Here is a 144,179-nt window from a genome sequence, read left to right on the forward strand (position 1 = left end):
ACCTTTTTTTATCTTCTCATGTGTTCCGTGGCCAGAGTTGAGGGTGCTCCCCAGAAGAGAAAGAGCAAAGGTGGTTCACGGTGGTACACTGGGAGGTGATGGGGAGGGACTTGAGGGAAAGTAGGGAGAAGGTTGTCCGTTGCTGGATTCCTGAGAATCTAGCTTCTGTCACTCTATTGAAGGAAGGAAGTCCGGAGGGGCAGCTAGGTGGGAAGACAATCCTTGTTCTGCAGCAGAGGCTGGGCACTCAACTTTTATCCCTGATCTTTCAGTTTGGGGGGTTTAGCCAGAATCATAACAGCAGTTTTAACTTGGAGTCAGCTGTCCCCGGGTTCTCTTCCCTCCAGTCCCGCATTCCATAAAGGGAAAGGGAACTGTGATAGCCATCAACCGCCGCTCCCAAAGCCCGTGGCACCCATTGCCACGCTCTGTTCAGGCAACGGATGGGTTCCCTCTCCCTCCCTCACCTACCTACCTAACTGGGAGGACCATCTTGATAGTCAACACGCAGATAGGGCCCTGTAGGTCAACTAGAGTCATATGGCAGGCTGCTTCCAGGGGTGTTCCTGGATGCCCTCAGGAATACATCCCACCGTGTAACTTAATGCCCAGCCCTTCGGCTTCGGGGACCGCCATTTTAATGGACGGGTGGTGTTTTGCAGCCCCGCCACCTGCAGCCCAGACTGGAGTTCTAGGTGTTTCCGGAGAATTCGTTGGTTCGTTCATTCGATAAACACTATCGAGTGAACGAATGAATTCAGTCAATCTTATTTGAGTGCTTACTCTCATTCAGTCGTATTTCTTGAGCATTCACTCTGTGCAAAGCAATCTACATCTCTGCCCTGTCCTCTCTCCCTCCCTTCAGGCTCATATCTCCTCCTGCCTCCAGGACATCTCTACCTGGATGTCTGCCTGCCACCTAAAACTCGACATGTCCAAAACTGAGCTCCTTATCTTTCCTCCCAAGCCGTCCTCTTCCTGACTTCCCTATCATTGTGGATGGTACGACCATCCTTCCCGTCTCTCAAGCCTGAAATCTCGGTGTCATCCTTGACTCGGCTCTCTCATTCACCCCACACATAATAATAATAATAATGTTGGTATTTGTTAAGCGCTTACTATGTGCCGAGCACTGTTCTAAGCTCTGGGGTAGACATAGGGGAATCAGGTTGTCCCACGTGGGGCTCACAGTCTTAATCCCCATTTTACAGATGAGGGAACTGAGGCACGGAGAAGTTAAGTGACTTGCCCACAGTCACACAGCCGACAAGTGGCAGAGCTGGGATTCGAACTCATGAGCCCTGACTCCAAAGCCCGTGCTCTTTCCACTGAGCCACGCTGCTTCGCACACATTGGATTGCACACATCCAATCCGTCACCAAGGCCTGCCGATCTCACCTTTATGATATCACCAAGATCCGCCCATTCCTCTCCACCCAAACGGCTATTTTACTGGTATGGGCTCTCATACCGGCTGGATTATTGTGTCACCCTTCTCTCTGATCTCCCTTCCTCCTGTCTCTCCCCGCTCCAGTCTATTCTTCATTCTGCTGCCCGGCTCATCTTCCTGCAGAAACGCTCTGGGCATGTCACTCCCCTTCTTAAAAACCTCCGGTGGTTGCCTATCAACCTCCGCACGAAACAAAAACTTCTCACTCTAGACTTCAAGGCTCTCCATCACCTTGCCCCCTCCTACCTCTCCTCCTTTATCTCTTTCTACTGCCCACCCCACACGCTCCGCTCCTCTGCTGCCCCCTCCTCACTGTCCCCCCGTTCTCGCCCATCCCGCCATCGACCCCTGGCCCACGTCCTCCCACTGTCCTGGAATGCCCTCCCCCCTCACCTCCGCCAAACTAGTTCTCTTCCCCTCTTCAAAGCCCTACTTAGAGCTCACCTCCTTCAAGAGGCCTTCCCAGACTGAGCTCCCCCTTTTCCCTCTGCCCCCCTTCACCTCCCCTTAGCTAAGCCCCCTTTCCCCCCCTTTCCCTCTGCTCCTCCCCCTCTCCCTTCCCCTCCCCTCAGCACTGTGCTCGTCCGCTCATTTGTATATATTTTTATTACCCTATTTATTTTGTTAACGAGATGTACATCCTCTTGATTCTATTTATTGCTATTGTTTTTGTCTGCCTGTCTCCCCCGATTAGACTGTGAGCCCGTTGCGGGGCAGGGATTGTCTCTATCTGTTGCCGAATTGTACATTCCAAGCGCTTAGTACCCTGCTCTGCACATAGTAAGCGCTCAATAAATACCATTGAACGAATGAATGAATGAATATTGAGCGCTCGGTAGAGTGCGACAGCGCTTAGAACAGTGCTTGGCACATAGTAAGCGCTTAACAAATACCACCGTTATTTATTATTAAAATAACACCAGACAGCCACATTCCCCTGGGCAACGACCTCGCCGTCTAGAGGGAGAGAACCGATGTGCGGTCTGACCATCCCTGGAGATCAAGAGAACGGGGGTCTCTCTGGGTCAGGGAATCAAAATGACCTGGGGGGGGCAATTTGAGGGACATTTGAATATTTCCTGAGGGAAAATGGGAGAGGCCTAGTCATTCAGTCAACTAGTCAACCCCTCCCTCCTCTCCCCCGCGAGGCCCGCACCTCTCCGGCCTGCGGCCCGGCCCTCGGGAGGCGGGGCGTCGAGGCGGGCGGGAACGCGCGGAGTGACGTGCCGGGCGCCATGTTGGAGGGCTGATTGTGAGCTCCTGGCGTCGTGTTCCCCTGTCTTTCTTTCTCTCCCCACCCCCCCCCCGTCCCCTCTCTCTCCGTCTCTCTCTCCGTCTCTCCTCTCGTCGTCCCCGCGGCCGCCCGAGGGGTTCCGTCCAGTGGAGGGAGGCGGAGGCTGTGTGGGACTCCGAACGCCATGGACATCGAGACGTTGGACGAGGCGCTCAAAGGTGGGGGTAACTAGTCGCCTTCTCCCCCCTCCTCGTCCGTCCGCTCCTTCTTTCAGGGGTGCCGGGCTGAAGGCGTGCGAAAAGGGGGGGGCCCTTCTCGCCCTTTCCTCCTTCTGGGCAGCGCGGTCCCCGCCCCGTTTGGAGCTTTGTGTCGGCAACGGGGGGAGGGGTGGACGGACAAACGAGGTGCCCCCATTCCCCCCAAAATTGATCGCCCCCCCTTTCTCCCTCCAGAATCGGGGTCACCCATCTCTTCCTTCCCCGGAGGGCAGGTGTCCCCCTCGCTTTCAGCCCCAGCCCCTCCCCCCCCCCCCACGTCTTTCGTTAAACGAGCCAAACGGCTGCAGATCAACTTGGACTTACTCTTCGAGGTCCCCCCCAAAAAAGACCCTCCCGCACCCCCAAACGATATGCGCTTAGAACAGTGCTTGGCACATAGGTGCTTAACAAACACCATTATTATTATTATTATTATGCCCCGCCTCTCGGAGAGAGACGAGTGGAATATATGCAGTGGCTTTGCTTCCCCTGGGAAGTGGTGTGGGAGGGCTAGGAGGTAGGTATCGTATTAGAGGTTTTATTTATTTTTTCACCCGTCTGGCCCTTTTCAAACGAGGGCAAGTGAGTTTTTCGGAAGGAGCGAGATCACTGGCTATCCGAGTTCAAATAACACTGGATTTTGCTGGTCTTTTCTCTTCCCCTCCCTCCCAGATTTTGAGAAGAAAGGAAAAAAGGACGTGTGTCCAGTGTTGGATCAATTTCTTTGTCACGTAGCCAAAACTGGGGAGACAATGTGAGTTGCCAACCGTTTTTTTTTCCTTTTCATTGATTAAAGCCTATATAGTATCAACGCCAGAATTTAAGCTTAAAAAAAACAACTCCTTTGAAAGTTAAAATCTTGGATTAGTCCCCTTTAATCACAAATTTGGATTTGCTCTACCAACACCTGACGTCAGTTTCTACGCGTCTCATAATATGATCATTTCCGAAGCTCGTGATTTGCTTTCTTCACCTTGATTGTCTTAAAATAAGCCCTTAGTACAGTGCTCTGCACACAGTAAGCGCTCAGTAAATACGAACGAATGAATGAAAATGTTTCTTCCCCCCATTCTATTCTGTGAGCCCGTTGTGGGCAGGGATTGTCTCTATTTGTTGCTGAATTATACTTTCCAAGCGCTTAGTACAGTGGTCTGCACATAGTAAGCGTTCAATAAATACGTTTGAACGAATTAATGGATTCCATACCCAGGGGAGCCTGTTTATTCTCGATACACTTTATCTGATAGGCATTTCGATGCGCTCTGGATAGTGGATCCGGTTATGGCCACCTAATTCCCAGAATTACGTGGCTTTCTGTTTCAGCATGTGGCATTACTGGTGTGTCACGATTGTCTATATTTTCGGTTGATTGTGATTGTACGATTTCTTCTCGCTAGTGTTGGGAGAGTTACCCCGTAACTTTCAGACCCTGATTTTGCCTACTTATTGTCTATATTTTCGGTTGATTGTGATTGTACGATTTCTTCTCTCTAGTGTTGGGAGAGTTACCCCGTAACTTTCAGACCCTGATTTTGCCTACTTGTAAACTTCTGGGATGGCCCATTTCTAATATTGGGAATTTTCTGTGGTCTAGTTCAGAGGGCCGAGAAAGGCTGTGTAAGGAGCATTCCACTCTCGTGGGTGTTTTGCGTCGGGAATTGTTTCCATGAGCTACCTGGCGTTATCTGGGTGTGGAAAGCTGGTGCCTTGGTGGCTTCCCTGTCGTGATTTTTTTGGCTAGGAGGGAAGACTTCATTGGATGCAGTGGTAACGAATAGGCATCCATTATACAGCCTCTTGTTTTCCAGGCCTAGTATGGGAGTACAGGCTTCAGCAAAACATAAAATCATTTTATTAGCAGCTGCCGAACCTAGTTTTTCCTCGTTTAATCATCACAGCGTATGGAACAAAACCCCTTAAGTTGGTAGACATTGAAAACAGTTGAAACTACTACATTAAAATAGTTCTACTCAAAAATATATTTCAGGCTTGGATTTTATTGCCCTTAAATGTGGCGTTCATTACAAATACGTTTCGATATTCCTGTCACTGGATTTATTTTTTTCTTCTGCAATTCCACAAGCCATTTGATAATGGAAAATTACAAAATATCTAGTTGCCTGTTACATGGTTTAGCCTAAAATGAACTAGGAAGGAGTGTTTACTTTGATGCTTCATTTTAAATTACCATATGCCTGGCTTCAGTCCATAACATGAATGCATTCAGAGGTAGTTTTTAATGATTCAGTAGGCAGAATTAGTTTCTAATGCATGTGCATGAAATAGGCGAGACTGCAGCAAGTCAGTGTAAATATGGTGTAAAAACAATAGCAGTTGGTACAACTCGTGCCAGTGATTGTCAATTTACCTCATAATGACCAACTGACCAGTTATACAAGCTTATTTTTCTGCCAGTTATTTTTAGCCCTGGTGTGGCAGTCAGGTAAGTTAGCTACATATGATACGAATTTGATTGATCTGAAACATTTGCATGTCTAAAACAGAAACAATAGGAAAATGCTTCTAGGAGCATGGCAGAAATGCAGACTTTTTTTTCCTCATGTGAATTTTTGTTAGCCAGGATCGTTGTTCTCTATAACATTTATAAGAAGATGTCTGATGTAATTTTAGTTTTTTTCCACCAAATATTTACATATTTGATGTTAGCCTCGAGTTAAAATTAGAAAATTGCAGCTTTTAAAAAAGCTAACGTGTTACTTTGGAATTTGGATCGTTACATAACCAAGAAATGGTTCTCTATTCAGCTTGATTTATTTTGTGTACTTTTCTGAAGTGCAAGCTAAAAGAGTAAAAATCCAAAGAATCTTAAATCTTTGGGATTGTTGTTGTTTAAGGGTAGCTGGATTGTTCGACATAAAAGTTCTGTAGAGGCCTTCCCTGTTAAATATCACTAGGGCTTCAGGTAAACAAGACTTGAGAATATTTTTTGTTTGAAAAAAAAATTTCAAATTTACATTATACCTCCTGCCTTTACCGTTTAATTCATTTGATCAGAGTAAACAAAAATAGTAAAATCTCCTCTAATAGCTGTGTGCTTAGCTAACCGCCATGTCTTGTCAGTGGGAAGTTGTGGTTAAGTTCTGTTCTCAGACTTGAAATATTTATCATCTCTTTTCTTCACTGGAATTTAACAAAAGTGTACAGAGTGGGTATTGTGTGAATCTCCCTATCCTTATTTTGCAGGCTTTTTCTCCCTGCAAACTCGAAAAGGACAGGACGGGCAGGTGTCTCCCTGGGTATGTGGGGTTGGAGTGTTCCTTGGGGCGATTGTTTATTTTCCTTGCATGTCTATTTGTCTTTCTCTGGCCTCTTGAATTCTGAGAAGGGTGCTGGATTCTGAGGACTCTTGCCACCCAGGAAGCTTGTAGACTTTAAATATTACAGAGTGTTGAGCAGAAACTTCCTACTTTCCAACCAAAACCCTGCCTTCCTTTGGCTGAAGTTCGATGTGGAAAGGGAAAGAAGAGGCTAGTAGGCCTGTGGACATCGAGAAAGCATGTTTTGTTCGAGAGAAATTCTGTTTACTGGGACCTATTAAGTACTTTCATCTTTGGCAGGCATAACACAAGAAAATCACTGTTTTCTAGACACCTTTTCTTTAGCAGTTTTAAAAATTGAGTAAAATGTCTCTAAATTGGGCTAAATGTGATAGAGCAGGCAGCAGGAATTCAGAAAGCTGATACCTTGTGTCTAGTCTGAATTAGTTAAAAATTCAAGTGGTAGGCGTATTTTTAAAATATTGGTTTTTTAAACATAGCAACATAGTCTTTTTTTTATAAGCTGGGTGACTTCACTGCCATCTCTGTTTGTTTTTCTGCTGATCCAAGGCCGTGTATATTAGAGGAGACTTTTAATCACAGCACATAGGTGTCTACACACTATGGGGGTGATGAGGGTGATCACCCTCACAGTTTTCTGAACTGGACTCATAGACTTGTACATCCCAGTTCTCTAACAGGACCTGAGCGTTTCCAGTCAAGGTTGAAAAGACCCAAAATGCTGGCTTCCTGGCCTGTTAACTTTTTAAAACCTGTCTTCTCTCAATCTTCGTTCTCCTCCCCCGGCCCCCCACCAAAACAAAGCAATCCCTGCTCTTTTCACCCTCACACTTAAAATGAAAAGTTGGCACCTCTGCCACAACATAGATGAGCTTCAACTTCAGACCCAAAACTACCTGTATTTACCTGTAATTCATTTATATATTAATGTCTGTCTCCCCATCTGGACTGTAAGCTCATTGTGGGTAGGGAATGTGTCTATTGTTATATTGTACTCTCCGAAGAGCTAAGTACAGTGCTCTGCACACAGTAAGTGCTCAAGAAATACGATTGAATACCTTTGACAGCCATAGTTAAAAGGAGTGATGAGGCATCCTTTCCAAATGATCACAACTTCCTGATGTAGTGGGCTGGTGTGAATTAATGACATTTGATGACTTTGTGTGATGCCGTTGACGTATTACTATGTGCTAATAGTGAATGTGGATTTATGTGCTTAGTCTCTGGAATTCAGACGGCATAGCTTGGTTTAGGGCGATGGATGGTAGAGGGAGAACGATGAACCCATAAAAATAATTTTGGAACTGGTAAATTTATCTGCAAAGTCTTATCTTGTAGTAATGTATAAGCACCTATGTTCTCTGTATTTACCTGCAAGGACTAAGGTGCATATTGAAAGTTCATTTAATAGTCTTACAAAAGTGTGTATAAGTGTCTCGTGTCTGGGAACCTAATCCTTCAAGGTATTAGCTTTCTGACTTCCTGCTGCCTGCTCGTAGGAGGATCATTTCCCATAGTATTACTCCCCTTTTGGAACCCAGTTATTCTCTGTCTAATGGAATCCAGTGATGGGTCTGTGTCATACTTATCCTGTCTTTCTGCTTCTGGAACTCAGGATGAGGTGAGATGAAGTGGAGGGAAATTTGGGTGCCCCAAACCAAACTGGATCACTGGGTTCATCTGATATCAGACCTAAACCTTAGATTTTGCAAGATATACTGTGACTGAGGCAGATTGGGAGTCAAGAGACCTGGGTTCTAATCCTGGCACTGCCACTTGCCTGCTCTGTGACCATGGCCAAGTCACTTCTGTGCCTCATTTAATTCCTGTTTTACAGATGAGGGAACTATCTTTTCTCCCTCACCCTTAGACTGAGCCCTGTGTGGGGCAGGCATGGTGTCTGATCTGATTGTATTGTATCTTCCCCAGTGCTTAGTACAGTGTTTGACACATAGTAAGCGCTTAACAGATACCACAATTATTAATAAGCACCTAACGAATGCCACAGCTGTATTAAACTGAGGCGTTGAGTTATTGCAGAAGATTGTATTAAGGAAAATTTGTGTTGTATTACTTGCCTCGTGTCTATTGTGTGTAAGTGAACAACCATTCCTTCTAACACAGTTCTGTTCTCTAGGCTGTGAGCTCGACTCTAGACTGTGAGCTCGTTGTGGGCATGGATTATGTTTGATGTTATATTGTACTCTCCCAAGTGCTTAGTACAGTGCTTTGCACACAGGAAGTGCTCGAAAAGTACGATTAGTAATAACATTCAGACACATAAACAAGAATATTTCCTAAATGTGGTGGTGGTGTCTATCCAAATGCATAGTGAAAAACAAGCAGAATTGACTTAATATTACTTTTCTATCTAAACTGGGTGAGTGGGTATTTTTACTAATACAGTAATTCAGAGAAGCAGGATGGCCCAGTGACTAAAGCGCAGGCCTGGAAATCAGAGGACCTGGGTTCTGATCTTGGGTCTGCCTCTTGTGTGACCTTGGGCATGTCACTCAACTTCTCTGGGCCTCACTTTCCTCAACTGCAAAATGGGGATTCAATACCTGTTCTTCCTCTTGCTTAGAAGGAGAGTCCCATGTGGGACCTGATTATCTTGTATCTACCCCAGTGCTTAGTACAGTGCTTGGCACGCAGTAAACGCTTACGAATTCCGTAGTTGTTATGGAAACTAGATGGGACTTAGTGGCAACCCCATGTCATCCTACACTGTGGGCCTGTTATGGGCAGGAATTGCGTCTCTCTGCTGCTGAATTGTACTTTCCAAGCGCTTAGTACTATGCTCTGTACACAGTAAGCGCTCAATAAATACGACAATGAATGGGCTGCGCAGAGCTCAAAGCTCCACTTCTACAGTCTTAACTCTGTTGGAGTTACCCCATTTAGCCTTGTCTTCCCAAGAAGTGGAGGTAGGTGGTCAAACGTGTGGGTAGTGTTCTGGGTTTTATTTTTTTTAATAAATGCAAATTAAGAGATCCTGAACAGATGAAATCCTAAAATATCAAGTGTATCTCACACCTTTTCCTTTTCCCATGCTTTCTTTTGGATAATCAAATTTTACTGAAGTTTCATCTCTAAGGAACTCTTATGAGAGGAAAGTACTTAGGTAACTCAGAGATGTTAAGATGTCTCAACCAACTTTGAACTAATCAACAGTTCAGGTACAAAAGGATTTGATTTTTTATCATAGCTACTTAAAGTGACCTTAAGACTATTACCAAACAAGGCTTTCTCCCTCCTTGCTTTAAAAATAAAAAGTACATCCAATCAGGTTTTACTATTGATTCCTCAGTTTGTTCTCTGAAATCTGAAATGTTTACCTTAGGAGTAAAGCACCCCTTTTGAAGGACTTAAGCCAAGCCTTCCACTTTTGCCATGTAAGACATCCATCGGTCAGTAATATTTATTGAGCGCTTGGCTATGTGCAGAGCACAAATTTTGTGCCAGGCAGTAAGAATTTTTTCCTAAAAGCACAACTCTCTGCCTAAACAGTACATTTAGGATTCAAATTATTTGTGGAATACTGTACTACTTTTTAAGAACCCTGAGTATTTAGCCTTTACATTTTTGTCAAAATCTGAACTTTCAGCTAACAGTTAAAGCATGATAATGCAAAAAAACCTCTTTGGTTTTAGGTACTCCTGCTGACTGAAGAGCAAAATGTGGGAGTGTTTGCTTTAATAAAAATAATAGTTTGAGGGGGAAATAACCATACACTTGAAGCTTCCTCAAGTCTTCAGAGATAGTAGGAATGAGTCTGGTTTTTTTTTTAATTTTGCAAATACACTGGGAAAAAATGAGCATTACTGTGTAGTTCCTTTTATATAACTCATTTCTTAGTAAGAAGTACATCCTGTTTTGAAATGCAACTCAAAAGTAGAGTTGTAATTATGTAGTTAATTTGTTACAGTCCGAATAGACTTTGCTGTATGACAACTTTCCATTTGGAGTGCAGGGGAAGGTTTGGGGCAGAGCACCGAGGAGGTGGCATTTTGCGGGGAAAAGGGGAGAGAGACATGGGCACGAAATTGGAGAGTACAGGGAAGACGGGAAAGACAGATAAGAGGGCACTTCGTTGCTGTGTCTGTCGTCTTCTTTTTGCCCGAATTCTTGGTCCCGAAGTCTTCTCTGAGATCAAGGCTCATCTGTCACGTTTGCCTGGAGATACCATCATCATTTTCGCTCCCCTAAGTGCCAGTTACAGTGCTCTGTACCCAGTAGGCATCCAGCGAGTGAATTTAATTCTGCCGTTTTGGCCATCTCATCCTCCTCTTCCTCCTCCCATGCTGCCACTTAGTTTGTCAGTACTATGCTTCAGGGCCAGAGGCTGCACTTGTCCCCTGGACCTGGCACCTGTGATGGTAAGCCCTCTCCTCTTTACCAGTGTGCTGTCACCTTCAGCCAAGTGTAGGACCGCCATATTGGCTCCTCTGTTGATCTGTTTCTGACTCCCAAGGGGTGGGGTGGGCCATCTGTGGCTACCCTGCCCTAAGCTGCAGGGCCTAAATTAATGGTGATGCCGCCTGCAAAGGGGGGTTGGTTGCATTGCACTATGTAGTCTTTGACCCACAGTGGGTACATACACACATCCTTTTCTTCTGACATCATATCCTGGACCACCCAAAAAGATTAAATGGGTGAATCCCAAGTCTACCACCTCTCCAGCCCCGACCCCTTTTTGCAGCCTCTCATTTCCTCCTGCCTTTACTTGGATGTCGCACCGACACCTCAAATTTAACACGTCTAAAACGGAATTCCTCATCTTTCCACCCAAATCCTGTCCTGGCCATCACTGTAGACGGCACCGCTATTCTCCCTGCCTCACGAGCTCATGACCTTGGCATCGTCCTCGACTCATCTCTCGTTCAACTCACACATTCAGTCCGTCACCAAACTCCGTTGATTGAACCCTCCCAACGTCACTAAAATCCACCCTTTCCTTTCCATCCAAACTGCTATCACACCGATCTAGTTACTTATTCTGTCCCGCCTTGATTCCTTGCTGTCCTCCCTGCCTCCTGTCTCTCCCCACTGCAGTCCTTACTTCACTCTGCTGCCCAGATCATCTTTTCTTAAAAAAAAAAAAAAGTTAGTATCTCTCCACTCATCAACAACCTCCAGTGGTTGGCCATCCACCTCTGCATCAAACTACTTACCATAAGCTTTTAAACATTCAGTTCACCTCCCCCCCCCCCCCCCCCCCCCCCGGCCCTAACCTGCGGATTTCCTACTACAACCCAACCCATCCACCCGCTCTGCTCCTTTAGCACAAACCTCCCAAACCTCGATCTCGTCTCTCTCGCCTCAGACCCCTTGCCCAAGTCCTCCCCATGGCCTGGAACTCCCTTCCTTCATAAATGACAGACCACGACTCTCCCCACCTTCAAAGCCCTCCTAAAATCCCATCTTCAAGAGCCTTCCCCATCTAAGCCCTACTCCTTCTCCCTTCTGTGTCTCCCTTAAATTTGGATCTGTACCCCTTAAACACTTGATATTCACCCCACCCTCAGCCCTGCAGCACTTAGGTTCATATCCATAGTTTATTTTAATGTCTCTAGGCTTGTAGGCTCCTTGTAGACACGGAATGTAACTACCCACTCTGATCAGTTGTACTCTCCCAAGCACTCACTCTGTGGAGTGGGTGCCCATACTTTAAGATGCATGATGATTAACCTCCTTGATATCCTTATACTCTACTATTTCCCCTATCCGTAACTTATTTTACTGTCTGTCACCTCCTTTAGACTGTAAATTCTTTGGGAGCAGGTGTTGAGTCTACCAACTCTGCACACTCTTCACGTCAAGCACATTTTAAGCCTTGCTCAAAAACTCTGTAATCACATACCTCTTTTTTGCTGAATCATTTTTCAAATAATATTTTGTGTGGCTCAAATAGTGGTTCCCACATGTTTTGTGGCCCCCCCCTTGTAAAAATTGAGTTAATAGTGATAAGGGCTCAGCAAATATTGATTTAGTTTCCCAGTGGAGGAAAAAAGTACCACTTATCAGTCACTTGTTTTTGATGCTCTCTTTGTTTTAACTGTTTGTTTTCCTTTGATGTCTGATCCCAGTACTCCCTGCCTCCCGCTGCTTGCTAAGTATGTAATTGCCCATTTTTTCTACCATGACTCTTCAGTGCCCATGTATTTGTCGAGTTCTGATGAAAAATTAATTTTAAGTTGAAGAGACCCAGGGTGGGGTGAGGGAAAATGTAATAAAATACTTGAAAAATGAAGTTTTGATGAGACCGCTTCGTTTAGTCATTTGATTAGTTGCTGTGAAATTATCTAGTGGGCTTGAGAGCCTCTTATGTAGCCTGAGCACTAGTTTTTACGGCAACAGGCATTTCAGAATAGGATTTTTCGAAGGTTATATTTCTTTCAAGCAATCGCATAGTGAATATCTCAAAGATGTGTGTATCCTTTGAAAGCAGACTATTTTCAGAATAGGAAAGTAAACCTAAATCAAAGTTTGGTCAAATTGTATAATAATGTTGGTATTTGTTAAGCGCTTACTATGTGCAGAGCACTGTTCTAAGCGCTGGGGTAGATATAGGGTAATCAGGTTGTCCCACGTGAGGCTCATAGTTAATCCCCATTTTACAGATGAGGGAACTGAGGCACTGAGAAGTTAAGTGACTTGCCCACAGTCACCCAGCTGACAAGTGGCAGATCTGGGATTCGAACCCATGACCTCTGATTCCCAACCCCGGGCTCTTTCCACCGAGCTACGCTGCTTCTCTGTATATTTAAGGGGACTTGCTAGCCTTTTTTCATGGTCAATTGTGTAGCTGTACAAGCCTGCTAATGAAAGTGCCGTGAGTTTATATTCTGATTATATTAGTGTAATAATAATAATAATGTTGGTATTTGTTAAGCGCTTACTATGTGCAGAGCACTGTTCTAAGCGCTGGGGTAGACACAGGGGAATCAGGTTGTCCCACGTGGGGCTCACAGTCTTAATCCCCATTTTACAGATGAGGGAACTGAGGCACAGAGAAGTTAAGCGACTTGCCCACAGTCACACAGCTGACAAGTGGCAGAGCTGGGATTTGAACTCATGAGCCCTGACTCCAAAGCCCATGCTCTTTCCACTGAGCCACGCTGCTTCCCTGTATTTAATTCAAATCAAAAAAGCTTTGCAAAACCAGTTAAATGTGTTGCTTTTAAATTCAGAAGGGCACCTTCACAGATTTAGAGCAGTGTAAAAAATAGTATAGATACATTACCCATCACATTATCTTTTGTGAATAATAATAATAATTGTGGTATTTGAGCAGTTGCTATGTACCAAGCATTTTACTAAGTGCTGGAGTAGGTACAAGATCATCAAGTTGGGCACAGGTCCTGTCCAACATGGGGCTCAGAGTCTAAGTGAATGAGCAGCTTCTGTATGAAGGTGAAAAAAAAATTAAGTTGTCCATCTGGGAAGATGAAGTGGGTATGTGATTGCAATTTGTAGAAATCATGCACATGGGGGAGTTGATGGACCCTAAGTTTCACAACAATTCACTGAAACTTGGAGGGGGTAAATTTGAAACAACCGGAAAGAAGCACTTCTTCACAGCGGGTATTTTGCACATGAAATTTTCTTAACGCGGGGAAGTTGTATAGGCCGAAGACATCAGTGGGTTGAGGGTTTTTAAAGTTTAAAATGCCCTCTAATATCTCTGAAGAGGACAGCCACCTCATTATTCCGGCACGTATCTTATTCCTTTGTTGGAGACTGAATGCTGGGAAGCAGTGTGGCTTAGTGGATAGAACCTGAGCTTGAGAGTCAGAGTAACTGGATTCTATTCCCGGCTCTGCCAATTGCTTGCTGGGTGACCTTGGGCAAGTCACTTACTTTCTCTGTGCCAAAGTTTCCTCTTCTGTAAAATGGGGATTCAGTACATGTTCTCCCTCTTACTTTGACTGGGAGCCCCATATAGGACAGGGTCTGTGTCCTACTTGATTAACTTTTATCTGCCCCAGAGCTTATAACTGTGCTCGATGCATAGTAAACCCTTAACAAATACCTTAAGACAACAAAAGGAAAACTTTGGTTGGTTAGGCTCTTGATGTGACTGGGAAATAGCAGTCTTATGTTGTGTTCCCTGCAGTGTAATTGGAATGCTTAAATATTATTATATAAGCAGCTTAATGGAGTGAAAGTTTTCTAAATGCTGGCTTGATTTAAAAAAAAAATTACTTCATGTTAATGTAAAAATCAATTGGAGGGAAATGGACAAAATTTGAGCTAATCTAGCATTTTAAAAATTAAATTAGAGAACATTTAATGCAGGCATTTGCTTTCTAGAGTGTTATGTAACATAGGACTGTTGTTTAAATTATGTTGCTCAGTGTCTTGTGCAGGTGGACGGCACAGGAGTTTCTAGTTGTGTGTGTTTATGGTTACAGTATAACCTGGTGTGCTCGAAGAATGGGCAACGGTGAGTCCCAAAAATTCCAATTAGCCTAACCATAGTCACCAAGGGTGTACTAAAATCTCCCAGGAAACCCCAGGTAAGTCTGTAGACTTGACACTGAATCGTTCTGCAGACTTTACAGTGAATCCTGGCCACACATTCTGAAGATTTTCCCCATAAGATTTGCCCAACATAAACCCTGCAGCACCCAAGGTTTAACCCTTTTAGAACTGGGGAAGACTTATGCTCTTTACATAGTAAGCGCTCAATAAATGAATGCCATTGATTGATTATGCGTAGTTCCCTTGGGGGACCCTACTGTTTGAACCTGGAGTAAGGAATTTAAGTAGAGAGAAGGAACTTTGAATGTTAAACTCAATCTGTTTGATAATCAGATTAGGAGTGGAGCCAGCAGAGATGTAGAAGTAACACCAGTTTCTAATTCAATAGTATTTATTGAGTGCTTACTATGTGCAGAACATTGTACTAAGTGCTTGGAATGTACAATTTGGCACAGAGACAGTCCCTGCCCGATAACGGGCTCACAGTCTAATCTACCTGCTCCTTCCTTTACCTCTCTGTCCTAAATTTTAAAAATATTTAAATGAACTCTGAAACAGAATGTGTGTTTTGTTCTTTAATGTCTAAAGTGAGATTTAATATAGCAAATTCTTCCTGTACTTCTGAAGAATTCAATTGGAATTAGTGGGGAAAAAAATTGGTTTCTTTTTTATCCTCAATCAATGGTTTTTATTGACTCAGTGAATAGTATTTATTGAGCGTGGACTATGTAGAGAGCCCCATACCATTGGGAGAGAACAACAGAGTAAGTGGACACTCCTTGCCCTCAAGGAGCTTACTCTCTGAGAGTCTGGGGGGAGACCAGAGATAGACATTAAAATAAATTAAAGGTAGGATAAGGATATGCCTAGTACTAGAGTGCATAGGTGGCATAGGTGATGATGTGGGGATGGGGTGATGAGTCAGGAAGGGCTTTCCTGCAAGTCACTTTTACAGAATTTACTAAGTTGTCATTAATGTGAGTCTGTTTCCACTGTAAGGACCTATACATTTTGAATTAAACACATTATCAAAACCAAGCATTACTCTGCATTCCCAAGTGCAATTCTCTTGTTTGTTAGGTTGTTAAATACATTTAGCTGTTTACAAATATTAGCATGTTTATCAATTCATGTGCAGTTTACTCCCTGAAAGCTTTCCAAACGCACATGCTGGATAGTTTTGACTAAGTACAGTAATGATTTTTTCAGGGTAAATCTTGTATTCTGGATATCTTTATGTAATTTGTACACCTGCCATGCTAGGCTGGTATTTTTTCCTTTGGCGTTTGTTTTTTAGTATGGGTGTAACGTACTGTTCTTGCTCAGGGGGCCAGAGGAAAATAGTGAATCTGCTTTTCAAATTGACCATCTCTATGTGATATGGTGCACTTGACTGTGGACAAGCCACTCAACTTCTGTGCCTCAGTTCCCTCATCTGTTAAAAGGGGATTAAATAGATGCTCTCCCTCCTATCTAGACTGTGAGCCCCACGTTGGATGGGACGTTCTAACCTGATGACCTTGTACTTGGCATATAGTAACCTAGTCTCTCTAGTCCTAGACTGTAGGCTTCTTGTGGTCAGGCCATATGTCTACCAACTCTTTTATTGTATTCTCCCAAGCGCTTAGTATAGTGCTCTGCAGCGCTCAATAAATGTGATTGATAAACACTTAAGAATTACTGTTATTATTATCGTTACCAGTTCTGTAATGAGAGGTTCTCCAGGAACCACTACCCGGCTTATCAGTCAATCACTGGTAATTGAGTGCTTTCTGTGTTTCAAGCACTGTATTAAGCATTTGGGAGAATACAACTACAATACAGTAGAGTTGGTAGATGTGATCCCTGCCCACAAGGAGTTTACAGGCTTTAAAACAGATTACAGATAGGGGAAATAAAGTAAAATGGTATGTACATAAGTGCTGTGGGGCTGGGGTAAGTATCAGAGTGCTTAAGGGGTACACAGCCAAGTGCATAATCAGTGTAGGAGGCAGGGCAGATGCTGGGTCGGTTGGTGGGTGGGGGGCTTAGTCTGGGAAGGTCTCTTGGAGGAGTTGTGACTTCAGGAGTGTTTTGAAGGTGGGGAGATTGATGGACTGTTTGATATGACAGGGGAGGGAATGCCAGACCAGATGGAGGATATGGGCAAGGGGTTGGTGGTGAGATAGTCAAGATCGAGGTATCAAGTATGTAGATTGGGTTGTAGTAGATCAGTGAGGTAGGATGCTGGAGAGCTGATTTGAGTGCCTTAAAGCTGATGATAAGGAGTTGCAGTTTGATGCAGAGGTGGATGGGTAACCATTGGAGGTCTCTGAGTAGGGACGATATGGACTGAACTGTTTTTCAGAAGAATAATCTGGGCAGCAGAGGAAAGTATGGGCTAGAGAGGGTAGAGACAGGAGGCAGGGAGAAGGCTGATGCAGTAATCAAGGCAGGATATGGTATATAGTTGGATCAGCGTGGTAGCAGTTTAGGTGGAAGGAGAGAGCAGATTTTAGGGGATCTTGTGAAGGTACAATCAACAGGGTTTTGTGACAGATTGAATGTGTGAGTTGAATGAGAGAAACGCCTTGAGGAAAATGCCAGGGTTATAATAATAATGTTGGTATTTAAGAGCTTACTATGTGCAGAGCACTGTTCTAAGCACTGGGGTAGATACAGGGCTGTCAGGTTGTCCCACGTGAGGCTCACAATCTTAATCCCTATTTTACAGATGAGGGAACTGAGGCACAGAGAAGTTAAGTGACTTGCCCACAGTCACAGCTGACAAGTGGCAGAGCCAGGATTCGAACCCATGACATCTGACTCCCAAGCCCGGGCTCTTTCCACTGAGCCACGCTGCTTCTCTATAATAATAATGTTGGTATTTGTTAAGCTCTTACTATGTGCAGAGCACTGTTCTAAGCGCTGGAGTAGTCAGGTTGTCCCACATGAGGCTCACAGTCTTAATCCCCATTTTACAGATGAGGTAACTGAGACCCAGAGAAGTGAAGTGACTTGCCCACAGTCACACAGCTGACAAGTGGCAGAGATGGGATTCGAACCCATGACCTCTGACTCCCAAGCCCGTGCTCTTTCCGCTGAGCCACGCTGCTTCTCTGGGCTTGGTTATGGGCTTGGGAGTCTGAAAGGATGGTGGTGCTATCTACGGTGATGGAAAAGATGAGGAGGACAGGGTTTGGCTGGGAAGATGGGGAATTCTGTTTTGGACATGTTAAGTTTGAATGGTTGGTGGGACATCCAAGTAGAGGTGTCCCGAAGGCAGGCGGAAAGAGGTAAGGAGTGGAGAGGGAGACTTGGGAATCATTTGTTTAAAGACGGAAGTTGAAGCAGTGGGAGCGAATGAGTCCTCCAAGGGAGTGGGTATAGAAGAAGATTAGTAGGGGACCCAGAACTGCAGAATCCCCAGATTGTTCACAGTGTATGTTCCAGACGTTTAACTCACTCATTAAAGCCCTTGCCCTTAGTGACCTGGCCATCTTCTTTATTGAAAAATTCTGACACTATCAGGCATGATCTCCCTAAAATCTCTCCAGCCCCTCCGCCCTCCTGCCCCTTCTTCAACTCTCTTTCCCAACAGTATCTCTAGAGGAGATCTCCTGCTTTCTCTCAAAATCCATCCCCTCCACCTGCGTATCCAACCCTATTCCTTCGCACTTTATCAAACCACTTGCCCCCTCCCTTCTTCTCTCCCTAACTGCAATCTTCAGCAGTTTGTTCTCATATGCCTTCTCTCCCACTGCTTTCAAACATGCCCTTGTCTCCCCCCATCCTAAAAAAAACCCCCTTTCCTTGACCCCATGGTTCCTTCCAGTTATTGCCCCATCTCCCTCGCACCATTCCTCTACGTACTTCTTGAGGGAGTTGTCTATATCCGCTTTCTCAAGTTTCTCTCCTCCAATTCTCTCCTTGACGCCCTCCATTCTGGCTTCTGTCCCTTTCACTCCACAGAAACCACCTTCTCAAAGGTCACCAGTGATCTCCTTCTTGCCAAATCCAGTGGCCTCTATTCCATCCTAATCCTTCTGGACATCTCAGCTGCCTTCGACACTGTTGACCACCCCCTTACCCTGGAAACATTATCCAACCTCAGCTTAACTGACACTGTCCTCTCCTGGTTCTCCTCCTCTCTCTCTGGCCGCTCATTATCAGTCGCTTTTGTGGGCTCCTCCGCTGGCTCCCACCCCTTAATTGTGAGTGTCCCTCCAGGTTCAATTCTGGGTCCCCTTCTATTCTCCATCTACACCCACTCCCTTGGAGAACTCAGTGGCTCATAGAAGCAGCGTGGCTTAGTGGAAAGAGCACAGGCTTGGGAGTCTGTGGACCTGGGTTCTAATCCTGGCTTTGCCACTTGTCTGCTTTGTAACCTTGGGCAAGCCACTTAACTTCTCTGTGCCTCAGTTCCCTCATCTGTAAAATGGGGATTAAGACTGTAAACCCCACATGGGACAACCTGGTTGCCTTGTGCTCAGGACAGTGCTTGGCACATAGTAAGCGCTTAAACAAATACCATTATTATTGGCTCCCTTGGCTGTAACTACCATCACCATGCAGATGGTACCCAAATCTACATCTCCATCCTGATCTCTTTCCCTCCCTGTAGTCTCGAATTTCCTCCTGCCTTGAAGACATCTCTGCTTGGATGTCCTGCCATCACCTAAAACTTAACATGTCTAAAACTGAATTTATTTTCCCACCCAAACCCTGTCTTCCCCTTGACTTTCCCATCACTGTAGATGGTACCATCATCCTTCCTGTCTCACAAGCCCATAACTTTGGCATTATCCTTGACTTCTCTCTCTCACTCAGTCGACATATTCAGTCCATCACTAAATCCTGTCGGTTCGACTTTCACAACATCAGCTAAATCCGCTCTTTCCTCTACATCCAAACTGCTACCACGTTAATCCAATCACTTACCCTCTTCTGCCTGGATTAGTGTATCAGCCGCCTTGCTGACCTCCTTGCCTTCTGTCTCTTCCCACTCCAGTCCATATTTCACTCTGCTGCCCGAATCGTTTTTCTACAAAAACGTTCAGGACATGTCTCCCCACTCCTCAAGAAACTCCAGTGGTTGCCCATCCACCTTCTCACCAAACAAAAATGTCTCACCATTGGTTTTAAAGCACATACTCAATCACCTTGCCCCCTCCTACCTTATTTCACTACTCCTACTACAACCCAATCCGCACATTTCACTCTTCTAATGCTAACCTTCTCACTGAACCTCGATCTCCTTCATCTATCTTGCCACTGACCTCTCGCCCACATCCCGCCTCTGGCCTGGAACGCCTTCCCTCTTCATATCCAAGAGACAATTACTCTCCCCCTCCTTCAAAGCCTTATTGAAGGCACATCTCCTCCAAGAGGCCTTTTTTGACTAAGCCCTCCTTTCTTTTCCCACTCCCTTCTGCATCACCCTGAGATTTGCTCCCTTTATTCATCACCCCCTCCCAAGCCTGACAGCACTTATTTATATATCTGTAGTTTATATTAACGTGTGTCTCCCCCTCTAAACTGTAAGCTCCCTGTGGGCAGGGAATGTCTTTTATTGTTGTATTGTACTCTCCCAAGCACTTAGTACAATTCTCTGCACACAATAAATGCTCAGTAAATACGATTGTCTGACTTGCTTTCTTTTTTTTGTAAGGATTTCATAGAGATAGGTACCATTCTTCTTCTTTCCATCCAGCAGTGAATTAGAGTTTTATTCCTTTTTTTTTTTTTTTAAACCAAACACAACATTCTTGACCCACACTTTATAACAGTTTTTGCTTATAGGGCATATTTTGACATTTTTAAAAGAAATGTTCAGGAGAATTTTAATTTAAAAAAAGAACTAAGAATTTGGAAATGACCACACTTGTCAAAAATGTGAAATTTCAAAGCCATGTTCATGGAGTTGTTCAAGAACCACACATCACTTTATAGTGCCATTTATGATGTTTTAACATTTCTTGGGTTTTACTCATACCTGTTTTCAGTTTAATAATGCTGTTGGTATTTCTTAAGCGCTTACTATGTGCAGAGCACTGTTCTAAGCGCTGAGGTAGATACAGGGTGATCAGTTTGTCCCACGTGAGGCTCACAGTCTTCATCCCCATTTTACAGATGAGAGAACTGAGGCACAGAGAAGTTAAGTGACTTGCCTACAGTCATACAGCTGCCAAGTGGCAGAGCTGGGATTCGAACCCATGACCTTTAGATCATTTAAATGTGCTCGTTATTTATGGAAACCAGGCAGTTCTAACCCAACCCTACTCCCAGTCCTGCCCAAATGAGACCACCTCACCCTAGTGTGGAACATTTAAAAGCTATTGCAAGTTTTTGCCAGTTGCTGACTTTCTGCTTTCCTGAGAGACCAGTTTTCCCGATTAGTTATTTCTTCTTCCGCCTATCTCTTTTCACACCACCCCTTGTAGTCCCGTTTGCTGTTGCAGGTGGGTAGGCAAGTGGTTAATTCCATGGCATATTTTGGAGCACCATTTTGGAGCATAGAAAATGATTTCATCATCTCAGTTTTTCAGGGCCCAATCATTTTAGCTTGTAGATCCTTCCAGGCCTCTTTTCCTTTCCCTCTTGGTGTCCAACTTTTAGCAATTTCGCAGGCCATTACCTTCTCTATTCACAGGTGAGGAAAGAAAGAAAGGAGGTAAAATTCAAGTCAGTTTTTCTACTTCATGGTAGCTCTGATAAAATCTGATTTGTGGAGATTGTTAGGGAGGAGGTTGATCCTTTTTGGTAAAATGGCTTTAAAAATTCTATAGTTTTCATTTATCTGCAGTATCATCATTCACCAATAGTCAGATATTGGAGAGCCAAGGGGGACTGAGAGTCCAGGTGGATATACATTACTAAAATTGTGTTGACTTAGTGTGCTGTTAGATTTCCAAATTAAATTTTTTACAGTTTACACAGGACTTCACTGATCCTGGAGATAGGATGAAATCAATTTCATACTCATTTTTGATCACATGTAATTGAGGAATGGGTTTGAGGGTTGTTTGTGGGTTTGGCTGTTGCAAGAAGGTGGCCAGCTCAGAATTGGTATCATTTTCTTTTTGTATTGTAATAATAATTGTGGTATTTGTGAAGCGCTTACTATGTGCCAGGCATTGTACTAAGTGCTGGGATGGATACAAACAAATTGGGTTGGACACAATCCCGGTCCCACGTGGGGCTCACATTTCTATCACCAGTGATGTAAAGCGGATTATATAAGATCCAGTTCTATTCACCCTACTCTGTAAGACTATATTTGAGGATATAACAAAGCCCCACAGCACTTAAATACCTATCTATAATCTATTTTAATGTCTGCCTCCCACTCTGGAGTGTAAGCTTCCTTGTGGGCAAAGAATGTGTCTTCCTACTCTGTTGCATTGTACTTTCCCCATCGGGGGCGGGGAGAGGGAAGAAAGTAGGACAGAGACAGTGGCTACTGTTTTGTTGAGTAGAGCCAGACTCAGACTCCTGTTTTAGGGAGTCCAATAGGAAATAGATCCAATAGAACCCTCAGGAAATTGGGGCAATTACAGGTTCTTCTTGGGAGTAGATTTAAGTTGAGGAAGGGGCCAAAACCTTTGGAGCCATTTGGAACCCCGAGAGTCTCTTTTAGGGGAACCGGCTTGACTTGGGGGACCCTCCTGCTCCAGGGTAGTTCTGAGTGGCAAATTCAAAAGGCAATAAAACTTCCACTCTGTGGCTAATTGCAGCTTTGTGATATTAAATATCATGGTGGGATGGTGGAGACAATCTCTTGCCCTGCCTGGCCCAGTTGTTTTCATCTTTGGCTCTTGATGGTCAGGAGTGACTGGAGAACTGATTTTTTTTTATTGTTAATGAAATAATCATATATATATATATATATATATATATATGGTCATGAACAATAAGGAAAATTATAATATATATTTTTTATTTTGGTTGTAGGGTTCAGTGGTCTCAATTTAAAAGCTATTTTATTTTCAAACTGGAGAAAGTGATGGATGACTTCAGAACTTCAGCTCCTGAGCCAAGAGGTCCTCCTAACCCGAATGTGGAATATATTCCCTTTGATGAAATGAAGGCAAGGATTCTGAAAATTGTCAATGGATTTAATGGGTATGCATTTTAAAAAATATTGCTTTGAACACTGATCTATAGTTTTGGTTTGGATTTGGGGGGGGGGGGGGGGAGGGCTGGTTTTGCTTTTTTGTTTTTTCACTTAGGGGTGTCTTTGAGTCTTTTAATTTATACTTCAATTTTTTATTTGGGGGATCTGTTTTCTTAAAACTAGTTAGCTAGAATAACCTGCTATTAATAGCCAAGTATTTAAGTTTATTTAAATTTTTTTGTATTTATTGCATTTTACAAAGTGGTTATCTGCAATTAAGTAGTCTTTCCAATTTTAGTCACCTTTACAGACTTCAATGGCATATTATAAAATAGATTTTTCAGAATGAGTACATGAAGGTATGTCCATTGATAGAAGCAGGTTTTGGAATTTTTTCTGCAAATTCTTCAAATTTTGCTTTTTCTCTGTGCGTGCCACTGTAGCTGTGGCACCTTAAAGCCGTTTTCCATATATGAGTGTAAGCTTACAACTCATTAAGTAGTTAAATGCGTATAAACTGAAAAGGTTCCCAGTGGTTTAGGAAACAGTAAATATTCTTCTATTTCTTAGGTTGGAACTTGCAAGACTATTCAGAAAAAAAATCTCAGCTCAGTTGAAATCCACGTTCTCGTCGTTATTATTACTTTGTGCAAAAATTCATTAGAAATATAATTATCTAAAAGCTCATCTAAAATTTTAAGATAGTAGATGTCTACTCTTGCTAGTGAATTTTAAGGGACTAGCTATTTTTTAAGGCTTACTATTTGAGAGATTTGTTTATACTGGAAATATTTGGGAGATTGACTTTTGCAACATTTAGTTCTCCACTAGCATTCGAGAGCTTCTTTGGGCCTCAAGACATTTAATTTAGGTTAACTTCAAATTCAAATATACTATTTGAGGAGTTTAGATCATCTCTTTTACTTGTGCACTTGAATCGTGTTAGCATAAATCACTAGAGCATTTTGGAGAAATTCAGTGTTGGGACTTAAGCCTGGTCAAGTTAGCTCCCTTTAGAAGTGGTACATAAAATATTTGGCTATGTGGTTTTTAGTTGCCGAGTTGTCTCTAAGTAGTTTTTCTTGGCCAGTGCCCCAGATCGCCCTCGTAATTCACAAATGCCTTCCTAAAACTGCAACCTCATTATGTATGGTAATTGTGCATCGTCTGAAAATACTCAGAGTGGGTCTTAAGAAATTGGAATATTTCTTGTCAAGTGCCTGAACGCTATGGGTATATCTCTATAATGTCCTAGACAATTCTCTAAGACCATTCTGCTGTGTTTTGCTGCTGTGGCCACCACAACATAGTTGTCGTCGCACCTTTTAAAATTAAGGTCATTACCATGGTTGATTTGAAGTCGAAGTTACCTATGCAAATTTTAAAAAAACCCTAGTATAAGGCACCCAGTTCTGCCAGAATGCATGTTTTCACTGTGCGTTTTGGATAGAAGATGATGGCACAATTAGGGACTGTTCTTCCGATAGCGTGCGTGCGTCTGGATCAGCGCAATGGGGTGTTGGAAGAAACGGTTGTGCGCATACGCATGGCGTCGGACATAGGGTGAGTACTGCAATGGCAGCTCCTTAATGTGGCGTTCTGCAAGGATGCAGCCCCTGTCTTACAGGAGAGCTGGGCCTACGTGGAAAATGGCTTTTCAAGGAAAGCATTATTTTGTCGGTGGCTGCGCCTGAAACCCTAATTGCTTTGAAAAAATGGGAAGTTACCTAATGCGGCTAGAGGACTAGCTATTGGACGGAAGGGGAGAAAGTACGAGAGCAATGTGTGGGTTTCAAAGCAGCCCTTCTGCCACTTCACCGAGTAGTTTTAGTTTTCAGTTTTTCAAATCGAGTCACCTACAGAGCATACCAGTTCTGTAGGACTGTCTTTTGTCCTGGAATCCTGGAGTACCTGATGGATTTCAAAATGATTGCAGCTCTGACGCGTACACATGACTTGGGACCCGTAAAGCAAAAGATGATTTTGGGACTCTAATGCTCCATGGATAAGCCAACGGATTTATCCTATGGGGGACCCCCTCAGTGCAGGAGGACACCGAGCTATTAGCCGGAGGGTGAATCCCACCTAAGGTTTCGTTTTCCTCCTCTCAAGCTGGATGTTCTCCTCTCTCCAAAGGTGGGTAAGGGGTGCACCAGATGATCATTGGCAGCTCTTCCCCAATGCCCCTGACCTCATCCTTGTAAAGCTTGAGGAACTGCCTCTCTAGCTAGCAGGAGGCCAGACCCAAAAGAGGTTAGGCCCTGCCCCTGCCGTGTTCCTAGGAAAGCGGGGCCCCTCATCCCCCTCCAGTTTCCCTCCTGATGCCTTGCTGGGAAGACCTCAGAGACCCACGGGCAGGTAAGCTGAAGGCTCATGCTGGGGAAGGCGCTTGACCCTCCCCTCCAATTCCTCACCCACTGGGACAAAGGATAAGGATTTCCTGCCAGAATCCAGGGTTAGCACTGGCCCCTTGACTCATGCCCTAGGGTAGAAGGGATGGATGGAGGGGGATGCTTCTATCCCAAAAAGCTTACTTTCCCTGATTGTAGTCATTTTGGGCCTGATCAACCCATTCCCCCTCTCAGTGACCCCTGAGGGGATTCCTGGGATTTTAGGGGGGCTGAAGACCTTTTGGCTTAACTCCCCCAAAAAGAAAATAAATGGAATAAAATTAGAGCAGTTAGCTTCCATCTCTTCATCACCGTATGGACTTTGGCTTCTCATCCCAGACATAATAATAATAATGTTGGTTTTTGTTAAGCGCTTACTATGTGCCAAGCACTGTTCTAAGCGCTGGGGTAGATACAGGGTCATCAGGTTGTCCCACGTGGAGCTCACAGTCTTCCCCATTTTACAGATGAGGTTACTCAGGCCCAGTGAAGTGACTTGCCCAAGGTCACACAGCTGAAAAGCGGCAGAGCCGGGATTAGAACCTATGATCTCTGACTCCCAAGCCTGGGCACTTTGGGGTGAGAGGAGGGCTCCCAGTCCCATAATAATAGGACCCCCTCACCACCCTTTCCACGACCCTTCCATCCCTCCTTGGCTGGGGACGAAACCCCAAATTCAGTCCTTTGCATGGTATCTGTTGGGAACAGATCAGGCATACAAAGAGACAGCCAATAAAGGAGAGTTCAGAAAGCTCGCTGCAAGCATTTAAGGTGTCTCTCCGCCCCTCCGCCCCCATGCCCCACACTCTCAGTAATGTTGGAAACTCCCTTGTGCACTCCATTCTCAGTTGGGTGTAGGGCTACAGTCTCTCACTTGGAGGGAGCAAGCAGATTGCAAGAAGCATGCAGGTTTGAACACCGGCCCTTTTGTCTTCTGGAACTCTGGCTTCATGGCACAGGCTGTCTCAGAGAGGTTGTTGATGTCAACTACACTTGCTATTGTACTAAAGGGATGAGATTGACCCTCCCAGGGCTGGTTTCCACCCACCAGCCCTTTGCCGTCTCTGTGGAAGACTCTGCTTACATTTGTCAGGGCAGCCTTTAAAAGAGAGGCTTGCTTGCTTGCTTCTAGTAGCGCCATCCTGCTGCACATGTTTCTGTAGCCTCCCTCAGTCTTACCACCTTTCTGGGACCAGTTGCAGCATCTACCAGAGTGATCATCTGGTGTGTCCCACACTGACCTCTGGAGAAGCAAGGGTTACTCACCATAACCAAAGTTCTCTGAAGGTATGAAGACACACCAGATGATCACAGCCACCGTCCTTTCCTCTCTCGAGGGTGGCGCCTTTTTCTCTTTGTGCTCTCTTCAGCAGGGCTCTGGCTTTGTCGGGAAACTGGCGGGGAGAGGGGCCCCGCCTCCCTAAGAACAAGGGAGGGGACGGAGCCTAACCTCTTTCTGGTCAGGCTGTCTGCTATCTAGGGAGGCAGCCCTTCACGCTTTACAAGGAAGAGGCCATGGGTACCTGAAGCGGCTACCAGAATGATCATCTGACGTGTCTACACCCCTTCAGAGAACTCAGGTTGTGGTAAGTAAGCTTTGCTTCCTGGGGGAGTAAGGACTGCTTTACAATGTCCCTGAGAGCCTCATTGATGACTCTCTCTCTTTCTCTCTCTCTTGGCGCCACCAGGTTTTTATATTTTATTTAAAAAAAAAAAATGGTATTAAGCGCTGCTTATGTGCCAGGCACTGTACTAAGCATTGGAGTAGATACAGGCTAATCAGTTTGGACACAGTCCCCGTCCCACATAATCCCCATTTTACAGATTTGGTAACTGAGGTCCAGAGAAGTTGTGACTTGCCCAAGGTCACGCAGCAGACTAGCGGCAGAGCTGGGATTAGAACCCAGGTCCTTCTGACTCCCAGGACTGAGCTCTGTCTGCTAGACCATGCAATTTCAGTTTGCCAACCCCTGTCTGCTGGGAGCTCAACTGTTCTTTACAGTGGGGACTAAGAGCTCCCTGTATTAGGTGCGCATGTGAAACAGCTCCATGATGCCCATAATGTTTGTGCTTTTCTTTCCTGTCAACCACCCTTGTCTGTAGAGAATATTCCTAATCCTATTTTCTGAAGACCAGGTGGCATCCTGCACTGGTTCCACATATGCAAAACCTGCTAAATAAAGCAGTCAGCCTTCCTGCCACAAGTCTGTACAATCAGACGTGTCCACAAGCTCCTTGCTTTCTAGTAATTTTTCTACAGGCTAGCATGTTTCGTAGGTAGCAGTGTTTTAGCATCAGATTGGGTTATTTAGCTAGGCATTTTCTGCTCAATAAGTGGGACTTCTTTTTGCTACGTATTTTGAGGTCAAAGTGATGTAACAAAACTTCTTACCTGGTTTTCCAGCGCATTCTTTAGCATGAATGAAAGAATGTGAATTATGCTAAATCCAAACAGTTTTTTTCATTGTTTCATTAAAGCAGAAAACAATCTTGACTCTTGAGGCGTGAGAAAAGAACAGTTGACTTAGCAACCCTACTTCTGATCTATCTATGCCAATTTTTTTCAACCCCCAAATTTGAAAGTGAAAGAGTAAAAGCAACCATGATATACTGCCGAGGCCTGAAAGTGGGGGGTTTTCGCATGCCATTTCAACAGATGTGTCTGGGGAGTTTGAGGGGTCTTAATGATGAAGAGTTAATAATAATAATAATGGTGGCATTTGTTAAGCACTTACTATGTGCCAAGCACTGTTCTAAGCACTGGGGGGAATACATGGTAATCAGGTTGTCCCACGGGGGACTCACAGTCTGAATCCCCATTTTACAGATTAGGTAACTGAGGCACAAAGAAGTTAAGTGACCTGCCCAAAGTCACACAGCTGTCAAGCGGCGGAGCTGGGATTAGAACCCATGACCTCTGACTCCCAAGCCCGTGCTCTTTCCACTGAGCCATGCTAAGAGTTGACACGGTTCTCCTATGGTACAGGGGTTGTGTTCATTTAAACCTCATGTTCAGGAACACTTGTGCTGTAGTACTCATCCATTCTAATGCTTCATGTGTGTGTACTGTATTTGCACACAGACTCTTCTGACACATTGTGAGTCAACCCATTAGTGTCTTGAGTGTGCAGAGCCCTGCGTTTGGGAGAGTACATTAGAATTAGGAGACATGATCCCTGCCCTCATGGAGTTTGCAATGTACCGGAGGAGATGTGCTCAAGTAAATTACAGCTAGGGAAGCGACAGAGTACAAAGATATGCACAAAAATGCTAAGGTGACTGAACAGCCAAGTGCTGAAATGGCAGTTGGGTGGGAAGATGTAGTGGGAGAAGAGCGAGTATTAGTATGTGGGAGCGAGTTGATTGAATGCTTTAAAGCCTTTAGGATGGGAGGCTTTTGAGTATGGAGAGACATGAACAGAACAGTGTTTGGGGGAAAAATGAACTGGGCAGCTGAGTGAAGTGTGGGCTGGAAGTCAAATGAACTTTCTTTAATTCCCTAACCTAGCCAAAACCCTTGAAAACTCACGTTATGGCAGAACTGACTGAATATACTTGGTACTGCCTCTTTCTCTGTAGCAATTTTTAAGGTGAAAATTCTTCTTCTTCTTTCTGTCAGCCTTTTTTTAAGCACTGTACATGTGTTATTTGTAGCCTTCTTCCCTGTAGATTTCAACCGCCAAACCTATGGAAGCACTTTATAGTCTGAGGTAGTAGATCAGAGTTATTTTTGGAGGAGAACATCCATTTCGAGTTTTTTTTGGGGGGGGGGGGGTTCCTTATTGTTACTCTCCAGAATGTTATTCCTCCTTATTGGGCCATTAAATTGAAACAGGTTATAGTCTTACCCTCTTCTCACAGGCCAAGATCAAGGATTAGAAAAGGAATATGCTCTATGATGTCCAAGAATTCCCTTTTGGCTACACTTGACCTTAGGGGGTTTTATCTCCGTTTTGAAAAATGCTCTGTCAGATTTGATTTAAGTAGCAGAATTTTTTTTTGGCGGGGCGTGGTGGTGGTCTGTTTAATAGTTATGTCAGGTCGGATTTCATTTCTAGCATGTTTCAAAGAATTGGCCACACTCATTTCTGGGATCACTCTATTTGCTAATCTCCTTTCCGATTCTGTTTTTGAAAAATCCAAGAATATTTATCTTCCCACTTGAGGTTGACGATACAAAGTTGCCATTAATTTCTCCATTTTACACCAATTCGATTCCCATTATTAGTCACTCTTGGTAGCCGTGGGTTGATTTTAGCAAGATTTGCCTCTTGTTAATTGGCAGCTTTCTTTTGTAATTAAAACAAACTGGGCCCTAAGGAATTTTTTTGAGATGATTCTCTCTCCCCTCCCACACACACTTTATTGGTTGGGCATTTTGTAGATTTCAATTAATTTTCTCTCTAAGAGATTAATCATCAGCAGTCTTTCTCCCCCTTCCTCCTATAGTTGTATGCCCATTCAGAGTTTATACCCTTTCGATTGGGGTTTTGGTTTTTAGCTGACATTCTGAACTCATTTCCTAAATTTGAAATTTCTTTGGAGATACATCTGAGGCTTTCCCTGCCTGGGTGGGATATTTTCCTAACTACCTCAGCGGTAAAGCCTTCAAATTCAGGTTGGTTGGGTCTGAGACAGCTATTACCAACTCATGTTAATTTACAGAAATCAATTTCTCGTTAAAAGATAAACTATATTCCTAAGAGGCAGTTCATGACAGTATTCTAACCTGAATTCACTTCTGACGGTCACATTAAGGCCTAAATTAATTTGATGGTCTTGAGCCATCTGTTGGGTTTTAAGAAGTTCTGTGAGAGATACAACCAGTTATCCAGAGAGATACAACCATGAGAAGCAGCGTGGCGCATGAGAAGCAGTGTGGCGCATGAGAAGCAGCGTGGCGCAGTGGAAAGAGCACGGGCTTTGAAGTCAGGGCTCATGAGTTCAAATCCCAGCTCTGCCACTTGTCAGCTGTGTGACTGTGGGCAAGTCACTTCACTTCTCTGTGTCTCAGTTCCCTCATCTGTAAAATGGGGATTAAGACTGTGAGCCCCCCTTCCCATCCCCACAGCACTGTACTCGTCCGCTCAACTGTATATATTTTCGTTACCCTATTTATTTTGTTAATGAATTGTACATCGCCTTGATTCTATTTAGTTGCCATTGTTTTTACGAGATGTTCTTCCCCTTGACGCTGTTTATTGCCATTGTTCTTGTCTGTCCGTCTCCCCCGATTAGACTGTAAGCCCGTCAAACGGCAGGGACTGTCTCTATCTGTTGCCGACTTGTTCATCCCAAGCGCTTAGTACAGTGCTCTGCACATAGTAAGCGCTCAATAAATACTATTGAATAAATACTATTGAATGGGACAACCTGATTCCCCTGTGTCTACCCCAGCGCTTAGAACAGTGCTCTGCACATAGTAAGCGCTTAACAAATACCAACATTATTATTATTATTATTAACCAGTTCTCTTGTAATGCGAGAGTTGCATTCTTGCAGAACCTCCTGTTAATGAAAATCTGTGCCGTTTCAGTTTTCACCTGTTGTAACGGCATGCACATGTGCCTGAGCAGTTTCTTCAGCGGCACGCTGAGCCCAAATAGGTTCACTTTTTCGGACACACATTCCCTAATTGCGTTCTAGCTAAGATGTTGATTGCAGAACCCAGGTTATGGCAGAACTGAGTGTAAAAAGTGGTTAGCTGTCTACTTGCTGAGGCTGCCTGACAGATTTTATTTGTGTGGAAGGGAAAGAGAAGGCGAGTGTGCAGCCATCAATCCATTCCCCAGCTTAAAGTAGTCCTTCATTTTGCTCATGTATCCACTTTTTTGCAACACCTGACCCCTGTTTTCAGTTAATCTCTTGATACATGACCTTTTCTGAAGCCTCACATTGAGAAGAGCGAACAGCCCACTGCCATGCCTCATCAGTTGAGGTTACAGTGATCAAGAATGTAATATTGTACCATAGCTAATTTGAAAATTTCTAAATCTCATAACTGATATTTTAGGGCATAGTCATTAGCACTAAACACGTTACTAATTCTTCTCCTCAAAATTGGTGTTCAAATTTATGAGCATATAAATTTTGTACAGTTACTAGTATTAATATCAGTAATATTGTTCCAAAGGAAATTAATACACTTCCCTAAAGGAGTGTAATAAATTGCAAGCTTAAATATATTTGTCTATTAACATGTTTCACATGTGGATTTGGAGGTGGTGGATAAAACTCTGTATTACTCTGTTCTTTCTTTATTCTGGCTGTTGGGCTGTTTTGAACCACTACCTGCATGGAAAGCAGTTATATAGGAATTTGGATTCTGAATGCATGGACTGATGAACTTTTGCCCGAAGCAGAGTTTTGTCCTCACAACAGGTAGAGAGTGAATAAATTACAGTACAGCCAGCAGTTTTTATTGAAGAGTTTGGGGTTCGAGAGTATTGCCCAGTGAAACTAAACGATTGACTTTAACATTGCTGCAAATGTGGAGCACCGTTTACCCAGAGCTTAGATTTACTCCTGTGGGGTGGAATTGTTAACTCTTTCAGTACACCTGGGAACAGCTGAGTGTATGGCAGTAGTGCATTCACAAAAAAATCAATCAGTGGTATTTATTGGGCACTTACTGGGTGCGGAGCACTGGATTAAGCACCTGGGAGAATCCAGTCTAACAGAGTTGGGAGACCCATTCCCTGCCCACAACGATCAGCAAAATGCTTCTTCCATACATTAGGATGTAGTGAAAGATGGGGCTTCTTCTGAAACAATCTTGCATTGACTATATGGTATCCTTGGTCTACTCTTATTTTTGCTTGCCTAGTACAGTTCCTTAAATACGGTAGCCTGATAAACATTGGAGTATTGAGGTAGTTCTGTTGATGCTTCACATTGGACGTGTTGCAGGAGTTTTGTGTCCATGTGCAGTCAGATTCCAGAACTGTGTAAGTTTTCTTTGACAATCCTACAAGCAAAATCTAAAAGTTCTTTCCCTAAAATCGGGGTATTTTTCATTTTAAGCTATCCCTCAGTAGGGACATTACCTACTGTCTTCCTCTGCAAAAAATAGGCGTTGAAATATCAGTGATCGCAATAATCAGAGAAGCTCTGTGCAAGAGCATCTTGGTTAACTTTGCTGACATCAACGGTATTTACCAAGTACCTGTTTTGTACAGAAGCGTGCACCTTTCTTCATGTTAATTCAGTTTTTAGTTCCTGCCTGAAGAAGATTCCTTGGCTATGTGAAGCTGAATTTTTCAAAGATAAACTAATGGGCGGAAATTCTTTCAGGGCACCTTTACACGGACTGAGTGTTTCTGAGAGATTGAGAGAATCCTTTCTTTCAAATGAAATTATTTCTTAAAACATGAAAAGCTTTATTGAGTAAATTGATGTAACGGAGTATGCCAGTTGACTAAAAATTATGGTTAAAAATTATACGTATTGATGGATTTCTGTGGAAGTATTGCAATGAAAATGCAGTCAGTTCTGCCAGGACAAGTTTTCACTACATGTTCTGGCCAGAAGCCATCAGAATTAAAGCACATTCTTCCTGAATCATGAGCTTGTGTTTATAATGTAGGAAGAAACTGTGTATGTGCACGATTGCAGTAAGTACAACACACGTTTTCCATAACTTGGGATTCTGTAAAAATGCAACCTCCACGTTATAGGAAAATTATTTAGGAGTAAAATAATATATAAGTACCCACCAATCAAGAGGTGATAGTACCACACTTAAAATATATACTGAGTAATAAGTTGATGACAATAGTGGCTACAGACAGAAAGAACAACTTTCCACTCATTGATAATTTCACCATTCTCCAATATTTTGGCCTTGAATTGCTCCAGTGTCATCCCCAATTATTCAGTTGAAGTTTTGTATGGGGGGGCTGGAGGGGTTGGGGGAGGCGCGGGTGTCTCAGAAATGCTAACTTCTAGAATTTTCTAAATGTTGGATAACATAGGTTTTACTGAATTAAACTGAGAAATCTTTGATAGTGGCTCCATTGCTTCTTGTAATGAAAACTGTGTCATGTTGTGCCATGGACTTATGACACTCAATCAGCTCTCTCTCCTGCCTCTAACCTCGCTGATTTCCAACTTCAACCTAGCCTGCATACTCCACTCTTCTAATGCCGATCGGCTTTCCTTACCTCCACCTTGTCTATCCCCCCACTGACCCCTTGCTCGTTTTCTCCCTCAGGCCTGGAATTTCCTCCTTCTTCGTATCTGACAATCCACCACCCTCCCCACCTTCAAAACCCTTGCTCAAATCTCTCCTCCAAGAGGCCTTACCAGACTAAGCCTCCTATTTCCCTTATCCACCCTCCCTTCTGCAACGATTGTGAACTTGGCTGTGTACTCCTTAAACACCCAGATTCTCACTCCAACCCCACAATATTTATGTAAATATTTTATGCACCATTTCCCGTATTCCTTATCTATTTTAACGATTGTCTCCCAGTGTCCAGTGTAAGCGCCTTGTGAACAGGGATCTTGTCTACCAACTCTGTTGTATTGTACTTTCCCAAGCACTTAGTACAGGGTTCTGCACACAATGAGTGCTCATTATATATCAATGATTAATTAATTGTATGTGTGTGGGTATACTTGTTACCATTAGAAGCTCATTTGATGGACAGCATATGCCTTTTATAAATACTCTGTGTTAATGAACTGTATCACTTTTGATTTTTTTAAAGCTAAATTTATTAAAACTTGAATTATTTTTGTGTACTGTTCAATTGTAATAATTTTGCAAGGAATAAACCATTTTGGTATAATGGAGAATGGGATATTATCAAAATGTGACTGCTGGACCTTTAGGAAGTGTTTTTAAATGAATACATTTCTAGCATTTTGTGGTGTGTGTGTATATGTGTTTTTATGGTCCCCAATTTACAGCAGACACACTCTTAAACTAAGCGATGTTTTCTCTTATTTTAGAACTCTAGCCAAGCAAGCTATGCCACGTTTGACATGTGGTTAGAATTCTCTTTCACAAGAGCCCAAATGTTGGTAAACAATAATTGAAACTATAAGGCACTTGTATTTTCAAAATGACTTGGCCTGTGCATGTGGTGTGTCTTCAGTCTTACCATGGTGTTAATCACTCTTGGTATGGTATGAATAATTTGGTGAATAAGGTCAACACATGTCCACAAGTAAGCATTTATAGAATGATTGTGGTCTCCTGTGTTGTATAATGTAGGACAGCTTAAGCACTCTTTCCTTAGGCAAATAGCTACCTTTGAAATTAGAAAGGTGAGTGTTTTTTGGATACAAGAAGGAATTGAATGCCCTTATTTCCATTTCATGGCATAACATGGGGAGGAGTCATTAATGGCCTTTAGGAGGGCAGGAGTCCCTGGTAAATGTCATGATGATGCAAATGTCAACCACAAAATCAGCCCCCTCAAAGGCTGATATAAATTTTGACTTTAAATTTTGTTGTTTGTTGTTTTTTTTTTAAAGTGTGTTTTACCCCTTTGAGCTAGTTGAGGGGAGTGCTTAGAGGCGGAAAGAGGAATTGATTCTTGATGGTTCTGATGTGCAGGTAAAACCTGTTGGGTGAGCAGAACAACAGATAATTCTAATAACCAAATGATATTTTATTGCAGCACCCCTTTCACTATTCAACGACTTTGTGAACTACTAACGGATCCAAGGAGAAACTACACAGGAACAGATAAATTTCTTAGAGGAATAGAAAAGGTATGTTGTAATGGTATTTAAATTGAATTGCCTAATATCACAATTAGGCATGCATAACTAAAACTGTCCATATGTTCATACTATCCGGTCTTAGTGGAACGAGCAGGGGCCTGGGAGTCAGAGGACCTGGGTTTTAATGCCGGCCCTGCCACTTGCCTGATGGGTGACCTCGGGCAAGTCACTAAGGTTTTCTGTGCCTTGGTACCTCATCTGTAAAATGGGATTTTTTTTTAATGGTATTTAAGCGCTTACTATGTGCTTACTGTACCAAGTGCTGGGGTAGATACGAGTTTGTCACATTAGACACAGTCCCTGTCCCCCATGGGGCTCAGTCTTAATCTCTGTATTGCAGATGAGGTAACTGAGGCACAGAGAGTGAAGTGACTTGCCCAAGGTCACACAGCAGACGAGTGGCAGAGCAGGGATTAGAACCCAAGGCCCTCTGACTCCCAGGCCTGCACTCTCTCCACTAGGCCGTGCTGCTTCTCTGAATTTAATTCCGGAGGAATTAAATCCTCCTCCTTCCAATTGTGAAACCCCGCATGGGACATGGACTTTGTCCAACCTGATTAGTGTGTATCTATCCCAGCACTTAAAGCAGTGCCCGACACATAGTAAGCTCTTAACAAGTACCCTTAAAAACAAAATCCTGCCCCCACCCCCGCAAGTAAGGGGTATTAGGTGTCCTCAGTCAATCCAGACTGGGTTTTCTCTGGTTTTGAGGGTGCTGTAGGTGGATAATTCCGAAGAATCATTCCAGTTGTTCTGGCAGCGCTCCGAAACCAGAACCAACCCACGTTAGACCTGAGGAAGGCCTCATGACCACATTGAACACTCCCCCCCCCCCCCAAACACACACACACATGCCCACCATAGCAGTTCCTGTCACGCTTCAGCAGATACATGACTGACATACATGGCTGGTCATTTGTAGCTTGATGGGTTTCTTAACTTTTCAGAGGGAAAAATAGATGCCTATCTCATGGAATGATTCTGATGGATGATACACACCTTTTATTTTTTCATAAGAGCAATGTATATTTTTCATATATTCCACCATAAACCTGTTTAAATGTACTTGAAACCAAATTTAAAATGTACTTCAGCTCTGAATCAGGACCGTTAATTTGATTTCAAGCATCAGCCTATTGCAATAGGATACAATGTCCTTATTTATCAATTTATGAATACTACACATGTGAAAAGTAAAATAAAAAATGGCTTGCTTTTTGCTGTGACATGGTTCATTTTCTCTTATTAGATCACTAATTTTTTTGTTGCAGAATGTGATGGTTGTCAGCTGTATTCAACCTTGTACAGAGTAAGTATAGAACTCTTAGTACTGGCTTTTGCAATCTTCTGTTTCTTTAACTTGGGTTTGATTCATGCCTCTCCCTCCCTCACAGCCTTACCTTATTTTGCTGTTTTGTGGTGCCCCCTATCAGGAAGAAAGCCTGAGTTTTGAGAATTCCATGCCCAATGCCATTAAATTAATTGGGTAAAACAATTTAAAGTTGTATCCTAGATTTATGGTGTGTGTGTGTGTGTGTGTGTGTGTGTGTGTCCCCTTCAATTATGCCAATTGTGCAGAGTGCTAGGGATGGCTGTTGGGGTAGCCCACCTTGGATCAATTGAGTTCTCTCAATTCTGGGAGAAACTGGGATTTGAGGGGGGCTTTGAAGATGATGAGAGCTAGGGTCTGTTGGATTTGAGGTGAGAAGTGCCAGGCTCAAGGAATAGAATAGGTAAGGGGTCAAAGGCAGGGGAGTCGAGCCTTCTAAATTTAAAAGAGCTAACATGGGAGGAGCAAAGGATGCAAGCTGGAGAAAAGTGCTTGGAGAATCAATGTGTAAAGATGGGGAAAGCTGCTGGAGAGTTCGAAGCCAGTGTTGAGGAATTTGCTTGATGAGGAGGGAAATGGAAGTTTTTGAGAAGCGAAGAGATGTATGGCCAAATGGCAGCAAAATTAATTTCAGGAAAATAACCCAGGCAGCAGCGTGTAGTGCAGACAGAAGAGGGTGGGCCTGGAGACTGATTGACTAATCTAACCATGATATGACGAGACATTGAGCCAGGGTGGTAGTTGTTTGGGTGGAGAGGGAGAACTTCTTTCATTCTCTGTTGATGCATCATCATTATTTGACACCGGTGAGTGGGGGGAAAAGATTACTTCCTCTTTTAAAATGCTTTTTCTTAAATCTCCTGGCAAGTGTGCAAGTTATCTGTACCCCACAGCTAATGAACATTAAACTGAGGCACAGTTCAAGAATAAAGCCAGAACAGGTGATTGCACAGTCTAGTGCTTAAGGGTAATTTTGTCCAAGGTGGACAAAATAAATGGGGTGGTTGGAGGCCTGCTACTCTGTGCTGATAAGTACCACAGACAGTATCACCTGCATCTCTAGAGGAAACCTAGCATTTTTTTTCCACTCACTATCAAACAGACTGAGTGCCTCCTATCTGCAGAGCACTAGACTAAACCCTTGGGAGAGTACTGTTATGGGACACAGTCCCTGTCCTTAGTCTGCTTACAGTTTAGCAGGGGAGTTGAGCACAGAAGATTTTACAGAAAGAGGAGGAAGGAAAAACAGAAATGGAGATGAGTGAGTGGTTATATAATAAAGTAAGTTGTGTTCAGAGTGCTATGGGTGCAGAATAGATGGGCCAGAGGACCTGGGGGGTGGGAGTGGGGGTTGAGAAGTAGGGGTTGCAGTCTTCACTTCCTGGATGCTGGCAGGGGGAGGAGGGCCCTAAAAAAAGCCCTGCCTGTGAATGGGTAATACTGCAGGTCCTGAACTTGGAGGTTGATGGGCCCAGCTGTAACATGAAAAACGGGTTCACCCCTTTCTCTGTGTTTTCTCTTCCTCACTGCTGAAGGTCTCCACGGACCAGGCAATCAATAGGTGGTACTGAGTGCCTGCCATGTGCAGAGCATTGTACTAAGCACTTGGGGAAGTATAATATAACAGAATTAGCAGACACGTTCCCTGTCTGTAACAAGTTTACAGTCTAGAGGGAAGTAGGCGGGGGGAAAAGGAACATGCTGTAGTGTGTATGCAGCTGGGGCACTGCATAGATTGTTTGCACAGGTATGCCTGGTTTATATTACCTCAGCCATGGCGTTTTTGTGTGTTCTTAGAACTTTTCTTGCCGTACTGGAACAAGGCAGCAAAAATTGGGGCGTCTGGTTACCCTACCCATAATAGCTAGTAAAAAATTTAATATGAAAGGTTTGTGTTTAAAAACTCAGCAACTGCTTTCTTTAGGTTTAAAAGACTGCAGTGTTATAAACCCCCTTTTAGAATAGAAATAATCTGAGTCTTATGGGCTTTTTGTGAAGCTAGTCTTCCAATGGACTGGGGCCTAGGTGGGCTAGAATATCACCAAATTACTTCTCTAGAAAGAGAGTCCGCCTGGAAACTTGCATGGGAACGCACACTTTTAACGTATCGGCTACTGAGTCTTGTTTTACTTTTTGTTCAGGTGTTGAGATTTCTGATTCTTGTCCCTGAAAAGATTTCTCTAGTAAAAGAATTTCCAAATTTAAAGCACTGTAACAATTCATTTGTCTAGTAGAATGTTCTTGTTTCTTTTAGGAAGACTAGTACCAATAGTTTAAGCCGGATGAATGGTGTTATGTTTCCTGGAAACTCACCTGGTTACACTGAAAGGTAAGTTAATTTTAATGAGTGGCCTCTGAGTAATACTAGAAGAATGAACATTTCCAATTTGTTCAACTTCCCTTTATTAAGGATTTTATTGGCCTAAGTGTAACAGTTTAAAGGGATTTAACAGGTTTATTTTCCAGAATATGAATGTGTATTTTGAGGGATAATTTGTGTATTTGCATCCTAAGAAATACCTATTAACTTATCATAGATCCAATGTCAATGGTCCTGGAACCCCAAGACCGGTAAATCGACCAAAGTCTTCATTATCAGCTCCTATGACAACAAATGGTCTACCTGACAGCACAGAGAACAAAGAATCAAGCTTGCAGCCAACAGAAGACAAAGAACACAGGTTTGTAGATGGAAATGTCTGTTTCTCTAAAATGTTAGTATTTAATCAAAGACTGCTGTGTAATTAGAGAAGCAGCGTGGCTTAGTGGAAAGAGCCTGGGCTTGGGAGTCAGAAGTCCTGGGTTCTAATCCTGCCTCCGCCACTTAGCAGCTGTGTGACTTTGCACAAGTCACTTACTTTCTCTGTGCCTCAATTACCTCATCTGTAAAATGGGGATTAAGACTGTGAGCCCCACGTGGGACAACCTGATTACCTTGTATCTGCCCCAGCGCTTAGAACAGTGCTTGGCACATAGTAAGCGCTTAACAAATACCATCATTATTATTATTATTAATTTAATGTTTAAACGTAATGGGTCTAGTTCTCCTTGTACAGTTAGAATCTCTTAAGTAGTATCCCTGATTCTGTTGTTTTAAAAGGTACTTGGACCCCAGCCAATTGTTCCGGACCTTTAATTCTCTCCTTAGGCCCCCTGTTCCTCCCCCTCCCCCATCTCTCACCCCCAATGATCTGGCCACCTACTTCATCATAAAAATCAACACAATCAGGTCTGAGCTCCCCAAAGTCACCCCTCCCCCTCTCCCCTCCACCAACCCTCTCCCCTACTTTTCCATCCTTCCCTGCAGTATCCTCAGAGGAGATCTCCTTCCTCCTCGCAGGTGCCACCCCCTCCACCTGCGCCTCGGACCCCATTCCCGCTCACCTTATAAAAACATCACCTCTGCCCTCCTCCCTTCCTTAACTTCTATTTTTAACCACTCAATCTCCAATGGCTCCTTCCTCTCTGCCTTCAAACATGCCCACGTCTCCCCCATCTTAAAAAACCCCTCTCTCGACCCCACTTCCCCTTCCAGTTATTGCCCTATCTCCCTACTACCCTTCCTTTCCAAAATCCTAGAACAAGTGGTCTACACTCGCTGCTTAGAATTCCTTAACTCCTATTCTCTCCTGGACCCCCTCCAATCTGGCTTCCGTCCCCTCCACTCTACCGAGACTGCTCTCTCTAAGGTCACCCATGACCTCCTTCTTGCCAAATCCAATGGCTCCTACTCCATTCTAATCCTCGTTGACCTCTCAGCTGCCTTTGACACTGTTGACCATCCCCTTCTCCTCCACACCTTATCTCACCTTGGCTTCACGGACTCCGTCCTCTCCTGGTTCTCCTCTTATCTCTCTGGCCGGTCATTCTCGGTCTCCTTCGTGGGCTCCTCTTCCCCCTCCCATCCTTTAACTGTTGGAGTTCCTCAAGGGTCAGTTCTTGGCCCTCTTCTGTTCTCCATTTACACTCACTCCCTTGGTGAACTCATTCGCTCTCACGGCTTTGACTGCCATCTCTACGCAGATGACACGCAGATCTACATCTCCGCCCCTGTCCTCTCCCCCTCCCTTCAGGCTCGCATCTCCTCGTGCCTCCAGGATGTCTCCACCTGGATGTCTGCCCGCCACCTAAAACTCAACATGAGCAAGACTGAGCTCCTCATCTTCCCTCCCAAACCCGGTCCTCTCCCAGACTTCCCTATCACGTGGATGGTACGACCATCCTTCCAGTCTCTCAGGACCGCAACCTTGGTGTCATCTTTGACTCGTCTCTCTCGTTCACCCCACACATCTGATCCGTTACCAAGACTTGCCGGTCTCACCTTTACAATATCGCCAAGATCAGCCCTTTCCTCTCCACCCAAACGGCTACCTTACTGCTACAGGCTCTTGTTATATCCCGGCTAGACTACTGTGTCAGCCTTCTCTCTGATCTCCCTTCCTCCTCTCTCGCCCCGCTCCAGTCTATTCTTCACTCCGCTGCCCGGCTCATCTTCCCGCAGAAACGCTCTGGGCATGTCACTCCCCTTCTTAAACACCTCCAGTGGTTGCCTATCAACCTCCACTCCAAACAAAAACTCCTTACTCTAGGCTTCAAGGCTCTCCATCACCTTGCCCCTTCCTACCTCTCCTCCCTTCTCTCTTTCTACTGCCCACCCCGCACGCTCCGCTCCTCTGCCGCCCACCTCCTCACCGTCCCTCGGTCTCGCCTATCCTGCTGTCGACCCCTGGGCCACGTCCTCCCGCGGTCCTGGAATGCCCTCCCTCCTCACCTCTGCCAATCTAATTCTCTTTCCCTCTTCAAATCCCTACTTAAAGCTCACCTCCTCCAAGAGGCCTTCCCAGACTGAATTCTCCCCCTTTTCCCTCTACCCCCCCTCCACCACAGCTAAACCCTCTTCTCCCCCCTTTCCCTCTCTTGTCCCACCCCCTCAGCACTGTACTCGTCCTCTCAACTGTATATATCTTTATCACCCTATTTATTTTGTTTTGTTTAATGAGATGTACATCACCCTGATTCTATTTATTTGCCATTGTTTTTATGAGATGTTCTTCCCCTTGACTCTATTTATTGCCATTGTTCTTCTCTGCCTGTCTCCCCCGATTAGACTGTAAGCCCATCAAAGGGCAGGGACTGTCTCTATCTGTTGCCGACTTGTACATTCCAAGCGCTTAGTACAGTGCTCTGCACATAGTAAGCGCTCAATAAATACTATTGAATGAATGAATGAATGAAAAGATCTTTCAAATTTAAGATTTGAAATTTGGTGGGGTATTTGTGAGATGCAAAGGGAAAAGAAATATGTTATCCACAGGGAGGCTAAAAAGGGTTAGGTCATATCAAGCAATCCATCAATGGTATTTATTGCGCATTTACTATGTGTACGAGACTGTACTGTGCACTTGGGAAGGTACAGTACCACCTTGGGGTAGACCCATTTCCTGTCCACGAGGAGCTTACAGTTTAGAGGGAGAGACTGACATGAATCCAAGTATTGTGAGGGTGAGGGTGGCGTGAATGTCAAGTGCTTACTGGGCACAGATCCAAGTGCATAGGTGATACAGAAGTTGAGAGAATGTGGGGAAAATGAAGACTTAGTCAAGAAAGGCCTCTTGGAGAATATGTGATTTTACTAGAGCTTTGAAGGTGAGAGGGAGTGAGTTCCAGGCCAAAAGGAGGATGTGGGAAAGGGGTCGATGGTGAGTTAGATGCGATAGGGGCACAGTGAGTAAGCTGGTGCTAGAGGAGCAAAGTGTTTGGGGCTGGGTTGTAGATCAGCGAGGTAAGGTAGGAGGAGATGAGGTGATTGAGTGCTTTAAAGCCGATGAGAGGGAGTTTCTGTCTGAAGGGCAACCCTTGTAGGTTCTAGAGGAGTGAAAAGACATGGGCCGAAGGTCTTATTTTTAAAATGATCCAGGCAGCAGGGTGAAGGGTGGACCTAGGGAGAGACAAGAGGCACGGAGGTCAGCGAGGTAGCTGATAACACCGCTTGATAGTCTCATGTTGCTGGGGGACTTGGAGCTTGTAGAAAGTAAAAAGCACAGAAACCCTCTAATCACATGACCGCGTGATGACTTAGGCTGTGCTGTCGCTCACAGTGCAGGGCTCGTTCCTGCCAAGTGTACTTCTCCGTAAACCCTGATCCCGATCACCTCATTGCGAACAACAAGGCTTAGTAGAAAGAGCCCAGGCTTGGGAGTCACAGGTCGTGGGTTCTAATCCCAGCTCTGCCACTTGTCAGCTGTGTGACTTTGGCCAAGTCACTTAACTTCTCTGCACCTCAGTTACCTCATCTGTAAAAAGGAGGATTAAGACTGTGAGCCCCACGTGAGACAACTTGATTACCTTGTATCTACCCCAGCGCTGAGAACGGTGTTTGGCACATTGTAAGTGCTTAACAGATACCATCATCATCATCATTCCGCCCTCCCCGGTTCCTGGCCCCTGGCTTTTCTGTTATCTCCCCACACCTCAGCCATGTCCTCTGTGCTCTGTTGACCCTCCCTCCCATCCTTTTGTATCTCCGCAGTTTTTGTATTCTTTAAAACTACTGTATTTTGTAGATAGCTGCTGCCGTTGCTAGGGTGAGATCAGGGAAGAGAAAGAGATCTGGGAGGGAACTTAAATTAAAGCTCCTCCCTCAGGGTTGCCCCCATTTACCCCAGCCCTACCTTCCCGGTCTTGCAACCCTGTATGAGGGAACTTGCTAGTGAGGGAAGGGCTTGGCAGTCACAGCAGCTGGTTCTTTTTGTTTTGTTTTTTTCTGCTGGGCTGTTGGAAACCTAGCACAGCTTGGGTTTCACCTGCATCCCTCCTTTTCAGAAGGCAGTCAGTCCCTTATTCCAATTCTGACAGTGCTGCATATTTCTCTTCCTTTCATTTTTCATTTCCTTGCTGTTGTACTCTCTGATGCAGCATCAACAAACGTAAACATGCCTACTTTGAGGTGTCTGCCAATGGCTTGGAAAGGGAAATGAGAGTGGGGAGGAATGGAAGGGTTTTGTGGAGTTCATCAGTGAGTTTCTCAATTTTTCCTGTTGACTGTGCAGTGGCAGTAGGATCTGCAGTCAACTCAAATCTTAAGAGAAGTTTTATAATGTGTTTTTCCACGTCGGCTGCCAGTAGTAAGACTAGCCAAATTGTCAGCTATCCCTAATGCCTGTTGTCAAACATGCAAAATGCCTAGTGGTCCTCTTGATTGTCCTGTGTGTAGACTACCCTCGCCACTCAAGAGAAAAAGCTTTTTCCACTGGCAATACTCAGTGTGGTCCAAGTGCATGTTTTCCCTAGGTCATTTGGCTAGAATGTTGTTACGGGGTTCGTTGGGAACATCCTTCCGGCAAGACAGACCTGCTTGGACACAGCGTGCTGCAGTGTAGGGGGGAATAAAAGGTTCAACCAAAAATGGCAACAGGGACCTAGGAGGAGGAGGGTAATGCTTGCTTTGACACCTGGTTCCTAGCCCATATAAGAAGCTCTTAGTACAGTGCTCTGCACATAGTAAGCGCTCAATAAATACGAATGAATGAACCTGCAGTCCTGGTCATATTAGCACCATGCTCTGATCACCTGAGTTAACTGAATTCCTTGTTATTCCTTGTTGTCCAGGATTTTGGTTTATTTTTTCTTTCTGTACTTGTGTTTCTGAATTTAGGGCAGTTTTCGTGTAATTCCAGTGAAGGACATTGTGTCAAATCCTTCATTATAGGATACCAGACACTCTACAATACTTGTTATTTTGAAAATAAAAAGCAACTTTTTTCTTACATTTTCATCAATGGGCTTAATTTAAAGTTTGGTGAAATTTATTGCATTAGCCTGGCAGCATCCGTATAACAGATGTAAACAGGTTGCTAAAGTGAATTTGGTTATGAGAAGAGATGTCAAAACCGGAAAAACCATTAAGGCATAGGCCTTCACTTTTTCCCAGTCTTCTGTCATTGGCCCTTATGCTGTTTTCATGTTGCTAACGGGTGATATTATAATAGAGGTTGTTATGAAAACTTTAAAAATAAAGATTAGCAAGACTTTGAACTTTACAAGCTCAAAATGTCTGTCCTGCCTGAAGTCTAAAAATACTTTTGGCATTTGCACATGAGCATCTTTGTAGAATGAGGAGATTTAAAAAAAAAAATAGGGGAGGAAAACAATTTCACTGGGAATTTAATGTCCTGCATGAGCTGTACAGATTTCAGATTAAGACTGTATTTGACGTTATTCCTATTTGAGACATGCATTACACAAAAAATGGCCCCTTACTAACTGGCATCGTAAAAAAAAATAGAACACTGTAATTTGGGGACAAGGAAGGGGAGAAACAGCAAGAAGAGTAATTTAATCTCTTAATGAGACTAAAAAGGAAACAGTACTGACTTGGATTGCAGGTTTGCGCCCCCCCAACCCAAAATCCTGAAGGAAAACTACTTTACACACAGCCAATTTTCAGAAAATAATTGACTTTGAGGTCAAGTGGCCTTCTTCACCTCCCCTTCTCCCTCCCCCTTTAGTATGGACCTTTTTTTGGTCAAAATTAAACCTGAAACTGTATGTGAAACATCTCTGTCACCGAGTACACGTTCATGTCTCTATCTGTTGCCGACTTGTTCATCCCAAGCGCTTAGTACAGTGCTCTGCACATAGTAAGCGCTCAATAAATACAATTCAATTCATTCATTCAATAGTATTTATTGAGCGCTTACTATGTGCAGAGCACTATACTAAGCACTTGGAATGGGCAATTCTGCAAGAGATAAAGACAATCCCTGCCCAATGACGGGCTCACAGACTCTCTTGGCCGCTAGCTGCTTGACTTTGAGTCTGATCGGGTAGGGTCGGCTCGTCTCCCGACCCTGGTCATCACCTGCTTATTAACACTATTGTATTGTATCTAACTGTACCATGTTGCTATATTAGCAATTTCGCTTGTTATTGTTTATTGTAGTCAGTGCTGCCACCCACCTCTCTGGCCTCACCAGCTGCCTGACTTTGAGTTTGATCAGGTCAGCCTTTAATCGAGCCTACCCCCCACCCTGGTCATCGCCCGCTTATTAACACTACTGTATTGTATCATACTGTATCATGTTGCTATATTAGCGATTTCATTTGTTACTGTTTATTGTTGTCAGTGCTGCCACCCACCTCTCTGGCTTCACCATGTCCCTCCTCCCCCCGTCCTCCCTCCCGCCCCTTCCTGTCCTCTCCTTCCCCTCTCTCGCTCAGCTCTTTCCTGCTCTCTCCTCTGCCTCCTCCCCCCCTCCCCTCCCCCACCCTAGAACCCCACTTTACCAGCGCTACCCCTCTTCCCCCTCCTCTCCCCCCCACCAAACCACCTCCTCACCCCCTACCCCCTTCTCTCTTCCCCACCCACGCCCCATCCCAGTCCTCCTGTCCCACCGCTACCCCTCATCCCCCTCTCCCCGTCCAGGGCCCCGCCACCTCCTTCCCATCCAAACCCTCCCCTCCCCCCGCCCTTCCCCCCCTCCCCCCCTTGCACCCACAGCTACTTTCAAGTGTGGCCTCTGGAACCCCCGCTCTATTACAGGTAAGCTACCTTTCATCCATGACCTTTTCCTCTCCCGCTCTCTCCTTCTCCTCGCCCTTTCAGAAACGTGGCTCACTCCCGAAGACACGGTCTCCGCCGCCGCTCTCTCCAGCGGAGGCCTCTCCTTCTCCCACTCCCCCAGACTCACCGGTAAGGGAGGAGGCGTCGGCTTCCTCCTCTCACCCCGTTGCCGCTTCCGCACTATCCCTCCTCCCCCCTCCCTTTCCTTCCCCTCCTTCGAAGCCCATATCATTCGCCTCTACCACCCCCTCCAGATACTTGTCGCTGTCATCTACCGCCCCCCCGGTCCCACCTCCAACTTCTTCAACCACCTAGACCCCTTTCTCACCTTCCTTCTCTCTCTCTCTGCCCACTCTGATCCTCGGAGACTTCAACATTCATATGGATGTACCCGATGACTCCTCTGCCGCCCGCCTGCTATCCCTCCTCGACTCTGCCAACCTCCTCCTCCACCATACCGCGCCCACTCACCGACTCGGTTACACCCTCGATCTCGTCATCTCCTACCGCTGCACTATCTCCTCCCTCACCAACTCTGAAATCCCTCTCTCTGACCATAACCTTCTCACCTGCCTCATCTCTCACACTCCCTCCCCCTGCAAATCTTCGCTACTGCCCCACAGAGACCTCCGCTCTCTCTATCCCATCCGTCTTTCCAAAAGCATCTCTCCTCACCTTGCCGCCCTGTCCTCACTTCCCACTCTCGATGATCAGGTCTCCGCTCTCAACTCCACCCTCTCTACTCATCTCGACTCTCTCGCCCCCCTTTCCCTCCGCCGCTCTCGCTCCACTAACCCACAGCCCTGGATCACCTCCTCTGTCCGCCTCCTAAGCTCCTATGCTCGAGCTGCTGAGTGCTGCTGGCGAAAGTCCAAGCACCAAGCCGACCTCACACACTTCAAATTTATCCTTTCCTGCCTTAACTCGGCCCTCTCCTCCTCCAGGCAAAACTTCTTCTCCTCCCTCATCGACACCCATGCCCGTCCCCCCCGCCAATTGTTCCGGACCTTTAACTCTCTCCTTAGGCCCCCTGTTCCTCCCCCTCCCCCATCTCTCACCCCCAATGATCTGGCCACCTATTTCCTCACAAAAATCAACACAATCAGGTCTGAGCTCCCCAAAGTCACCCCTCCGCCTCTCCCCTCCCCCCAACCAACCCTCTCCCCTACTTTTCCATCCTTCCCTGCAGTATCCTCAGATGAGATCTGCTCCCTCCTCGCAAGTGCCACCCCCTCCACCTGCGCCTCGGACCCCATTCCCTCTCACCTTATTAAAACCATCGCCCCTGCCCTCCTCCCTTCCTTAACTTCTATTTTTAACCACTCAATCTCCAATGGCTCCTTCGCCTCTGCCTTCAAACATGCCCACGTCTCCCCCATCCTAAAAAAACCAGCTCTTGACCCCACTTCCCCCTCCAGTTATCGTCCTATCTCCCTACTACCCTTCCTTTCCAAAATCCTAGAACGAGTCGTCTACAATTGCTGCTTAGAATTCCTTAATTCCCATTCTCTCCTGGACCCCCTCCAATCTGGCTTCCGTCCTCTCCACTCTACCGAGACCGCTCTCTCTAAGGTCACCCATGACCTCCTTCTTGCCAAATCCAATGGCTCCTACTCCATTCTGATCCTCCTTGACCTCTCTGCTGCCTTTGACACTGTCGACCATCCCCTCCTCCTCCATACCTTATCTCACCTTGGCTTCACGGACTCCGTCCTCTCCTGGTTCTCCTCTTACCTCTCTGGCCGGTCATTCTCGGTCTCCTTCGTGGGCTCCTCCTCCCCCTCCCATCCTTTAACTGTTGGAGTTCCTCAAGGGTCAGTTCTTGGCCCTCTTCTGTTCTCCATTTACACTCACTCCCTTGGTGAACTCATTCGCTCTCACGGCTTTGACTACCATCTCTATGCAGATGACACGCAGATCTACATCTCCGCCCCTGTCCTCTCCCCCTCCCTTCAGGCTCGCATCTCCTCCTGCCTCCAGGATGTCTCCACCTGGATGTCTGCCCGCCACCTAAAACTCAACATGAGCAAGACTGAGCTCCTCATCTTCCCTCCCAAACCCGGTCCTCTCCCAGACTTCCCTATCACCGTGGATGGCACGACCATCCTTCCCGTCTCTTGGGCCCGCAATCTCGGTGTCATCTTTGACTCGTCTCTGTAGTTCACCCCACACATCCTATCCGTTACCAAGACCTGCCAGTTTCACCTTTACAATATCGCCAAGATCCGCCCTTTCCTCTCCACCTAAACGGCTACCTTACTGCTACGGGCTCTCGTTATATCCCGGCTAGACTACAGTGTCAACCTTCTCTCTGATCTCCCTTCCTCCTCTCTCGCCCCGCTCCAGTCTATTCTTCACTCCGCTGCCCGGCTCATCTTCCTGCAGAAACGATCTGGGCATGTCACTCCCCTTCTTAAACACCTCCAGTGGTTGCCTATCGACCTCCGCTCCAAACAAAAACTCCTCACTCTAGGCTTCAGGGCTCTCCATCACCTTGCCCCTTCCTACCTCTCCTCCCTTCTCTCTTTCTACCGCCCACCCCGCACGCTCCGCTCCTCTCCCACCCACCTCCTCACCGTCCCTCGGTCTCACCTATCCCGCCGTCGACCCCTGGGCCATGTCCTCCCGCGGTCCTGGAACGCCTTCCCTCCTCACCTCCGCCAAACTAATTCTTTTCCCCTCTTCAAAACCCTACTTAAAACTCACCTCCTCCAAGAGGTCTTCCTAGACTTAGCTCCCCTTCTCCCTCTACTCCCTCTACCACCCCCCCTTCACCTCTCCGCAGCTTAACCCTCTTTTCCCCCCATTTCCCTCTGCTCCTCCCCCTCTACCTTCCCATCCCCTCAGCACTGTACTCGTCTGCTCAACTGTATATATTTTTGTTACCCTATTTATTTTGTTAATGAAATGTACATCGCCTTGATTCTATTTAGTTGCCATTGTTTTTACGAGATGTTCTTCCCCTTGACTCTATTTATTGCCATTGTTCTTGTCTGTCTCCCCCAATTAGACTGTAAGCCCGTCAAACGGCAGGGACTGTCTCTATCTGTTGCCGACTTGTTCATTCCAAGCGCTTAGTACAGTGCTCTGCACATAGTAAGTGCCCAGTAAATACTATTGAATGAATTAATTAATAAATGGGGGAGACAGACAGCAAAGCAAAACAGAACAAAACAAAACACCATCAAGAAAAACAGAATCATAGATATATACATATCATTGACAAAATAAAGAGTAATAAATAATATATACAGATATGCATAGTGCTGAGAGGAGGGGAAGGGGGAAGAGCAGAGGGCAGGAGAAGGGGGAATGGGGAGGGGAGGAGGAGCAGAGGGAAAGGGGGGCGCTCAGTCTGGGAAGGCCTCTTGGAGGAGGTGAGCTCTCAGTCGGGCTTTGTTTCGTGTGAAGGTTGATAGGCAACCACTAGAGGTTTTTGAGGAGGGGAGTGACATGCCCATAGCGTTTCTGTAGGAAGATGATCCAAGCAGCGGAATGAAGAATAGACTGGAGTGGGGAGAGACAGGAGGAAGGGAGATCCAAGAGGAGGCTGACACAGTAATCCAGTCGGGATATTATGAGAGCTTGTACCAGCATGGTAGCAGTTTGGATGGAGAGGAAAGGGTGGATCTTGGCGATATTGTGAAGGTGAGACCGGCAGGCATTGGTGACAGATTGGATGTGTGGGGTGAATGAGAGAGCAGAGTCAAGGACGACACTAAGGTTGCGGGTCTGTGAGACGGGAAGGATGGTCATGCTGTCCACAGTGAGGACAGTCAGGGAGAGGACAGGGTTTGGGAGGGAAGATAAGGAGCTCAGTTTTCGACATGTTGAGTTTTAGGTGGCAGGCAGACATCCAGGTGGAGGCATCCTGGAGGCAGGAGGAGATACGAGCCTGGAGGGAGGGGGAGAGAACAGGGGAGGAGATGTAGATTTGGGTGTCATCTGCGTAGAGATGATAGTTGAAGCTATGGGAGGGATTGAGTTCACCAAGGGAGTGAGTCTAGATGGAGAACAGAAAAGGGCCAAGAACTGACCCTTGAGGAACTACTACAGTTAGTGGATGGGAGGGGAAGGAGGAGCCCGCGAAGGAGACCGAGAATGAACAGCCAGAAAGATAAGAGGAGAACCAGGAGAGGATGGTGTCCATGAAGCCAAGGTGAGATAAAGTGTGGAGGAGAAGGGGATGATTGACAGTGTCCAAGGCAGCTGAGAGGTCGAGGAGGATTAGGATGGAGTAGGAGCCATTGGATTTGGCAAGAAGGAGGTCATGGGTGATCTTCAAGAGGTCAGTTTCGGTGCAGCGGAGGGGATGGAAGCCAGATTGGAGGGGGTCCAGGAGAGAATTGGAGTTGAGGAATTCACAGCGAGTGTAGACGACTCATTCTAGGAGTTTGGAAAGGAAGGGTAGGAGGGAGATAGGACAATAACTGGAAGGGGCAGTGGGGGTCAAGAGAGGGTTTTTTTAGGGTGGAGGAGACATGGGCCTGTTTGAAGGCAGAGGGGAAGAAGCCGTTGGAGAGTGAGTGGTTAAAGATGGGAGTTAAGGAGGGGAGGAGGGAAGGGGCGATAGTTTTTTTATAAGGTGAGCGAGACTGGGGTCCGAAGCACAGGTGGAGAGGGTGGCACTTGCAAGGAGGGAGGAGATCTCCTCTGAGGATACTGCTGGGAAGGCTGGGAAAGTAGGGGAGAGGGTTGGGAGTGGGGGGGATGGAGATGGGGGAGGGGTTACTTTGGGGAGCTCAGACCTGGTGGTGTTAATTTTTGTGATGAAGTGGTTGGCCAGATTGTTGAGGGTGAGGGATGGGGGCGGGGGAGGAACAGGGGGCCTGAAGAGAGTTAGAAGTCCGGAACAGTTGGCAGGGGTGACGGGCATGGGCGTCAATGAGGGATGAAAAATAGTTTTGCCTGGCAGAAGAGAGGACAGAGTTAAGGCAGGAAATTCCAAGTGAATAAGGTTGGCTTGGTGCTTAGACCTTCGCCAGCAACGCTCAGCAGCTTGAGCATAAGAGTGAAGGAGGCGGACAGAGGCAGAGTTCCAGGGCTGCGGGTTAGTGGAGCGAGAGCGGTGGAGGGAAAGGGGGGGGGCGAGTGAATTGAGGTTAATAGGGTGGATTTGAGAGCAGTAATCTGGTCATCGAGAGTGTGTAGAGAGGATAGGGAAGTAGTTCACAGGGAAGTAATTTGGGAAACACAGTCTATTAGCCACATCTGCCAAACCTGTCCCTGGAACCGGGAAGTCAGCCTAGTTGATATGTAGCATTTTGGCCTTTTTTTTTTTTTTGGCGGGGGGTGGGAGTGGGGGGGGGGGTGCCTTTTTTTAATGGTATTTGTTAAGCCCTTACCATGTGCCAGGCACTATACTAAGTGCTGGAGTAGATATGTAGATATACTAAGTGCTGGAGTAGATTGTAGAAGTAGTGTGGTTCAGTGGAAAGAGAAGGGCTTGGGAGTCAGAGGTCATGGGTTCTAATCCAGGCTCTGTCACTTATCAGCTGTGTGACTTTGGGCAAGTCACTTAACTTCTCTATGCCTCAGTTACCTCATCTGTAAAATGGGGATTAAGCCTGTGAGCCCCACGTGGGACAACCTGATCACCTTGAATCCCTCCCAGTGCTTAGAACAGTGCTTTGCACATAGTAAGTGCTTAACAAATGCCATTATTATTATTATATAAGCTATCAGGTTGGACACAGTCCATGTTCTACATGGGACTCAGTCTTAATTCCCATTTTATGCATCCATTCGGTTGTTTTTATTGAGCGCATAAGTGCTTGGGAGAGTACAGTGCAACAATAAAACAATAAACATATGAGGTTGAGGCACAGAGAAATTAAGTAAAAGTAAAAATTAAGTAAAAACTCCTCACCATTGGCTTTGAAGCACTCCATCACTTTGCCCCCTCCTACTTCACCCCACTTCTGTCCAAGGAGCAACACTTGGCTCCTCTAGTGCTTACCTCACTGTCTCGCTCTCACCTGTCTCACTGCCAACCCCTGGCCCACATCCTGTCTCTGGCCTGGAACGCCCTCCTTTAAATCCGACAGACAATTACTGTCCGTGTCTCTCCCTCCCTCCCCCCCACACACATTCAAAGCCTTATTCAAGGCACATCTCCTCCAAGAGGCCTTCCCAGACTAAATCCCACTTTTCCTCATCTCCCTCTCCCTTCTGAGTCAGTCTGACTTGGTCCCTTTGCTCCCCCTGCCCCACCCCCAAGCCTCACAGCACTGATGTATATATCTGTAGTTTTCTTCATTTGTATTCATGTCTGTCTTCCCCGCTTGTAGACTGTGAGCTCGTTGTGGGCAGAGAATGTCACTGTTTGTCGTATTGTACTTTCCCAAGCACGTAGTATAGTGCTCTGCGCACAGTAAGTACTCAATAAATATGAATGAATGAAGTGACTGGCCTAATGTCACATAGACAAGTGGCAGAGCCAGGATTAGAACCCAGATCCTTCTGACTCCCAGGCCCATGCTCTATCCACTAGACCATCTTGCTTCTTTCTATGTCCCATTTCACTACTTGCTTTGGTGATCTCAAGTCAGTATCTAGTTCAAGTAGATATCAATTGGATAGAACCAGCTTGTCAGTTAGATTTCCAAGTTTTCCCAGGAGGATGCCGGCTCACAAATTTAAAAATCTATATTGATAATAACTTCAACTGCGTGAGGTTATCAATTATTATTTGCACTTGGATTTCCACCCTTTATTCACCCCTCCCTCACCCCAAAAGCATTTATGTTCATATCCATCATTTATATTAATGTCTGTCTTCCCCTCTAGACTGTAAGTTTCTTTTGGGCATGGGACATGGGTACAACTCTGTTACATTGTACTCTCCTAAGCACTTAGCACACTGCTCTACACACAGTAAGTGCTCAGTAAATATGTGGTTATCAGCTAACCTATATAAACCAAGGAAAATCACAGGTCCCATAGTACTCCATTCACTGAGGATATAATTACACCAGTTTTTAAAAGTGTGATTTTTGAGGCTAAGCATTCAGTAAATAGCATTGATTGAGGAGGGAGAGGCAGTGAGAAGAGTTTTGTGTTTTGCTTTATGGACCCTGGTTTGGCATTAGGCAGTCTTGGCTATTGTGCTATTTGGTGAACATTTGGGATATCTGTGCAGTAGGCACTTGCTTCTTTGGAGAAGTTTGGTTTCAGTAAAAAAAAAAAATTTCCCCAGTACTGGGCTTTATTAGCATAGTACATCATGGAACAGTTGATGAGAGAAATAGAGAAGGATGGACCATTTGATAGATTGATGATGCTTTCTCTTTAAGAGACTTTTGAGAGACAGTCAAACGGAGGAATCTGACTTCCTCGAGCAGAGAAAGATATAAGTAGTAGAAGATAGGGAAAATGCAGGACCTGTTAGTAATGATGCTGGGCTGAGTAAAACCGAAGAGTTGGGACCCCATGACATTGAAGATCGAGAAATTCCTTCGGAGTCTTAAAGTAGAAAACATTTGTTAGGTTTATGATGTGATCTTTATGCATCCCTGATGGTTTTCATTTTGCCTACATAGATGCAGAAAAAGGAAGTTCCATCAGTAACTCTTTGTTATTGCTATGTCTGGTTGAAATTGGGCATTCTTTTGGTTTACAGATTCTAGGTGTATTTTGAGAAGTTTCTCTGCTTGAAAAAAGTGTTAACCATCAAGCTATTAAAAAAGCGTTACCAATATTTTTAAGGTGTCAGTGGTTGACTAGCTACCTTTGTTCTCAGATTTTTTTTCCCCTAACATTTTCTGTGCTACTGATGCTAAATGTATTTTAATTTTGAAAATAGAAGAGTAGCAAAGAATAGATCCTTTCAAGCAAGAGGTTAGTAGCTATCTATCAGCTATGATGGAATGATTAAACATTCTACCTAGTTGAAAAATGTTGTTTTATTTATACAGTGAACATGAAAAATCGGAATCAGAAGATGTCCAGGTGACCCCTGTGAAAAATAAACATCCAAATGAAGAAGTTGTAGAAGTCGAAGGGTCTGAAGCAAAAAGATTCAAATTTGATGAAGAAGACAGAGCGTCTACTAGCCAAGCTACTCCTGGTGAAATGTCTTCAGTTTTGGTAGAAGAAACAAAAGCACATGCTATACCTCAGGATAAAGACAAAGAAAATATGTGTGCAAGGCCACACATTTCAGAAGAGGAGGAGGAAGAGGAAGACGAAGAGGAGGATGAGGAAGAGGAAGAGGAAGAAGGTATTTCAGAAACTGTTAGAAATAGGATGGAATAAGGGGATCCTCAAATGCGGACATCCTATTGACTCATGACTGAATTGACCAAATTAAATATATATGGAAAACAATTTGAACAGCAGAATAGCTTTGTAAACATCTGTATTGTAGAATGGCATTTTGGTGTCCAAGTTAACAGTATTATTTGTTGAAGTTAAAATTATCCCTTCATTTCTCTTTTTATTTTCAGAGTCTTTTATAACACCAAGGGAAGCGACTCCAGAAAGAAAAGATCAAGAAAAGGAAAGTGATGATTCCTTATCTTTGAATGAAGAGACTGCTGAGGAGAGTAGTCCGGTGGAGGAATGTGACCTGCCTGAAGCAGAGAAAGATATAAGCATTGAAGATAGTGAAAGTACAAGACCTGAAAGTAATGGTGCTGATCTCAATAAAACTGAAGAATTGGGAACCCTAGGCAATGAAAATCAAGAAATTCCTTCTGAGCCTGAAGTGGAAAACAGTGATGAGGTCACGGAAATTGTTGAAGAATCTATGGAGCATGAAGTCTAAATAAAAAAACACATTTAGTGCAGTATTTCCATAAGGCTCTGGTTTTACACTGTATACAATTTTATGTAATTAAGTGGACCTTGAGTTTTATAAGAAAAGCAGGTTGTAAAATAAAATTATTTGAGGAAGAAATCCTGAAAGAGTTGTGTGTTGTAAGAACTGTGAATATCAGCTCCTCCAGGTCCTGTTTACCGCTGACTTTTTGGTTTGGTCAACTCAGTGGTTTGTGTATAGATATATTTTTTTTTTAATTTAGAATAATACTGTTTTTAAACTGGAAGGTAATGATTATAATTTTCACAGCCTTTTTGGAGATTACCATACTTAGTTAGATTCACAAGAAAGCTTTTTGTCTTGTCTCTTTGACAGTTCTACCAGTTGTTTCATATTTTGACCATGGTTTCAACATTTTAATGGGTTTCATGTTGGTTATCAGATTTTATTATTTAAATTCTATGGAACCATAAGTCATATATACATATATATATACACACTATTCTAAGGGAGAAATGTTCTATTTTTCTGTTTGTATAAGAGAGGAATACAAGAATACTTTTCTATTGGAAATTGAGTTCATCTCTTTCAGAAGGTAATTTCTTTAACTTCTGAATGAATCAAATAAAATCTGGCCCCTGTGAAACCCTGGAAATCATAAAACGCTGTTGAAATACAGATTAAACACATTCCAAGACACAAGTTCAAACTACAACCGTTTTGTATACTTCAAGGTGCCCGAGTAAAAGGATTTCATTATTTATGATAAAATGCGCTTCTTTTGAGAATGATCTACAAAATAGCTAGATATTTTGTAAAATGAATGCCTGCAAAGCAATTACAAAAATGTCTCCCGAGAATGGGGCAAGTTACTTGTCCTTTTGCTTGCTTTTTTGAACATTGTGAATAGAACGCATTTCCTTCTAAATTATTCTAAATAATGCAAATAGCATTGCTATGATTCACCCCTGTATTGGAAAAATTAATATATTATCTTAGGTATGTATTTGCGCTAAAGTGACTGAAGTTTTAGGGAGCATATAAATCAGAATAATTTGTAAATGACATTTTGAGGTGGATTAAATATTTTTGAACATTCTGACAGCCAGTGCTACAGTTTTCAGACCAGCACAAAGCACAACTGCTTTAAATTCAATATTTTCAAATTTGCTTAAAGCCAGCCAAGCTGCAACTTTCCCGGTCAAAATTAATTGGCTGCCAAATTTATACCTGTTTATTCAACTGTACCTTTTGATATTTAGAGTTTTTAAATTTCTGTAAAGTAGATTTTGTAGATTGTAATGTGTTCACTGCCTTTGTGAAACAGTATATAATTGTATAATTTCTGTGTGTAACCTGAATGCTTGGGCTTTCAAAACAGTATTCATATAAAGCAATAAATATTGTCATGAAAGGTTCGAGTACATTTTTATCAAAATATAGAAAGGAAATCTTAGGAGTCTGATATCTGAGGTACACAGACGATCTCCAAAATTAATGCTAACAATTTCCGATAGTGTATCATATGCTTTGTTTATGGTTTGGGGTAACACAAGTTGTAGGTTTTGATTGTTTAAATTATCAGAGGAAAAACAAAACAAAGTAACTTAGCTCAGTTTGTATTTTCATATGGTTGATGGTAGCCAGAGGATAAATTAAGGGAAGTGCTTGCTAGTTAAAATAAAACTGAACATTGGAGCAATACTTGCCAGTGATAGGAAAATTTTAATTTTTGCAGAGTTTGCTAACTGCAAGTGTGTTATAATAAAAAAAAGTACTTAGTCAAATTTTAAAAGTGACATAATTCAAAGATTGAGCGACATTTTACCTTTTTGTTTAGGAATATTTTTCAATGAGAATAAATTTTAAACATTTTAAGTTTAGAAACTTGTGGAATTTTCTTTAGAATATTTGTGAAAATATTGTCAATAAAACTATTCTTTAAGCACCCATGATCTTTCGATATTTTTATTTTAAGGATTGAGTGATTTTTTTTGGTAAAATTGTATTTTGCCATGTAGCCCAATGCATTTTTATTAAAGTGCAGGAGTGATAACTAACAAATGCCATCACAAACTATATTAGAGATCTTTGTAGTAATGCTGGAATTTGCTAGATTTCAAAAGAAGGCTAGATCAAGTTTGTGATGTTTCCATTGTGAGCTCAGAATTATTTTGAACATATTGATGATATGTGCTTTTTCTTTGGGAAAAGGAAACATTTCACACTTTCCCCTTTTTCCTTCATATGTGCATAAAGGAGAAAAGCCCTAAGGCCTTGCGCAACACCCATGACTGCCAGGATTAGATGCATTAATGCATTTTTTCCAAGAATAAATCTGAGACCATCACAGGCAGTCCTTTTTCATGAATAGAAAGAGGATTCTAGTTGCAACACACCATTTATGAAGATCTGGTTTTATTCATAACGTGATTTCATAACGTGTATTTAAGTAGTGCCAAATTTAAAAAAAGATTAATCATTAAAACTGCAGTAACTTTGTTAAAAGAAAAATTAAATAGTGTTAAAATATCTGGTAGGAGGGACAGGTGCCTAAGTTTTAAATTCACTTCTTCCCTGCTTTCACACTGAATTTTTCTGATCAAAAATATAAAAATAATCATTAGTGTTGTGAATAATAACTGCTAATACCGTTCTACTATTCTCATCACCGCATCCTAATAACCCAATGACTGGGTAGTTTCCGGACCTTACACTGCAAGGATAAGGCCCATCTGTTACAGCCCGCTAGTGAGCCTGGTTGGAGTGAAACAGGTAATATTTAGGGCACCTTTTCTAGATCCTTTTCCCGTCGGGTGATTGGTGTGTTTCTAAGTAGATCTGCTCGGTCGTAGCAAATGTTGTTCTCAAAGTGTGGTAATACGGGTTCACCACCTTGAAAATATTCCCCACCCTGAAAATCACCTCATTCAACCAAACTGAGCACTTAGTGGGTGCAGACCACTATACTAAGCTCTCGGGAGAGTACAACATAGAGTATCATATAAAACACGTTCCCTGCCCGCAAGGAGCTGAAAGTCTAGAGGGGGAGACGGACATTAAAGTAAATAATGGATATATATGTAAGTCCTGTGGGGATGAGGGTGGAGTGAATAAAGATTGCAAATCCAATTACAAGTGCAACACAGAAGGGAGTGGGAGAAGAGGAAATGAGGAGTTAGGGAAGGCCTCTTGTAGGAGATGTGCCTTCATACAGCTTTGAAGATGGGGAGAGTGATAGTCTGTCGACTATGAAGAAGGAGGGTGTTCCAGGTCAGGTAGAATGTGGGTGAGAGACGAGATCGAGGTGCAGTGAGTACGTTGGCATTAGAGGAGTGAAGTGTGCGGGCTGGTTTGGAGTTGGAAATCAGGGAGGTTAGGAAGGGGGGGCAAGGTGATTTAGTGCTTTAAGGCCAAAGGCAAGGAGTTTCTATTTGGTGCAAAGATGGATTTGCAACCACTGGAGGTTTTTGAAAAGTGGGGAAACATGGACTGAATGGGTTTTAAAAAAAAAATGATCCAGGCAGATAATTGAAGGAGGGAGATCCAGGAGGCCAGCAAGGAGGCTGATGCTGTAGTCAAGGTGGGATAGGATGAGTGCTTGGACCAACATAGTAGTTGCTATGCTTTGCACACAATAAGTGCTCAGTGCATACGATTGAATGAATGAAAGGAAAGGGCAGATTTTAACCATGTGAAGGTTGAACTGACAGGATTTGGTGACATGGAATATGTGGGTTGAATGAGATGGACGAGTCGAGGATAAGGCCTAGTTAAAGGGCTTGTGAGACGAGGAGAGTGGTGGTGCTGTCTACAGTAATGGGGAATCGGGGAGGGTGGGGTTTGGGTGGGAAGATGGGAAGTTCTTTTTTGGACATAAGTTTGTGTCAGTGGGACATCTAAATAGAGATGTCCTGAAGGCAGGAGAAAATATGAGACTGCAGAGAAGGAGAAAGATCAAGGTTGAAGATGGAGATTTGGGAATCATCTCTTTTGGGGGGCGTTGGCAGAAAAATCTGCTCTGAGGGCTAAGTCTTTGGTAATAGAACTGGGGAGATGATCCTGGTCAAATACCACCAATCCAGTCTACCCTACCTCTTTTCTAAATAGTGAAAGTGGTTTCATTAGAATCCTAGGTCTTCAGCTAAATGTAGCTCAAGTCAGCAAGTGTTGCTGGTTCATAATGGACAGAGAAGATTCTCCAGCACTGTACTGCTGAGTTCAGCTCCAAAACCTGCATGCAGGCACATAGCAGCTTCTGTTGGTAAAGAGAGACTCCTCTGAGTTGTTTCCACTATTTAAATAACTTGTAATTAGAGAAGAAAATGTAGTTATGGATTTTTTTTTCTTTTTGGTTCAGTGGTACATTACTAACAAGGCTAAAGAAATTGCCCACTGCTGCTCAAACATCCAGGGGGGTACCAAAAAGTGCATTCTACCTCTCTAGCTGCAGTAACTGAAATATTTTATCCTATCTACTTGCAAAGGACTTTTTGTTTAATGTACTGCAAACTTTTTTGATACATTTTAGTCACTCATCTTCCATTACTGAGCCTCAATTCCATATTCTCTTGGTGTCTTCAATTTGTATGGAAGCTTAGAAAGTGCAGAGTTCTTTATAACTAAAGTATAAATGTGTTTTTCTTTCAGCTGTGTAGTTAGATGTACAGTATTCACTGGCTCACTAAATGCTAGTTTAGCCCCACTGAACACTCAGTCCATTGTGATTTGGCATTTGTGGTTTGGGTAATTGTGATACATTAGAAAATTCTGTGTTTAATGGCTCATAAACTCCCTGTGCCTGTGTGCTTTAGCGATTTGTGTTGGGACATGAAGTTCTAGTAAATATTCATAAATATCAGCTTATTCAAGATTCATTAAAATGTTTTCCTGCAATGGTTGGAATTTTACCAGTGGTGCTCCATAATAGGAATGGTAGGGTGTTTTGTTTTGTTTTTTTAACTCCTGCAGTTATTTCTGTTGTATAAGATCTTTTTTCTTGTTTTCATGCCCTTAATAATATTCATTCATTCAATAGTATTTATTGAGCGCTTACTATGTGCAGAGCACTGTACTAAGCACTTGGGATGAACAAGTCGGCAACAGATAGAGACAGTCCCTGCCGTTTGACGGGCTTACAGTCTAATCGGGGGAGACGGACAGACAAGAACAATGGCACTAAACAGCGTCAAAGGGAAGAACATCTCGTAAAAACAATGGCAACTAAATAGAATCAAGGCGATGTACAATTCATTAACAAAATAAATAGGGTAACGAAAATATATACAGTTGAGCGGACGAGTACAGTGCTGTGGGGATGGGAAGGGAGAGGTGGAGGAGCAGAGGGAAAAGGGGAAAAAGAGGGTTAAGCTGCGGAGAGGTAAAGGGGGGATGGCAGAGGGAGTAGAGGGAGAAGAGGAGCTCAGTCTGGGAACGCCTCTTGGAGGAGGTGAGTTTTAAGTAGGGTTTTGAAGAGGGAAAGAGAATCAGTTTGGCGGAGGTGAGGAGGGAGGGCGTTCCAGGACCGTGGGAGGACGTGACCCAGGGGTCGACGGCGGGATAGGCGAGACCGAGGGATGGTGAGGAGGTGGGCGGCAGAGGAGCGGAGCGTGCGGGGTGGGCGGTAGAAAGAGAGAAGGGAGGAGAGGTAGGAAGGGGCAAGGTGATGGAGAGCCTCGAAGCCTAGAGTGAGGAGTTTTTGTTTGGAGCGGAGGTTGATAGGCAACCACTGGAGTTGTTTAAGAAGGGGAGTGACATGCCCAGATCGTTTCTGCAGGAAGATGAGCCGGGCAGCGAGTGAAGAATAATAATTGTTGTATTGGTTAAATACTTATGTGCCAAAAACTGGGGTAGATGCAAGATCATCAGGTCTGACACAGTCCCCGTTCCACATGAGGCTCACAGTCTGAGGAGGGTGAATAGGTATTTAACCCCCATTTTACAGATGAGGAAACTGAGGCATGGAAGAAGTTAAGTGACTTGCCCAAGGTCACACAGCAGGCAACCTTGGGCAACTCACTTAAACTTCTCACATAAGATTCAAGTGGCTGATCTCAAAACACAGGTTTCATGCTATTTTTATTAGGTCTAGCTGTTTCTGATAGAGTTCTCAGCAGAATAGAATCCCTCTTATTTTGAAAGTGTTTAAAGCTATAGTTTTTTCTTGTTTGTTTCTACAGTGGAAAAGAAGTTTGCATTTGCAAAAACTGCAGAATATTATGCTTTCAACTTGGGTGCAGTGGCCTATTTACAACAACCAGAAGCTCAAATTGGGTTTCAAGTAATCCAGTTTGCTTTTCTTGGTTAATGTGGAAATAGAACTGTACAGTGGTAAACTGGCAAGCAATGGAGTTTGAGTGCCAACAGAGCAATGGGCTGAACTAAGTACTTGGAATAAACAGTACAATAGAACCAAGTTTTATTCATTTGACAAATGAATCAAATTCTATTCCTCCTCCCCCACCCAAGATGAAGTTTTACTCTTAGGCAAAGCTATTTCATTCATGAGGTACAGCATCCTGTTTTGGGGGAATGAGAGGAAAAGGCTCAGCCAAAGCTATTCATGGGCCAGACCAACATTCATTTGGGGGGTAGGGGCGGGTGATGCAACAAATCAGTATCCATGTGTGCTTTTAACGGATAGATGGATGATGGAGATGAGGCTCTGTTTCCTACCCCGCCAAAAGGAGATAGGCAATTCATATTAATAATGATAATAATAATGACATTTGTTATCCCTATTTTACAGACTAGGTTAACTGAGGTCCAGAGAAGTTAAGTGACTTGCCCAAGGTCACATAGCAGACAAGTGGCAAAACAGGGATTAGAACCCAGGTCCTTTTGACTCCCAGAACCGTGCTCTACCCACGAAGCCTTCGCATGAAACAAAAACTCCTCACTCTTGGCTTCAGAGCTCTCCATCACCTTGCCCCCTCCTACTTCACCTCTCTTCTCTCTTTCTACTGCCCACCCCGTACACTCCACTCTTCTGCTGCTCACCTCCTCATGGTCCCCCGTTCACGCCTATCCTGCCGTTGACCTCTGGCCCACGTCGTCCCGCTGTCCTGGAATGCCCTCCCTCCTCACCTCTGCCAAACTAACTCTCTTCCCCTCTTCAAAGCCCCACTGAGAGCTCACCTCCTCCAGGAGGCCTTCCCAGACTGAGCTGCTCCTTTCCTTCTGGTTTCCCTCCCCTCCCCCCTCCACTCACCCTCTGCTCTTCTCCCCTCCCCTCAGCACTGTGCTCTCATCTGTATATATTATTTATTACCCTATTTATTTTGTTAATGAGGTGTATATCTCCTTGATTATAGTTATCTTGATTATGTTGTCTTGTTTTGTTTTGTTCTGTTTTGCTTTGCTGTCTGTCTCCCCCATTCAGACTGTGAGCCAGTCATTGGGCAGGGCTTGTCTCTATCTGTTGCCAAATTGTACATTCCAGCGCTTAGTACAGTGCTCTGCACATAGTAAGCACTCAATAAATATGAATGAATGAATGAATGAATGAATGAATTTTTCGTGCTCACAAGCAAGAGCGGAGCATTGTTAGATTGAGGTCTGGCAGGCAGTCTCTTTGTATTTTAAGATTGTTTCTGTTTGTGAGCCTCCTGATTGGCCCACTCAACTGACAGCTGCTGCCAATTAACAGCTAGTTACCTGGTACCCAGGTTGGATCACTTAGCCGATAATGCACTTCTACCCTGTTCTCCAGCCATAAAACTCCACAGCCCCTTACCAAACCTCTGTGGGGAGGCTCTATTGGAGGATAATAGCTCAGGAGACTAGAAATGGATATTTAAAGAAAACCAGGTATCTCTAGACAAGTGAAGCTGAGAATTTACAGTAAGGTCTGTGGCCTGCCTAGGCCACATTCAAGAACTTAGAAGTCTGGGGAATCTTACCTGCTCTCTTCCAGAACCTCAGCCATTTTCTCCCTGGCATCTCTCCTCCCACTAAGTCATTTGGACTCCAGACCCAGCAGTGGTCCTGGTAAGGTATGTGATGCCTGAAGAAATAAGTAATACCTCTTATTGTTGTCCTTATTACACCCTTTTTATTTAATTTGCACTGCCATAACTATCACTGTAGTGGTTGTCTTCAGTTGACATAGTTCATTTTAGTTGTGGGTATTAACTATTTGGTTTGTCCCCTTTTAAAACTAGCAAAAGCTGCTATAGATTACATAAAATTTCATGGACCTGTGGCCTGTGAACAGCAGGAGGCTCCTTTGGGGTCACCTAGGACTGGTTCTCCTATCTCACTGAACTTTCCTTCTCAATTACATTCACTGCTCTTTCTTCCACCTTTCACTCCCCTTAACACAAGGCTCTGCTCTAGAATCGCTACTCCTCTTGCTCTATATTCCCTTCCTTGGGGAATCTGCCTATCTACTCCCAAGACTTTCACTACCACCTCTGGGCAGATGATTCCCAAATCTTTATCTCCGGGCCCAGCCTCACCCAATTTATTGTCTTGCATTTCCTTCTGCTTCCTGGACATAGCCCTGTGGATGACCTAACACCTGAGATTCAGTATGCCTAAAACAGGTCGTCTTTTTTTCCTCTCCGCCACCCTTATCCTCCCTCTCTCACCAGCCTGCATCCTTGGTGTTATTCCCTACTCCCCAAAACCTTTCAGTTCTCACACTCAAAGCATTTCCTGGATTTTCCCCTTCCTCTCCACTCAAAGCTACTACCTTTGTTCAAGCTCTTGTCACATCATAGATTATTCTACCACTCTTTTCATTGGGCTTCCTGTCTTCAAGCCTCCCCAAATTTTCAGCCTATTGTATATACTACTGTGTAGATTATGTACTTGAAGTGTTGCTAAGCACACACTTCCTTCCTTAAAAACCTCCAGTTGATACCCTCCCCTCCATTAAACAAACTGCTGATAGTTGTCCTTAAACTTTCCCTCCCCCCGACAGCTTTTTACCATCTTACATAATTTTTTCAAAAACAAGGTATAGTGATTCCTTATTAGATTTTTTGGCCTTCTGATGTACTGAAGATGAACTGATGTTACTTCCCTGGTCTGAAACTCTCCTTTCCCCATAAATCTACTAAACCACTTCTCTCCTCCTTTTCAAAGCCCTCTTAAAACCCCATCTTCTTCAGGAAACCTTTCCTGATTAATTCATAACACCTGAGCTGCTTGTCAAATCTTATTTTTCCATTTACTAATAATAATAATAATGTTGGTATTTATTAAGCGCTTACTATGTGCCGAGCACTGTTCTAAGCGCTGGGGTAGGTACAGGGTCATCAGGTCGTCCCACGTGAGGCTCACAGTCTTAATCCCCATTTTACAGATGAGGGAACTGAGGCACAGAGAAGTGAAGTGACTCGCCCACAGTCACACAGCCGACAAGTGGCAGATTGTCTACTGCCACTTAGACATACTACTAAGATGTCTGTCTATTACTCCTATAAGATTACATCAAAACTTTTGATTTTGCTTGTTAACCATACCTACCCTCTCTTTTCTCGGGTATATCTTTACTCCATTGCATTTACACTGGGTCTTTTAATCTTTTGAGTGCATATCTTATACAATGAGTTTTAAAGCCCAAATCATTCACCTCTATCACCCCCTCCAGATACTTGTAGCTGTCATCTACTGCTGTCCTGGTCCCACCTCCAACTTCTTCAGCCACCTAGATCCCTTTCTCACCTTCCTTCTCTCCTTCTCTCTGCCCACTCTGATCCTCTGAGACTTTAACATCCACATGGATGTACCCAATGACTCCTCTGCCACCTGCCTGCTATCCCTCCTCGACTCTGTCGACCTCCTGCTCCACGATACCTCGCCCACTCACCAACTCGGTCACACCCTCGATCTCATCATCTCCTACTGCTGCACTACCTCCTCCCTCACCAACTCTGAAATCCCTCTCTCTGACTATAACCTTCTCACCTGCTAATCTCTCTCACTTCCTCCCCCTGCAACTCTTCGCTACTCCCCCACAGAGACCTCCGCTCTCTTGATCCCATCCATCTTTCCAAAAGCATCTCTTCCCACCTTGCCCCCCGTCCTCTCTTCCCACTCTCGATGATCAGGTCACCTCTCTCAACCCCACCCTCTCTACTCATCTCAACTCTCTGCCCCCCCTTTCCCTCCGCCGCTCTCGCTCCACTAACCCACCACCCTGAGTTACTGCCTCTGTCCGCCTCCTACGCTCCTATGCTCGAGCTGCTGAGCGCTGCTGGCTAAAGTCCAAGCACCAAGCTAACCTCATACATTTCAAATTTATCCTTTCCTGCCTTAACTCTGCCCTCTCTCTTGCACCAGGCAAAACTTCTTCTCCTCCCTCATCGACACCCATGCCTGTCACCCCCGCCAATTGTTCTGGACCTTTAACTCTCTCCTTAGGCCCCCTGTTCCTCCCCCTCCCCCATCTCTCACCCCCAATGATCTGGCCACCTACTTCATCACAAAAATTAACACAGTCAGGTCTGAGCTCTCCAAAGTCACCCCTCCCCCTCTTGCCTCCCCCCCCATCCCTCTCCCCTACTTTCCCATCCTTCCCTGCAGTATCCTCAGAGGACATCTCCTTCCTCCTCGCAAGTGCCACCCTCTCCACCTGTGCCGCGGACCCCATTCCCGCTCACCTTATAAAAACCATCACCCCTGCCCTCCTCCCCTTCTTAACTTCTATCTTTAACCACTCAGTCTCCAATGGCTTCTTCCCCTCTGCCTTCAAACATGCCCATGTCTCCCCCATCCTAAAAAAGAACCCGCTCTCGACCCCACTTCCCCTTCCAGTTATCGCCCTTTCTCCCCACTACCCTTCCTTTCCAAGATCCTAGAACGAGTGGTCTACACTGGCTGCTTAGAATTCCTTAACTCCCATTCTCTCCTGCCCCCCCTCCAATCTGGCTTCCGTCCCCTCCACTCTACCGAGACTGCTCTCTCTAAAGTCACCCATGACCTCCTTCTTGCCAAATCCGATGGCTCCTACTCCATTCTAATCCTCCTTGACCTCTCAGCTGCCTTTGACACTGTCGACCATCCCCTCCTCCTCCACACCTTATCTCACCGTGGCTTCAGACTCCATCCTCTCCTGGCTCTCCTCTTATCTCTCTAGCCGGTCATTCTCGGTCTCCTTCGTGGGCTCCTCTTCCCCCTCCCATCCTTTAACTGTTGGAGTTCCTCAAGGGTCAGTTCTTGGCCCTCTTCTGTTCTCCATTTACACTCACTCCCTTGGTGAACTCAACCACTCTCACGGCTTCAACTACCATCTCTATGCAGATGACGCACAGATCTACATCTCTGCCCCTGTCTTCTCCCCCTCTCTTCAGGCTCGCATCTCCTCCTGCCTCCAGGACGTCTCCACCTGGATGTCTGCCTGCCACCTAAAACTCAACATGAGCAAGACTGAGCTCTTCATCTTCCCTCCCAAGCCCGGTCCTCTCCCTGACTTCCCTATCACTGTGGATGGTACGACCATCCTTCCTGTCTCTCAGGCCCGCAACCTTGGTGTCATCTTTGACTCGGTTCTCTCGTTCACCCCACGCATCCAATCCATCACCAAGACCTGCTGGTCTCACCTTTATAATATCGCCAAGATCCGCCCTTTCCTCTCCACCCAAACGGCTACCTTACTGCTACAGGCTCTCGTAATATTCCGGCTAGACTACTGTGTCAGCCTTCTCTCTGACCTCCCTTCCTCCTCTCTCTCTCCTTGCTCCAGTCTATTCTTCACTCCGCTGCCCGGCTCATCTTCCTGCAGAAACGCTCAGGGCATGTCACTCCCCTTCTTAAAAACCTCCAGTGGTTGCCTATAAACCTCCGCTCCAAACAAAAACTCCTCACTCTAGGCTTCAAGGCTCTACATCACCTTGCCCCTTCCTACCTCTCCTCCCTTCTCTCTTTCTACTGCCCACCCCGCACGCTCCGCACCTCTGCCGCCCACCTCTTCACTGTCCCTTGGTCTCGCCTATCCCGCCGTTGACCCCTGGGCCACGTCCTCCCGTGGTCCTGGAACGCCCTCCCTCCTCACCTCTGCCAAACTGATTCTCTTCCCCTCTTCAAAACCCTACTTCAAAACTCACCTCCTCCAAGACACCTTCCCAGACTGAGCTCCCCTTTTCCCTCTGCTCCCTCTACCCCCCCCGACCTCTCCGCAGCTAAACCCTCTTCTCCCCCTTTCCCTCTGCTCCTCCCCCTCTCCTGTCCCATCCCCCCAGCACTGTATTCGTCTGCTCAACTGTATATATCTTCATCACCCTATTTATTTTGTTTAATGAGATGTACATCACCCTGATTCTATTTATTTGCTATTGTTTTAATGAGATGTTCTTCCCCTTGACTCTATTGCCATTGTTCTTGTCCGTCTCCCCCGATTAGACTGTAAGCCCGTCAAATGGCAGGGACTGTATCTGTTGCCGATTTGTACATTCCAAGCGCTAAGTACAGTGCTCTGCACGTAGTAAGTGCTCAATAAATACTATTGAATGAATATATAGTTGCCCAACTGGCTGTGTTGCTTCTACTCTGTGAGTCTTGAGGCCTGTTATTTCAATTAGACCTTGATTATGTTAACCACCTTCACCTAGGGAAACCTCACCGGCAACCCACCCAGTTTGGGACAGTAATGTGCTTAGAAGATCTGCTAAGCTTCCACCTTGGTCCTCCTTTCAGAGTTTGGGGTCTAGCTGTTTTACTAGTTATTCAAAGTTACTTAGGGAGTCTGACCCCAAAAGCCCGAAATGAGGTAAAGCTCAATCAAGTGTTGGGGTTATTTGGGAACTCAGAAACTGTTCTATCATCTGCTCTGGATGCTGCTTGTACTAGGAGAAGGCTGATGCACTGACTCTGAGTGTTTTAATGGAAGAGAGGGAAGGGGGCGGAGACCATGATTAAGTATGAGAGTAGTACTTTGGATGGAACTTTGAACTGTAATAATTATTATGGTACTTAAGTGCTTACTATGTGTGCGAAGCACTGAAGTAGATGCAAGCGTCAGGTAGGACACAGTACCTGTCCCACATGGAGCTCACCCTCTTAATCCCTGTTTTTACAAATGTGTTAAGTGAGGCCCAGAGAAGTTAAGTGACTTGCCCAAGGTCACACAGCAGATATGTGGCAGAGCTGGGATTAGAACCCAGGTCCTCCTGACTCTCAGGCCCGTGCTCTACCCACTAAGCCATGCTGCCTCTCTGTGAGATAAATACTTGCTTTAATCTAGAATTTTAGTCTTGTAGTTGCCAGTCTAGAATCAGAACTGGAAAAACTGGCTTTTTTAATGTGACCACTCCTTAACTAAGAGTGAGGAAAGAGAACAGTAGGATAGAGGCAGAAACTGAAAGGGGAGTTCTTTGGGTTAGAGGGAAGGGCCTTAGAACAAGTGTTTGGCACATAGTAAGTGCTTAATAATAATAATGTTGGTATTTGTTAAGTGCTTACTATGTACAGAGCACTGTTCTAAGCACTGGGGTAGATACAGGGTAATCAGGTTGTCCCACGTGAGGCTCATGGTTAATCCCCATTTTACAGATGAGATAACTGAGGCACAGAGAAATTAAGTGACTTGCCCACAGTCACCCAGCTGACAAGTGGCAGAGCTGGGATTCAAACCCATGACCTCTGACTCCCAAGTCCGGGCTCTTTCCACTGAGCCACATTGCTTCTCAACAAACACCATCATTATCATATGAAACACTAACCTGCCACAGCTTAGAATATAGAAAGTCCTACCTGGTGCAGGCTCTGGGGTGACTCCAAAAATAACTCCTCCTGCATGGTTTCAACTCTACAAACTGGTTTGTACTAAGGGTTAGATTTGGTTCATTCAGAGTCATGTCAAATGGACTTTTTCAATCCACCTCCCCATGCAGACTCGACTGCTGCATAGAAGTGAGTCAGCAAGGGCTAGAAGTGCTTAGCAGATTCTGAAATCTCACATAATTTTCTGAGGTTACAGCTTCATGGAAGTGGGAACCTAGTGTAGACCTTAGTTTTGAAATACACAGATGTTCCTTAACTATCACTTCACATTCTGGGAGAATATACTCAGCCTTTGCCTATCTGAGGTAGAGACAGTGAATAACAAGTAGTTATTGCATGGGTCAGATATTAAGACTGAGACCCTGCTCTGCTTAGGTTTCTTCCTCCCCTCCCCTATTCCTTATTCAAAAATCTGAGAAGATTGGCTTGTTTCTATTGGTGATCTATTATAATGCATCAAATAAACTTGTCAAAGGTAGCTTTTTTTATCTCTTCCACTATATAACACAAGTTTTATTTGGGACCTAACTGGATTATAGTCAATTCTATAGTCATTTGTATATTAATCCGAGCAATTTTTAAAAACTGTTTTATATCTATAAAGGCCTTGACTGTCCTCTTGTACCTGAGAACCTTAAGTTATTAAGTGAAAATTTTTGTTGAAGCAGGGTTTGTCTTGGCAATGAATCATGCTCTATTGTTGTTTCCCTGAAAAATTGAAATGATGGATGCAGAAAAATAAAAAGTGCTATTAAATTAAAGTTTTTCATTAGATGGTAAATTCCCTGAAGGTAGGGATACTATGCTTTTGCTTTTGTTATATGTTCTCATGCACCTAGAACAGTGCTCTACACACGGTAGGTTCAGTATGTGCTCTTGATTCATTCATTCATTCAATAGTATTTATTGAGCGCTTACTATGTGCAGAGCACTGTACTAAGCGCTTGGAATGAACAAGTCGGCAACAGATACAGTCCCTGCCGTTTGACGGGCTTACGGTCTAATCGGGGGAGACAGACAGACAAGAACAATGGCAATAGAGTCAAGGAGAAGAACATCTCGTAAAAACAATGGCAACTAAATAGAATCAAGACGATGTACAATTCATTCAAGTAAATAAGGTAAAGAAAATATATACAGTTGAGCAGATGAGTACAGTGCTGAGGGGACGGGAAGGGAGAGGGGGAGGAGCAGAGGGAAATAGGGGGAAAAGAGGGTTAAGCTGCGGAGAGGTGAAGGGGGGGGGTGGTAGAGGGAGTAGAGGGAGAAGGGGAGCTCAGTCTGGGAAGGCCTCTTGGAGGAGGTGAGTTTTGAAGTAGGGTTTTGAAGAGGGGAAGAGAATCAGTTCGGCAGAGGTGAGGAAGGAGGGCATTCCAGGACCGCGGGAGGATGTGGCCCGGGGGTTGACGGCGGGATAGGCGAGACCGAGGGACGGTGAGGAGGTGGGCGGCAGAAAGAGAGAAGGGAGGAGAGGTAGGAAGGGACAAGGTGATGGAGATCCTTGAAGCCTAGATTGAGGAGTTTTTGTTTGGAGTGAAGGTTGATAGGCAACCACTGGAGTGGAGTGACATGCCCAGATCGTTTCTGCGGGAAGATGAGCCGGGCAGCGGAGTGAAGAATAGACTGGAGCGGGGCGAGAGAGGAGGAAGGGAGATCAGAGAGAAGGCTGACACAGTAGTCTAGCCGGGATATAACGAGAGCCCATAGCAGTAAGGTAGCCGTTTGGGTGGAGAGGAAAGGGTGGATCTTGGCGATATTGTAAAGGTGAAACCGGCAGGTCTTGGTAACAGGATGTGTGGGGTGAACGAGAGAGACGAGTCAAGGATGACACCAAGGTTGCGGGCCCGAGAGACGGAAAGGATGGTCGTGCCATCCACGGTGATAGGGAAGTCTGGGAGAGGACCGGGTTTGGGAGGGAAGATGAGCTCAGTCTTGCTCATGTTGAGTTTTAGGTGGCAGGCCGACATCCAGGTGGAGACGTCCTGGAGGCAGGAGGAGATGCGAGCCTGAAAGGAGGGGGAGAGGACAGGGGCGGAGATGTAGATCTGCGTGTCTTCTGCGTAGAGATGGTAGTCAAAGCCGTGAGAGCGAATGAGTTCACCAAGGGAGTGAGTGTAAATGGAGAACAGAAGAGGGCCAAGAACTGACCCTTGAGGAACTCCAACAGTTAAAGGAACAGTTAAATCATCTTGATGATGATTGTGGTATTTGTTAAGCACTTATCTAACACTGTACCAAGTGCTGGGGTGGATGCAAGATGGGAGTCAGAAAGTCATGGGTTCTAATCCCAGCTCTGACATTTATCAGCTGTGTGACCTTGGGTAAGTCACTTAACTTCTCTGTATCTCTTACCTCATCTGTAAAATGGGGGTGTAATCCTCCTCTCTCCAATTTAGACTGTAAACTCTGTGGGACAGGGATTATGTCCAACATGGTAAACTCCTGTTTACTCCAATGTTTAGAATAGTGCTTGACACTTAATTTCCTCACCCGTAAGATGGGGATTCACTCAGTTGGGTTTTTTATGGTATTTGTTTAAATGATTACTGAGGCACAGAAGTGAAATGATTTGCCCAAGGTCACAGACAAGTGGCGGGGCCAGAATTAGAACCCATCCTCTGACTCCCAGGCTTTGGCTCTTTTCACTAGGCCAGGCTACTTTCCATGATTATGGTAATGAGAAGAAGGCTAGAAAGGAAGTTCTTAGAGCTGCCTGAAAATGGGATGTGCAGACTTAAAATATAGCCTTTTTTTTTAATTTGAGAGATTATCAATCTCCCATTTCCAGGAGAGCAATACCCTTCTTGTGAATCCCTGCCTCAGTTTCCTTGTTTGGAAAAGTGGAGCCAATACTTTGAGAGATTCTGTGTAGGATAGTAAGTATTAGAATGTCTTGAGGTTTTTTAATATAGATATCTGTAATTTTATTTATGTTTGTCTCTCTCCCCAATTCTAGACTGTGAGTTTGTCGTGGGCAGGGAATATCACTATTTGTTGCTGTACTTTTCCAAGCACTTAGTACAATGCTCTGCACACAGTAAGCACTCAATAAATACGATTGAATGTATGAAATTGACATGAAGATTGCTTCTGCTTCCTTCTCCTGTATTAGTCTCTGTCTTGAGTTTTTTGCAATCCCAAACTTCAGACACTAAATTGATTTTATTCTTGGGATGTAGGATAGATAATTGGAAAAAACGGTTGTGTTTTATGACTATAGCAAGGACTAGATCAAAGTGATCCAGTTTAGAGTGGGTGGGGATGGACACGAGCCCTTCCATCTTTCAGGATGGGTGCTCTGTGGCCCTTGATCTAGTGTGAAAGGCTTCATATCCTTTCAGAGCTATTTAATGATTCCTCCTGACAGATTCAGTAGAGGGATTACATTCAACATAGGGGTACACACAGAGTGCCTGTGGGAGAGTGTCCTCAAGGGAAGAAAGAACCCAAAATAGAATGAGCTACCTAAAAAGAGATATGGGAAGAAAAGGTGGAAAAATGAAAAATGAGAGCAGGAACTAGGAGTGGGAGAAAAGAAGCATGACATCATAAATACAAAGCTCTTTTTTAGAGATAGCTAGATCTCTGTTCATCCACACAGTTATTTCTTTTCTCTGGTTCTAAAATCCTGAAATCCAGGATACAGATCAATTCTAACTTGATACCTAAGTGGGGAAACTTTTGAAAACAGGAAAGGGCCAACTCTACATGGGACAAAACGAATGTTTGTTAGGAAAACTCAAGCAAAACCCCAAGTTTTCTTAAAGCTCTAAGGGATTTGCTGCTGATCCTTTTTTTATTGTACTCTCTCAAATGCTTAGAACAGTGTTCTCCACCAAGAAAGCAGTACTACACTGGGTAGGGGGTACTGCATTACGTTAAGATCAACATGGACAGGATTATTCTTTCAGTGGTATTTATTGAGCTTACTGCACACAGCTGCCTTCTCTACTGTCAACCAACCCTTCTCCTGGAAACACTACCCAACCTTGGCTTCACTGACACTGCCCTCTCCTGGTTCTCCTCTTGTCTCTAGCTGCTCATTTTCAGTCTTTCACAGGCTCCTCATCTGCCTTCCACCCCCTGACTGTGGGGGTCCCTCAAGGTTCTGTTCTGGTTCCCCTTCTATTCTTCATCTACACCCATTCCCTTGGAGAATTTATTTTTTCCCATAGCTTCAATTACCACCTCTATGCGGATGTTGCCTAAATCTACATCTCCAGCTCTGATCTCTCTCCCTCTCTGCAGTCCTGCTCAGTACATGCTATTGATTGATTGAACTCTTATTCCCATATTCTTTCCACTAGGCCTTGCCATCTCCTTATGGGAAGTTCTGCCCTTTTAATCTCCACTCCTTCCAACCTCCTCCTGGCTGGACTTTGGCTGGACTGGAGGGGCCCAGAAAGTAGGACTCTGAAGAGGGGAAAGGGCAGAGCGATTGGCTATGGCACTGGCCACTCAGTCAACCATATTTATTGAGCAGTTTCTGGACTAAGCACTTGGGAGAGTACAATATAACAAACTGGTGATTTGGGCACACTTCCGCTCCTGTCTTCCCAGTAGAAAGAGCGTGGGCTTGGAAGTCAGAGGTCACGGGTTCTAATCCCGGCTCCGCCACTATTCATTAATTCATTCAATAGTATTTATTGAGCGCTTACTATGTGCAGAGCACTGTACTAAGCGCTTGGAATGAACAAGTCGGCAACAGATAGAGACAGTCCCTGCCGTCTGACGGGCTTACAGTCTAATCGGGGGAGACGGACAGACAAGAACAATGGCGATAAATAGAGTCAAGGGGAAGAACATCTCGTAAAAACCGATGGCAACTAAATAGAATCGAGGCGATGTACATTTCATTAACAAAATAAATAGGGTAATGAACATATATACAGTTGAGCGGACGAGTACAGTGCTGAGGGGATGGGAAGGGAGAGGGGGAGGAGCAGAGGGAAAGGGGGGAAAAGAGGGTTTAGCTGCGGAGAGGTGAAGGGGGGGTGGTAGAGGGAGTAGAGGGAGAAGGGGAGCTCAGTCTGGGAAGGCCTCTTGGAGGAGGTGAGTTTTAAGTAGGGTTTTGAAGAGGGGAAGAGAATCAGTTTGGCGGAGGTGAGGAGGGAGGGCGTTCCAGGACCGCGGGAGGACGTGGCCCAGGGATCGACGGCGGGATAGGCGAGACCGAGGGACGGTGAGGAGGTGGGAGGCAGAGGAGCGGAGCGTGTGGGGTGGGCAGTAGAAAGAGAGAAGGGAGGAGAGGTAGGAAGGGGCAAGGTGATGTAGCCTTGAAGCCTAGAGTGAGGAGTTTTTGTTTGGAGCGGAGGTTGATAGGCAACCACTGGAGGTGTTTAAGAAGGGGAGTGACATGCCCAGATCGTTTCTGCGGGAAGATGAGCCGGGCAGCGGAGTGAAGAATAGACTGGAGCAAGGAGAGAGAGAGGAGGAAGGGAGGTCAGAGAGAAGGCTGACACGGTAGTCTAGCCGGGATAGAATGAGAGCCTGTAGCAATAAGGTAGCCGTTTGGGTGGAGAGGAAAGGGCGGATCTTGGCGATATCGTAAAGGTGAAACCGGCAGGTCTTGGTAACGGATACGATGTGTGAGGTGAACGAGAGAGACGAGTCAAGGATGACACCGAGATCGCGGGCCCGAGAGACGGGAAGGATGGTCGTGCTATCCACGGTGATAGATAAGTCTGGGAGAGGACCGGGTTTGGGAGGGAAGATGAGGAGCTCAGTCTTGCTCATGTTGAGTTTTAGGTGGTGGGCCGACATCCAGGTGGAGACGTCCTGGAGGCAGGAGGAGATGCGAGCCACTAGTCAGCTGTGTGACCTTGGGCAAGTCACTTAACTTCTCTGGGCCTCAGTTACCTCATCTGTCAAATGGGGATTTAAAAAACTGTGATCCCCCACGTGGGACAACCTGATCACCTTGTATCCCCCAGCGCTTAGAGCAGTGCTTTGCACATAGTAAGCACTTAACAAATACCACAATTTTTTTCCCCTTTCTGTTTCTGGTTCAGGCAGGTTTTTGGTGACTGCTTGGGAGGGATGGGGTCCACTAGGGACAGCCCTGAATGAGTGGGCTGAGAGGTTGGAAAAGCTTCAAATGTTACCTGTCATTCGGGCCATCGATCATTATTTAATGAGCGCTTACTCTTGTGCAAAGCCCTGCCTGCTGCCTACTTCATGCAGATTTAGCCACTGAATCATTTTCCTGGCAAACTGAGTCTAAACATCCATGTTTCATTGGTCCCATGAAACTTCTTACCAGCCTTTTATGAATTTTTTGCTAGAGACACCTTTGATTTATTAGTCTTCGTTATGTTTGAACTTGAAAACACGCACTTATTATTTCAGCATCATTTTTTAAAATTGAGATGCCCTCTGGTTATAGTGGTAGCTCCTATTGCATATTATTACATAGTGCCTCTTTTTTTCTTCTTGTGGTATTTACTTACTACGTGCCAGGCACTGTACTAAATGCTGAGGGAAATACAAGCTCATCAGGTTGGACACAGTCCATATTCCACGTGGGGCTCACAGTTTTAATCCCTGTTTTACAGGTGAGGTAAAAGGGACAGAGAAGTTAAGGACTTGCCTGAGGTCACATAGAGAAGTGGAGGAATTAGAACCCAGGTCTTTGATTTACAGGCCTGTGCTCTAGTCACTAGGCTATGCTGCTTATTTAATCTATTCAATTCAAAGTTCTTTGTGAGCTGGGAACGTGTGTGTGTTTTTTCAAGCACTTGTACAGCACGTTACTACATGATGATGATGACTCTTGCCAGGAATAAGAGATGAGTCTTGGTCCTGAAAATTCAGATCAGAGACACAGCATGTCCTAGTGGAAAGAGCACAGATCTGGGAGTTGGAGGACCTGGCTTCTAATCTCCACTCTCGCTTGCCTGCTGTGACCTTGGGCAAGCTAATTTAATAAAATAAAAGACACTGGCACAGGGTAATTCATTGTGGTCTTCCATAACAGAATGATTCTGTTGTCTCTGTTCCTTCCTCTCAAGGAATAGTCAAGATGATGATGATGATTATTGTATTTAAGCGCTTACTATGTGTCAAGCACTGTTCTAAGCGCTGGGTAGATACAAGTTCATCAGGTTGTCCCACGTGGGGCTCACAGTCTTAATCCTCATTTTACAGATGAGGGAACTGAGGCCCAGAGAAGTGAAGTGACTCGCCCAAGGTCACAAAGCCGAGAAGTGGCAGAGGCAGGATTAGAACCCACAACCTCTGACTCCCAAGCCCTTGGTCTTGCCACGAGGCCATGGGTGATCCCAGATGAAGAGACACAGTTCCACCCCCTCATTCCAGGACTCTAACTTTAGGTCGTTTCTGTCCTCCTTGTTCCCTTTATAATGCTAATAAACCTAGTAATTGTTAATCCATCACTGTCCTAAAATGCAGGGGCAATAAAGAGGGTAATTTAGTGAGCCCTTTCTAGGTCTAATTTTTCTCCTCCCCATTGTTCTCCCGGGTGTGAGCACCCCCACCCCCGAGGGGATTTCTTTGAGCTGCAGCTGTGGGCTGAGGATTGAAGAACGGAAATTCCACCTGGAAAACTGCACTGCGTGGAGGGGGCGAGCATCCTCATTGATTCATTCAGTCGTACTTATTGAGCGCTCGCTGCGTGCAGAGGACTGTACTAAGCGCTGGCGGGGGCCCTCTCCCTTTTGGGGGGATTCCCAGGGCATGAAGCTGAAAAGACTGAATCGGGGGTTCATCCCTCCAGCCCCTCAACCTGTTTCCCCGGGGCAGGCCTGGAGGGGAGTCTTTTTGGAACAACTCACATCGGGTAAGTGCTTCCCCGGCCAAAATGTTCATTTTTGTCTGCCCGGCGCGTCCCAAATGAATATTCATTAGCTCGGATTTACTGAGCGCTTCCCGTGTGGATAGCACTGTACTAAGCGCTTGGGAAAGTACCATGCAACAATAAACAGTGACATTCCCTGCCCACAACGAGCTGGCGATATTAGTTGGCTCTTAAGAGGGGTAATAATAATGTTGGTATTTGTTAAGCGCTTACTATGTGCAGAGCACTGTTCTAAGCGCTGGGGTAAACAGAGGGGAATCAGGTTGTCCCACGCGGGGCTCACAATCTTAATCCCCATTTTACAGATGAGGGAACTGAGGCATAGAGAAGTTCAGTGACTTGCCCACAGTCACACAGCTGACAAGTGGCAGAGCTGGGATTCGAACTCATGAGCCCTGATTCCAAAGCCCATGCTCTTTCCACTGCACCACGCTGGTGATCTGGGCACATTGTGGCCCCCAACAGTATTTCTTCCCCCCAAAAATGATCTTAGAAAATATACTTGCCCCTTGCAGATGCCGCCGAAGGACAGATAAAGGAACATAGTTTGAACTGGTTTGATATTTGAAGGGGAGATTACGATAGGATCGAAAAAACTTAGGAAAAAGCAGGTAAAAAATAAAAGGGTCTCCATTTTGCACGGTAATAGTAATAATGGTGTGTGTTAAGCACTTACTATGTGCCGAGCACTGTTCTAAGCGCTGGGGTAGGCACAAGGTAATCAGGTTGACCCACGTGGGGCTTAGTCTTAATCCCCATTTTCCAGATGAAGGAAGCGAGGCACGGAGAAGTTAAGTGGCTTGCCCAAAGTCACACAGCTGAAAAGTGGCGGAATCGAGATTAGAACCCTCGACCTCCGACTCCCAAGCTCGGGCTCTTTCCACTAAGCCACGCTACTGCTACTCTGGTCTCATTTCATTCATCCAATCGTATTTATTGAGCGCTTACAGGGTGCAGAGCACTGTACTAAGCGCTTGGAAAAATGCAATTCAGCAACAGAGACAATCCCTGCCCACAACGGGCTCACAGTCTAGAATGGGGGAGACGGACGTCAAAACAAGTTATATTGTACTCTCCCAAGCACTTAGTAAAGTACTCTGTACAGTAAACGCTCAATAAATACAACTGATTCGAAGTGGACTACCGTCTTAGTTATTCATTTCCAGGAACCTTTCCGTTTAATTGACACAGAATCTAAGAATGGGCTTTCCCTGCCACCTTGTGGTGATATATTTAGTTAGAGGTGGATTCTCAGCTTTTTTTTCTTTTTAAAATTCTGCACCACATATGTTTTCAGTCAGTAAGAAGTTTTGCGATGTGACAGATCTGTCAAAACAATATAATTCAACGAATTTAAAAGTAACCACAACAGAGATGTGTGGAAAACATTGGAGGGGATGTAAAATGCCTACAGTGCAATGTGCCAAAATATTTTGCATGAATAATAAGATCTTGATAATAATAATAATGTTGGTATTTGTTAAGCGCTTACTATGTGCCGAGCACTGTTCTAAGCGCTGGGGTAGACACAGGGGAATCAGATTGTCCCGCGTGGGGCTCACAGTCTTAATCCCCATTTTACAGATGAGGGAACTGAGGCACAGAGAAGTGAAGTGACTTGCCCACAGTCACACAGCTGACAAGTGGCAGAGCTGGGATTCGAACTCATGACCTCTGACTCCAAAGCCCATGCTCTTTTCACTGAGCCACGCTGCTTCTCAATCTTGAGAGGAAAGAAGGTTAAAATCTGGTGGTGGGGTGGGGGGAGGAACAAGATGAGGAGTATTTCATGTATGAAATTATTGAGGCAAAAAAAGGATAAATGGCTCAGAGGCAGGAAAGGGAAACCCCCCCCCCCCCGGTATCCACTACTTTATCTGGCATTGTTACACCCATGTAGTCAGAGTTCAGTTTGCTCCATATAACTGGGTACAGTTCCCAGAAATTGTTCGTTTAAACGTTCATGGTTAAGTTCTTCAGCTCCCACAGAGATGCCATCTTCTGATTTAATGATGCATAAGACATGTTTAAAAACTCAATTCCCATGTTGCAGCAAACTTTTCCAGGGGCCTAGCCTCAGTGCAAATTAGTTTTGTGAAAATTTGCTCGTGGAACTTAAGCATTGGTACATAGGAAGCACTTATCCCTTCCCGCCTTGATTAGTGTATTGGCCTCCTTGCTGACCTCCCTGCCTCCTGTCTCTCCCCACTCGAGTCCCTACTTCACTCTGCTGCCTGGATCATTTTTCTACAAGAACATTCTGTCCCCATTTCCTCACTCCCCAAGAACCTCCAATGGTTGCCCATTCAGCTCTCCATCAAACAGAAACTCAACATCAGCTTTAAGGTATTCAATCACTTGCCTCCCCACCTCCCATCTCACCTTGCTACTCTTCTACTACAGTCCAGCCCGCACACTTCACTCCTCTAATGCCAACCTACCTACTCACTGTGCCTCGATCTCATCTGTCTCACCGCCGACCACTCGCCCACTTCCTGCCTCTGGCCTGGAATGCCCTCCCTCTTCAAATCCAGCCATCACTCTCCCCATCTTTAAAGCCTTATTGAAGGCACATCTCCAAGAGACCTTCCCCGACTAAGCCGCCTTTTCCTTATCTTCCGCTCCCGTGTTGCCCGGCTTCCTCCTGTATTTCATCACCCCCTCAGCCACACAGCACTTATGTACATACCTGTAGTTTATAGCTAATGTCTGTCTTGCTCTCTCGCCCATAAGTTCATTGTAGGCAGGGAATGTGCCTGTTGTACTCTCCCAAGTGCTTAGTACAGTGTTCTGCACACAGCAAGGTCTCAATAAATACAATTGATAGGAAGGCTAAGTGCATGAGAACAAGGAGAGCTTAACGTAGTAGAGCACGGACCTGGGAGTTGGAAGGTCATGAGTTCTAATCCCAGCTCGGCCACTTGTCTGCTGTGTGACCTTGGGCAAGTCACTTCACTTCTCTGGACCTCAGTTACCTCATCTATAAAATGGGATTGAAACTGTGAGCCCCATGTGGGACAGGGATTGTGTTCAACCCAATTTGCTTGGATCCATCCCAGTGCTTAGCACAGTGCCTAGCACACAGTAATCACCTAAATACCACGATTATTACTATTATTATTGAAAACTAAGAATGGTGAGAGAAGCAAGGAAAATGAAATGAAAGTAGCCAAACTCTCTCTCTTCCCCACTTCAAAGCCCTACTGAGCTCACCTCCTCCAGGAGGCCTTCCCAGAATGAGCCCCCCTTTTCCTGTGCTTCTCCTCCCCTCCCCCTGCCCTCCTACTCCCTCCCTCTGCTCTTCACTCCTCCCCACAGCACTTGTATATATTTGTACATATTTATTATTCTATTTATTTTAATGTCTATATAATTCTATTTATCTATTTTGATGCTTTTGATGCCTGTCTACTTGTTTTGTTGTCCCCCTTCTAGACTGTGAGCGTCCATTGTTGGGTAGGGATTGTCTCTATCTGTTGCCGAATTGTACTTTCCAAGCACTCAGTACAGTGCTCTGCACACAGTAAGCGCTCAAATATGAATGAATGAAATGAGCCAAAGGGTGGAGAAGGAAATAAACAACTGGTGAGAGTCTCAGTAAGGAGATAGTAAGTGCTTAACAAATACCATTTAAAAAAAAAAAAAGACCTGTGCCAGGCACTGTCCTAAGCACTGGGGTAGATACAGACGTAAGGCGTTTCCTTCCTTCCTCCGTCCGTCCGTCCGTCCCTCTCCGCTCGCTCACCGGGCTGACTCCGGTCTGTGGGGCGAGGGGGCCAGACCGAGCTTGATGATCGCCGGGAGGGACAGCCCAGAGGTGAGAGGGGACAGCCTGGGCGGGTGGGCGGCGCGATGCGAGAGGTGGTCATCGGCGCCCTGGAAATCTTCCGGGCCCCTGGAGGCGGGGGAAACGCGATGGCGTGATTTGACTGTCCCAGCGGGGTCTCCTCTCTGCTCTGGGCTACGCAGCGGAGAGCAGATCGCTTTATAATAATAATAATAATGTTGGTATTTGTTAAGCGCTTACTGTGTGCAGAGCACTGTTTTAGGCGCTGGGGGAGATACAGGGTCATCAGGTTGTCCCACGTTAGGCTCACAGTCTTCATCCTCATTTTTCAGATGAGGGAACTGAGGCCCAGAGAAGTGAAGTGACTTGCCCACGGTCACACAGCTGACAAGTGGCAGAGCCGGGATTCGAACCCATGACCTCTGGCTCCCAAGCCCGGGCTCTTTGCACTGAGCCACGCTGCTTCGCTCTTTCACGAACTCCGCTCATTCCAAAAAAAATAAATAAAACTACGAGGTCAGTTCCTGGGGACTCCATTCATTCAATAGTATTTATTGAGCGCTTACTATGTGCAGAGCACTGGACTAAGCGCTTGGAATGGACACTTCGGCAACAGATAGAGACCATCCCAGCCCGATGATGGGCTCACACAGAGCCTTGGACATTTCTACTCAGAATTTTGGCGAGTTGAGATGAAAATCCCAGAGAAGCAGCTTGGCGTCGGGGCTAGAGCCCCAGCCTGGGAGTCAGAAGGTCATGGGTTCTACTGCCGGCTCTGCCGCTTGTCTGCTGTGTGACCTTGGGCAAGTCACTTCTCGGGCCTCAGTTACCTCATCGGGAAGATGGGGATTTGAGACTGTGAGCCCATGTGGGACAGGGACTGTGTCCAATCCCAAGTGGCTTGTATCTCCCCCAGTGCTTAGTACAGTGCCTGGCACATAGTAAGCGCTTAAATACCATCATTATTATTATTGGCACCCTTCTTTAATCACCACCTCACAGCTCCACAGCACTTAAGTACATTTCTGTAACTTATTATATTAATGTGTTTCTCCCCCTCTAGACTAAGCTCACTGTGGGGCAAGAGCATGTCTACGAACTCTTCTGTATTGTACTCTCCCAAGCATTTAGTACTCTGCACGCAGCTCAGTAAATGCAATTGATTGATTTTCTTTCCCACTTTTGAGGGGCGACAGAAGACTAGTATTTTCAAGGTAGGAATTTCCCCAACTACTTGTGTTGGGTATGTTTTACAAAATACTTGAATGTGAACTTACTTAGGTTTAAATAGTATCTAAGTGCTCAAACTACACTGTGGCAAAGTGGTTTGATAACTGAAGGAAGAACTGAGCAAAAGAGCTGGTGTCGTAACATGTAAATGTAAGAAGCTCAGCATTATTATTATTAGTTGCTTTGGGGTCGGCTCCTGTGCTTCCACTGTGGAGGCAGAGTGCCAACTGAGTGCTTAACAAATACCATTAAAAACTTGAACTTTAGTCTAAGCCCACTTCAAAACCTTCAATCAGTGGTGTTTGAGTGCTTACTCTGTGCAGAGCGCTGTACTAAGCGCTTGAGAGAATATACTGCAAAAGAGTTGATAGGCTTGGGAGAGTATACTCCAATAGAATTGATAACCCCTTGTGGGCAAGGATCTCGTCTTACAGTCTAGAGGAGGGAGGCAGATCTTAAAATAATGGATAGGGGAAGCAGCAGAGTGTAAGGATGTGTACATAAGTGATGTGGGGCCAGTGGTGGGATGAGTATCAGAGTGCTTAAGAGGAGCAGGCCCAGTGCATTGGAGATGCAGAGGGGAGGGTGAATAGTGGGGTGAAATGAGGATTTAGGGAAAGTTTCAAGGAGGAGACAGGATTTTAATAGTAATAATGTTAAGTGCTCACTATGTGCCAAGTACTGTAATAATAATGTTGGTATTTGTTAAGCGCTTACTATGTGCAGAGCACTGTTCTAAGCGCTGGGGTAGATGCAGGGTAATCAGGTTGTCCCACGTGAGGCTCACAGTTAATCCCCATTTTTCAGATGAGGTAACTGAGGCACAGAGAAGTTAAGTGACTTGCCCTCAGTCACACAGCTGACAAGTGGCAGAGCCGGGATTTGAACCCATGACCTCTGAAGCCCGGGCTCTTTCCACTGAGCCACGCTGCTTCTCTGCTTAGTACTTTACTAAGTGCTGGGGTAGTTAGAGGTAGTCAGGTTGGTGTAGTCAGATTGGACACAGCCCCTGTCCCACACAGGGCTCATAGTTTTAGTGGGGAGAACGGGTATTGACTCACCCATTTTACAGATGAGGAAACTGAGACCCAAGTGAAGTGACTTGCTCAAGGTCCCACAGCAGACAAGCGGCAGAGGTGGCAGTAGACCCCAAGCCCTGTGACTTCCAGGCCTGTGCTGTTTCCACTAGGCCACGCTGCTTCCAAGCCCTTTATTGCAGGGCTTTGAAGATGGGGAGAGAGGTGGTCTGTCATATTTGAAGGGCGAGGGAGTTCCAGGCCAGAGGAAAGACGTGGGCAAGCGGTCAGCAGCGAGATAGATGAACATGAGGAACAGTGAGAAGGTTGGGGTTAGAGGAGCGGAGTGTGGGGATTGGGTTGTAGTAGGAGATCAGGAAGGTGTAAGGTAAGTGGGAGAGCTGATTGAGGGCCTTAAAGCCGATGGTAAGGCATTTATTAGAACCAAACTTCCAAAACATACATTCAAAATTGGTTGTGCCCGGCACTAGTTTTAATCTTTCCAGTGCTTAGTACGGCGCACTGCACTCAACAGACATCATTACTATTACTGAGGGAGCTATGAACAAAGCCGGGAGAGGAAAGATGGAGGTTGAACCAGAAGAGAGAGCGAGTGGAAACACCATGTCCCTGGGGGAGCAAGAGGGTTAACTCAGCAGGAGTAAACTGTACCCATGGTCTTCCACTCGAGCTCTGCTGTGCAAATGAGTGTGCCAGAATTTGAAAAAGATTCGGCTGGGTTATTTTAATTTTTTTTGTTTAATGCACGGGCTGTGGCATTAGTACTTAAGTACTTAATGGATATAAACTACTTTTGGGGTCAAAAGCTAATAGAGTTTGAAGGTGGGGGAAAGTATTTTGTACTCAAAGTTTTTTCTGGGGGGAGGTGGGGAGGTGGTTGATTTGTTTTGTTTTTTTTAAATCTACTCGATTGCTCTAGGTGGATCTCATTAGGGCTAAAGGGCTGCTATGGTTAGATAATCTTATTTTAATGTCTTGCCTCCCCCTGTAGTCTGTAAACTCCTTCCAGGAGGGGATCACGTCTACCGACTCTATTTTCCCATGACTCTGCAGACAGTAAGTGCTCAAATGCCTACTGCTCTTTCCTAGTAGAAAGAGCATGGACCTGGGAGTCAGAGGACCTGGATTCTAATCCCCACTTTGCCAGTTGCTTGCTGCGTGACCTTGGGCAAGTCAGATTACTGTGTCAGCCTGCTCTCTGATCTCCCTTCCTCCTCTCTCTCCCCACTCCAGTCTATTCTTCACTCCGCTGCGCGGCTCATCTTCCTGCAGAAACGCTCTGGGCATGTCACTCCCCTTCTTAAAAACCTCCAGTGGTTGCCTATCAACCTCCGCACAAAAAAAAAAACTTCTCACTCTAGGCTTCAAGGCTCTCCATCACCTTGCCCCCTCCTACCTCTCCTCCCTTCTCTCTTTCCACTGCTCACCCCGCACGCTCCGCTCCTCTGCCGCCCACCTCCTCACCGTCCCCCGTTCTCGCCTATCCCGCCGTCGACCCCAGGGCCACATCCTCCCGCGGTTCTGGAAAGCCCTCCTTCCTCACCTCCGCCAAACTAATTCTCTTCCCCTCTTCAGCTCACCTCCTCCAAGAGACCTTCCCAGACTGGGCTCCCCCTTTCCCTCTCCTCCCTCTACCCTCCCCCACTTCTCCGCAGCTAAACCCTCTTCTCCCCCCTTTCCCTCTGCCCCATCCCCTCTCCCGTCCCATCCCCTCAGCACTGTACTCGTCTGCTCAACTGTATATATCTTCATCACCCTATTTATTTTGTTAATGAGATGTACATCACCTTGATTCTATTTATTTGCTATTGTTTTAATGAGATGTTCTTCCCCTCGATTCTATTTATTGCCATTGTTCTTGTCTGTCCGTCTCCCCCGATTAGACTGTAAGCCCGTCAAAGGGCAGGGTCTGTCTCTGTTACCGATTTGTACATTCCAAGCGCTTAGTACAGTGCTCTGCACATAGTAAGCGCTCAATAAATACTATTGAACAAGCTAAACAGGTTGGACTTAGTCCAAGTCCCACAGTCTTAATCCCCATTTTATAGATGAGGTGACTTGCCCAAGGTTGCTCAGCAAACAAGTGGTGGAGTTGGGAATAAAATCCAGGCTCTCAAACTCCAGGCCCGTGCTCTTTCTACTAGGCCATGCTGCTTCTCAGATGGTATTTATTCCCCATTCTAATATGATGATATGGGTTTCCAGATATATTCTCACAGCAAATGCCTATAAGGGAAAATCAGTCTTGAAAGGAAGTGACCTACTGGGTGCCTTATTCCAAAGCCGTGTGGCCTAGTGGAAAGAGCATGGGCCTGGGACTCAGGGAACTTGGGTTCACCTGCTGTGTGACCTGGGGCAAATCAGTTAACTTTTCTGTGCTTCCATTTCCTCATCTGTAAAGTGGGATTAAATAAGCAGCGTGGCTTAGTAGAAAGAATCTGGGTTTGGGAGTTCGAGGTTGTGGGTTCTAATTCCTCTTCTGCCACTTGTCAGCTTTAGGCATTTAACTTCTGTGGGTCTCAGTTCCCTTATCTGTAAAATGGGGATTAAGACTGTGAGCCCCCTTTGGGACAAGGACTCAGTCCAACCTGATTGTCTTGTAACTACCCCAGCACTTAGAACAGTGCTTGGCACATAGTAAGTGCTTAACAAATGCTATCATAATTATTATTACCCATTTTCCTTCCCACTTAAGCTGTGAGCCCCATGTGGGACAAGGACTGTGTCTGGACTGATTCCATCTACCCCAGTGCAAGTACAAGGACCTGGGTTCTAATTCTGGCTCTGCCACTTGTCTGCTGTGTGACCCTGGGCAGGTCACTTCACTTCTCTGGGCCTCAGTTGCCTCATCTGTGAAATGGGGATTGAAACTTTGAACCCCACATGGGACAGGGACCGTGTCCAACTCGATTTGCTCATAACCCCCTCAGCACTTAGAACAGTGTCTGCCACATAATAAGCACTTAACAAATACCATCATCATCATTATTATTATTCTCCTGGGAAGGAAATGACCTACTTAGTTTGCTAGGGAAGATCATCTTCCAATGATTCCCTGGTGCTCTGTATATGTACTGGGAGTACACAGTGAGTTAGGTCCTGTACAGAGTCCACAAACCATGGTCTTTGCCCTCTGGGGGTTTATAACCTAAGCCAAGAAGTCTGTACACCTGTCGACTCAATACAGTTGTTACAATAGGTTGCACCCACTTAATCAGGGTAGTTATTACTGATAGCAGTGATATTATTCATTGACATTTGAATAGCGAGAGGAGTGGATGGGGGCGGGAGAAGCGTGGGTGGGTTTGTTTACCTCCATTCATCGGTCTGGGCCAGGGAGGATCCCCAGCCCTAATTTATATTAATGTCTGTCTTCCCCCTCTAGACTTTAAGCTCCCTGTGGCAGGGAATGTGTTTACCAAGTCTGTTATAGTGTACGCTCCCAAGGACTTAGTACAGTTCTCTGCACACAGTAAGTGCTCAGTAAATACCACTGATTGGTATTTTTTTGTGCCACTGAATGTAGAACACCACTGTGCTAGAAGCACAAACCCAGTCCTTGCTGGCAAGGAGCTTACACTAAATTTATTCAACAATCTTCCCTTTACCTGTCTTTCCCTACAACTCTCTCATTCTTTCCTGCTGTCTCAAGAAGAAAAATCTTGCACCTCCAACCCCTATTCCTTTGCTCCTTTATAAAAGCACTTGTGCTCATTCTTCCTCACCTCCTGAATGCCATCTTTGACTGCTCGCCCATTGGCTCTTTCCCCTCCACTTTCAAACATGTCCACATGTGTCCCCCGGCTTAAAAAAACCCCAAAAAAACAAAAACCCAAACAACAAAAAACCCCACTCAAGTCCCCAGTGTACCTTTCAACTCTCACCCCACTTCCTTCCTACCATTCCTCTTGGAACTTCTCAAACAAATTATAGATACGCTGTCTCTACTTAACTTCCTCCAACTCCCTCCTTGATACTGTACAGTCCAGCTTCTGCCCACTCCACTGAAACTGTTCCCTCCAAATTTCTTGATGACCTCCTCTAAATATAAGACTACTCTGGCCAAATCCTCTTTGACCACTCAGTAGCCTTTAACACTGTGAACTAGCAAGGGCTTGGGAGTCAGAGGACCTGGGTTCTAATTCCAGCTCTGCCACTTGTCAGCTGTGTGACATTGGGCAAGTCACTTAATTTCTCTGTGCCTCAGTTACTCATGTCTAATATGGGGATTGAGACTTTGAGCCCCATGTGGGACATGGACTGTGTCCAATCTGAGACTGTAAGCCCATCAAAGGGCAGGGACTGTATCTGTTACCAATTTGTACATTCCAACGCTTAGTACAGTGCTCTGCACATAGCGCTCAATAAATACTATTGAATGAATTAGCTTGTAGCTACCTCAGTGCTTAGAACAATGCCTGGCATATAGTAAGTTCTTTGCAAATACCATTAAAGAAACAAACAAAAAAACTCGCACCCTGCTCTCCTGGAAACACTTTATCTAACCTTGATTTCTCTGACCTCTCCGGCTGCTCCTTCTCAGTCTCCTTCACCAGTTCTTCTGCCTCCTACACCCTAACTGTGGGTGTCCCTCAGGGTCCTGTTCTGGGTTCCCTTTCTCCTTGAGGTACACTCCCTTGGGGAGCTCATCTGCTATTTTGTATCTGCCCCAGTGCTTAATACAGTGCTTGGCACATAGTGCTTAACAATTACCATAATTAACTACCACCTTAACCTTCTATCCCATTGTCAGAGAAAGAACACTGGGCTGCACGTAGCACTGTACGGACCCTGATAGAGCCTTTTTTAAATGTTCTTATTGTATTTGACTAATATCAAAATCTGTGGAAGGGCCAGATTAATCTAAGAAAGATGATTCTTCTATACTCTGCAGAGTGTGTAAATTCAGCCCTATTTTACTCTATGGGGCAAAGGTGCAGTAAACACACAGTATCACTTCATTATAGTTTATTGCATTTCTGCCACACAGGGTCTGATGTATATGAATTTACAAACCCTTCGAACTCCAGGAGACTCCCCTCAGTAATGAATGCCAAATGGAAAGGTGCAGCTCTTAGAAGATCTGTGAAAAGCAGGCATGGCAAACATTGGGCAATTTATGAAAATCAGTTATGAACTGAAGGAGATTTCGACAAGGTGTTGGTCAGGGGCCAACTCTTTCAAAATTGGAGGCTCAGATGAGCCTGATATAATTTACAATGGCTAGAAGTTGGCAGGAGCCCTGACTTTGGCAGGGGAAGGTTGAGACTGGTAGTGTGAGACAGGAGAAGCTGACAGGCTTGCAAATACACTATTATTGTCATTTATTGAGCACTTACTGTGTACAGAGCATGGTACTATGCACTTGGGATAGTAAAAAGGAACACAGTTGGAAGACATTCCCTACCCACAAAGAGCTTACAGCCTAGAGAGGGAGACAGGCATTAATATAAATAAATTCCAGATATGTAAATAAGGGGTGTGGGGATGAGGGAGGGGTGAATATAGGGTGTAAATCAAGTGCAAGGGCAACGGAAAAGGGAATGGGAGAAAAGGAAATTAGGGTTTAGTCAGGTAAGGCCTCTTGAAGGTCAGGAGAGTGATCATCTGTTGAATGTGAAGGGTGTGGCATTCTAGGCCAGAGGCAGGATGTGAGAGAGAGGTGGGTAGTGAAATAGATGAGATCGAGGTACAGTGAGCAGGTTGACATGAGAGGAGCAAAGTGTGCTGGCTGGGTTGCAGTAGGAAATCAGGGAGGTGAGGTAGGAGGGGGCAAGCTGATTGAGTGCTTTATTGCTGTTGGTTAGGAGTTGCTGTTTGATGCTGAGGTAGATGGACAACCATCAGAGGTTCTTGAGGAGTGGTGTACTGAATGGTTTTGTAGAAAAGTGGTCTGGACTGGAGAGGGGAGAGACAGGTAGGGAGATCAGCAGGGAGGCTGATGCAAGTAATCAAGGTGGGATAGGATAAATGCTTGGATGACTGTGATAGCAGTTTGGATGGAGAGGATAGGGCAGATTTTAGTGATGCAAAGGTTGGACTGACAGGATTTGGTGACAGGATCTATTATCCTCTGGATTTTCAAAATTAACTGGATTAGAGATTGGAGGGTTTATGGAGCATGTTTGGACATCCTTTTGAGGGCATGCTTCATGATTTGATGGAAACTAGCTTCTAACTGAAAAGATAATTGATCTCTGTATTAGGCTGTTGTCAGACAGTCACGGGTCAGCTGTGTGACTGTGGGCAAGTCACTTAACTTCTCTGTGCCTCAGTTACCTCATCTGTAAAATGGGGATTAAGACTGTGAGCCCCACGTGGGACATCCTGATTCCCCTGTGTCTACCCCAGCGCTTAGAACAGTGCTCGGCACATAGTAAGCGCTTAACAAATACCAACATTATTATTATTATTATTCCACCCCTCCATGCCGGGGCAAACTCTTTTTGAAAACTCTCATACTCCTTTAGTGTAACTTTGCTTCAGAAGTAATATAAAGTTATGACTTCCAGAATCTTTAATTTCCAGGAGAGCACTTAAAAACCCTGTGCCCTATTAGACACTAATGGTACATTCATACCCTCTTATTTATTTTTTAATTTATTTTTTATTACACTGTGCACATTTTAGTAGGGTTCCTGCCTTTCAGTAAAGGTGACCTCTTCACCAGGTTCTTGGAGTGGGGAAAAGCCATCCAAAGGTAACAGCAGTTTACAGTATAAATTGTAAAAATGAACCTGCCTGGATTTAGCTCAGTCTCAGACTCTCCTTTTGGGGCCTCTGAGGGATCTCAGGGGCAACTGTGCCGTTGTATCTGTTCCCTTGCAGAAGGAGGCAAGCCTCCTTTTTGAGGCCTGGCCACACATGTCCTGAATCTGGTCATTATTCATTCATTCATTCAATAGTATTTATTGAGCACTTACTATGTGCAGAGCACTGTACTAAGCGCTTGGAATGAACAAGTCGGCAACAGATAGAGACAGTCCCTGCCGTTTGACGGGCTTACAGTCTAATCGGGGGAGACGGACAGACAAGACCGATGGCAATAAATAGAGTCAAGGAGAAGAACATCTCATAAAAACAATGGCAACTAAATAGAATCAAGATGATGTACAATTCATTAAAATAAATAAGGTAAAGAAAATATATACAGTTGAGCAGACGAGTACAGTGCTGAGGGGACGGGAAGGGAGAGGGGGAGGAGTAGAGGGAAAGGGGGAAAAGAGGGTTTAGCTGCGGAGAGGTGAAGGGGGAGGTGGTAGGGGGAGTAGAGGGAGAAGAGGAGCTCAGTCTGGGAAGGCCTCTTGGAGGAGGTGAGTTTTAAGTAGGGTTTTGAAGAGGGGAAGAGAATCAGTTTGGCGGAAGTGAGGAGGGAGGGCGTTCCAGGACCGCGGGAGGACGTGGCCCAGGAGTCCACAGCGGGATAGGCAAGACCGAGGGACAGTGAGGAGGTGGGCAGCAAAGGAGCAGAGCGTGTGGGGTGGGCAGTAGAAAGAGAGTCAAGGAGAAGAACATCTCCTTGACGAGAAGCAGCGTGGCTCACTGGAAAGAGCACGGGCTCTGGAGTCAGAGGTCATGAGTTCGAACCCCGGCTCTACCACTTGTCAGCTGTGTGACTTTGGGCAAGTCACTTAACTTCTCTGTGCCTCAGTTACCTCATCTGTAAAATGGGGATTAAGACTGTGAGCCCCACGTGGGACAACCTGATTCCCCTGTGTCTACCCCAGCGCTTAGAACAGTGCTCGGCACATAGTAAGCGCTTAACAAATACCAACATTATTATTATTATTATTAAAGAGAGAAGGGAGGAGAGGTAGGAAGGGGCAAGGTGATGTAGAGCCTTGAAGCCTAGAGTGAGGAGTTTTTGTTTGGAGCGGAGGTTGATAGGCAACCACTGGAGGTGTTTAAGAAGGGGAGTGACATGCCCAGATCGTTTCTGCGGGAAGATGAGCCGGGCAGCGGAGTGAAGAATAGACTGGAGCGGGGTGAGAGAGGAGGAAGGGAGATCAGAGAGAAGGTTGACACAGTAGTCTAGCCGGGATATAACGAGAGCCTGTAGCAGTAAGGTAGCCGTTTGGGTGGAGAGGAAAGGGCGGATCTTGGTGATATTGTAAAGGTGAAACCGGCAGGTCTTGGTAACAGATCATATGTGTGGGGTGAACGAGAGAGACGAGTCAAGGATGACACCGAGATTGCGGGCCTGAGAGACGGGAGGGATGGTCGTGCCATCCACGGTGATAGAGAAGTCTGGGAGAGGACCGGGTTTGGGAGGGAAGATGAGGAGCTCAGTCTTGCTCATGTTGAGTTTTAGGTGGCGGCCGACATCCAGGTGGAGACATCCCGGAGGCAGGAGGAGATGCGAGCCTGAAGGGAGGGGGAGAGGACAGGGGCGGAGATGTAGATCTGCGTGTCATCTGCGTAGAGATGGTAGTCAAAGCCGTGAGAGTGAATGAGTTCACCGAGGGAGTGAGTGTAAATGGAGAACAGAAGAGGGCCAAGAACTGACCCTTGAGGAACTCCAACAGTTAAAGGATGGGAGGGGGAGGAGGCGCCAGCGAAGGAGACCGAGAATGACCGGCCAGAGAGATAAGAGGAGAACCGGGAGAGGAAGGAGTCCGTGAAGCCAAGGTGAGATAAGGTATGGAGGAGGAGGGGATGGTCGACAGTGTCAAAGGCAGCAGAGAGGTCAAGGAGGATTAGAATGGAGTAGGAGCCATTGGATTTGGCAAGAAGTAGGTCATGGGTGACCTTAGAGAGAGCAGTCTCGGTAGAGTGGAGGGGACGGAAGCCAGATTGGAGGGGGTCTAGGAGAGAATGGGAGTTAAGGAATTGGATCTCAGGGCTCACCTCGGGCACAAGGGTGGAGAGCAAGGCCAAGGTGCTCAACTCTGGGTTCACCCAAAGGACTTTTTCCCCCAAAGAGCTCAAATCTTATGGGTAGTTTGTATTCATTTCTAAGATTTGCTGAAAGACTGCTTTGGGAGTGACACTATATTAGGTTCTTGGCAATATACAAAGAGAAGTAGCGTGGCCTAGTGGAGTCAGAAGGATCTGAGTTCTAATGTGGGCTCTGTCACTTGTCTGCTGCGTGACCTTGGACAAGTCACTTCTCTGTGCCTGTTACCTCATCTGGAAAGTGGGGACTATCTGGGATATGGACTGGATCCGACCTTGTATCTACCCCAGTACTTAGTACAGTGCCTGGCACATAGTGAGCACTTATACCTTTTTTTTTTTTTAAAAAAAAAAAAAGATAAATTGACAGTTTACCCACCAGAAGCTTACAATCTAAGGGGTCTGTCAATCACAGAAGCAACCAAACCTCAAAGTAACATTCCAGAGCAGTCTTCATGCCCCTGTCCTTTGTCTTACCCTAATGAGGTTGAGGGAAGTTAACAGAAAAATCCCCAATAGTTTAAATGTTTATATGGGTTGTTTTCCCTGCTTCACTTGCCCTCCACTCCAGTGGTGAGAGAGAAGGGGAGGCTTGGGTGCCAAGGTGGTGAAATGAAAGTTGAGGCCTTGAACTTCTGATAGACCCTCTGGCTGCACTCCGTGCTATAAAATCCAGACAGCTGACTTGTATTTAAGGAAAATACTCCAGCACTTTGCCTCCTTTCTTCTTTAAATGGTATATAAGTGGGCGCTATGTGCCAGGCACTATACTAAATCCTGGGGTAGATACAAGTTAACTAGCGTGGCTCAGTGGAAAGAGCATGGGCTTTGGAGTCAGAGGTCATGGGTTTGAATCCCGGCTCCACCGCTTGTCAACTGTGTGACTGTGGGCAAGTCACTTAACTTCTCTGTGCCTCAGTTTCCTCATCTGCAAAATGGGGATTAAGACTGTCAGCCTCACATGGGACAACCTGATTACTCTGTATCTACCCAGCCGTTAGAACAGTGCTCTGCACATAGTAAGCACTTAACAAATACCAACATTATTATTATTAATCAGGTTGGACACAGTCCGTGTCCCACACAGGGCTCCCAGCCTTAATCCCCCTTTTACAGGTAAGGTAACTGAGGCCCAGAGAAGGGCAGCCACTTGCCCTAAGTTTCACGCACCAGACAAATGGCAGAGCTGTGGTGAGAACCCAAGTCTTTTTGACTCCCAGGCCCGTGCTCTATCCCCTAGGAAACACTATTCTTCAAATGCTGTCGAGTTGTTTCTGATCCATAGCAACTCCATGGACACACCCTCTTCAGAATGTCCCTAGCTCATGAGAAACCTCTCACAGGTTTCCATGCCTTTGGCCTCTCCCCATCAATTGATGGTATTTATTCGGCACTTATTATCTGCAGAGCACCGTATTAAGTGTTTGAGAGAATATGATAAAACAGACTTGGCAGACTCCTTCCATGCACATGAGGAGCTTACACTCCCCTCTTCAGTCCGTATTGCACACCACGGCCTGAATCATTTTCGTGCAGCTTGGTACATATTTCTCCAATCCTCAGAAACCTAAAATGACTACCCAACTCCCCTTGCATCATGCAGAAACTCTGTACTTTTGCCTCCACGGCTCTCCACCAGCATGTTTCCATCTTACATATTAGCTCTCTTCACCTGCTACTCCCCAGCTCATAATCTTCATTCCTCCCAGGCTTACCTTGCTCTTGATTTTCCCGTCTCTGACCCCTCTCTCATGCTCTTCCCCCCAGTCTAGAAGTTTCTTCCCCACCTGGACCTGCCAGACCACACCTCTCTCAGCTTGAAAGCCTGCCTTAAATTCCCCCACCTCCAGGAGGCCTTTCCTGATTAATTCCCAACATTCCATGCACAACAGAACACTGCCTTATCCTTAGCCCTTGGGTATTTTAATCCTACCTCCTTTGGGACCCAGGGTTCAAGTCTAATTTTCACCTGTGTATTATTTTTCCCACTTCTTAGTAGAATATTTTGCACCCAGGTGCTTACCACTTTCCCCAGAACTTGTGAACATATGTCTATTTTTATTTACTGCTTTTATTTGCATATTTCTCTACACATTTGGTATTTGTTCAGCCGTTAGGTTCTGGTGTTTGTACTGCTTCCAGCTTTATACTTGCTCTTCCTTTGTCCTTCAGTATTTGTAAATTAATTTTTGTCTGTTTCCGTTACTGGACTGTAAGTTCCATGAAGGTACTGTTTTCCTGTTATTGTACTCTTGAGTGCAGTGAGTACCACTGATTGGCTGTATTCCTAAGAGTTTGGTATATATTTGGGAAGTGCCATACTAGACCCTTAGCTCAGCTCCTCTTCATAAGGAGGTACTGAGGGGTCCAATCTCCCATATTTTGAAGGGTAAGTTCGCTTTCACTGGGTCTTGAGGGGCCTTAAAATCTCAAGTAACTCAACACTGTGGTGATGGCTATGTTCTTTTTAGCACATTTGTGCCGGGAGAGCTGAATTTATATAATCATCAAAAATATGGGATAATCAAACTCACTCATGAATTCAACCATACTTTGAAAACAAAGATCTAGAAGTATCCTTGATTTTTTTTTTTTCAACCCTGGGGCATTCTGAGAGATAGAATCTGGGCAACGTGAACCCAGTTTTACACACTACAAAAAGTTCAGTTTTGGACTCTTTGTTCCTGGCCCCCTTTCTCTATCTCTCCCCACACCAAAAAAAAAAAAAGCACAAATAAGAATTATTGGTAGAAAATCTAAAGTGAGAGATGACTACACATAGTATTAGAACTTAAAGTAGAATCCACCTGGCCACATTTTGGGTTAATCAAGCATCACTCACTGTATGTTTCTAGCTTGGCAAAACCCCAATAGTTTTTTGCCCCAAGCATTTTTCCCCCCCTTAATTCTTACCTCTTGTGTATTTCAGGGAAATGAACTCCACATGTTTCTGCTTCATTTACACGAAAGCCATCAAAGTGTTGTTGTATACAAGCGATTTGAGGGTCTAAAAGCCTCTGAGTCCCTTTAAAAGCCTCTTCTCTTAGAAACAGGAAGTTCAATTTTTCTAAGGGTAAACAAACTTCAACCCCCAAGGTTCAAATCTGCTTTGAAATTCAAGCCACGGGATTTGAGGTGTGTGCCCAATTTGGCAAACTCCTTCCCGTATCCGTTTCCCAAGTGGCGGGCTCCTGTTATTATTCACTTGGCTTGGAAGTAAACAGCAAGTAGATGATTTATCTAATCTGTGCCTGTTAGTGACTTATACTTCATCAAAATGAAACGAACAGCATCTGCACGCACAAGAGTAAGGAATTTCTACTTAGGGACAGGAAGGATCTCAAGTTACTCCTACTGGGACAGAACATTTGTGGCTCAATATGGCGTATGGCCATTAGAGGGAGCGATGCGGTTAAAAATCAGTTGGAATAAGTTGGTATTTTGGAAAACTAGTGTGGCGGGGGGGAAACCAGGCCTTGATTTGTAGCAGGAGAGAAGCCAGAGTCCTGAAAAAACAGGGCCTTCTCCACTGCCGAGTGAAATTGCCCAGCCGGGATTTTTAAGAGCTGGGAGAGGGATGTTTCTATTTCTGGTCCGACGCGATTAAGTTGACAGCTTCTTACCCGCAGGTCTGCTCGGACTTGTGGTGGCACTCCACCAAAAAAAGTACTGGGGCAGGGGCCTTGTGAACCCTGGCAACAAATTCAGCAGTGCTGAAAGCGTTTTAACGATGTGAAACTTATAACTGTACCTCATCCGTTTGTGCAAGTGCTGACGAGGTATGGCATCCTCATTTGGTAGTTGGAAAACCTAAGCACATTTGATGTACCTGTATTAAATTCCCTGAAGAATTACAGTATCACTTTTAGGTATTACAAATTGCTGCAATCGTTCGGTTTTTAAACTGAGTTTTGTAGAAGCAACTTTATCTCTTGGTAAATTGGTGATTAGCCACATAAGTAGTTATCAGAGCCTATCCAAGTGGAGATGTAAACAAATACCAATTACTAAGAAAATTTGTCTTCAACCATCTAAAGTGGACATTAAGTGTAACTTGTTAGAAAAGAGCCTATAAATTGGTATGGCCTTCCACCTTCTGTGGGGCTGCCTCAAGGCTCAGTTCTGGGTCCCCTTCAATTCTCTGTCTCCACCTACTCCCTTGGAGAACTCATTCGCTCCCACGGCTTCAGCTACCATCTCTGTGTGGATGATTCCCAAATCTACCTCTTCAGCCCTGACCCCTCTCTTTCTCTGCTGTCTCGCATTTCCTCCTGCCTTCAGGACATCTCTACTCTGAGGTCCCACCGACACCTCACACTTAATGTGTCCAAAACGGGACTCCTCATCCTCCCACCCAAACCTGACTTCCCCACCGAATTTCCCATCACTGTAGACAGCACCACCATCCTCCTTGTCTCACAAGCCTGTGACCTTGGCATTATCCTCGACTCAACTCTTTCACTCAACCCATACGTTCAGTCTGTCAACAGATACTGTTTGTTCTACCTTCACAACATTTTCTAGAATCTGCCCTTTTCTCTCCATCCAAACTGCTATCAAGCTGTTCCAAGCACTTACCCTATCCTGCCTTGACTACTGCATCAGCCTCCTTGCTGATCTTCCTGCCTCCTGTCTCTCCCCTCCCCAGTCCATACTTCACTCTGCTGCCCAGGTGATTTTTCTGAAAAAAACTGTTCTGTCTCTCACTCAAGAACCTCCAGTGGTTGCCCATCCACCTTTGCATCAAACAGAAACTCCTTAGCATCAGCTTTAAAGTATTCAATCACCTTGCCACCGCCTACCTCACCTTGCTACTCTCCTTCTATGATCCAGCCCACACACTCCTCTCCTCTAATGCTGACCTACTCACTGTATTTTGATCTCATCTCCCTCACTGCCAAGTCCTTGCCGTGTTCTCTCTTGGGCCTGGAACTCCCTTCCCCCTTCTTATCTGACAGCTCACCACTCTCCCCACCTTCAAAACCCTCCTAAAATCACATCTCCTCCAAGAGGCCTTCCCTGACTAAGCCCTCCTTTCCCCTATCTTCCCGCCTCAAGGCTCCAACTATGCACTTGACTATGTACCCCTTAAGCACTTTTTACTCCCTCCAACCCCCCTTATGTATATATTCTTATACTCTAATATTTCCTCTATCTGTAACTTTTATTTCAATATCTTACTTGCCCTGTAGACTGTAAGCTCCTTTTGGGCAGGGATTGAGTTTACCAATTCTATTGTAGTGTCCTTTCCCAAGCATTAAGTGTAATGCTCTGCACACAGTAAGCACTCAAAAATACCACAGATAAATATTGAGTCTAGACAGTTTGGACAGATTCCAAGATTGTCATCTTTGAACAGGGTTATGTATTAATGCCCTGTGTTGGAATTTTGCATTTGAACACCTGATGCCATTTTGCTCCTATCAACACAAGATGGGCTGCAGGCCTGTTTGCAAATGATTTCACTTCAGAATTTTGAAAAAGGGTAATTCCTCCGCTGACAGCCTTGGCCACAAAAGAAAAGCTGGCATCCAATTCCCTCTCTCTTTCCATATTTCCTCCCTGGGTTCTTCCATCTGCTCAGGGAATATCTTTGAAACTCAAGGTGGGGAATGTGACAGTACTACCTTGGCCAAATCATGTTTTAATCTTTTCTGCAGCTACTTTCCTTAAACCATCAGATTGTACCTGCATGCATTTAGGTACATGGAGAACATGCTGGTAACACGAATAGATCGGTGTGGATTCTAGAAGCATGTAGCACTTCAGTTGTCTGCTTCCTTGGCTGCTCGGTGTTTCATTTCTGCTCAGGTTACTCGGCTAAATATTTCTTTCCCATTTAGTTCTATGGATGCTGAAGGATTGGTAGGAGATTATTTTTAAAATTACCAGTAAACTGTAGTTGCATATGTGTGTTCATTTTTGGCAGCGGGTGCTAATCTCTTCAGGGGAGGGAAAAGGGATTTCCATTTGGTCAATGCAGGAGCCTTGAACTTTGAGAACTGGAACTGACCAAATCAGAAACTGAAATTTGTACTGTAGGTTAATGGAGCAGCAGTCCCCACCAGTGAAAGAATTCATTCAATTGTATTTATTGAGTGCTTACTGTGTGCAGAGTGCTGTACTAAGTGCTTGGAAAGTATAATTTGGCAACCAAGCACACGGGTGAGCCACCTGAATTTACCTAATCCACCTTTTCCTCTTGAATAAGGGAATCCTCTGGTCTGGAGAGTCCATTTGTTCCTAGCACTGACATTACTGCTGTTCTCTTGAGAACAGTTTTACATTGCCCAGAGCCTGGATTCCACTTTATTTCCCTCTAGATGGAAAGCTTGTGGTGGGCAGGAAACCCATCTGCCAAGTCTGTATTGTACTCTTCCAAGCTTTTAGTATATGCTGGGCACATAGTAAGCACATCAATAAATACCATTGATAATGATACAGCCAAATCTCTGGGAACATAACCGATTCCCTTGGTTGTGGGCAAATTCTCAATGCCCCTCTTCTGCCTGTGATTCTCTTTTCTTTGACTGCCGATGTGGTCGCAGAGTTTTACTTCAAATTCCAATTGAAAGCCCTTTTTGTTCCCTTTTTTGGTTCTTTCATGAAAGTCTTGGGTAGGTTCAGCGTGCAAAGAATCTCCACTAGGTTGGGGCTGGAGGGGAGGGCAGATGGGGGAAGAGGAGCCCATAGATTTGGAAAAGAGGTCATTGGGGACTAGCCCACCATCTCCTTCCCTTCTGGGGGCTGGCTGCTGGAAGCCCCCAAGGCAAAGAGCTCCGATCCACCACTCTTCGAGTCCTGTGTCTCCCCAGTACCCAGAGCATCTCCCCCATCCCTAACACAGGCAGGCATCAAGATCTGAGATCTCTGTAATATTAAATCCATTTGTAATAAGGTAACAACCAGAGCAAATCCGGGTTAAGCCGGCTTTCCCCTGGATCTAATACTTTCCCCGCCGGGATCCTCTCTGCTTCCCTGCAGGCACCCACACCTCACTCGCTTCACCATCTCAGGGGCAGGAGCCTCACTCCTCTGATGGTAGTCCTCTTGGATCCCTTCCCGGGTCTTTAGCTAGCTTCTCCTCACCTCAAGATGGCTGAGGTTCTCTTTATTCTTCCCAACCTGCCCCTCTGCTTCCTTTGATGAATAAAATCTTACCTGTACCAGTGTGAACACAGCCTACGAGTGCACTTGGAGTTGAAGCTTTGGAGACTGCAGCTATCTCTAGCTTATTTGGCACTAATCTCCCCTCTAAACTGCAAGCGCATTGTGAGCGGGGAATGTGTCTGTTGTACTCTCTCCAGCATTTAGGCAGTGCTCTGCACACAGTAAGTGCTCCCTAAGCATGACTGATAATCTGGAAAGTGTTTTCTGAGTCATATTTAGGGAGCTGCTTGCCAGTTTGGTCTCAGCTGGTCTTTTGGACACTCTCCCTACCCAACTACATCATAATGACAATGAAATCAAGAGGGATTGCTTTGGAACTGCCAAAGTCTGGATTTCCTGCCAATGTCGGGGTCGGGGGGAATGGAGTAGTGGCTAGAGAGGGAGGAACAAGGTAGGGGGATGGGGAGATGGAAACCAGAAGGGTCTCTGGCTCTTGTATATTGCAGACTTACCCTGTTGGGTAGAAAAGGGAGACTTGGAATCCAGCATGAGATTGGGAGCTTTTGCGCACACATCCTTTCCCTGGTATGGAAAAGGGTTAGATTTGTAGGAGCTCAAAGATGGGTGGTGCAAGATACTGGGTTGGGAACCAGGAGTCTTCCTTCAATTTCTGACTTGATGAAAAGTTTGCTGCAAGTCATGACCTGTTCATGCTTTGATTTCTCCATTTGTTGAATGGGGGCAAGCATCTCACCGTTTGCACATTGAGATCCCTATTTCAAAGATTTCCTCTTTCTTCTTAGGCTACTTCTTCTTCATTCTCCCTTTCGTCACCTTCCTGCCCGTGGCAGCCTGTCCATGCTGTGGGGTGCTGTGATCCGGTTGGCAGCTCACCATCTGCCATCCTGGTGGACCACACTTAGAATTGAGCACATTTCCTCACTCAGCACACCCAGAGCAAACACGTGAAGAAAATGGAGAGAGAGGCAGGCAGGCAAGAAAGATGCCTGTTTTGGGGGAGTACCCAGATGATCCTGCCTATCTTCAGTGGATAAGGTGAGCGCCGAGGCCACTATTTTACAAGCGGGGGTCCAGGGTAGAAAACAAGGAGTGGCTCCTTTCCCCCAACTGGGGTCAGTACATAGAGATTTGGCAATCCCAGGGAAATCACGTAGGGTTTGGACCAGGGCCATTTCCAACTGGAGGTATGAGGGGGGAGGGGAATTGGGATAGGCGACATTTTTAAGGAGTGGGAGACTTTCCAGGACAGTAGTGCCACTCTTAAAAATGTCTTATCAGACCGAGCCTGGCCAAAACCTCTTTCTTCTGTGAGGGTCTCACTGCTGTACTTTTCCTCCAAGGGTAGCCCCTGGAAACGAGTGGCTACTTTGGCCAACCACAAAACCGACTCCATCCTGAGGCATCAGCTTTATTGGGGCTGCCACGGTCAGGGACCCTGACAGTTGCCCTGTCTGCCCCGTTATTGTTGGCAAGGGGAAAGGAAGCAGAAGCGGGGACTTCAGGGACAACTGAACAAGCAAGGTTGACTTTAGGCATGATAAGCCATCACTCTTCCAAATCTTTCCCTTTGAACTCTTGTTTTGTTTTGTTTTGTTTCTCTCTTCCATCCTCCTGCCCCACACCCTTGTCTTCCTCGGGAAAGAACTGGTGAAATGTACTATACTAATAATAATGATAATCGGGGGATTTAGGACTTATTGTGTCAAGCCCTGTACTTGAGAAGGAGCATGGCCCCGGGGCAAGAGCAAGGGCTTGAGAGTCAGAGGACATGGGTTCTATTCCCGGTTCTGCCACTTGTCTGCTGTGTGACAAGTGGCAATTCATTTAACTTGTCTGCTGTGTGGGGCAATTCATTTAACTTCTCTGGGCCTCAGTTCTCTGGGCCCCATCTGTAAAATGGGGATGAAAAGCATCAGTCCCATGTGGGACAGGGACAGTGTCCAACCTGATTACCTTATAACTACCCCAGCGCTTAGGACAGTGTTTGGCACATAGTAAGAGCTTAACAAATACCATAATTATTATTACTAAGCCCTGGATAGACACAGTACAATCAGATGGGACTCCCTCTAAGTAGGACAGAGTAGGATTTAATCCCCCTCTTACGGAAGAGGTAACTGAGGCTTAAAGAAGTTAAGTGACTTGCCTAAGGTCACACAGTAGACAAGTGGCAGAGTCAGGATTATACCTCAGGTCCTCTGACTCCCTGGCCCCTCTTTTCATTCATTCATTCAATGGTATTTATTGAGCGCTTACTATGTGCAGAGCACTGTACTAAGCGCTTGGAATATACAATTCGGCAACAGATAGAGACAATCCCTGCCCAATGACGGGCTTATAGTCTAATCAGGGGAGACAGACGGACAAAAACAAGACAACATAATCACGATAAATAGAATCAAGGGGATGTACCCTCATTAACAAAATAAATAGGGTAATAAAAATATATACAAATGAGCACAGTGCTGAGGGGGACAGGGGAAGGAGCAGAGGGAAAGGGGACTTAGCTGAGGGGAGGGGAAGGGGGAGGGAGCAGAGGGTGGAGGGGGAGCAGAGAGGGAGCAGGGGGAACAGAGAGGGAACAGAAGGAAAAGGGGAAGCTCAGTCTGGGAAGGCCTCTTGGAGGAGGTGAGCTCTCAGGCCTTTGAAGTGGAAAGGAGAGTTAGTTTGGCAGAGGTGAGGAGGGAGGGCATTCCAGGACAGCGGGAGGACGTGGGCCAGAGGTCGACGGCGGGATAGGCGTGAATGGGGGGATGGTGAGGTGAGCGGCAGAGGAGCGGAGCGTGCGGGGTGGGTAGTAGAAAGAAGGGAGGTGAGGTAGGAGGGGGCAAGGTGATGGAGAGCCTTGAAGCCCAGAGTGAGAAGTTTTTGTTTTGTGCGGTGGTTGATGGGCAACCACTGGAGGTTTTTAAGGAGGGGAGTGACATGCCCAGAGCGTTTCTGCAGGAGGATGATCCGGGCAGCGGAATGAAGAATAGACTGGAGTGGGGAGAGACAGGAGGAAGGGAGATCAGAGAGAAAACTGATACAATAATCCAGCTGGGATATCATGAGAGCTTGTACTGGTATGATAGCCGTTTGGAATGGAGAGGAAAGAGTGGATCTTGGCGATATTGTAAAGGTGAGACTGGCAGGCATTGGTGATGGATTGGATGTGTGGGGTGAATGAGAGAGCTGAGTCAAGGATGACACCAAGGTTGCGGGCTTGAGAGACGGGAAGGATGGTCGTACCGTCCACAGTGACAGGGAAGTCAGGAAGAGGACAGGGTTTGGGAGGGAAGATAAGGAGCTCAGTAGCACTCCCCATTAGCAGCCTATTAATCTCTGCTAATCAGGACACAGAAATTCTGTGATTTTTTGAGGCTTAACACTTTCTGAGTAAATGTAGTTTGCTTTCTGTATTGCAATTCATGAAATACGCAAAATCAGTCTTGAAAACTGCATCAGTTATTGCTGGTGTTGTGGGGGTGGAGAGGAAGGGGAGAATTTGGAGATGGTGGGGACAAGAAATTAATATGTGGGGAAGAAACCGCACATGACAGATTGCCTACTTTTCCTTTCCAGGGAAGGGATGACTGTGGAGGAATCCAGGATTGAGCTGACACAGATGTAAAGAACACCACCACCAGGTAATAATAATAATAATGTTGGTATTTGTTAAGCGCTTACTATGTGCCGAGCACTGTTCTAAGCGCTGGGGTAGACACAGGGGAATCAGGTTGTCCCACGTGGGGCTCACAGTCTTAATCCCCATTTTACAGATGAGGGAACTGAGGCACCGAGAAGTTAAGTGACTTGCCCAAAGTCACACAGCTGGCAAGTGGCAGAGCTGGGGTTCGAACCCATGACCTCTGACTCCAAAGCCCGTGCTCTTTCCAGTGAGCCACGCTGCTTCTGGGTAGGAAGGCCCACATTTCTTTTGGAAGAGCATCTTCTTAAAAGGCCCAAATTTCCTTAACATAGACTTTAGGATTGAAATTCAAAGGCCTTCTGACAAAAGGAACATTTTTCTATGGCAGATGGTCCCCTGAAGCAAACGCTTTTGACAAGGTAGTCTCTCTCTGCTCTGGTGGCCGTTTAACCATAAACACTGGCAACTCACTCAAATTATGTCATAGCTGGCTTGCCCCACCTCTGTCATCTCTGGAAAAAAGTTCTTATTTGACAAATCTGTTTCAATTTGGCATGTGCTTGGAATTATGGAAGTTCATGAGAAACATTTTCACTAATTTTACTAATGAAAAATCCTTCTATGGGTGGCATGTTTCAATCACAGAACAATCTTTAAGGGACAGATTCCTGAAAACCAAGCTTTGCAAGCAAACCTTGAAACAACCGGGACTAGACTAATACAGTCGTATCACCGTAATAATACAGTATGATGAGGCTACGGCTAAGTGTTAATCAAAAAACCCCTCCACCATCTGAATATCCTAATAATGGCCAAGAGGAGGCTGAAATTGAACAGCTCCAATAGCAACTCAAAGTGAGATGCAGTTGTCATCAGACAGCTGATGTTTAGGAAAGAATGGGCTGAATGGCAATTAGGGAGGAAATCATTTTGAGATAAGATGTCAAGAAGTGCATTTTCATGCAAGCCATAATGTGTGTCCCAAATAGCCTTCCTGCCACCAACTAAATATGTGGATTTAAAAATGCTGGAGAGAGAATTAGATGCCATCCCTGGGGAAATGAAGTACTAAAAAGGCAGGACTAGGTGGCTGTTACGGAATATAGAAAACTGTATTTTGATGTACTGCAGGTGAAACTAAAGACTCACAGTGACTTAGAAATGAGGAGTTACATACCAATGCCTTGCGGTTTTTAGTTGATGTGCCATTAGCTTTTGGGATGTTTATAGTTTAGACTACAGATGGGTTTCATTATACACCACCCAAAATTTGGCTACTTCACAGTTTCTAAAGATATTTGGGAATATCCACTTGAAAAATGTTTAATTTTAGTTTTGGTGGCTCCTAAATTTGAGAAGCAATTTCGGTAGGGGTGTGGAAGCAAATCCTCGTAAGAGAAGCAGTGTGGCCGAGCAGAGAAAAGCACGGCCCAGGGAATCAGAGGACCTGCGTTCTAATCCCAGCTCCGTTGATTGCCTGCTGTGTGGTAACTTGGACAAGTCACCTAACTTTTCAGACCCTCGGTTTCCTCATCTGTAAAATGGAGAGAAAGTAAATACCCATTCTCCCTCCCCCGTAGACTCTCTGACCTGATTATCTTGTATTTATCCCAGTGCCTAGTACAGTGTTTGGCACATAGTAAGTGCTTAATAAATATCTCAATTACTATTGTTAAAACATTTCATCTAAATGATAGTCATGGTGGCTCTCTCACTTTTATAGTTCATCAGACTGAGAATTCAAATTTCAAAGTGCCCGTGGCAGCTCATCTCCAAGGGTCTTCAGGTGTCAGGGGAGCTGATGCATGGAGAGATTTTTGTCCCTCTAGAGGCCCAGCAGTTGAATTGAAGGAAGGAAGCTCTGCAGAAGGGTTCTTCCGTTATCCTGCTTAGGGACACAGTGGCAGTCCACATAGCATAGGATCAGCTTCAGGGAACAGTTCCTCAAACTGAGGAACATTCCAAAGATCTGCCCTGTTTGAGAACAGGGAGAAAGAATTTGAGGTTAAATTCTTGGAAATCATAGATATCTGACTTCCTGATAATTGTGGCCCCAGACACTGTCCAGATGGAGTAAATGGGAAAGAGAGAAAGAAAGGTTGTGTTATATTTGAGGACACATTATGATGATGATGATAATTGTTAAGCTCTTACTATGTGCCAAGCACTGTTGTAAGTGTTGGAGTAGATACAAATAATCAGGCTGTCTCATGTGGGGCTCACAGTCTTAATCCCCATTTTACAGATGAGGTAATTGAGGCACAGAGAAGTTAAGTGATTTGTCCAAGTTCACCCAGCTGACAAGTGGCGGAGCCGAGATTAGACCCCAGGATCTCTGACTCCCAAGCCCATGCTCTTTCCACTAAGCCAGGCTGCTTCCAGAAATGGAATAATGATATTTTGGTGGGGAGGAGAATGGGTCAGATTCCCATGGTGCTATATTAGGCAGACTTTCTGTGGTGGAGTTAGAACTTCTGACTCTGGGAATTCTGAAGAATTCATTCAGTCATAATTATTGACCACCTACTGCATGCAGAGCACTATACTAGGTTCTCAGGAGAATACAATAACAATAAAGAGAACAATAAAAGAGAAGCAGCATGGGGTAGTGGACAGAGCACGGGCCTGGGGGTCAGTAGGTCATGGGTTCTAATCCTGGCTCTGCCACTTGTCTGCTGTGTGACCTTGGGCAAGTTGCTTCACTTCTCTGGGCCTCAGTTACCTCATCTGTAAAATGGGGATTAAGACTGTGAGCCCCATGTGGGACGGGGACTGTGTCCAACCTGATTACCTTGTATCTATGCCTGGCACATAGTAAGCATTTAAATACCATTATTATTATTATAAGACCCAATCCCTGCCCACGAGGAGCTGATGATCTATTGGTGACAGAGATGGAATTTGGCCCCCAGCCCTCTCTCTTCCTCTTAAAAAGTGCAGGCCCCTGCACAAATAGCCAAATGCCCTCTGGACTAGTCTGACCCTATCTCCTGTTTTACCCTTCAGCCACCAATTCATCATTTTCCTCCCTGTAGCACTAGTGGGATCCCCCTGGTGATGGTGATGACTGACTAAAAACAAATTCATAGGGACCTAATTACCAACAAGGAAAAACTTCTTCATGAATGAACATGAGGGTGGGGGGGGAAAGGCAGCTAAGTATATCACATGGGTCCACCAGCCCAGGATCTAATTGCAGTTCTATGAAGCTTAAGGGAAACCGGCTGTGAGGAAACAAGAACTGGAATAAAAATGGAAAAAAGACTTGATGTACAACTACTGTACTTCTTGGACTGTTCCTTTGTACAAGAATCCATTTATTCAGTCACTCATCTGGTGGCATTTTTTTGGAATTCCCACGGTGTTCAGAACCATGTTTGAGGGCAAGTTGACATTCCAATGGAGGTTATGAGATTGCACAGCTACTTGGGAAGCCCCATGGGTTAGTGGAAAGAGCATGGGCTTGGGAGTCAGAAGTCATGGGTTCTAATCCCACCCTGTCACTTGTCCTCTGTGTGACTTTGGGCAAGTCACTTAATTTCTCTGTGCCTCAGTTACCTCATCTGTAAAATGGGGATTAAAACTGTGAGTCCCACGTGGGACAACCTGATCACCTTGTATCCACCCCAGCACTTAGAACAGTGCTTGGCACATAATAAACGCTTAACAAATACCATTATTATTATTATAAAATGTACAAGAGGAGAACAAATGTTATCCTTTAAATTCAAAGGTGATATAACTAAGGGTGAGATTTTTCTCAGGTTGTGCAGGTGTGGCTTTGACCTTCACAACATCGCTAAAATCCATCCTTTCCTCTCCATTCAAACTGCTGCCATGTTAATCCAAACATTTATCCTATCCTGCCTTGATTACTCTATCAGTCTCTCTGCGTCCTGTCTCTCCCCATTCCAGTCCAAATTTACTTTGCTGCCCAGATGGTTTTACTACAGAAATGTTCAGGCCACGTTTCCCCATCCTCAAGAACCTCCACTGGTTACCCATCCACCTCCACATCAAATGGAAACTTTTTACTATCAGCTGTAAAGTATTCAATCACCTTGCCCCCTCCTTCCGCATCTCGCTACTCTCCTACTACAACCCAGACTGCCCACTTCGCTCCTCTAATACCAACCTACTCACTGTACTTCAACTTCTGGCTCACATCCTGACTCTGGCCTAGAACGCCCTCCCTCTTTATATCGAACAGACGATTACTCTCCCCAACTTCAGTGCCTTATATTGTAGGCACATCTCCAAGAGGCTTTCCCTGACCAAGCCCTCCTTTCCTCTTCTCCTACTCCCTTGTGCTTCACCCTGACTTGCTCCCTTTATTCACCCCCCCGCCTCTCAGCACTTATGTAGATACCTGTAACTTTATATTAATATCTCTAGATTGTAAGCTCACTGTGAGCCGGGAATGTGTCTGTTGTATTCTCCCAAGTGCTTAGTACAGTGCTCTGCACCCAGTAAGTGCTCGATAAATACTAGTGACTGACAGAAGGAAAATAAGAGCTTAACTAAGGTCAGCTCCCTCGGCCTGTCAGTAGCCAGCAGATGGGAGTGGGGCTGAGGTATGGTGGTCAGACGTGGCTGTCAGGGAAGTTTGAACTCCCGGGTGAGGCTGGGGTCACTGGGAGACCAGCGGAAGTCGGGGTCTGGAGTCGGTGACGTGTGGGGAGAGATAGGTCTGGGGCTGTGGGCTTCACCATCTTGCCCAGCCTGTGCTGCAGCTGCGTGAGTCCTGGGCAGCTGGTTCTTGGGCTTTTGCTCTTAACAGTCCCACCACCACTCCCATGTAGCCAAAGGCAGCCATCACTCAGGGCTACTGCTTCTTCCAGGAGATTGAAAAAGGGGGATTCAATACCTGTTCTCCCCACTGCTTAGGCTGTGAACCTCCTGTGGGGCAGGGACTGTATTGAAAAAGGGGGGTTCAATACCTGTTCTCCCCACTGCTTAGACTGTGAACCCCCTGTGGAGCAGGGACTGTGGCTGACTTGAAATCTTCTAACTACTTCAGCGCTTAGTTATAGTGCTTGCATATAGTAAGCGCTTAACAAGTACCACTTTTCGTTATTATCACTAATAACTCTGGGAACAGCGGACAATTGACCCTAAGATCCACAGCATAGCCACAGAATCAGAGTGGCCTAATGGAAAGAGCACGGACCTGGGTTCTCATCCCGGCTCCGCCACTCTTCTGCTGTATGACCTTGGGGAGGTCGCTTAACCTCTTGGTGCCTCAGTGGCCTCTTCTGCAAAATGGGGATTCAATAGCTGTTCTCCTTCCAACTTAGACTGTGAGCCTCATGTAGGACCCAATGATCTTGTACTTACCCCAGCGCTTAGTACAGTGCTTACCACATAGGAAGTGCTTAATAAATACCATAATTATCTCATCTACCAACTCTCTTGTACTTTATCAAGCGTGTAGTACAGTGGCCTGTGTGTAGTAAGCACTCAATACCATAGATGGATTGATTGGGCAGAATTGCTGGCCAAATCAGAAGGTATGCAAAAGGAGTCCATTTTGTGGATTAGCCTAATACTTTTTAGCCATACCAGTCTGAATAGCAATGAGAAATAGAGTGTTAATGTTAAGCCCCTCTCACGTGAACTAGTTCATTTAGCAGATATTGTCAGCTCTGGTAAGGCACACATGGAATTTGCTACATTTTTTTTCCCTCCATTCCACCCTTGGGCTTGCCCCATGAAGACACGGCCACTCTCCCCATCTGCTGTGGCTTCACATTGCTTTTGAACCTACAGCCATTGGGAAATGGGCCAATGTCCTGGGCAAGTGAGATCCAGGATTTCCTAACGCACCACAAGCTTGAGCTGACACTTGGATTTAGGTCTCTTGAGCGGGATTCCATTTCTGCCATGTTTTGACAAATTGCATGATGGATTGAGACTACAAAACTTATTTTCTCTTATGACCTAAGCGGGTTTTAAATCCAGGTCTCTAGAGATGAAGAATTAGTGCTCTAACCCACTGCGCCATGAGCTCTCCCTTAATCTAATTCCTGGCATACAAAACGAATGGGAGTTGGCCACACAAAGAGTTGTCTTTAGCAGTTGACGATCAATCAAAAGCAGTGCAAATGGGGAAAAGGAGCTGGTTGGTTCCTTGTGTGAAAGACGATTTTGTAGCTGAGTTGACTTTTTTCTTGGCTCAGCTGTTTGTGTCAACAAGAAGTGTGATCAATGCAGGAAGCACAGTAAAGTATCCTTTTTGAAGCCTGGAAAGGGAGGACACATTTATGATGTGGCAATAGAATGTTGGGTAGATAAGGGTCAGCTATTGTTTTCATTAAAATACACATCTCAGTGATTTGTAACCATTTCTTTTTTCCCCACCTTTGCAGTTGGATGAAATTTGGCACATAGCTTTCCATCTCCCATGCACACCACTGCTTAAATTATTTTAATTTGAGGACCCATTTGAAAAATGGAACTGTGGTATCAAGTGGCAAAACAGCTCCCCCCAAAATTTAATTTCAAACAGAAATAAAAAATTGGTCTTTTCTCAGTGGTTTTATCTCTTTAGAACCACCTACAGCAGTTGCCATTTTATATAAAAAAGGAAGTTTTAAAATGGTGCATTCTGCTGATCATTCCAATAGCATAAATAACATGTTTACCTATTTATTTTCTAGAACCAAATTTAAGGAGGAAAATGATAAATTTGAAAATGTGTGCTATTTATCGAAGAGATAAAACTGCTTAAGAGATTTATTTATTCCCCTTTTCATCCAATCGACTAGATCCCCATGAGGGAAATGTGGACTGGGTTTATTGTCGGCTTTCTGCAGGGGTACTTTGAGTCATAACTTGAACCCAGCTGTCCTCTCTTGTTCCATTTCAATGACTCAAGAAGGGTTTGTTTTCTGGCTTTATGTTAGTGGTTAAGTGGTCCCAACTCAGTTTTGAACCCTCCATTAAAATGATGGAGAGAGTTCACACATCCATTAATGCTTTTCCTTCAACATACTGATTGTGGACACAATGAAAGAGCAAGACTGTACATTGATTTAGGGAGGAAAATGTATTTTTCCATCACCGGATGAGCTAGGAGTTTTAACTGTTACAATGGAAAAATCCATAGACTCGTTTTTGTTTTGTTCTCTCACATTTACCATCTTCCCGTTGTCTTGCACAGAGATTTTAAATACTAGTAGATTAGGGATATACAGTCTGTTGGGTCACAAGATCTCACCTGAAATATTACCTCCCTTTTCTCCTGCCTCATCCCTCACACACTCAGAGGACTATTCACTATTCAGTAGCAGCTGGAACAAATGCAAAGGGAAGAAGTTTGCTGCTGCCGAAATGCCCAAAACCCGCTATGCTGCTTTGAAGTGTCCCTCCCCTCCACCAAGGGCATATGAACCTCTAATTGAAAACTCACTAAATGCAGCCCGTTGGAGAATCAGCATGTTTTCCATTTCTGTAATTTGGGGTATCATTTGGTGGACAGGTCTAATTCTTCATTGTTCATTTAAGCCATTTAATAGTTTTTTCAAATGGTTTAAAATTCCACTCAGGAGAAGCATAAGGGATCCAGAGGAGCAACCAGCTAGTCCACCCTGCTGCCTCTAAGCAGGTGAATAAGTGAATCATCCTGGACAACTGACTCTCTCTCTCTCTCTCTCTCTCTCTTTCTTTCTCTCTCTCTCCCTGCAATATCTCCAAGGAGGAGTCTTCATAATTTCCATACCGGTATTTCATTATCTTTGATACTCAAGACGTTTCTCTGGCTTCTCTAGACTGTAATCCCATTGTGGATGGAGAACGTGTCTGCCAGCTCTGTTGTATTCTCCCAAGTGCTTGGTACAGTGCTCTGCACCCAGTAAGTGCTCAATAAATATCACTGATTGATTAATGTAAGTCCATCTACTCTTGTTTTTTGATTCTTGGAGGTAATGGAGAGTCCCGATCTACTTGAAGGAAATTGTTACCTTCTTCACTAATTCCCCCCAACCCTCATAACACAAGGTTCTTCAAGGCCACAACTACCATGGTACCCCAGAAACGACACCAGATTTCTGACTTAAATTAAGCTTTGGTTAACTATTGTTCTTAGGGTTTTTTTTTTCCTACCACACTTGTGCATAGTCAGCCTGGCGATAGTACTGTGCACCTCATGTGTGTTGAGCACTATATTAAGATACATTAGAAGTAAAGGACAGTCCTTGCCATCAAGGAGCTTGCTATCTAGTGGGGGAGATATGCTGAAGCAGGAGAAAGAACTGAGTTACAACTTTGGGTTTAACCTTCACAACATCTCCCCTTCATATACATACTTGCACCTGCCTACCTCACCTCGCTCCTCTCTTACTACAACCCAGCCCGCACACTTCACTCCTCTAATGGCAACCTACTCACTGTACCTCAATCTCATCTGTCTCGCCACTGACCCCTCGCCCACATCCTGCTTCTGACCTGGAACTCCCTCCCTCCTCATCCGAAGGATGTTCACTCTCCCCACCTTTGAAGCCATATTAAAAGCTCATCTCCTCCAAGAGGCCGGCCTTGACTGAGTCCTCTTTTCCTCTTCTCCCACTCCTTTCTGCCTTGTCCTTCCACCCTTGATTCACTCCACCATCAGCCCCCAGCACTTATCAATATACATAATCAATCATATTTATTGAGGGCTTACTTTGTCCTGGGAGAGTACAACATAAGAGAGTCGGTACCTTTTGATACTCAAGAGGTTTCTTCTGCTTCTCTAGATTGTAAGCTTGCTGTGGGCAGGGAACATGCCTAGCAACTTTATGTACTCTCCCAAGCGCTTAGTACAGGGCTCTGCACACAGTAAGCACTCAGTAAATTGGATTGATTGCCGACTGGTAGGGGAAAGGAAAGAGGAGCAGATAAGTACCTACATGAATAAATAAATTGTGTAAATAGATCAGAATGTACCTAAGTGCTCTGGGGGTTAGGACCCAGCAGTACTCACCCTCAGGCTCCTACTCCACCGGCCTGATGAGTTAGATAATAAATGTTGTATTTAACTTTATTTTTGTTATGGTATTTGTTGAAAGCTTACTATGTGTAAAACACAGTTCTAAGCACTGGAGTAGGTACAAGTTAATTAGGTTGGCCACAGTCCCTGTCTCGCATGGGGCTGATAGTCTAAGTAGGAGGGGGAACAGGCACTTAATCCCCATTTTACAGTTGTGGAAACTGAGACCCAGAGAAGTGAAATGACTTACCCAGGGTCCCATAGCAAGGAATTGGCAGCTCTGGGATTAAAAGCCAGGTCATTCATTCAATAGTATTTAGTGAGCGCTTACTATGTGCAGAGCACTGTACTAAGCGCTTGGAATGTACAAATCAGCAACAGATACAGTCCCTGCCCTTTGACAGGCTTACAGTCTAATCGGGGGAGACAGGCAGACAAGAACAAAGGCAATAAATAGAGTCAAGGGGAAGAACATCTCATTAAAACAATGGCAAATAGAATCAGGGTGATGTACATCTCAGACAGAATAAATAGGATGGTGAAGATATATACAGTTGAGCGGACGAGTACAGTGCTGAGGGGGTGGGACAGGAGAGGGGGAGGAGGAGAGGGAAAGGGGGAAGAAGAGGGTTTAGCTGCGGAGAGGTGAAGGGGGGGGGGGTAGAGGGAGCAGAGGGAAAAGGGGGGAGCTCAGTCTGGGAAGGCCTCTTGGCGGAGGTGAGCTTTAAGTAGGGATTTGAAGAGGGGAAGAGAATTAGATTGTCAGAGGTGAGGAGGGAAGGCATTCCTGGACCGCGGGAGGACGTGGCCCAGGGGTCAACAGCGGGATAGGCGAGACCGAGTGACGGTGAGGAGGTGGGCGGCAGAGGAGCGGAGCGTGAGGGGTGGGCAGTAGAAAGAGAGAAGGGAGGAGAGGTAGGAAGGGGCAAGGTGATGGAGATCTTTGAAGCCTAGAGTGAGAAGTTTTTGTTTTGAGCAGAGGCTGATAGGCAACCACTGGAGGTTTTTAAGAAGGGGAGTGACATGCCCAGATCGTTTCTGCAGGAAGATGAGCTGGGCAGCGGAGTGAAGAATAGACTGGAGTGGGGCGAGAGAGGAGGAAGGGAGATCAGAGAGAAGGCTGATACAGTAGTCTAGCCGGGATATTACGAGAGCCTGTAGCAGTAAAGTAGCTGTTTGGGTGGAGAGGAAAGGGCGGATCTTGGCGATATTATAAAGGTGAGACCGGCAGGTCTTGGTAACGGATAGGATGTGTGGAGTGAACGAGAGAGCTGAGTCAAAGATGACACCGAGGTTGCGGGCCTGAGAGACGGGAAGGATGGTCATACCATCCGTGGTGATAGGGATGTCTGGGAGAGGACCAGGCTTGGGAGGGAAGATGAGGAGCTCAGTCTTGCTCATGTTGAGTTTTAGGTGGTGGGCAGACATCCAGGTGGAGACGTCCTGGAGGCAGGAGGAGATGCGAGCCTGAAGGGAGGGGGAGAGGACAGGGGCAGAGATGTAGATCTGTGTTTCATCTGCATAGAGATGGTAGTTGAAGCCGTGAGAGCGAATGAGTTCACCGAGGGAGTGAGTGTAAATGGAGAACAGAAGAGGGCCAAGAACTGACCCTTGAGGAACTCCAACAGTTAAAGGATGGGAGGGGGAAGAGGAGCCTGAGAAGGAGACCGAGAATGACCGGCCAGAGAGAGAAGAGGAGAACCAGGAGAGGATGGAGTCTGTGAGATAAGGTGTGGAGGAGATGGGGATGGTCGACAGTGTCAAAGGCAGCTGAGCGGTCAAGGAGGATTAGAATGGAGTAGAAGCCATTGGATTTGGCAAGAAGGAGGTCATGGGTGACCTTAGAGAGAGCAGTCTCGGTAGAGTGGAGGGGACGGAAGCCAGATTGGAGGGGGTCCAGGAGAGAATGGGAGTTAAGGAATTCTAAGCAGCAAGTGTAGACGACTCGTTCTAGGATTTTGGAAAGGAAGGGTAGTAGGGAGATAGGGAGATAACTGGAAGGGGAAGTGGGGTCGAGAGAGGGTTTTTTTAGGATGGGGGAGACATGGGCATGTTTGAAGGCAGAGGGGAAGGAGCCATTGGAGATTGAGTGTTTAAAGATAGAAATTAAGGAAGGAAGGAGGGCAGGGGCGATGGCTTTTATAAGGTGAGCGGGAATGGGGTCCGAGGTGCAGGTGGAGGGGGTGGCACTTGCGAGGAGGAAGGAGATCTCCTCTGAGGATACTGCAGGGAAGGGTGGGAAAGTAGGGGAGAGGGTTGTGGAGGGGGGGGAGGCAAGAGGGGGAGGGGTGACTTTGGGGAGCTCAGACCTGATCGTGTTAATTTTTGTGATAAAGTAGGTGGCCGGATTATTGGGGGTGAGAGATGGGGGAGGGGAGAAGCCGTGCCCGTACTCTTTTCACTAGGCCATGCTGCTGTTTAAGTGCTTACTGTGTGCCAAGCACGGGGGTAGATGAAAGATAATCAGGTCAGACACAGTCCGTGTCTCACATGGGGCTCACAGTCTAAGGAGGGAGAAGAATTTCATTCATTAATTCAACCGTATTTATTGAGCACTTACTGTGCACAGAGCACTGTACTAAGCACTTGGGAGAGTACAATACAAGAATAAGCAGACATATTTCCTGCCCACAACCAGCTTGCAGTCTAGTGGTACATCTCCAGGAAACTTTGCTGCCCCTATTTTGGACCACCCTGGGACTTCGATCCTGGTCTCCCCTGAGCCCGCAGGAGGGATTGAGCAGCAGCACTGCTTGGCTTTCACAAAACACACACCTCTGGGTAGGCACTCAATCGATTCTACCCCTCCTGCCTAACCTCACTAATCTCCTCCTACAACCCAGCCACCCTGCTTCTCTAATGCCAGCCTGAACTGTACCTCGAGCACGTCTACCTCTCTGCCCCAGCCTTGCCTCCAGCCTCCCTCTGGCCTGGAACTCCCTCCCTGTAAATTAGAGAAGCAGCATGGCTCGGTGGAAAGAGCACAGGCTTGAGAGTCAGAGGCCATGGGTTCGAATCCCAGCTCTGCCACTTGTCAGCTGTGTGACTGTGGGCAAGTCACTTAACTTCTCTGTGCCTCAGGTACCTCATCTATAAAATAGGGATTAAGACTGTGAGCCTCAAGTGGGACAACCTGATTAGCCTGTATCTACCCCAGCGCTTAGAACAGTGCTCTGCACATAGTAAGCGCTTTCCAAATACCAACATTATTTTTATTATTATTATTATTATTATATCTGACATGCCACCATCCTCCCCATCTTCAAAGTCCCGCTCAAATTGTATCCCTTCCAAGAAGCCTTCCTTGCCCAAGCCCTCATTTCCTCACACTCTTTAGCCTCCGTTTAGAGTTGCCTGTGCACTTGGCGGTGTATCGCTTAAACACTGTCACCCCAGCCTCATGGAACGTATATACATATCCTATTATTCTACTATCTCCCCTCTCTGTAATTTATTTTAACGTTTGTCTTGCCCTCCTAATCAATCACATTTATTGAGTGCTTACTGTGTGCAGAGCACTGTACTAAGCACTTGGGAGAGTACAATATAACAGAGGTGGTAGACCCATTCCCTGCCCACAGTGAGCTTACAGTCCAGAGGGGGAGATGGACATTGATATAAATGAATAAATTTATGAATAAATAAATTTATTCATGTATGTGGGGCTGAGGGAAAGGTGAATAAAGAGCACAGATCCAGGCGTGAGGGAGAAGAGGAAATGAGGGCTTAGGGAAGGCCCCTGGCAGGAGATGGGCCTTCAATAAGACTTTAGAGGTGGGGAGAGTGATCATCTGCAGAAATGAAGAGGGAGGGCATTGCAGGACATGAGCAAGTGGTCAGTGGCAAGATAGAGGAGATCAAGGCACAGTGAGCAGGCTGGCACTAGAGCAAAGGTTGTGGGGTGGGCTGTAGTTTCAAAGCAACATGGTAAGGTAGGAGAGGGAAAGGTGATTGAGTGCTTTAAAGCAGATGGGAAGGAGCTTTTGTTTGTGGAGGTGGATGGGCAACCATGGGAAGTTCTTGAGGAATGGGGAAATATGGACTAAATGTTTTTGTAGAAAAATGATGATGATGGTATTGAAGGGCTTACTATGTGCCAAACACTGTTCTAAGGACTGGGGTAGATACAAGGTAATTAGGTTGTCTCATGTGGGGCTTACAGTCTCAATCCCCATTTTACAGATGAAGTAACTGAGGCACAGAGAAGTGAGCTTTGTGGGCAAGGTGGATGGTTTTATCTAGATCAGCCCACCCCTTGTCAATGACTAAAAAGAAGACCAGAACCTCGAGGTAAACAAAATGGCAGGTCAAGTGCTGGCCCATCCCATTTGGGCCCAGCTTCCAGCTCCTGGTTCTCATCTCCTTAATCAAAGGCTAAAGGGGGCCCAGCCTCCCTCTTCTCCCTGCACCCCAATTCCCAATTGCATATTTTACAATGGCCCCAGTTTCCAATGGGGAGACCATGCACCCCACCCAGAGGTAAGACTCTCTGTGTCTCTGCCTTTCTCTTCACAGCTGGGCCTCTGTTGCTCTCTGACTGGGCTATGTTTCTGCCTTTTTTTTTAAAAAAAAAAAAAAAACAAAAAAACTCTGTCCTATGCAGGCAACTTTTACCAACTGCCCTAGGTTTAGTTTGATTAAGCAAGCTTAAATGACTGCAATGCTAGAACTCTTCTACACTCCTAGCTCGTTGTGGGCGGGGAATGTGTCTCTCAACTCTGTCACATCCTATTCTCCCAAGCACTTAGTACAGTGCTCTGCACAGTAAGTACTCAAATACCAATGATGTGATATTTGCAATATATCTTAGGCCCCCGCAGAACACACCTCGGAATACAACTTACTCTGCTCTAGACAAGTTACGTGAAGCCTTTTCATCAGCGCTTAGAACAGTGCCTGGCACATAGTAAGCACTTAACAAATGCCGTAAGTATTATTATTATTATTATTTATCATCCAGGAGAACTGGGACTTTTTAGCCCTTGCTCCTAAGCTGTGGAGATCCGTCAAGCGTATTTAAGTGCTTACTGTGTGCAGAGTGCTGTACTAAGCGCTTGGAAGAGTACAGTATATAACGGAGTTGGTTCTCCACCCACAAAGAGCTTACAGTCTACAGTTGCATCCAATTCCCCATCAGATAGCCGCGGGGGGGGGGGGGGGGGGGGGGGGGGGGCGCATCTTGGGAGGTTGTAGCTCCACCATGACCTTGAAATAATTATTTTTGCCTCCCTGGAAAAAAAATGTTTAATTGGATTGGAAAGAAAATTGATTGGCTACAGAGAGGACTCTGAATCCAACTCCAGGCTTGTTCAGGTGGTAATGGACTCCTATAATTAACTAAACACAAAATAGCCCCATGCTACCTCTGAGCCTCAGGAAGCCTTTGACATACTTGGGTAAACAGCTGAAAACCCAGTCTCGGAGCCCTTCTATTCCCTAAAGAATAACTCCATGGCGACTTGATAGTCAAGGAAGAGACAGAAAGTTCTCTGGGAGGTTTGATAGTGTTCTGCCATTTTGCCCCGACTTGCTCATTTTCTCTATTTAATTTCAAGGCAAATAAAGCTACCTATTGGTGTAAATATTTCTACCGCTGGCAGTAATCATCAAATATATGTAACTGGCCATTTTACAAAGTAATCTTTTATGAATATAGCTCAATTAATTTGTTTAGTCAGATGCAGAGGAGCAATAAAAAGTGATTGACTAAAAACAATTAAAACAGTAAAAGTAAATTGTTTGTGTCCATTAAAACCTGCTGAGGCCGTCAGTCGAAAATTGTTGGCTTTGATGTGAAAATTAAAACTATTGATTTTTATCCAGTATGTATGTGAATATCAGAGGTCTAATTTGTTTTGCTTTTACTGGCTTAAAGCCCCTGAGGTCAAAATAAAGGTAGACCTGAAGGAGACTGATTCGGTGAGAGCTAATAAACAGCTAGAAAGTCCGATGTGATGAGTAATCGTTGTAATGTTTCAAGAAGATGAGAGTATTTGAGGGAGAATTATGTACAGTATCAGCAAGTGTGTTGCTGAATTGAATGCAAATATTGAGAAATTTATTGTGTTTTGGAGGTGAAAGTGGAAAATCAACAGCAGAATATATGACATTTATAGGGTTGGATTTTAGGGCCTCTATGATTTTTTTTTATTGTCATTTTATTTTTTATGTGTTCCACTAAATCTCATATTCCACAAATTCTTGCATTTAGTATTTAATTAAAATAATGACATAAAAGGTGTTAGCACTTTAAGTCAAGAGCTATGTAATATTTTGACGAAACCTCTGTCATAAGTGGAAGCTTTTAATCAAGAGATAATTTCATGAATTTAAACCCAACAAGGCTGTAAAAATCAGTATAACACATTTGGAATTACAAACATTCAGCTATTTGTCACTGTACTAGGCTGGGCATTTCTCTTTATGAAAACTTTATGGTCTTAATAAATCTTAACTTTAGAATACAAAATGTAATATTTGGTGATTAAATGTTCTATCGATAAACAAGCCAGAGTTCCTATTTACCTTTGAATATAAGTCACTTCGTGTCCAGTTTGGGGAAGTGTGTCTTTAAAGAGAGAAATTCCAAACCCATCTTCAAAAGGGGGGGGGGGGGAAGATAAGTGCTGTATAGGGGAAGGCTGGCATGACTAGTTTTTTTATTGATTTACTCTTGGTTCTATCTGGAATGTTACTTACTGGTTTTAAGTCAGAGTAAAAAGAGTGCACTTTTAAAAGTCCTGGGGACTGTTGTCTTGCAGACACACACTTGTGCCTTTTGCAAGGGCAGAGGAGAAATCACGTGACCTGGGAGAGGAATTATAAGAAAAGTACCCAGTGATGGAGCGAAGCATCCCAGGGAGTTAAGTGCAGGTAAATTACACAGAAGCAGCATGGCCTAGTGGAAAGAGCATGGGCCTGGGAGTCAGAAGGCCCTGGGTTCTAATCCTGACTCTGCCACTTTTCATTCATTCATTCAATTGTATTTACTGAGCACTTACTGTGTGCAGAGCACTGTATTAAATGCTTGGGAGAGTACAATATAACAATAAACGGACACGTTCCCTGCCCACAAAGAGTTTACAGTCTAGAGGGGGAGACAGACATTAATATGAATAAATAAATGTTACAGATATGTACATAAGTGCTGAGGGGCTGGGAGGTGGGGGATGAATGAAGGGAGCAAGTCAAGGTGATGCAGAAGGGAGTGGGAGAAGAGGGAAGGAGGGCTTAGTCAGGGAAGGCCTCTTGGAGATGTGCCTTCAATAAAGTGTTGAAGGGGAGGCAAACTCCTCTAGTCGGGGTGACTAAGCAGCTCCCAGCCGGGGGGGAATCCATAAATTCTGAGCTGTGATAGGTGAGTCATTAAAGCGTCTGTCTGGAGTGAATGCCGTTTATTTGCTGTGTGACCTTGGGCAAGTCACTTCAGTTTGCTGGGCCTCAGTTACCTCATTCATTCATTCAATAGTATTTATTGAGCGCTTACTATGTGCAGAGCACTGTACTAAGTGCTTGGAATGAACAAGTCGGCAACAGATAGAGACAGTCCCTGCCGTTTGACGGGCTTACAGTCTAATCGGGGGAGACAGACAGACAAGAACAATGGCAATAAATAGAGTCAAGGGGAAGAACATCTCGTAAAAACAATGGGAACTAAATAGAATCAAGGCGATGTACAATTCATTAACAAAATAAATAGGGTAATGAAAATATGTACAGTTGAGCAGACGAGTGCTGAGGGGATGGGAAGGGAGAGGGGGAGGAGCAGAGGGAAATGGGGGGAAAAGAGGGTTAAGCTGCGGAGCGGTGAAGGGGGGGGTGGTAGAGGGAGTAGAGGGAGAAGGGGAGCTCAGTCTGGGAAGGCCTCTTGGAGGAGGTGAGTTTCAAGTAGGGTTTTGAAGAGGGGAAGAGAATTAGTTCTCATCTGTAAAATGGGGATCAAGACTGAGAGCCCCATATGGGAAATGGACAGTGTCCAACCTGATTAGCTTCTATCTAACCCCAATGCTTAGTACAGTGCCTGGCATGTAATAAGTGCTTTAACAAATACCATTAAAAAATGTTTACCTCTATACCTTCTGAAGGATGGCCTAACTGACCAAACCCCCTGGCCTCTCTAATGGTGTTCAAGTTATTCCTGGGTCATTCTGAGGAGACAAGGGAGACCAGCTCACTCTTTGGGGAGGGCTGAGGATGCTCAAGTGCAGAGGTCAGCCAACCTTTTGTACAAAATGATGATACTCCAAGAGCCATAAAACTTTTGTCTCCCCTCCACATAACATCTCTGTGTTATGCTGTGACTAGTGCGGTGTGGTGAGACATAATAATAATTACGGTACTTGTTAAGCGGTTACTATGTGCCAAGCACTGTTATAAGCCCTGGGGTCTGGTCTTGTCTTTTGCTGTCGAGTCATCTCCAACCCGTAGCAATGCTATGGACACGTGCGTCTCTCTCAGAATGCCCCACCTCCGTCTGCAATCATTCTGGTAGTGGATCGGTAGAGTTTTCTTGGTTAAAAATCCGCACGTGGTTTACCATTGCCTCCTTCTGTGCAGTCAACTTGAGTTTCTGCCCTCAATTCTCTCCCATGCCACTGCTGCCCAGCACAGGTGAGTTTTGACTTGGGTCAGGTTGCCTTCCACTCGCTAGTCACTGGCCAAGCTGTGAATGGAATGGATATGCCCCTGCTTGACTCTCCCTCCTGTAGTCGAGACTGGTAAAGTATTGGAAACTGTTCAGATGCCATCCTGATAGGGGAAGCCCTGGGGTAGATACAGAAGCAGCGTGGCTCAGTGGAAAGAGCACGGGCTTGGGAGTCAGAGGTCATGAGTTCGAATCCCGGCTCTGCCACTTGTCAGCTGTGTGACTGTGGGCAAGTCACTTAACTTCTCTGTGCCTCAGTTACCTCATCTGTAAAATGGGGATTAACTGTGAGCCTCACGTGGGACAACCTGATTACCCTGTATCTACCCCAGCGCTTAGAACAGTGCTCTGCACATAGTAAGCGCTTAACAAATACCAACATTATTATTAAGTTAATTAGTTTAGATACAGTCCCTGTCCCACAGGGGGCTCACACTCTTAATCCCCATTTTCCAAATGAGAGAATTGAGGCCCAGAGAAGTGAAATGACTTGCCCAAGGTCACACAGCAGACCAGTTGTAGATTCGGGATTAGAGGCCAGGTCCTTTTGACTCCCAGGCACTAGGACACTCTGCTTCTCATCTTGGTGGCGTTTGGCTGCTGCTTAGTAGCAACTGTTGCCAGTGAGGGTGGGAGAAGGGAACAGATGGGGAAGAGGAGGAAAGAGAGGGTAGAGGGGAGAGAGGGGAGTTGAAAGAAAAGGTTGTGAAGAGGACGTCAGCAACAGGTGCCCCCCGCACTGAGTGCCTGTCACCAACAAGCATTCTGCCTGGCGACCCCCCCCCCACCCCGGGTGGGGTGGGCACTGACCCCCACCCCTGGTCTCCTGGGGACCTGAGGTCCTGACCTCATGCTGCTGTGATGGTAGAATCACCCAATCCACCCAGGAAGGGGGTTTCCATCCCTTGTGTGAGCCAGGAGGAGTGGAATCCCCATCCTCCCTGGATGCTCCATACACTTGGTAGCTTTTGGGCAGGTTCTTGACCCTGTTCTCTCCAGCCCTGACTCCCCCCCCCCCCCCCCCAGACTCCATCCCTTCCCTCCTCGATTTTCAAAAAAGCTGCTGAACCTGGAGGGAAGGATGCTTAAAGGGGCGGGCAGATCTTCCGATCAATCAATCAGAGCCTATCTATAGGAACCAGTCAGAGGACACAGCTCATTAGTGGGTCATAATTCACATGCTTCAGCTGGGTGGAGGACACGGAGATAGGGATGTTCAGATATGCCGGTATTCCAGTCGGACAGACATACTTCAGGCAATTCGCACCCAAAGTGAGGCGTTGGGGGCATACTAAAGAATGAATGGGTGAGGGTCCCACCAACAGTATTTACTGAATGCCTAGAATAATAATGATACTGGCAGCTTCACCTAGAGGGCAGATATGAATTTGAAGGGGAAGGCGAGTGTCAGGGGAAAGGTTGTGAGCCAAGGGTTGGTGAAGGGAAAGTTAAAAGTGAGGTATAGTTAGGTTACCTTGGGTGAAGCGAAGAATATTAACTGGAGCATAGTGGGTGAAGAGAGTTGAATTATAAGTAAGAAAAAGCAGGTGGAGAGCTTCAAATCCCATGCTTAGGAATTGGTTGCCTGCAGAGAGAGATGGAAAGGTTGTGAGAAGGGGAGCGATGTATTCTGAACAGCATTTTAGGAAGGTAATTCATGCAGCTGAGTCTAGAATTGTCTGTTGTGTGACCTTGAGCAAGGTATTTCACTTCTCTGTGCCTCAGTTTCCTCATCTTTAAAATGGGGGCTAAATACCTTTTTCCATTCTCCTTAGACTGTGAGCCCCATTCAGGACAGGGACTGTGTTCAACCTGACTGTCTTGTGTTTTCACCAGTGCTTAGTACAATGCTTGGCACATGGGAAGCATTTAAATACCACAATCATTATTATCCTACTCCCTCCTACTTAGATGGTGAACCCCATGTGGGACGGGGACTGTGTCCAACCTGGCTGTCTTGTATCTACCCCAGTGCTTAGTACAGTGCATGGCACGTAGTAAACATTAAGTATCAATTTATTATCTATCCTATCTATATTAATATACCATAAAATGGTATTTACATATATGAAAATAGTATGCAAAAAAGGGGAGGGGATAGAGCCAGGGAGTTGAATAAAGAGACTGAGGTAGCAATCCAACCCAAAGATGAGAAAGTGGGGACCATAAGGGTGGAGAGGATTCAGGAAATATTGTGGAGGAAAAACTGGCAGGATTTAGTGACAGACTGAGGGTGGAGGGATGAAATACAAGAGTCAAAGAGTCGTGTTTACAGTCTTTTGGGACAGGGATGATGGTTTGTTGACTGTGATAGTAAATTTCAGAGAAGGAGCAGAATTAGGAAGGAAAGATGAGTTCCATTTTGGCTGGGAGTTTAAAGGGCCGACGACTTATTGATTTGTCCATGCCCAGAAGGCAGGAGGCGGTGCTAGATGGCCAGGCCCAGTGATGCGGCTTTGGGAGTGTCTGTGCGTAGAGGTAAGTGGTGATAATGATGAAGAATGTGAAGCACAAGGGGTGACGATGACGGTGATTCGGGAAGCCAGAGTAGTTTAGGAAGGATGCACTGACAATCCAGGGTGGTTCTTACCTGTTGTCCCTTCGGCCTGGAAGATTTAAGCCACGGAGGTCAGCACTAGGGAAGAGGGACCTAGCGTTGGGATAAAGGTGGAGCCGTAAGGTAGTAGTTGGTGAACAAATATAAGGGAAAGTATGTTTGGAAACACAGCCAAAGAGATGTGTGAAACTCTAGTAGAAGTAGTAACTACCCACAGGAACGCAATTTTAGGAACTTCAGGCCCCACTACACAAATCATCATCATCATCATCATCATCATCAGGGTTCCTGGAGTCATCACATCAGCCCCATCACTGGAGAAATATAAGTACACCCAGTTACATAATGCAAGGGTTGCTTTCTTTCAAAGTTTTGTGCTATAGTGTTCACCCATTCCAGCCCCGCACAAATGCACACAACCATTTCTTTAATAATATGACATGCCGGACCCAGATAGGCTCACATTGCTAATTTACTTAGAGTGTTCTAGCCGAAATGCTCATTGAAAAAGTGTATTATGGCAGAACAGAGTGTATAAATATTGAAATGGGCTGTCTAAAACAGGGGCCCTGGGATTTAGTCTGTTGACTGAAAATAGGATTTAAACTTGTATTTTTTAAAAAGATTTCTCCCTTATTATCTAATGTACGGTGCCAGAATGCTATTGAATCCCTGTTCCCTGACTTCCCCTGTTTAATAATAAAAATGGATGCAATCGAATATTAAAAATGACCTCTTTTTAATCGGTCTCTTGATGTTATTTATTGAGTGCTTACTGTATTCAGAGCACTGTACTAAGCGCTTGGGGAAGTACAATACAAAAGAGTTGGTAGATGTGCTCCCTGCCCACAATGAGCTTATAATCTTTAGGGGAGCTTTGGGGGCAGCAATTGTATTAAACCCAAGCACTCGAGGTCTTCAACTTTAGCCCTCATTACTGTCACTGCTTTCTACTTGCCCTGAATTATTTTGGCATTTGGTGAAAGCAGATCAATGTAGGCTCATTTATTCTTACATTCCATTGGAGTCTTCTATGCAACTGGACTTCTTTCTGAGGTTTTGTAAGGGGAATTGAAAATGTCAGAATGTAAATCAAGAGAGACTCTTTAAAACAACAAAACAAAAAACCCCAATCCTTCCTTTGACCATTATTCCCTTCTCTCCTTTCCCTCTTATAGAGCTTATTATACTGTGGGTTTCTATCACAGTACAGAAGTGAAATGGTTAAATTTAACAGTTTTATATATGTAGCAGATGTTCTGACGGTGCATTTTTGTACAAATAATCATTTATTCACACCAATTTTATTTTATTTTCAGCAGCCTTAAAACTCAGTGTGTTTTATGTTTTGCATTATCACAGGAGGAAACTATTCCCTTGGTAACAGAAACAGTGAATTTTCACATAAGCACCATAGAAACATTTTCTTACTCATGAAGACTGCAACATTCAGCAGTTCCAGTTCTACTGGGAATTGTAGAATGGCAGCATTACAGCAAATAATTTGAGCAGTTATGGTCCTAAGTAGTATTACTGGCAGTACCATGCTGAACATTTTAGTCCAAGCAGGTGCAGTTTTCATTTCTGGTTTAAAGAGAGTAAGTTTGGTTTTCCCTTACATAAAGATGCAGAGTAAAACACCCATATCCTGCATATCAAAGTGAAGGTTGTTTAGTTTGAAGAAAACAAGGATGTGCTGCTTTTAATCCTATTAGATGAAGTATCAGTTAGACATTTAAAACTCCAGGCTGTTTCCTTGACTTAACTGACGGGCAGCCATCTACTTTCGGTGGGAAAACTGGCTACCCACAACAGTTAAGTCCTTTCAAGGTAATCGAAGAGCTTTGTAGAGTTAGATATTCTTCACAATACTCTGAAGTTGAAATGGTCACAACATATAAACATTATTTGCTGTAAAGTAGCAACAGACTATATATCTCCAGGGATAAAAAAAGATACTTAGATGGTGTTATCATGCCTGAAGCTAAAGGCTTAAAGCCAACAGTAAGAAGCACTGTGGTATAACCTCCCAGCATGAATTGTTAACTAATCTCTCCAATGCTTAAAGCAACAAATGTGCAGGGTTTATTGTCTTCACTTTGATGTATTCCAACATGTCTGTGATTAATGACATATTGATGTTTGCATTGGTGTTTGTGTGTGTGTTTTTTTTAAAGAAATCTCTTCCCAGCTACAGATAGACAATGAGGAGGCTAAATAAACCTCATTAGTCTTTTGAAGTTTTCTTTTCATTTTTGCTGCTCAAGACACTCTTTGCCTTTCTGTTTTAAAATTGAGTGTGTGGTCTGAACTGACGTGCAAGTTTCCGTTTACATCACATATCTGTTTAGAGTGAGAGTCTGCAGCTGGTCTTGAGGCAGAACTTTCATTAAAGGTGAGACTAATAGCGGGTGTTCCAGAAATGGAACCACAGTGGTTCTTGCTGTCACATTTAATTTTGAACTGATATAAGTATCTGTAGTCACCGTATACTTTTCCACTATCCATCACGCAACAAAGATCTTATCTGGTGTACTGGCTTTCCGTCTGCCACCGCATTGTGATTCAGGTTGTGCATGGTTAAGTGACCTTCTGGAGCCTGACCTCAAGGATTGTGACTAGAATCTTGCTGGTAGTGGAGAGTAAGGAGATGTCTCAGTAATTTCCACACTCTGATCTTTGACCTTTCTTAAAGATGATGATAATGGTGGCATCTTTGAAATCAATCAGTTGTATTTATTGAGTGCTTGCTGTGTGCAGAGCACTGTACTAAGTGCTTGGGAGAATACAGTATAATAGAGTTGGCGGACCCGTTCTCCACCCATAAGGAGCTTACTGTCTAGAGGGGAAGACAGACATTCATATAAATAAATTATGGATCTGTATGTAAGTGCTGTGGGGTGAATAAAGGGTGCAAATTCGAGGTTGAGGGAGATGCAGAAGGGAATGGGAGAAGAGGAAATGAGGACTTAATCGGGGAAGGCCTCTTGGAGTAGAGGTGCTTTCAATAAGACTTTGAAGGTGAGGAGAGTGATCATCCGTAAAATACGAAAGGGGAGGGCGTTCCAGGCCAGAGGAAGGGCGTGGATGAAGAGTGGGGTGGTGAGATAGATGAGATCGAGGTATGGTGAGTTGGTTGGCATTAGAGGAGCTAAGTGTGTGGGGAGGGTTGTAGTGAGAATTCAGGGAGGTAAGGTAGAAGAGGGCAAGGTAATGGAGTGCTTTAAAGGCAATGGTAAGGAGTTTCTGGTTGGTGCAAAAATGGGATGGGCAACCACTGGAGGTTTTTGAGGAGTGGAGAAACATAGACTAGGTGGTTTTGTAGAAAAATGATCCAGGCAGCAGAGTGGAATACGGACTGAAGTGGGGAGACACAAGAGGCAGGGAGGTCAGCAAGAAGTCTGATGCAGTAATTAGGGTGGGATAGAATAAGGGCTTGGATTAATGAGGTAACAGGTGGGATGGAAGGGAAAGGGTGGATTTTAGCTATGTTGTGAAGATTGAACTGACAGAATTTGGTGACAGATTGAACATGTGTGTTGAATGAGGATAATGCCAAGGTTATGGGTTTATGAGAATAGGGAGGATTGCTGGTGCTATATACTGTGATGGGAAAGTCACGGGGAGGACAGGGTTTGGGTGGCAAGATGAGGAGCTCTGGTTTGGATGTATTAAGCTTTGAGGTGTTGACGGGACATTCAAGTAAAAATGTCCGGAAGGTTAGAGTTATAAAACTGCCGTGAAGGAGACCCAAAACTAAACCTTGAGGGACTCCCTCAGTGGAGTGGAAGGCAGAGGAGGAGCCTGCAAAGGAGACTGAGAATGAGCAGCCAGAGAAATAGGAGGAGAACCAGGAGAGGACAGTGTCAGTGAAACCAAGGTTTGATAATGTTTCCTGGAGCAGGGGGTGGTCGACAGTGTCAAAGACAGCTGAGAGGTTGAGTAGGATTAGGCTGGAGTAGAGGCTGTTGAATTTGCCGGGGAGGAGGTCATTGATGACCTTTGAGAGGGCATGTTTGGTGTAGTGAAGGGGGTGGAAGCAGATTGGAGGGGGTCAAGGAGAGAATTTGAGGAGAGGAAATGGAGGCAGTGGATGTAGACAACTCACTCAATGTGTTTGGAGAAGAATGGTAGGAGGGAGATGGGGAGATAGCTGGAGGGAGCCATAGGGTCAAGTGAGGGTTGTTTTTTCGTTTGTTTTTAGGGTGGGGAAAGCTACCAACATGTTTGAAAGCCATAGGGAAGAAGCCATTGGAAAGTGAACAGTTAAAGATAAGGATCTGGGAGGGAAGAAGGGAGAGGAGGAAGGTGTTTTGATAAGGTATGGTGGGATGGGGTCAGAGACACAGTGGAAGGGTGTGGATTTTTGAGAGGAAGTGGGAGATCTCCTCTTAAGATACACCTTGGAAAGACAGGAGAGTGGAATAAGGGGCAGGAGGGAGGGAGGGACTGGAGAGGAACAGGGGAGATTTTAGAGAGATCACGCCTGATGGTTTCAATTTTCTCATTGAAGTACTTGGCCAGGTCATTAGTGGCAAGGGATGGGGAGGGGTTGGGGGGCGGTAGGGTGTTCGAAGAGGAAGTTTAACATCTCAAACAATTAATGAGGACAGTTGGCATGGGAGTCTGTAAGGAGGGAGAAATAATGTTGCCTGGTGGAGGAGAGGGTAGAGTTACAGCAGGCAAGGATGAGGTTGAGATGGAGAAGGTCAACCTCTCTGGATTTCTGCCAGTGGCACTCTGTGGCTCATGCAGAGAGTGAGGAAGCAGACTATGGAGGTGATCCAGGGCTGCTGTTTGGTGGTACGAAGTCAGCGAATGAGTGAGTTGAGTTGAAATCCTGCAGCAACCCTTTCCTCAGTGCTCCATATGTTGAGGTATTGCTTGTGCACATGCTGATAGATAAGATGCCCTCTTGCCCGGTAGACTTCTGCAGGAATGCTGTCAGATCTGGGTTCTGTGGAAGCTATCATGCATCCTCAGAAATCAGAGATAAGGCCACGTCTTTATGTCAGGGTTTGTTTTGTAGGCTTTGAAGGACCGCTTTCTTGATGGATTTTTTCCCCTTATAGATTGCATCAGGGTGCCATCACTTTTGCGTGCTTGTCCATCTTTTGTGGCTTTTGTTAAGGAAGGAAGAAGGAAATTTTCTACCAAAGGAATATCAGTAGGAGTTCATCAAACTTTTTTTTTTTAACTTTCCTCTGGAACATTGATTTTGAAACCTGGAGATTATCTGCTGTCATGAGAATTTTAAACATGCAACATTATATGTTAAATTGAAAATAGGAGAAGCAGAAAAGGGAATGGGGAAAAAAGACATTGAGGAGAGAGAGAGAGAAGACTAAAAGAATGGATGGGAAAGGAAGAGCTGACAGTGGCTAAATCAAATAAACTAATAATGGTGGTCAGAATTTATTCTGGAAAGATGCCGCATTCTAGCAGACACTGTATGCCAGAGAGCATCACGCTATGCCTCTTCAGTGGAAATACTGATTAATTTTTGAAGGGCTGTTGGGGGTGGGGTGGGGGGAGTGTGCATTAATTCAGATAAAGTATATCACATGTAATTGATTTTTCGGGGATTTCAATGGAACTTCAAGCATTGATGCAATTCAGTCTTTATCTGTATTTATAAGAATCCTATTTGCAAGTCTGAAATAAAAAAACCAAACAATTAGCTTGATTCTCCCTCATTTTGATGGCTGTGTAATTTCAGCTCTGGATTACCTGGGACAAAGGTGTTAAGTGCACGTAAATTAGAATAGAGAGGTGTCTTTCAACAGCATTTCCCCACACAGCCCCAGGTTTCTGAATTCATGTCTCCTTTAAAATACAAAAGAGTTGATATTATTTAGGGTTTGTTGGATACAGACATAAACTACATTGTGGGAACAGACAAAAGTGGGAAAAACTCCCTTTTATGCTTTGGGGCCAAACATATTCCTTCTAGTTACTTCCTGGGGAAAAATAAGGGTTTATTTGCAGTGGTGAATGCTAATCCAAAATTTTATTAATGGAAGAGTTAAAAAAAAACCAAAACAAAACAAAAAACCTAAGAATGTTCAAAATGGATACTACCACAATGAACTGCACAATCAGAATGGCAGAGAAGCCACATTCTAATGGGTACCGGTACACTAGCAAAAACCCCCGAGCCTGGGAATGGAGTCAAAAGCAATTCAATCAGTCCCAGTGCATGCCCCTCCAGCTCGGATTGTCTAGTCACGCCACGCGGTTGGCTCCACCTCAGAATCTGCCAGCAGAGCTGCCCACCCAGTGCCACCCACCGGCAAAAGGCAACATTTTCTTTTTTTATGGTATTTGTCAAGTGCTTACTATGTGCCAAGGCACTATTTTAAGCGCTGGAGCAGAGACAGATAATTAGGTTGGACACAGTCCCTGGTCCCACATGGGGCCTACAGAAAATCCCCATTTCACAGATGAGGCATCTGAGGTGCAGAGAATTTTAGTGACTTGCCCAAGGTCACACAGCCGACAAGTGTGAGAGCCGGGATTAGAACCAAGGTCCTTCTGACTCCAAGGCCCGGGCTCCTTCCACTAGGCCATAGTGCTTCTTGATGATGCCACTGTTCAAATGACTCTGGGCTGGCAAAGAAAGTGTAGGTGAGGAATTTTATTATTATTTTGGTTTGGCAGTGCACGAGCTGGCCCAAAATATTCACCATAGTGCATCACATGAAGAGGAAGATTTCACTTATTCATGTTTTATATAATCACAGCTCTCAGAGCTTGTCACAGTTAGGTACTCCTAACCCTTGTGAGTAACTCTTATGGCAGCCTGGCAAATAATTGTTGGCCCACCATGGTTAACAGTTTATGCCAGGATTGTATGTGGACAAACGTGTTCATTTCATGTCTTTGCTGCCTGTTTAGGAAGGGTGGACTAGCAAACCATTTTTGTGAGCTAATCAATATTTTGTGTTTAGTTGCAAGTTTTCTCTAACATGAGACGAGATGTCAAAATCTACCCCTTTGACCTGTACCTCCAGACCCCATCACTCTCAACTTCTTAAAAACACTGGCCCCTACTTTTTCTTCCCTTTTTGACCACCATCTTCCACCACTCAATTTCTGATGACTCCTTCCCTTTTGCCTTCAAACACGTTCACATCTCCCCGTATTAAAAAAAAAACAAAAAACCCAAAAAACTCTCCAGAGCCTACTGCACCTTCCAGACAACACCCCGTCTCCCTTCTCCTAGACCTGTCCAAACACCTTGAACAGATTGTCTACACCCTCTGCCTTCACTTCTTCTCCTCCAGCTCCCATCTTGACCTTCTATAATGTGGTTTTCACCCCCTTCATTCCAGTAAGAGGGCACTCTCTCAGGTCATCAGTAGAAGTAGCGTGGTTTAGTGGAAAGAGCATCGGCTTGGGAGTCAGAGGACTGGGTTCTAAACCCGGCTCCACCACTTGTCTGCTGTGTGACCTTGGGCAAGCCACTTAACTTCTCTGTGCCATTTATTTCATCTGTAAAATGGGGATGAAGACTGTGAGTCGCATGTGGGACAACCTCCTTACCTTGTATCTACCCGGCGCTTAGAACAGTGCCTGGCACATAGTAAGTGCTTAACAAATACCACATTTATTTATTTTTCTCTTCCTTGCTGATTCTAAAAGACTAGGCCCCATCCCAATTTTCCTGGACCTCTTGGCTGCCTTTGACACAAAAGGCCAATCCTTTCGACTTGAAACACAATCTATCTTTGGCTTTACTGATATAGTTACTGTTTTCTTCCTGGTTCTCCTCTTAACTCTATGGCTACTCCCACTGTTTTGGTTTTTTTTCCCAGCTCTTGCTCCATCTTTTACTCCCTACCTGTGGGTGGCCCTCGTAGCTTCATTCCAGATCTCCTTTTAGTCTCACTTTATGCTCACTCCTTTAGGGAGCTAATCTGCTCCCAAGACTTGAACTTCAACCTATATTTAGAGGTCTTCCAAATGTTCCTCTCTACCCTGACCTCTTACCCACCGCCCTCCACGGATTTCCTTTTGTCTTAAGATCAATATGTCTAAAATTGAAATCCTTCCCAAATCCTTTCCATTGTCTTCGACAATGCCATCCTCCCTGTCCCTGGAGCCCCAAACTTTAGCGTTACATTTGACTCCTCCTCTTTCTACTCCCATGGTCAGTCTATCACTAAATCTTGTCGGTTTTCCTTATACATTATTTTCTGGATCTATCTTTTCTTTTCTATGCAAATGACCACCATTCATGTGCTTTTCTGCTTTGCCAGTACAGTTGGGTGTATACCCCTTAAGCATTCTGATATCACCCCATCCCCACAGTGCATATATACATATCTACCTGTAATTTATTTTGATGTCTGTTTCCCCCTGTAGTCTGTAAAATCCTTATGGACTGTGTCTATCAACTCTATTGTATTCTCCCAACTGCTTGGTATAGTGGTCTGCACACGGTAAGCACTCAATAAACACCATTGCTTGGTCCAGGAAGTCCAGAAACTTGTCATAACCTCAGTTTGATTATTACATCAGCCTCTGCATGGTCTTTCTGCCTTAAGTCTCTCCGCTCTCCAGTCAGTACTTGACTCTAATGCTTTGATCTGCTGCCATGACCTCTTGACATTCTGCCTGAGCAGTAATGGTAAGTAAATTCATTCATTCATTCATTCAATAGTATTTATTGAGCGCTTACTATGTGCAGAGCACTGTACTAAGCGCTTGGGATGAACAAGTCGGCAACAGATAGAGACAGTCCCTGCCGTTTGACGGGCTTACAGTCTAATCGGGGGAGACGGACAGACAAGAACAATGGCACTAAACAGCGTCAAGGGGAAGAACATCTCGTAAAAACAATGGCAACTAAATAGAATCAAGGCGATGTACAATTCATTAACAAAATAAATAGGGTAACGAAAATATATACAGTTGAGCGGACGGGTACAGTGCTGTGGGGATGGGAAGGGAGAGGTGGAGGAGCAGAGGGAAAAGGGGAAAATGAGGCTTTAGCTGCGGAGAGGTAAAGGGGGGATGGCAGAGGGAGTAGAGGGGGAAGAGGAGCTCAGTCTGGGAACGCCTCTTGGAGGAGGTGATTTTTAAGTAAGGTTTTGAAGAGGGAAAGAGAATCAGTTTGGCGGAGGTGAGGAGGGAGGGCGTTCCAGGACCGCGGGAGGACGTGACCCAGGGGTCGACGGCGGGATAGGCGAGACCGAGGGACGGCGAGGAGGTGGGCGGCAGAGGAGCGGAGCGTGCAGGGTGGGCGGTAGAAAGAGAGAAGGGAGGAGAGGTAGGAAGGGGCAAGGTGATGGAGAGCCTTGAAGCCTAGAGTGAGGAGTTTTTGTTTGGAGCGGAGGTCGATAGGCAACCACTGGAGTTGTTTAAGAAGGGGAGTGACATGCCCAGATCGTTTCTGCAGGAAGATGAGCCGGGCAGCGGAGTGAAGAATAGACCGGAGCGGGGCAAGAGAGGAGGAAGGGAGGTCAGAGAGAAGGCTGACACAGTAGTCTAGCCGGGATATAATGAGAGCCCGTAATAGTAAGGTAGCCGTTTGGGTGGAGAGGAAAGGGCGGATCTTGGCGATATTGTAGAGGTGAAACCGGCAGGTCTTGGTAACGGATAGGATGTGTGGGGTGAACGAGAAGGACGAGTCAAGGATGACACCGAGATTGCGGGCCTGCGGGACGGCAAGGATGGTCGTGCCATCCACGGTGATAGAGAAGTCTGGGAGCGGACCGGGTTTGGGAGGGAAGATGAGGAGCTCAGTCTTGCTCATGTTGAGTTTTAGGTGGCGGGCCGACATCCAGGTGGAGACGTCCCGGAGGCAGGAGGAGATGCGAGCCTGAAGGGAGGGGGAGAGGACGGGCGGAGATGTAGATCTGCGTGTCATCTGCGTAGAGATGGTAGTCAAAGCCGTGAGAGCGGATGAGTTCACCGAAGGAGTGAGTGTAAATGGAGAACAGAAGAGGACCAAGAACTGACCCTTGAGGAACTCCAACAGTTAAAGGATGGGAGGGGGAGGAGGCACCAGCGTAGGAGACCGAGAATGATCAGCCAGAGAGGTAAGAGGAGAACCAGGAGAGGACAGAGTCCGTGAAGCCAAGGTGAGATAAGGTATGGAGGAGGAGAGGATGGTCGACAGTGTCAAAGGCAGCAGAGAGGTCAAGGAGGATCAGAATGGAGTAGGAGCCATTGGATTTGGCAAGAAGGAGGTCATGGGTGACCTTAGAGAGAGCAGTCTCGGTAGAGTGGAGGGGACGGAAGCCAGATTGGAGGGGGTCTAGGAGAGAATGGGAGTTAAGGAATTCTAGGCATCGATTGTAGACGACTCGTTCTAAGATTTTGGAAAGGAAGGGTAGTAGGGAGATAGGACGATAACTGGAGGGGGAAGTGGGGTCAAGAGCGGGTTTTTTTAGGATGGGGGAGACGTGGGCATGTTTGAAGGCAGAGGGGAAGGAGCCCTTGGAGATTGAGTGGTTAAAAATAGAAGTTAAGGAAGGGAGGAGGGCAGGGGCGATGGTTTTAATAAGGTGAGAGGGAATGGGGTCCGAGGCGCAGGTGGAGGGGGTGGCACTTGCGAGGAGGGAGGAGATCTCCTCTGAGGATACTGCAGGGAAGGATGGGAAAGTAGGGGAGGGGGTTGTTGGGGGGGAGGGGAGAGGCGGAGGGGTGACTTTGGGGAGCTCAGACCTGATCGTGTTGATTTTCGTGAGGAAATAGGTGGCCAGATCATTAGGGGTGAGAGATGGGGGAGGGGGAGGAACAGGGGGCCTAAGGAGAGAGTTAAAGGTCCGGAACAATCGGCGGGGGTGACGGGCATGGGTGTCGATGAGGGAGGAGAAGAAGCTTTGCCTGGCGGAGGAGAGGGCAGAGTTAAGGCAGGAAAGGATAAATTTGAAGTGTGTGAGGTCGGCTTGGTGCTTGGACTTTCGCCAGCAGCGCTCAGCAGCTCGAGCATAGGAGCGTAGGAGGCGGACGGAGGAGGTGATCCGGGGCTGTGGGTTAGTGGAGCGAGAGCGGCGGAGGGAAAGGGGGGCGAGAGAGTCGAGATGAGTAGAGAGGGTGGAGTTGAGAGCGGAGACCCGCTCGTCGAGAGTGGGAAGAGAGGACAGGGCGGCAAGGTGAGGCGAGATGCTATTGGAAAGACGGATGGGATCGAGAGAGCGGAGGTCTCTGTGGGGCAGTAGCGAAGATTTTCAGGGGGAGGGAGTGTGAGAGATGAGGCAGGTGAGAAGGTTATGGTCAGAGAGAGGGATTTCAGAGTTGGTGAGGGAGGAGATAGTGCAGCGGTAGGAGATGACGAGATCGAGGGTGTGACCGAGTCAGTGAGTGGGCGCGGTATGGTGGAGGAGGAGGTCGGCAGAGTCGAGGAGGGATAGCAGGCGGGCGGCAGAGGAGTCGTTGGGTACATCCGTATGGATGTTGAAGTCTCCAAGGATCAGAGTGGGCAGAGAGAAGGAAGGTGAGAAAGGGGTCAAGGTGGTTGAAGAAGTCGGAGGTGGGACCGGGAGGGCGGTAGATGACGGCGACAAGTAACTGGAGTGGGTGGTAGAGGCGAATGATATGGGCTTCGAAGGAGGGGAAGGAGAGGGAGGGGGGAGGAGGGATAGTGCGGAAGCGGCATCGGGGCGAGAGGAGGAAGCCGACGCCTCCTCCCTTACCGGTGAGTCTGGGGGAGTGGGAGAAGGAGAGGCCTCCGCTGGAGAGAGCGGCGGCGGAGACCGTGTCTTCGGCAGAGAGCCACGTTTCCGAAAGGGCGAGGAGGAGGAGAGAGCGGGAGAGGAAAAGGTCATGGATGAAAGGTAGCTTGCCTGTAATAGAGCGGGGGTTCCAGAGGCCACACTTGAAAGTAGCTGTGGGTGCAAGGGGAGGAGGGGGGGAAGGGCGGGGGGAGGGGAGGGTTTGGATGGGAAGGAGGTGGCGGGGCCCTGGACGGGGAGAGGGGGATGAGGGGTGGCGGTGGGACAAGAGGACTGGGATGGGGCATGGGTGGGGAAGAGAGAAGGGGGGAGGGGGTGAAGAGGGGGTTTGGTGGGGGGAAGAGTAGGGGGAGGGGGAAGAGGGGTAGCGCTGGTAAAGTGGGGTTCTCGGGCGGGAGAGCGGCGGGGGGAGGAGACAGAGGAGAGAGCGGGAAAGAGCTGAGCGAGAGAGGGGAAGGGGAAGGGGAGGATAGGAAGGGGCGGGGGGGGGGGGGAGGAGGGACATGGCGAGGCCAGAGAGGTGGGTGGCAGCACTGACAACAATAAACAGTAATAAACGAAATCGGTAATATAGCAACATGATACAGTATGATACAATACAGTAGTGCTAATATAGCAACATGATACAGTATGATACAATATAGTCGTGTTAATAAAAGGGGTGATGATCAGGGTCGGGGGTAGACTCGATTAAGGGGCGACCTGATCAAATTCAAAGTCTGACGACAATAAACAATAAAAAGCGAGATCGCAAATATAGCAACATGCTACAGTAAGGCACACTACAATAGTGTTAATAAGCAGGCGATGACCAGGGTCGGGGGATGAGCCGACCCTACCCAATCAGACTCAAAGTCAAGCGGCCAGCGGCCGAGAGAGTCCCAGAGCTCATGACCAAATAACCCTGTGGCGGCGGGGGGGCCCTGAGGTTGTCCGGGGTGGGTGGTGGCCGTAGGCGGTGGCTAAGGTAAGGTAACATGGTGAGAACAAGGACGTCGTCGCCCGGGGCGGGGGCGGGAGAGATGAATCACCTCAAGAGGGAAGAGGGAGTGAGGCCTTCCCAAAATGGCCGCCTCAGGCAGAGTGGGGGCTTCCTAAAATGGTCGCCTCGGGCGGAGTGGGGGAGCGGTTGGGGAGCACAATATCCCCGGGCCCGAGCAGGGGACACAATGTCCCCCGAGGACACAATGTCCTTGGGGCCGAGAAGGGGAGCACAATGTCCCCAGGATCGAGAAGGGGAGCGCAATGTTCCCGGGCCTGAGCGGCGGGGGCGGGGCGGGTGGACTGGAAGCTGGTGGCTGGGGGTCTGTGGGGGCGAAGATCCGTAGTGTCGGAGTTCCCGAGCGGGGGTGCGGAGATCCAGGTTGTGAAAGGCTGAGGCGGGCACGGGTCCGGACGGTCCGAGGCTCAGCTCCCTGGTGGAGGCGGAGGAAGCGCAGATGAGTCAGCGAGCGGTAGGCGAAGGGGGGCTTGTCGGGAATCGGGGCAGGGGCTGGCTGGGCCGAGGCTGCGCCTCAGGGGAGCAGAGATCCCGAGCCCAAATTCCTCCCCGCTTCCTCCCACCTGGGCTGAGATTAAGCAATCAACAGTGAGTGGATTTTGGTGGAAGTGCCGCCCACAGTTTGGGGCAGATATTTGAGGCTCTTGGGTAGATAATTAAAGAAGGTATTGCACTGGAGATACAGCTTAATTTAGAAGTGGATGGTGCAGATACTGATGAGTTTACTGCATGTCATTCAGAGGCAACATCCAATGAGGGCCCTGTTGAATTTTAAAACTCCAGTGCGTCATTGCATAATGCCGACATGAATGAAGAAGTTAGCCTCTCCACCTTCAGCTAAGACTTTAGGATTAAGCTGCCTTGCATAAATTTTCAAGAAAGTGCATTAACTTACAAAATCTTTAAAGAAGCCCCCATTGGAAGCACAGTTAAAACATTATCCAACGTTGGCTTAATTGACACGATCCTCTCCTGATTCTCCTCCTATCTCCATGGGTGTTTCTCTTTAGTTTCTCTTGCCAGCTCCTCCTCTGCTTCCTATCCCGAGGGAACCCCTTGACGTTTAATTCTGGGTCCCCTTCTATTCTCCATCTATACCCACTCCCTTGGAGAACTCATTCATTCTCATGGCTTTGACTGCCATTTCTATGAGGATGATTCCCAAATCTACACCTCCAGCTCTGACCCTTCTCCTCTGTAGTTTCACATTTCCTCCTGCCTTTAGGACATCTCTACTTGAATGGCTTACGAGCACCTCAAACTAAACATGCCCAAAACGGAATTCCTCATCTTCCCATCCAAACCCTGTCCTCCCCTGACTTTTCTATCACGTAGACAGCACCACCATCCTCCCTGTCACCCTGGTGTTATCCTCAACTCATCTCATTCAACCCACAAATTGAATGTCACCAAAGCCTGTTGGTTCGACCTTCACAGTATCTCTAAAAATCTACCCTTTTCTCTCCATCGAGACTGTTACTATGTTGATCCAAACACTTATCCTGTCCCACCTTGACTACTGCATCGGCCTCCTCACTGACCTCCCTGCTTCCTGTCTCTCCCCACCCCAGTCCATACTTCACTCTGCTACCTGGATCATTTTTCTACAAAATGATCAGTCCGTGTTTCCCCACTCCTCAAGAATCTCCAGTGGTTGCCCATCCACCTCTACATCAAACAAAAAGTCGTTACCATTGGCTTTTAAGCGCTAAAGCAGCGTGGCTCAGTGGAAAGAGCATGGGCTTGGGAGTCAGAGGTCGCGGGTTCTAATCCCAGATCCGCCACCTGTCAGCTGTGTGACTTTTTGGGCAAGTCACTTGACTTTCCGGTGCCTAAATTACCTCATCTGTAAAATGGGGATTAAGACTGTGAGCCCCAAGTGGGACAACCTGCACCCTGTATCTACCCCAGCGCTTAGAACACTCCTTGGCACATAGTAAGCGCTTAACAAATACCAACATTATTATTATTAAATCACCTCACCCTCTTCGACCTTACCTCTCTGATTTCCTACTACAGCCCCGACCATGCACTTCACTCCTCTAATGCCAACATATTTGCTGTACCTCAATCTCGTCTCTCTCTCTGCTGACTCTTCAACCACATCCTGACTCTGGCCTGGAACTCCCTCCCCCCGCCCGCCCCAGTTATGTACAACAGACAATCACTCTTCCCATCTTGAAAGCATTATTAAAATCCCATCTCCTCCAAGAGACCTTTCCAGATTAAGCCCCTATTTTCTCTACTCCCTTTTCCTTTTGTGCTGCTTATGCCCTTGGATCTGAACAGTTTAAGCACTTGATATTCACCCCACCCTCAAGGCACTTAGGTGCATATCTGTAATTTATGTATTTATTTTGATGTCTGTCTCCCCCTCTAGACTGTAAGCTCTTTGTGGGCAGGGGATACATATCTGCTAACTCTATAGTGTACTTCTCCAGGCACTTAGTACAATGCTCTGCACACAGTAAGTGTTCAATAAATACCACTGATTGTTTGTTGGTTCTGTGGAAAGAGCACTGTTCTGGGAATCAGGAGATCCAAGTTCAAGTCCTCATTTTGCCTGTGACTGTAGTTGTGCAGGTTGCACTTGCAGTGTGCAATGTGGTGAACCCCTGCCCCTCCAGAGAAGCAGTGTGGCTCAGTGGAAAGAGCCCGGGCTTGGGAGTCAGAGTTCATGGGTTCGAATGCCGGCTCTGCCACTTGGCAGCTGTGTGACTGTGGGCAAGTCACTTAACTTCTCTGTGCCTCAGTTCCCTCATCTGTAAAATGGGGATTAACTGTGAGCCTCATGTGGGACAACCTGATGACCCTGTATCTACCCCAGCGCTTAGAACAGTGCTCTGCACATAGTAAGCGCTTAACAAATACCAACATTACTAATTATTCACTGCATTCCAAGCCCAAGGGGGAACGTGACTGGCAGTGATGAGAGAGCAGGACTGGCACTGTGCCAACCACTGGCACTGGGTCATTTCCTCTGTGCAGATTCTTGGGCCTTTAGTCTCATGATTGAGGCTCATCCGCTGTCCCTGACATGTAGCATCATCACTGCTACTAGGTATTTTATGATGAAAAGGAGAAGGCTGTCCTTTTCAACCTTAGACAAATTATTCTCTAACTTGAACTACTTGCACAGTCTCCTGTGATGTTCAGAATGTGGACACGTTCCCTTTAGCCTCTACGTTTGAGGAAATTACCTTTACTGTCGAGCCATGAAAGAATGTACCCCATGATACGACCGCATTTTCAAGGAACATAATCTTGCTGTGTCATGGGGCTACATACACTTTGGAAATGCAGTTGTAGGAGTATGTCTGTATACTTTGAAATCTTTTTGTTTTTGCTGTCCAGGACAGTATGCCTGATGGGGGAATGGATTAGGGAAGCTAGTGGTTATACAGTAGTTTTGGGAGTTCTAAAGGCTTAAGAGCACTGCTTCCTCAAAGTCTCCTCCTGAGACTTTGGAAACACATTTCTGAAAAGCATTTTTGACATGACTTGGTAAACATTTTCTTTAGCTCCCCAAAGTCCTGTAGAAACTGGAATATCCCCTCCCAAATGCATCTGTTGAGAAGTGAAATAGTAGGGCCCATGACTTTCAATAAGCAGAATGAAATTAATCCAATTTATACTACTACTACTACTAATAATGTTGGTATTTCTTAAGCGCTTACAATATGCTGAGCACTGTTCTAAGCACTGGGGTAAATACAGGTTAATCAGGTTGTCCCACGTGAGGTCTCACAGTTAATCCCCATTTTACAGATGAGGTAACTGAGGCACAAAGAAGTGAAGTGACTTGCCCACAGTCACACAGCTGACAAGTGGCAGAGTGGGATTCGAACCCATGACCTCTGACTCCTAAGCCTGGGCTCTTTCCACTGAGCCACGCTGCTTCTCCACGTGGCTAGGCATGTAATAAAAATGCAGGGTGCATGGAATATTTAGTGCCATAGGGTAAGAGGAAGAGACTCCTACAGGCCTACAGCTCCGTGGGGGTGAGGGAGCACTAGTGACCCTGAAGGATATGGGTTGAGATACACATGATATCACGTTACCCATGGTACACATGTAATGGGATGCTATCATTTGCACATTTTGTGGAAGTATGCCAATTTCACCCAGTCCTAGAGTGCTACAGTGTTTCTCTAGGGGGTACTCCTGAACCTTCCACTTTCTTCAGAGTCTTTGAGTTCCTCTCCTAGGTCCTTATTAACTCTGACCCCACATCTGAGCCGTGGAACTTGACAGCAGGAGCTGAAGGGCTGAAAATTAATAATAATAATGATAAAAAAGGCAAAAGTAACCAGGACAGGGAACAGACCAATTGAAAACTGGACCATCCAGGTAAAATCTGGATGCATGTCTCCCTCCTCCCCCAGACAACTGGAGTAATTATGGAAATGCTAAAACAGCATCTATGGCAGAGGAGGCAGGTTTTGTGTTTTAACAAAGACAAGTTCACTTCCTTGCTTCACCCCTTATCCCTGTTAGTGCATTTAGGAATACGTTGTCTAATGAAATCCTTAGCCCTGTATAACTCTGTGGGGAATGCCCTGTACTTTCCAGTCATTTTTTTTTCCTTTTCGCTGATGGATTTTTCAGATAAAAATCACATTTAAGCTGGAGATGGTGAAACCCAATGCTTTCCTTTCACAAACTCACTGAAAAGAAATTGAGGGGGGAAAAAAATGTATCAGGTGTCCTGGTCCTTCCCCTGGCTGGTACAGTGTTTCTATGTTCCATGAAATTTGCACTGAATATAATTGCTCTTCAATAGATTTTCTATTATAAAACCACTTGGGTTTTTTAAAGTGTTGCATCTGATAACATATTTGAAAGACCAAATCAGTTTCAAATTCCTGAGCCCCCTTCATTTTGTTAATGTGAGATACCTTTTGAAAATGTAAAATGATTACTGAACCATTTTAAAACAATAGCATTTAAATGCAAATACTCAAATCTGTGAGCCTTTCACTGAACTATTTTCCTGTGGTTAATTACTTATCACTTACTAGCAAGCCATGATGTATTCCTGTTTTGTTTGGAGCTCTCCATTCTCTAAAGATAAATATAATGCTACTAGGGATGCACTACGGATTTTTCCAAACCAATATCAGCCCAGTTTTGCTCTGTGTTCCAATTTAGCTTTAATTTAAATTTTTTTTTTGCTGTAGTAATTTTAATGCAAGTTTCTTCATTGGTTTAATGAAGGATTTTTATGGATCTGTATAACATCAGTGTCTTAATTACTACAAATGGATAATAAACCCTTTCTCGTATATGAGAATGAGAAACACACAGAGTGAATGTCATTAGAAACAATTGGATTTTCACTTGATAATTCAGTAAAAAATGTAAACATTGCAAATAGCCTAAAGGGAAAGTTACACAGCTTCGCCAGGAACCATATAAGCATAACTAATTTTTAGAAAATTTTCTCTGCGTTATCTGGCTGTGACCAAAAATATAAATTCATTTCTGAAATAAAATAGTTTCATTCTGTAGACACTAATTAATTTCTTCTTGCAAATTGGGGACATTTAATTTTCCCTTACAAAAAGAGCTTGGATAGTGTAAGGAACTGAAGTAGAGATATAACATGTATTAGCAGTCCTATCGCTGCTATTGCCATGGATTTCCACTGTGTCCTTGGGGAAGTCACTTAACTTCTCAATGTTCAGTTTGCCCCTGGGGAACGTTTCAAATACCGAGGCACATTCTGTTGATCAACAAACAAACCCTGCTCAGGGACATCATGGGTAAGTGCAGTCAGGGGTGAAAGCTGCAATGCAACAAATGGAGGCAGATGTATTTGCAAATGTCTCAGACTCTGAACAGATCTGATGGAGTTTGTGACAAAGTGCCCCAATGCCAGAGTTTAAGGAAAGTAAATGAATCAAGCATTTAAAATGGTGCCTCAGTTTCCCCTTGTAGTAGCATTACTATTATGGTATTTGGTAGGTACTTAGTATGGGTCAAACACTGTTCTAATCACTGGGTTAAATGCAAGTTAATCAAGTAGTAGATCTATCTTTGCCCTCTTAACCACTGGTTGCAGATCAATAATAATGGTAATTATGGTATTTGTGAAGCGCTTACTGTGCGCCAGGCACTGTATTAAGAGTTGGGGTGGATACGAGCAAATCGGCTTGGTCCCATGTGGGGCTCACATTCTCAATCCCCGTTTTACAGATGAGATAAGTGAGGCCCAGAGAAGTGAAATGACTTGTCCAAGGTCACACAGCAGACAAGTGGCAGAGCTAGAATTAAAACCCATGACCTTCTGACTCCCAGGCCGGTGCTCTATCCACTACATATGCCTTGCATGTTTTCCTGAAAGACTTGTAGCAGAATTGTGCTACTGGACCCTCCCCTATCTGTCTCTTCATTCTGCTGCAAACTCATCCAATTTTGAGGATTGTAGAATTGCCACTGGGCCTTCAGCTGGCACTTGTCTCGTAGAAAATGCAAACTGCTCCATGGGGATTGTGTAGATGAACATGGCAATTAACTATAGACGTAGATTTTCTTGGTTCGGACTGTGGCCACTTCATATTTAGGAGGCCAATAGCAACTGAAAGTTTTCTTCCAACCCGTGGCACTCATTGGACAACCCCAGCTTTTGAGCAGTTTTCCTAGTGAGTCTCATTTTTCCCATTATCCTCATCTTTTGGGGGAGTTTCTAGGACAGTCTCCCAACAATAGCAAAATCTGCAAGCCAGTGTCCGGTTACTGGTTTATATAATGACATTTAAATAGCTTCCAAAGGAGTTACTTTGAAGAGCATAATACGCTCTTCAGTCAAATAAACAGGGAAACCCCATTTCATTGTCAAAAGGAAATACTATCTTGACTACCTTCCAGGAATGTGCTCGGTTTTACAAGAAAGCCTGGGACCCTGAAGAACCCTTGCAGATATAATTTAATTTGTGCAAATTAAATGGTTCACAGAATTCTGATTTGCCACTTTGAGTAAAAAGCAAGTTATCAACAAGTCTTTGAGGTAACTAAGTGGCCAACATTGAGCTTTTGCTTTCCATGTAAATATAATTCAAAGATGATGCTACTGATGGTGGGTTTTTTTTCCACCATGGGCCGGTGCAACCGACCAAACTAATGCGTGGCCGTTTATCCCTTCCGCATCTTGTGTTTTTAAAGATGGCCTCTTGCCGCACCATTGCATTCGTTACCCCATAGTTCCTGGAGCTGTTCTTGTGTTTATCAATCTTATGTGATTGCCTGCTGCATGTAGAGCACTGTGCTTAGCGCTTGGGAGAGTACAGTACATCAGAGGTGCTGGACACGTTTCCTGCCCACAAGGAGCCTACCAAAGGAGGAGGTGATCTTGAAAATAAATTTCGGCTATGCACATAATTGCTGTGGGGCTGAGGGTGGGGTGAATATTAAGTATTTAAAGGGTAATAATAATAATTATGGTATTTGTTAAGCACTTACTATGTGCCAAACATAGTTCTAAGCGCTGGGGTAGTTACAAGGTAATCAGGTTGTCCCACTTGGGGCTCACAGTCTCAATCCCCATTTTACAGATGAAGTAACTGAGGCAGGCACAAAGAAGTTAAGTGATTTGCCCAAGGTCATCCAGCAGACAAGTGGCGGAGCCGGGATTAGAACCCATGACCTCTGATCCCAAGCCTGTGCTCTTTCCAATAAGCCACACTGTTTCTCAAGGATAGATACAAGGACATAGGCGACACAGAAGGGAGAGGGAGTAGGTGAAATGAGGGCTTAGTTGGGGAAGGCCTCTTGGAAGGGATGTGGTTTTAACTAGGCTTTAAAGATGGGTTATTTCTTCTCTCTTGGTGTCTCAACCTTTCTGAAGCAGAAAGAAACCTCATTTCTGATTGCTATATGCCAAGCTGACCTGTCTTCTGCAAGTTCTTGTTCACAAAATTGAAAATAATGTATCTTCAAAAATCTGCAAACTTAAATAGATGAATGGTGCTTGCCTTTGATAGTACAGTCTTCTACAGTATTTCTTAGCCTGGCCATTTCTTAGTGAATAATTTCTTGTGCTAAATTTAATGGTATTAGATTAAAATGTTTCACCTCTTTCCTCCTACTTTTCCATTGCTTTTCTTGACTATAGAATCATTCCAAACTGACATTTGGGATATATTTACAATCCCATGCAAATCCTTCTGTGCTGTACATCCGGCCAGTTATTAAAGATGAGAATAAACAGTGACTAGCAAGCAATTCTCAAATGAACTCCCCCAGAGATGCCTGCAAACTGTCCTTATGCACTGGTTTTTTTTTTAATTTAGCTCTTCCAGGATGGTTGCTTAACAGCACCAATGTATCAGCAGATAATCTTGATAAAGCTAATCTCATTACTAGATATTCCCTTTGCAGGACAATCTCATCAGTAATTCCCCTAGAGGAATAGTTAGTATTACATTTTGTTAACAAAATCCTAACCACATACAAATATCCCCTCTCCTGACCTAGCTGTTTTCCACACTGAATGGAGAAAGATATATACACTCAGATGCATCCCACAGGTATTTGACGACTTGACTCTCACTGCAGAAGCAATAAATACAGCGTGTGTATCTTCCAGCAGAAAGCTTGGTGAGTAGATTGCATGCAGATATTGGCATCAGGGCAATGCTGGAGAGTCATAGGTTGGTAGCCCATATGGCAGAGGAAGCATAGAAAAGTTTCCCCAGGCCGCCTAAAGTAAACTGGGTTTTGGGGAAAAGATTATCATTTTTCCTCTTACAACAGAGGAAATGTGATCTCAATTAAAAGCTTCAGGGACTTCTAAACAATTTACAAGCAGTCTACCCAATATGCTCTGGTTATAAATGCTAAAATTCTATACATTACTCTCTGCAAGTTCTCAGTGTGGCAAAAGTCATGATTTCACACTTCCCTGATTCACTCTACTTTATCCTGCCATCCCTGGAGGCTGGTCCCATTCTAGCATGCCATTAAGGGATACTTTTGAGCCCAATGTTCTTAAGTCATCTCTTGGATACTGGCTCGATTCCAGTTAAACATTTCAGGTTCAGTAGGTTCAGTCTTAATCCCCATTTTGCATATGAAGGAACTGTGGCACAGAGAAGCGAAGGGACTTGCCCAAGGTCACACAGCAGGCACGTGGTGGAACCGGGATTAGAACTCAATTCCTTCTGACTCCCAGGCCCGTGCTTTTTCACTAGATCACACTGTTTCTACCTTTAAAGGAGAGGAGCGGTGCGGTTTGTAAAAGCTGATGAGAGAAGGCATTCTAGACAGGGGAAAAACACAAGCCACGCCCAGGGAAAAAAAAAGTCTCTGCCATTAGGTTTTCCTAATTTTAAAAATTTATTTGGATGCTGTGAAATCCAGGCAGGGAGCTGGGGATTAACTGATGCCAGACTGAAAATGTGGGGAGTGTCTGGACTTCAACTCTCTGGGCTCCCACTCTGCTGGTTGCTGCTCTCCACCTTCTTTTTTAAT

At 45.4% G+C, this 144,179-nt stretch overlaps 1 protein-coding gene across 3 annotated transcripts; it reads left to right on the plus strand.

Annotated features, from left to right (window-relative positions):
• The first annotated feature begins 2,671 nt into the window (after positions 1-2,671).
• PPP4R2 (protein phosphatase 4 regulatory subunit 2) lies at positions 2,672-56,552 on the plus strand. Of its 3 annotated transcripts, XM_029050967.2 has the most exons (9): positions 2,672-2,902; positions 3,614-3,695; positions 22,660-22,830; positions 34,842-34,935; positions 36,219-36,256; positions 38,532-38,606; positions 38,815-38,958; positions 53,756-54,060; positions 54,287-56,552. In XM_029050967.2, the coding sequence occupies exons 1-9, from the start codon at positions 2,869-2,871 to the stop codon at positions 54,604-54,606; spliced, it is 1,263 nt and encodes a 420-aa protein (XP_028906800.1). In that variant the 5' UTR covers positions 2,672-2,868; the 3' UTR covers positions 54,607-56,552. The 3 variants fall into 3 exon arrangements, with proteins under 3 accessions (XP_028906800.1, XP_028906801.1, XP_028906802.1); XM_029050968.2 differs by lacking the exon at positions 22,660-22,830; XM_029050969.2 differs by lacking the exons at positions 2,672-2,902; positions 3,614-3,695; positions 22,660-22,830 and adding an exon at positions 26,682-26,798.
• Positions 56,553-144,179: the final 87,627 nt, after the last annotated feature.

This window comes from Ornithorhynchus anatinus, chromosome X1 (genome assembly GCF_004115215.2).
Source record: "Ornithorhynchus anatinus isolate Pmale09 chromosome X1, mOrnAna1.pri.v4, whole genome shotgun sequence".
In the NCBI taxonomy this organism is placed as follows: Eukaryota; Metazoa; Chordata; class Mammalia; order Monotremata; family Ornithorhynchidae; genus Ornithorhynchus; species Ornithorhynchus anatinus.

Excerpts from the sequence above, each read along its gene's own strand:
- PPP4R2 (XM_029050967.2), top strand. The coding sequence starts at position 2,869 with ATGGACATCGAGACGTTGGACGAGGCGCTCAAAG. Across the intron at positions 38,959-53,755 it reads ACAGAAGACAAAGAACACAG|TGAACATGAAAAATCGGAAT; the intron begins GTTTGTAGATGG and ends TTATTTATACAG. Across the intron at positions 54,061-54,286 it reads GGAAGAGGAAGAGGAAGAAG|AGTCTTTTATAACACCAAGG; the intron begins GTATTTCAGAAA and ends TTTTATTTTCAG.